General features: G+C 47.3%; 2 protein-coding genes, 2 long non-coding RNA genes and 1 pseudogene across 15 annotated transcripts; 3 read left to right on the top strand and 2 right to left on the bottom strand.

The window, feature by feature from the left end:
- Positions 1–4279: 4279 nt before the first annotated feature.
- On the bottom strand, positions 4280–8062 carry Cdk4-ps2 (cyclin-dependent kinase 4, pseudogene 2; annotated as a pseudogene).
- Positions 8063–12740: 4678 nt separating this feature from the next.
- Positions 12741–19627, top strand: LOC134480792 (uncharacterized). Its single transcript, XR_010055614.1, has 2 exons — positions 12741–13366; positions 18197–19627. It is a non-coding gene; the product is annotated as an uncharacterized LOC134480792 (long non-coding RNA).
- A 4292-nt stretch (positions 19628–23919) lies between these two features.
- Positions 23920–51088, top strand: Slc22a5 (solute carrier family 22 member 5). Of its 9 annotated transcripts, NM_019269.2 has the most exons (10): positions 24088–24588; positions 31821–31924; positions 39705–39859; positions 40742–40913; positions 42035–42161; positions 44225–44325; positions 46052–46266; positions 47883–48065; positions 49269–49404; positions 49750–51088. In NM_019269.2, exons 1-10 carry the CDS (start codon positions 24196–24198, stop codon positions 49835–49837), a joined length of 1674 nt encoding a protein of 557 aa, NP_062142.1. In that variant the 5' UTR covers positions 24088–24195; the 3' UTR covers positions 49838–51088. The 9 variants fall into 9 exon arrangements, 6 of the variants coding, with proteins under 6 accessions (XP_038941719.1, XP_038941720.1, NP_062142.1 ...); XM_039085795.2 differs by lacking the exons at positions 24088–24588; positions 39705–39859 and having other exon boundaries at positions 31822–31924; XM_039085794.1 differs by lacking the exons at positions 24088–24588; positions 31821–31924 and having other exon boundaries at positions 39735–39872.
- Positions 51089–58416: 7328 nt separating this feature from the next.
- LOC102550895 (uncharacterized) lies at positions 58417–129198 on the top strand. 4 transcript variants are annotated; one of them, XR_005490204.2, is made up of 5 exons: positions 58417–59199; positions 69232–69329; positions 121952–122075; positions 124206–124524; positions 126449–129198. It is a non-coding gene; the product is annotated as an uncharacterized LOC102550895 (long non-coding RNA). The 4 variants fall into 4 exon arrangements; XR_357595.5 differs by having other exon boundaries at positions 121952–122167; XR_005490202.2 differs by lacking the exon at positions 121952–122075.
- Positions 129199–135213: 6015 nt separating this feature from the next.
- On the bottom strand, positions 135214–142225 carry Irf1 (interferon regulatory factor 1). The gene is made up of 9 exons (NM_012591.2): positions 142037–142225; positions 140945–141036; positions 139502–139601; positions 138573–138799; positions 138354–138486; positions 138056–138178; positions 137442–137491; positions 136463–136598; positions 135214–136212 (listed from the first exon to the last, which is right to left on the bottom strand). Exons 2-9 carry the CDS (start codon positions 141029–141031, stop codon positions 136082–136084), a joined length of 987 nt encoding a protein of 328 aa, NP_036723.2. The 5' UTR covers positions 141032–141036; positions 142037–142225; the 3' UTR covers positions 135214–136081.
- Between the last annotated feature and the right edge of the window lie 578 nt (positions 142226–142803).

Genomic DNA, 142803 nt, shown 5'->3' with positions numbered 1-142803 from the left:
TAAGGTTGAGCAATACCACAGAGTAATGGAGGATGAGCCTGACTTTAACTTTGCACAAGTGCCTACACAAAGAAAAATACACATACATGCACACATACAGAAAAAAATGGAAAGAGAAAGATCTCAGAGCAAGTATTCAGATGGATATTTATTATATGTGTGTTAACAGATTTACACAATTACCAATGTCTGTCAGTAGGCAAAAGCATAAATAAAAGGTAGATACATAACTCATGGAAGATCATCCATCCTTCAATGACAGGGAGTTCTAACACATGCCTCATCTCAGATGAACACTGAGGACATAGTGGTAACAAATCGGTCACAAAAGGGCAACTTTCTTATATGATAGAGAGTGGAGTAATGGGTTTAACGCATGCATTTTTCTGGTCCACAGAGTTCAGTGGCATAGCGCCACGCATACTCTGAATACACATAATGTCACTAAGCTGCATGGTTTGTAGTGGCTATGGTGCTGCTTCACCAAGTGCATTGTCACAATTTTCCAAAATCCAAACAGAAATTATAATAAATGAAATTTTAAAACAATTTCCCAAACCTCTATCACATTAGTTCCCCTTTCTGGAAACTGGTATCAAACAACACCTGTTGCTTAGACCGGAAATCCAGGAGTTAGCCTCAGCTTACATGCCCATGTCCAGTAAGGCTGAAGGACTAGAGGTTACACAGACTCCATGATAGGCAGACATAGGGAGAGGAGAATGGCCAAGTAATAAGGATGGAAAACTTCCCAGATGGCTGCCTTTCTTTCTTTGTTCAAACTGATCAAACCTATATTTGCAAAGAATCCCCTCACAAATCCTGGTCCTGAATAAAAAAAAAAAAACAAACAAAAAATAAAACTTTCCTATGTGGAGGAAAAAGTTTATTGTAGATATGAGGAAAAGCATAGCCAGAGGCAGGGACATCTAGGAGAGCCCAGAGTGGACATGACTCTGAACCACATGAGGAGAGGAGAGAGGGGAGCAGAGAAAGGAGAGGGGAGAGGAGAGAGGGAAGAAGGGGAAACCAGATCCAACAACCAAGAAGGCAAAAAGTATAAAAGGGCAGGTAACAAAAATGGCTGGATTATATAGGGAAGATTCTCCAGGGGAAGGGCAGCCCAGCCTCTAGGCTAGAGACTTTAGGATAGAAGATGGCATATGCCAGCCCTACCCTGTAACACGTAAGGACTGAGGGATGATGGGAGAACCTAGCAGCCAGGTCCACTTTGATATGGTGTGAAAGACCAGCTTTGGCAAACTGAGGCAGGCAGTTGATGAGGGTCAGTGCTGAGAGTGGCTGATGGGGGTGGATTCAGATGTCTATAGGAGCTGCTGTCTATGGTAACCAGCAGTTTGAGAAGAGAAAGAGAAAATAATTAACACACACACACACACACACACACACACACACACACACACACTCTTAATGAATAGAAAACAAAGCAGAGTCCAATAACTTCATACATACTTGCATACATTCATAGATACACTCATACATCCATACATTCATACAGACCTACAGACAGACACATACACAGTCATACATAAAATAGTTAGAGCAAAGCCCCAGCAAGCAGGCCCCAAGCATTTTACACATACACATACACATACACATACATACATACATACATACATACATACATACATATATATATATATATATATATATATACACAATTGGTGGATGGAGCAAGCTCCAACACACACCCAGACAAGCTTCACAGGCAAATGCATAGTTGATGGTGGAAGGAATAGGGAACCAATCTCCCGTTCACATAAACCTTTCATATATACATACATAAGCATAGATGATGGATGGAAGGAGCAATTTTCCAACGCCCCTACTTTATTCTTTCTTCCATAGCTTATATGTCCCAGCAAAATCTTTCATGCAGTATAAAATTACAATGTAATTTTAATTGAATGACTATGAAAAAATAATATGTTCTCCAATGTCTTCACAAGAAATAGCATTACATAGTACAGGTAAAGAACAGAAATTATTCCCAAGAACCCACATACATTCGTAACTAAGCAACTTGTCATAGATTAACAACGTGTAAGCAAGCAAGGTAGTTTTCTCAGCTAGTTTTTCTCACTGGTAGGCAGTGATCTGCAGTTACACAGAAGGGAGTAATTATCTCATTATTTATCTTTAAAAGTAACCTTGTAAGACTCTTAAGAGAATCACACACTTAAATTTCTATTTAAAAAACAGTCATATCTGGGCTGGAGAGATGGCTCAGTGGTTAAGAGCATTGTCTATTCTTCCAGAGGTCCTGAGTTCAATTCCCATCAACCACATGGTGGCTCACAACCATCTGTATTGGGATCCGATGTCCTCTTCTGGTGTCTGAAGAGAGAGACAGTGTATTCACAGACATTAAAAAAATTTTTTTTCTTTAAAAGAAAATCAGTCGTATCTACCTTAAATCCACAAAATGCATACCTATTCATCAGCAATTCTTTTTTTTAAGATTTATTTATTTATTATATATAAGTACACTGTAGCTGTCTTCAGACACACCAGAAGGGGGCATCAGATCCCATTACAGATGGTTGTGAGCCACCATGTGGTTGCTGGGAATTGAACTCAGGACCTCTGGAAGAGCAGTCAGTGCTCTTAACCACTGAGCCATCTCTCCAGCCCTCATCAGCAATTCTTAATAACTCATATCAGGAAGCTGAGGACAAAATTGGGCATAAGAAATCAATCATCACCAGTCCAGCCGCAGTGAGAGTCACAACAGCCAGCGCTGCCATTGTTCTTGTTCCCTGATCATAAAAGGTTCCTAGCTTAACTTAGAGGGTGCCATTCTGAACTTCAGATTTTTCCCTAAGATTTTCTATATCAGAACCAGTAATAAATACATCTCAGCCTAGCTTCAGTAGCAATTTTATTTTTCCTAATGGTTTCTAATGGTGGTGGTCATTGCTGACAATCTACATCTGTAAGTTCTTTCCTAGGGTCATGATTAAATCATTAATCTGCTCCAACAGCAATGCCTGGAAGAGATCAAGCATTATTATTGTGAGTGCCAGAGATATTACTGCCCAGTGAGGGACCAGAAGCCCCCTTAAGGTTTTCATATGACTCTTAGATTAAGAGGGATGTGAGGGCAGCAAGCAGAGCAGAACACTATAACAGCATGAAGTACTCAGGACATGTGGTCCTTGGTGCTGTGCCACACCAAGGCTCACCCATGTGGCTGTGGTAACCAGTGAGTCACATTCCATGAGTTCTAAAGCCACATGTCCTTTCTTCTGCATGGCCCTTGGCAATTTGTTAAATAGGTACCTCAATCATTTGTTCCAGGGTTTGAGACTTAACATTCCACCATTTTGTTGATAAATGATAAGAGATGACATAATCTTCTATGACTAGTTTCTGCTGGCATTGGGTATCGTTGTTGGGGACCCAAGAAAGCTGGGATGCTAGCCAAAGAAGAGCAGTTCCTCAAGAAGAGACTTCCCAGTGCCCCTTCTGGTCTGCAGAAGGTCATTGTCCCTGCATGTCTATTGTATGTGTGTGCTTCCTTACTCCTAATGAAAGCCTTTCTTACCTGTTCATTCAGTCTTCTCCTGTTTACCTGTTGTGCTTGAGGTTTTCCTTACCTATAAGTTCTTTAACTGACAAGAAAATGAACCAGACCAAGACCCCTAGACAAAAACAGCACTAGCCATGCCACCAATTTACACACCTACACTTATCTGTGTTTGTATTTGATGATGAGGACCAAACCCTGGGTCTCATGTATCTCAAGTGCATGTTCTATCACTGAGCTTCACTCCTCCCCAAATATCTTCCATTTCATCCGTTTCTCTCTTCTACAGATGCCACACACAGTTCAGATAATCAGAAGTGCCACACGGTTTAGACAATCAAAAGTTCTTGCCTGTGTTGCTATCATGGCTTCCTAACCAGTAAACCTGCCTTCCTTCTTGTCAGTTGTAATGGTTAACACTGTAGGGGTGTTCTACACTGTTGCCTTTAATATCTATTAGGGGTTTCTACCCCAACTTCAGACCATGTAGCTCCCAAATAAAAGACACAGAGAGGGGTTGGGGATTTAGCTCAGTGGTAGAGCGCTTGCCTAGCAAGCGCAAGGCCCTGGGTTTGGTCCCCAGCTCCGAGAAAAAAAAAAAAAAAACACACATGAAAAGACACAGAGACCTTTAAATAAAGATAAGCTTTAAGCTGGGCAGATGTCAACCTTCTAAGCTGTCTCGTCTGCTTCCCCTGTCAAAATCCCCATAAATACTTGCATCCGTCCCATTTGTGCTGTTCCTGATTCATCAGGCCAGACCTCGTGGTCACATGTTCACGATCCACCTACCCCATGACAGCTTTCTTCTCCTCTCCTCGACCTCTCCTCCTTTGTCTCCTAGCTGAGACCCCCAACCCATGAACCCTTGCTCCTCTTGCTCTACCTTGCTCTCTTCTGCCCAGCCCAGGCTCTAGGCATCTTTATTAACCAATCAGGGGTAACTTGGGAGGCAAGGTTTACACAACAAAAGCTAGTGTGCATGGAAGATCGGGCAACCAGATCTTGGGGTACAGAATCTAACATTTGAGTATGTAGCAGCACCAGACTAAACCCAACAGTCAGTTCCTGGGCTCAAAAGCATTCCAGGAGTCTCTCAGCCAGGATAAAATTCACACACACAGGCAGACACACATTGGACTGTCTACAGGTGCTCCTCGGTGCTTTTCATCTCCTGCCAGCATGTATGACCTCTGCCCCAGGCCTTCTCACTTTGATTGCTGTGTTCCTGCCCCACCTCCCTTTTGTGACCCAAACATTCCAGGCACGTCCTCTGTCGTACACTCAGTTAACGCGCTGTTCTTTTGCTTGGCGCATTCCTTCAGGTCTTCGCCGGAGCCATTCCTTTTCTTCCTTGCCGCTCAGCTCGAGGCAGCACCTTCCAGAGCAGTGTTCCCTGGCCAGTCACTGTAAAGCAGCCACCAGCATATGCTTTCCACAGCAACCTCCTCTCTTGCTCATTCTTGACACTAGCTGCTGTGTGAGACCCCTGATGAGTCTTACCAGTGTCTTGTGTGCCTCCTATCTGGCAACTACAATGTGAGTGTTCAGAGAATGAATATTACATTTCTCGACCAATTCCCAGAGCTCATGTTTGCCATGTAGTAACCTACTCAGACCTTGCCTTTACCAGGAATAAGTTGCTCAGTGTTCCTGCTGTGTCTCTCCCACATAGTCACCAAACTTTGGGGAAACTCATCTTTCTTTTATGCATTTATTTGTCTTTGTCTTGTTTTGTTTCCCTGTGTGAAAAAGGACCCCAGTATAAGTCAGGGAGCGAGGAAGATGACATCTGCCCACCCTTTAGTGTGGAGAGATGAGAGGACAAGAGGGTAACCCTCATAAGGAGGAGCAGGGAAGGCCATTTAAGGCTTAGTGTCTGAAAAATGCTGAAGGAGTCTCGGGAGCCTCTGAGGAAGGCAGAGGTGGCCTTTTCAGTGAGGTCCTCTCCACTCAAGTGTCCAGAAGCACGGTCAGCAGCCACTCTACTTCTCTCTCTGGGTCACCTTCTTCCTTGTACAGATAAGAAAGCTACAAAGCTCAGAAGGCAGAGATCCACTTATGTGGGTTAAAAGTCAGCATTTCCAGCAGCCACTGACTGTATCAGCAAGGCCCTCTCAGGGAAAAGGTCCCCCTGGCCAGAACTACCCCTGGAGGCCATTCACCTTCCAGAGGCAATTCAATGAGATTAAAGATTTTGCCTGACTGGTCTGCTCCTGAGTTTACACAGAAGAGAGGCTTTTGACAAAACATTTATTCAAAGATACAGCCAACAAATCCATGCATACACAATTGTGGCTTCTCTTGCTTCAGGTCTCTGTGAACAATGCTATTGGCTTGAAGAAAATCTAGGCGCTTAGAAACTGACATCTCAAATCCTTGATGGGCTCAACTGGTGCAACTTGGGGGGTGCTTTGTCCAGGTGTGTCCTTAGGTCCTAGTCAATATGCTCAAACACTAGGGTGATCTCGATGTCTGAGTCAGTTCAGGAAGTATCATAGACATCCATTAGCCATACAACCACAACACTGGGATGCTCAAAGGCCTCCAGGCCTCTCAGTAAGACCACCTCACAAACTGTGCTCGTGGGAAAGCCCCTCCCAACTCCTCCTCGGAACTCTCACACTCTTGAGAGCCACAAAGTAGCCACTGTAGGGCTCTCTCTCCCTTATACACCATCCCGTAGGGCACCAACACCATTTTAGCCACTGGTTCCTATAGAGGTAACCATTCTCAGAGGAAGGAATCCTTATTCCTGGCCAAGGGTTGTAGAAGTGACCCTTTATCAGGGCCTGGGAGTCCGTTTCTGAGGTGCCACAGACTGGGGATCAGTCCTGGGCAGCTGGGTGCTATGGGTCAGATCATAAACACAGGTCTCTTTATTTTTTTAAAATAAGGTTTTTCCATGTTCAGCTGTTCTTGCAATGGCTGCGTTTCTCCTACCTCTGAGCCAGGGATATAGGCATGCATTCCCACTCTCTGAGAAACTGAATCTCCAACATTAGTATGGTTGACATCTTTCCCATTTATTCTAGAATATGATAGTCTGTCTTCAAAGGGGGATACTTCACATTTCAGGCAGCTGTAACCCAAAAGGAGTGAGCTCAAGTTATTACTGCTGTTAATAGTGTGGAATTATTTTCTTTCTTTATGTGTCTGTGGTTAAGTGTGGGTGCGTGTATGCATAGGGTATATGTATGTGTGTACATAGGGCATATGTGTGATGTGAGGTATATATGTGGTGTGTGTGTGTGTGTGTGTGTGTGTGTGTGTGTGTCCGCCGTGCACATGTGTGCACATAGGATGTATGGGGTGTGAGTTAAATGTCTGTTTGTATATACATACAGAGTGTGTGTATTCATGTATATGGCAAATGCATGTGAGTGTGGGTGCACCTGTGTATGTTCCCATGTGTTCACATGCAGGAATTCAGGTGTCTTCCAGTATTATTTTCTAATGTTTTGCCTTGAGATAAAATCTTTCACCAAACTTGGATCTCATCTTTATAGCTAGACTGTGTAGTTCCTGTGTTGTTTTAAAAACTAAATTCCAAACTTCGATTTTACCAACTGAAGACTCAGGAGCCAGACACTGTGGTAAAAGCCTAAATACCCTTCAACTCAAAGACAACCCCCTCCCCTTCTGTTTAATTATGTTCACTCCCTGTTAGCTGGTTCCTTGCTTTGCTTCTTGACCTATGATTGACTTTATTTAGCTCTTGGATTAAGAGGGTGTGCTAGGGCTGAGCACACCACAATTAGAAACAGATTCTTACAGTTCAAGATCTGGGTCTTCACCATGTGATAGTGAGAAAGCTAGACTGACTCCATGACAGGATTCAAATTGGCAGTTCAGGAGACTAGGCCTAAGAACTGGGCAAGTCCAGGCAAGCTCAGTCAAGTCAGTAACTAGGAAAAAAAAAAATCCCAGCTTCAGGCAGAAACTGCTCGGCCATCAGAAACTGTCCTCCACCTGGCCTGAGGCAAGGGCAATTGGTCTGCCACAGTTACTAGACCTCCCCAGCAGCAGTTTCCAACCCCCATTCCCCGATAATGGTTCTAGAATGTTCCTAGAGATGGAACAAGATAAAGGCCACCTACCCCAGAATTCCCCTACTATGCTTTAAATCAGGCCTGCAAGCTCGCTTGGTTGTCTCCATCTTGGAAAGGGATCCCCCAGCATGCTGCACTTCTGCAGAATAAAACACTCTTCACTTTTACTGTGTAAGTCTGGGATATCATTCTTCAGCGAATCATAGACACTTACAATAAATATTCTACAACACTCCTGGATCCTGAGAGTTCCTGGGATCCACCTGTCTCTGTTCCACCTCTCAGCACTGGGATTATAAGCATGTGTTGCCCTGCCCAGGTTTTACCTGGGTTTTGATAATCCAAATTCAGTCTCTCAAGCTTATGCAGCAAGAACTTTACCCACTGAGACATCTCCCTGGTCCATATTGTTGTTTTCAAGATTGAACACCTGTGGAATGCCGTAGAGTATGTACGGCATTCCCACTGACAACCAAGGGTCTCCTCCTCCATATCCTGCTAGCTCATAGCTGTTTTCTACCTAGAACATCAGATTCAGGGTAGTAGTACTTAGGATGTTGTCAGACGAGATGGAGAAACTTCCATTCCTCCAGTCTGATGTTCCTACCCAATGAAAATAACGTTTTACAGTTTTCTCAGTTATCTGAACAAAAAACTTAGTGATACTTTTTTTCTATTCTTTTTTTTCGGAGCTGGGGACCGAACCCAGGTCCTTGCGCTTGCTAGGCAAGTGCTCTACCACTGAGCCAAATCCCCAACCCCAAACTTGATATTTAATCTTGATTGGATTGAGAAGCCCTTAGGATGTTCATAAAGCATACCTCCTTTTGTATGGATCCCCATGCAGGATCTTATGCAGACTATAGATTGTGAGGGAGCTAGTACAATTAATGGAATTGTACTAGATTGTAATGGAATTGTACCAGTAACAGATTCAAAATTTGAATAGAGTAGAAGGAGTGACTTAGTTACAGTTTTACTGCTGTGAACAGACACCATGACCAATGTAAGCTTTATAAAGGACAACATTTAACTGGGGCTGGCTTACAGGTTCAGAGGTTCAGTCCATTATCATCAAGGCGGGAGCATGGCAGCATCCAGGCAGGCATAGTGCAGGAGGAGCTGAGTTCTACATCTTCATCTGAAGGAAGCCAGGAACAGACTGAGCATCCTCAGGCAGCTAGGAGGAGGGTCTCCAAGCCCACTCCACAGTGACACACTTCCTCCAACAAGACCACATCTTCTAATAGTGCCACTCTCTGGGCCAAGCATATGCAAACCATCACAAGGAGTTAGAGAAAATGGATCACAGGGGTGTGGTGGAGGTGCCCTTGAAGGGTGTGTCTTAGCACTGTCCCTGTCCTAGGACTCCTTTGCTTTCATAGTTGCAATGAAGTGAGTATCTTTACCACACACTCTCCATCATGATGTTCTGTCTAACCATAGCCCTTGAAACAATGGAGCCAGCTGGATCATAGACTGAAACTACCCAAGCCATGAGCTGTTGGATCTTTTGTGCTGTGCATTCAGAAGCTGAGTTCTGTTCCCCAGTCTATGCAACCTGATCTGGGGGCACAATATTGAACAATGTACTGTAAAGAATGCTGCCCCAATAGTTCCTGATTAGTTAACAGTCATAGGCTAGTGCCAATGACTGGGCGGGAGAGAGAGGAAGGCAGGAGTGGAGATCGAGGAGGAGGTCTCAGGTAGGGACCATGAGAGGAAGGAGAGAGGAGGTAGAAATAGGAGACTGCCATGAGGCAGGATGGACCATGAGGATGGACCATTATTACTGTGGATTTGGTCTAAAGCTTGTATTATGCGAATTGGATCCCCAAAATTGCATGAATATCCACATATAAGACGCTCAATTCCCCCGCCCCCCAGTTGGTTTTGATTGGTAAACAAAGTTGTCAGCAGCCAATGACTGGGCAGGAAGACTTTAGGATGCAGGGCAAGGGACCAAAGGAAGAAGAAAATATAGCCACCAGGCTGGGAAAGGGGTAAAGACCACCAGGCCTGAGAGGTGCAGAAGAGAGAGCCTAGCAATCGTCTAAGAGCCAGGGAAGAGAGGCTTCAGCCCCACTCACACTAGGTATAGGACAGCAAAGATGCAATATAAATTTTAGTAAGTAATAACTCAGGAATATTGGAGAGGAGGTGTTAGCCACATGGAAGTTTTGGAGTGACCCAACCATTGAGCCGTTTGAGGCATATTAAAATATAAGGCTGCGTGTATGTCTTTCATTCAGGAACCTAGAACATTGGGGTGGGTAGCAAGGAATTTCCTGCTACCACCACCACTAGGTGGATTAGAGAAGGGATTCATTGGCTACTGTGATACATGAGCATGTGGCCATAAGGAGTTCACATTGAAGACACACATGAATCAAAGCAAGACTCAATTGTCAAGTAAAGGGCATTTGTCTGGTTATTAATTTCCTAGCAGGATTAGAATAGCTCAGAACCTGCTCAGCACAGTGTCAGCAGCTTGTAAATTAAATTCCAGGTTTCTGCATCTTGTAATCGGGAGCTAGATGAGGAGTGGGACAAAAACTCAACATAAATTAACATCAACGATGAACCAAAATAAGCTTGTCCTTCTATAAGTTGTTTCCAGATGTATCTGTCACAGTCTTGACTACAACCAAAAAATATCACACACACACACACACACACACACACACACACACACACACACACACACAGGTTTCCCAGAAGTGAGATGCTAGATCATGTAGTAAATATAATTTCTTTTTTTTTTTTTAGGAACCTCATAATACCCATATTAACTTCCATTCCCTGCCCAGTACACACGAGTTCCTCTTCCTAGTACTTGTTCCTTTGGAGGCTTCCTCTTCCTCAAGCAAATAACTGCTGACAGCTCCAGTGCACACAACCAAGTCAATGGAGAATTCATGGCTTTCAATGTGCTCTTTTATTCTCAATGACTCAAAATAAAACTAATAAGCACAGCTGACATTTATTGCACACTCAATGTGTGCTATCATCATGGGAAATTAAAGGCTGGAAGACACTCAAACCTTCCTAAGCTCACAGGACAGAAATTGAAGTCAGCAGTTGGATTTTGGTTTTTTAACTTTTTTCTTTCTTTCTGCCTTTCTTCCTTTCTTCCTTCCTTCCTTCCTTCCTTCCTTCCTTCCTTCCTTCCTTCCTCCCTTCCTTTCTGTTTTCGTGTATAAATGTTCATGCATGTGTGTCTATGTGTGTGCACACACTCATGCATGTGTGCACTTTTATGTGTGCATGTGAAGGCCAGAGGTTGATATTGTGTGTCTTTCTCAATTGTTCTTCACCTTATTTTTTCAGACAGGGTCTTGTATTGAACCTGCAACTGGCTAATTGGTTAGTGTGGCTGGCCAGAGAGACCCAGGGATCCCCCCTTTGGCCTTCCTAGCACTGGGATTATAGGTACTTACTACTACATCCAGTTTTTTGTTTTGTTTCTGTTTTATTTAAACATAGGTTCTGGTGAACCAAATAAGATCATCAGGCTTGGACAAAGAACACTTTATCCATTGTCACCTACTTGTCTCCTGCGTGTAATAAAATACCCTAACCAAAGCAACTTGAGAAAGGGTTTATTTTGGCTCATAGTTTGAGTGCAGTCCACTGTGGTAGGGAACTAAGGATGGAAGAACTTGAGGAACCAGTTGGTCACTTCACATGCATAACCAAAAAGCAGAAAGAAAGAAATGATAGTACTCAGTCTCTGCCTGCCTCTGTCTGTCCCCTTCCCCTCGCCCTCCCTCTCCTTTTTATTGTCTATAGCCCCGGCCATAGGTCATGTAGTCAAGAGTTAAGCTGGGTCTTACCACCTCATCAGCCACGTCTATATAATCCCTTCCAAGCTTGCCCAGAGACTTATCTCCTAGGTGATTTTAGATCTTGTTGAGCTGACAACATTAAGCATTTCATGGGCTGAGTCATCGTCTGATCATTTCTGCCATAACCAGAGACTATGTTCTCAGTCATATACTGCACTACCTCTTATCTCAGAAACTATTAAAAAAGGTGTGTCTGTTTATCAGAAGTTTAACATCTGGACTGACTCAAATAGTCTGTGTGCTAGTTATCTATTATCTCAGAGCACAACATCCCCAAACCTGAAGCTTAAAATAGCAAATGTTTGTCAGCCTCGTGATTCTCAGTCTCCCAGATGACAAACGGCTACCTCTCTCAAGACTCTAAAGACACTGAAGCAGCACACCCAAGATACTCTGCAAGCCTCAGTAGGCAAAACACCCACACATATAAAGTAAAATGTTTTAAATTAAAATAAGTTTTATAACTGTTACCAGAAGCCTAACTCTGGGGATCTAAACAGACCAGATTCTACTAGATGTATCTTTTGGAGTCCAAACAGGAAAGAGAGAGACAGAGAGAGGAACATGCATGCACACACCCACACGGACATGCGCTCGGGGTGGGGAGTGGGGAGAGAGAGAGGAGTGATATCAAAACAGAAAGAGAAGTTATTTTCTCTGTGCCCAGCTTGGGAAGACAATGGATGTAGCCTCACCCTAAAAAACAAACAAACAAAGAAAAGCAACCCTATTCTGGGTATTAACAATAGCTCCAAGTTTATCGACAGAAAGGAGACAAAACCAACAGGGTGGGAAGAGGCAAGTGTATGCCTTGTGATCAGAGTGATGTGGTTGAACCTGGTCTGAGTTGGTTTTGAGGGTCCTGCTGGCATGAGAGAGTCATAGAAATAGTGATTGCTTGACTACTCACTTTGATTCCCAGCAACATGATTGACAGCAGGATTCATTATTCCTGGAATTTGAATTAAATTGGTGTGGTGGTTTGAAAAGGAACTCTTCTCTCCCATTGATTTTTGAATGTTTGGTCACCAGGGAGTAGCACTATTTGAAGGATTAAGAGGTGTGACCTTGTTGGAGAAAGTGTATCATTGAAAGTGGGGTTTGAGGTTTCAGTAGCCCATGCCAAGCCTAGAGTCTCCCTGCTGCTTGCGGCTCTCCATAAAACTCCCAGGTACTTCACCACCACCACGTCTGTGCATCCATGCTTACTGCCATGATGAAAATGGACCAACCCTCTGAAACTGTATGGAAGCGAGGGTAAATGCTTTCCTTTATAAGAGTTACTGAAAAGAAAATTATACGAATTCCAGGATTAGAAATATAAAAATTAAAAGAATAAACCCCAAAAGGCCACAGACCCAGGGCTAAGCCCTGCAGCCAAGACTAGCAGGCCATAAAGATAAAGGAGCACAGGAAACACTGTTCAGGCAGGACTGACAAGCCATAAAGAAAAGGAATGCAGGAACCAGCCTGAGTTAATGGGACTGATTCATGGGACGTCTGGCAGGAAGACATCTCCCCCCAGCTCACTCAGGGCCATCCTCCAGACCCTGATAAGCCCCTGACTTCTAACACGTACTCTTTCTGCTTTGTTCTCACTGCTATGTTTAAATGAGCCAATTGTATGTAACCACGCCAAAACCCCCTAGCCTTCTCTATATAACCCTCTGACTTTTGAGTTTCGGGGCCGACACCTCTGTCTCCTGCGCGGGATACGTGTCGGCCCGGAGATCTCTATAATAGGTCTCCGTAATAAACCTCGCCTTTGCTTATTACATCCAAAATGGTCTCTCTGTGTCTGGGGTCCGCGATTTCCCAAGACTTGAGTAAAGGTCTCTCTGCGTGGGATCTTTCATAATAATGGGGGCTCGTCCGGGATCTTCGCGACCACCCCAGACTCCGAAGACCCCTTGGAGGTGAGTTAGATGTTTGTCTGAGTGTTTCTGTGTGAGCGGCGCCGCATTTGTCAGTCTGTGTCTGTCTCTGTTTTGGTTCCACCGTGTGTGTGTGTGTGTGTATATGTGTGTCTTAATACTGGTCAGTGTTAAGAGGACAGATGGGTATTCCTGCCCTGTGGTAAGAGGGCAGATGTGTGTTCCTGCCTTGTGCTGAGAGGGTGGATGTGTATTCCTGCCCTGTGCTAGGAGGGTGGATGTGTGTTCCTGCCCTGTTCTAGGAGAGTGGATGTGTATCCCCACTCAGTGCAGCTGCCTTTGTGGTTCGTGAGGACCCTCTGGCTGCGGAAGGGGGGACGCCCCGGGCCCGCAAGGCTGCAGCCCCTGGAAGACGTTCCACGGGCGGAGAACAGTCGGGAGAGCCCGGCTATGGACAGTCAGGAGGACCTGACTCTGGTTTTCTGGAACAAAGGAGATGGAATGCTCCTTTTACCTAGGCGGGAGTGGACGAGGAATCCCACTCCGTCAGAGGTCGAGTTCGGCTGCCTATTTAAATATAGGCACGGACAAGTGTGCTTGGTCGTTAGGACAAGAGGACACTCTGGAATCCTGTTGGGAGGTGGAATCAGATGGTCCATCTCATCCCAAAAGCAGCTAAGGTTAAGCTGCAGTTTGGGCCACGTACTGAAGGTACCAGGCATCTGTGAAAGTTGGTTATAAGATGCTTTGTCTTGATATTGTTTGTCTGGCTTGTTTTCTGTGGTATTGTCAAGTGTCTTTTTGGCTTTTGTTTCGTTTTTAAATTTAGACTGACGACTGTGTTTGAAATCTTGGACTGACGACTGTGTTTAAAATCTTGGACTGACGACTGTGTTTGAAATCATGAAACTGTTTGCTTTGTTCGTCATAGAGTTTTACTTGGTCCTCTTGGTGCTTAAGTTAAGAGTTAAAAATAATTTGCTTGAGAAAAATTGTTTTCTGCCAGGGAGTTTTGTCTTTCTCTCTTGAGCCTCCTCCCCAAGGAGAGAGGCCCCTCCCTTTACTCCCCTTGATCAGCCTAGCTGCTGTTAACAGTTGTGTAAACAGACATTAACAAAAACCTTGAGGACAAAACCTCTCGTAAATAAAAAAGTTCCCCAGATTAGGCCGCCTGCTATAGAACAAATATAGTGAGTAGAAAACTTAATTTTATGGACCCCGCTCTAGTGGCGGTGTGTTGGTTGATAGCCAACGTTAAGTTTTTAAAACATAGTGTTTTATCTGTGCTTGTGCTCCCAGCACACAGTAGGGGGGAGTAAAATTAGCTGCGGAGCTGCTACAGCGAGCATGGGGACTTCTCAAGTCTCACCCAATTTTTCTGGCTCTTCAGGAGCTGTTTAAAAGTAAAAGGCTTAAGGTAAAAAGAAACACTATAGAGAGATTTCTTAGTGAATTACTACACCTTGGTTCGCCATCTCTGGGAATCTCACAGTAGACAGCTGAGATAAGCTAGAAAAGGATTTAAATTTTGCTTGAGAACAAGGAATCTTAAAGGCGGAGTTTCAGCCGGTTTGACACTTAGTGCGTAGCTGCCTAAAAGATCAGAAATGCTGTCAACAGGCTATAAAAAAGGGACAGGCTGTGTTAAAAATGCTACATAAAGAATAATCTAAAAAGGCTGCGAGTGAGGTGGGAGAGGACTCTAAGAAAAACAAGAACAAGAAAAGAATTTCTGCTTTTAGTGACCAGACCTTCAACTCTTGCTCACAGAAAGAGGGTGCTCATTAAGAGAAGTTCTTTAAGGAGCCTGCCTTATCTGCTGGCCCTATTCCAAGAGAGGAGCCAGTCTCCAGCATTAAATTACTTTTCTCACTGGTCATCATTAGCATGGAGAATGCCTTTGATCCTATCCCCACAGCAGCCAGTTCCTGCACCTGTGGTAGAAATGTCCCAGGTTGGGGGGCAGAGAAGCCCCTAAAATAGTTTCAAAGAATCTACAACAAACTGTAAAGAACTTTGTTTTGTTTTGCCAGTTTGAATTTAGAATTCAGGCTTTGGCTGTGGCCGAGGTCAGGATTAATGTTTTCTTTTCCATGGGCCTTTAGCCCACTGAGAAAGTTTGGTAAAGGGCTGCTACTGAGGTCCTGAAAGCCCCAGGTGAACTGGTTACAATTCTTTTGTCAGCTGCTTAGTATCTAACACCCAGGTTCTAACGTCTCTCCATCCTTTTGTTATTAGTTCTTACTAGAAGCCTAGTGTCCTTCAGAGGCTGGGTTTATTGAGAGACAGAGCCACTGAGCTGGCACTAAAGGAAGGTACTCCTTAAGAGAAAATCTAAGTCCGGAGAGACAACCTGTAACAGATAGACTGCCCCTCTGCTCACTTCTCTGTTTCACAGACACAAGGTCTTTTTGTCCCAAGAAAGCCTCCTGGCTTAGCTGTGTGACTAAATGCTATTTGCCCTCTTCAGTGGACCTCTATTCTCAAGATTCCCTTGTTTTCTCACCATCCCATTTGAGATGCTTGTTAGTAACTGTTACAGGTCTTCTTTACCACCGAGGAAAGACGAAATCCTACTAGAGGCCAGAAAAAATGTTCCAGACACGATGGAAGGCCCTCACTTCTGCCTGCTCTCTTCAAACGCCTAAAGGTAGGGAGTGCCAGGTCTGCTGCCAGGCTCCAAGGGTGGGTCTCTGAGGGGCTAGAAAATGCCCCACCAATCTGGCTAAGATAAAGAAAAGATATGAAGAAAAAGTTACAAAAATTTGAAGGGTTAAGTTAAGTTGCTGAGAGTTAGTGTAAGTTACAGAGAAAGTAAGGTTAAAAAAGAAAGAGGTAAAAAGAACAGAAAGCTAGGGAAGAAAAGAGACAAAAAAAAAAAGAAGTTAGAGAGCTAAAGAGAGATAAAAGACAAGAGAAGAACACATACTGGCCACAGTAGTTAGGGAACCTAGGAAGATAGTACCTGACAACAGAAGAGAATTCCTGACTAAAGATCAGTGTGCCTAATATGAAAAAAAAGGACATTGGGTCAGGGACTGCCCCAGAAAGAACAAGAGGGGACACTGGAGAGCCTCTTGGTGCTGGCTATACACAGAGATAGAAGAGAAGCCTGCCCAGTTGTTTTGTGGATACAGGGACCCAATGCTCTGTGCTCCTATGCTCCAGTGGGCCAATATCCAAAGACCTTGAGTGCAAGGAGCCACTGACAACGAACAATACTTATGGACTGCCCGAAGAACAGTGGACCTTGGCGTGGGCCGGGTAACCCACCCACTACTTCATGGTCATCCCTGACTGCCCCTATCCCTTGCTCATGAGAAAATTGCTCTCCAAATTGGCTTGCGTGGCTGAAATGGCTGGATGGGGCCATGTGTATACATATCTATAGACTGTGTATGTGGAGCTTAAGACCTGTCTCAGTGCACCAGTACCTGATGCTGGGAGATGAATGGCTTAGTGCTTTTCTGCTTGGAACACATCACTCCTGCCAGCCGGGCACTAACAATTATCACCCAATCCAGGACTTAAACTGTGATAGAGTGGCTGATAGAGTGTCCAAAGATGGGACCACTGGTCAGCTGCCATGGACTAGATTCTCCACCGGTTGGGGACAATCTGGTCACCTTGCTGCCCAATCCAGACCTGGAGCCACCACAGCACGAGTGTCAAACACTGACAGAAGCACATGGGTAGAGGAAAGACCTCTGCGACTGGCTGATTGACCCCTGCTGAAAGCCGAGGACCTTGTTCACAGACGGGAACAGTTCTCTTCATGAATGAAGGTCAGAGACAAGTGGGTGCTGCCATGGTGGACAACACAGTGTCATCTAGAATGGCTGAACCCCAACCCCCAGCACATCAGCACCACAGATGCCTTTGCCATCTCTTAGATGCCCTGATGAAGCCAACAACTGTGAGTACTATTCATTGCTCAGGATATCAGGAGGAAAGAGATTCAGTGACATGGGACAGTAACAAAACAGATAAAGTGGCTCAGGAAATGGCTATGCAGGAGCCTATCCTGGTTACAGACCTGCAAGAGACAGCCACTGAGAACTAGGATCGGACTAAGGGATGGCCTCACTTAGAAAAGCCCCAAATTGCTTAAAAGATAAAGGACAATGACACACTTGAGGGGAAGCTATACTCCCCAGAGAACAAAGAAAAGACTCACTTTGCCAAATAAAAAAATAGACTCATTTAAGAGATAAAAAATTTGTCCAAATAGTTAAGTGTATATAATAGACTTTAAGATTTTAGCCAGAGAGACAGTAAAAAGTATAAAATACGTCAATAAATAAATGCTTAACAAACAAACAGGACAAAGAGACCTAGAGAGTTTAACGAAAAGTCGAAGTGAACTTCACTGAGATAAAACCAGAAAAATATAATCTCCTAGTGCTTGTAGATACTTTTTCAGAAATAGACAGAAGCTTTCCTCACCAAACGAGAGACGGCCTCTGCAATCATCAAGAAGATACTGAAAGAAATCTTCCCCAGGTCTGGAATGCCCAAGGTAATCTGGTCAGACAACGGCCCTACTTTCGTTGCCAAGGTAAGCCAGGGTGTGGCCAAGTATTTAGAGGTCAATTAAAAATTACATTATATTTACAGACCTCAAAGTTCAGGACAGGTAGAGTAAATAAATAAAATTTTAAAAGAGATCCTGAACAGATTGACCATAGAGACTGGCACAGACTGGGTGACACTCCTTCCCTCTTGCTCTCTTCAGAGCAAGAAATATCCCTTCCAAATTCAGCCTTACCCCCTTTGAGATCTTATATGGGGCCTCAGCTCCCCTGACTGTATTAGATGATGTTACTGAACCAACATGTCATAGTGCCATAGTAATAATGATTTGTGTGCCAGGCTAAAAGACCTACAGGTGATACAGAAAGAAATCTGCTCACAGCTGACAGCAGCCTATGCCCTGGAGACCCCTGAGACATCCCATCAGTTCCAGGTCGGAAGCAGCTACACTGAGCCCAGACACTCGAGCCTCGCTGGAAAGGACCGTACCTGGTGCTGCTGACCACCCTGACAGCCGTCAATTCTCAGCCCTCACCAGCCGTGTACTAGCTGTTAGGGCTGAGAGCTGGGACCTAGAGGGAAATTCAGTCATGTTTGTCCTGGGTTCCATCGAGATAGGTGTGGAGATAGGCTTGATTTCTATTACAAATGATGTAACATTACATATGTTAATACTCCTAACACTTCTTGGGACTGTGCCTCAGGGATCACTACCTATATAAGTTTAGAAGTTCTGAAAGACAGTCATGACCTTGGTGTATAGGTTTAGATAGTGTCCAGATAGAATCCTGATGCCAAAGACTTTTTAGCTGACCTCCAAGAATACCTAACCTCCCTCTCAGAGGTAGTCCTTCAAAATAAGAAAAGATTAGACCTGATATTCCTTAAAGAAGGAGCCTGTGTGCTACACTGAAAAAATGTTGCTTATTCAAGAGTAATTAAGGACTCCATAAATAAACTTAAAAAAGGGTTAGACAAAGACAGACAGAAAAACACATAAGAGATGGTTTGAGAGCTAGTTTAGTAGATCTCCCTGGATGACTACCCTACTCTCTGCTACAGCTGGGCCATTATTAATAATTTTCTTGGTTTTAGTTTTTGGCTCCTGAGTGACAAACAGGTTAATTGCTTTTGTTAAAAACTGAGTGGGTGCTGTGCGGTTGATGGTTGTGAGACAACAGTACCAGTCAGTTAAGACAACTGGTGAGACCAAATAAGACTTGATATCAAAATTCTAAGATTAGAATTATTTAATAGGAGAAGACGGGAATGAAAAGAAAATTATACGAATTCCAGGATTAGAAATATAAAAATTAAAAGAATAAACCCCAAAAGGCCACAGACCCAGGGCTAAGCCCTGCAGCCAAGACTAGCAGGCCATAAAGATAAAGGAGCACAGGAAACACTGTTCAGGCAGGACTGACAAGCCATAAAGAAAAGGAATGCAGGAACCAGCCTGAGTTAATGGGACTGATTCATGGGACGTCTGGCAGGAAGACATCTCCCCCCAGCTCACTCAGGGCCATCCTCCAGACCCTGATAAGCCCCTGACTTCTAACACGTACTCTTTCTGCTTTGTTCTCACTGCTATGTTTAAATGAGCCAATTGTATGTAACCACGCCAAAACCCCCTAGCCTTCTCTATATAACCCTCTGACTTTTGAGTTTCGGGGCCGACACCTCTGTCTCCTGCGCGGGATACGTGTCGGCCCGGAGATCTCTATAATAGGTCTCCGTAATAAACCTCGCCTTTGCTTATTACATCCAAAATGGTCTCTCTGTGTCTGGGGTCCGCGATTTCCCAAGACTTGAGTAAAGGTCTCTCTGCGTGGGATCTTTCATTACCATGCTCTGCCAGCTAGTGCTGGTGAACACCTTCGATCCCTGCACTCAGGAGGCAGAGGCAAGTGGATCTCTGTGGGTTCAAGGCCAGCCTGTCCACAGATCAAGTTCCAAGACAGCCATGACTGCTACCCAGAGGAAACTCTGTCATCAAAAAGACAAAACAAAACAAATAAAACAAACAAACAAGAAATTACCATGGTCATGGTGTCTCTTTACAGCAATAGAACCTGAGACACATGGGAAGAAGTAATAACTGGAAACCCAGGAGCAGGTTACAAGGTCAAATAGAAACCACTAAGACAAGGAGACCAAAGGACAGTTTCAGAGGAACCCATGTCAGTGCCATCATTATCGCAATTTGCTTTAGCTGCAGACGCCATGGGGACACCAGAGGGAAGACACTTCCATAGGCTAACAGTATCAAGAGGCAGGGAAACAGAGACCACCGACTGCCATCTAGGAGGCCTGGCATCATAGCTGCTCCTGTTTGAATCCATTTAATCTAAGATTCTTTTGTATGTATGCATGTGTCTGCACAGGTACATGCATGTACTTGCATGTGTACGTGTGTGTAGTTTCCGGAGGTTAACCCTAGTGTCTTCCCTAGTTGTTTTCCATCTAAATTTTAATTTTTTAAAATTACATTTGTGTGTGTGTGTGTGTGTGTGTGCTGCCACTACACACGTGGAAGTCAGAGGGAAACACTTTTGAAAGACAATGCTCTCCTTCCACCACATGGATCCCAGAAATCAAACTCAGGTCACTGGACTGACAGCCAGTCCTTTACCCACCGAGCCATCCTGCAAATCCCAGCATTTTCTATTATAATATAAACTGGTATTGCTGTATGGTAAAATAAGATTTGTTTTTACCTTGTTTTCTCTGGACAGGAGTCAACAGTCTTTTCACAGAGGCTTCCTGTTATTCTGAAATGTTCAATAATATTTTAGAATACAAGACACTTGATTATTAACAAGAAGTTGTGCTTTCTTTCTTTGTAATGCCAAATGAGGAAGGTGTTAGCAAGAAGCAAATTCTCTTTTAAAGGCATAGCTACGCCATTGAGGAAAGAGAGAGACTGAATGGTCAAATGCAAGCAATGAACATTGCTTCTGAAGGGTCCCACCTTGAGGTCCAGGCAGGCCTGGAGCTCACTGTGTAGCCCAGGCTGATCCTCTCATTTAGGATCTTCTAGCCACTGTTCCAAACATGAGGATTATACATGTACCACAACACATGTGCCGGAAATGTTTCTATTTCCTTGTCTAAGAACCGAATGCTAGATTCCCACTTCTGTATTTTTGTTTTCAGTTTAGGACCTAGCAAGCATTGAATGCTATGGTGGTTGTATTGTTTTATTTTGTTCTGCTTTTAAAGCATATATAGGCCCTAGGTTCAGTCCCCAGGACTACAAACACAAACAAATGAAAATAAACAGTAAAAAGAGGAAAAAAACAAAATCTTTAAATGGCATTTTCACAAGGCAGGGATAGCTTGCGATATTTCAATCCTTAAATTCTTAAATTGTTAAATTCTGCCAAGCAGTGGGGGCACCTCTTTAATCTCAGCATTCAGAGGCAGGAGTTTGGTGTATCTCTGGGAGTTCAAGACCAGCCTAGTCTACTAGGGGAGATCAGGACAGCCAGGACTACACAGAGAAATACCACCTTAAAAAAAAAAAGTACCACCCAATAAAGTAACCACTAAGTAAATGCAGCTGCAAAGTATTTAAAGGTGCGCCTCACGAGGTTCCATTGAAACATGCTTTAAATACACATTGGACTCATTTAAATACACATTGGACACATTTCATACTCAGTATGAAAAACAGGATAAATGATTTTTAATAAGAATGACATATACTTCTAAATCTCCATATTAATTCTACCTTGCTTTCTCAGACATGAGTTAACACGTCTTTGACAGAAACTTGCAATTATTTTGAAATGTTTAATAATATTTTAGGATATGAGAAACTGGTTTGTTGAAATAATAATAATAAACCAAAATAATAATGTTCCTGATACATTAGGTTAAATATACTGTTACAGTTAATTGCATACTTTTTAAAGAAAAGCCTTTCTTACCAGACTGGGATCCAATCCAGGGCCTGGTGCATGTGAGGTAAGCACTCTCCCACTGAGCCACACCCCAGCGCTAACGGATAGGCAGCCCTGCCAGGGAGAACACAGGACAGCCACTTCCAACTCGACTTCACATGTCCCCGCACATGTGAATCTGTAACTATACTTCAAACTCTTAGTTCTTTATGCAAAATTTGAATCTGACCACGTAAAACTTTTAGTTACTAAATCTGGAAATTGTTGTTAATACAGTTGTGATAATGATTGTTGTCAACTTGACAGGGTCTAGAATCACCTAAGAGGGAAATCTCTAGGCATATCTGTGAGGAAGTTTCTAGATCAGGTTAGTTGAAGTGGGAAGAGTATCCCTAACAGTGGGTGGCATCCGGTCCATGGCCTGGGGTCCAGGACTAAATAAAGAGGAGAAGCAAGCTAAGCACCAGCATTTATCACTCCTGGCTTCCTGGCTGAGGATAGACTGTGACAAGCTGACTCCTGCCACCATGCCTTCCCAGAGTGACTGACTCCACCCTCTGACCAGGAGCCCAAACAAACCCTTTCTCCCTTAAGTTGCTTTTGTCTATGTAACGAGAAACGTTACTAACGGCTGCGGAAGCTGTTAATTGTAATTATAATGTATGCCTGCTGCACTGCACCTATTGTTCCTGCTGAGGAGGAAGGTGGATCACCTGAGGTCAAAGCTGTTGAGCAAGCCAGGGCAGTATAGCAAATCTCATCTCAAAAAAGTAAATATAAATAAAATTATAAATGTAACGTCTTATTTTATTAGATGGTGTTGCTTCAGAATCACACAGTTGCTAGGTTTTGATTTTTTGTTTTTGTTTTATTTTGCTTTATGCTTTTTATTGATAGGATATATTACTAGAGCAAAATAATGGGCTCCATGGTAAGGTCTTTTTTTTCTTGTTTGTTTGAGAGCCTGGAACTAGCTATATAAACCAGACTTGATTAAAGTCCTCTGCCACCAACTCTGGCAGTTTTTTGTTTTTGTTTTTGTTTTTGTTTTTCCTTTTTCTTTTTTTCGGAGCTGGGGACCGAACCCAGGGCCTTGCGCTTCCTAGGCAAGCGCTCTACCACTGAGCTAAATCCCCAACCCCTGTTTTTGTTTTTTTAATAAGTTGGCTCCTGTGTTAATTGTAAAAATTACAAATCTTGAGAGATTAACCCTAGTCTAATATCCTTAATCTTGAAGTTAAAATTTTACTGTTTCTTAAATCAAGAAACAACAAAATGACTCAAGAACATAAAATGTAGAGAGTCTGGGAATTAAAATTCGTTGCCCCCTTTCTCATCACCAGTCTCAAAATCCACCCCTTTTAAATAGTATTATATATAATGTATATAATTTATATATAATAAATTTATATGTATAATATATAATTTATATATATTTATATACTATATAATGTGTTATATAGTATATAACATATATATATATTACTATTATTTTATGTGTATGGGTGTTTTGCCTGCAAGTCTGTCTTGTCTATGCACCAAGCATATGATGCTGAGCCTATGAGCCTCCCTAGGGCTTTTAGGAACCAAGTCAAGGTCCTCTGGAGGAGCAATCTGGACTCTTAAATAAGAGTCTTATCTGAGCTATCTCTACAGCCACAAAAGATGCCACTCTTTCAAGAAAAATATGCTACAAAGGCTGTTGTCAATGAGACTTTCAGAGAGTCACTACATCTCTCTGAACCACAACAAAAAGTTGAGAAGGTAGTCTGTTTAAAGCTTAAATTTAAGCCTCTTTCCATTGAACACAAGGGATGGCCTTCTCAGGGTGGCCTTGGACACAAGACTTTCAAAGTCACCCTTTGCCCCAAGGGAACCTGGGAACCTGCTCCGGAAAGTGGCCTGAAAAGACCCAATCCCGCCCCCTAGAGCAGACCTGCTCCGGGTGTGGCTCACAGACGCCCCGCCTCAGTCTTCCAGTGTGGGCGGAGCTAAGAGTGCCCACCCAACCCGGGCCCCGCAGCGATCGGTGAGGGGCGTGGTCGAATGAAGCCACACCCCTCCCTCGCTCACAGTTCTGAAGCCAGGTTCAGCCCCGCCTTGCGTACTGCCCAGCCAGTTCTGAGTCCTGGCTCGGCTCCGCCTCAGGCGCACGCGCGGCCGATGGCCTGCGCCCACCGTGCGTCACTCAGGCCCCTGCCCCGCCCCCGCCGCGCCGCGCCTCCGAGCCGGGACGGCGGGGCGGGCCTTACGGCCCAGGCCCTTGCCCAGAGCCCGCCCCGGCCTCAGACCCTATGTAAGGTTGGCGGTGGCGGAGTCTGAGGCGTCGGTGGGAACTCACGAGCCTCGCACGCAGAGGCCCTCAGCGCCCCGTTTCCCGCTCTGCGGTATCCCCAGATCCCCGGACGGGTGCTGTGGGAGGCTGAGGACGGCATGCGGGACTACGACGAGGTGACCGCCTTCCTGGGCGAGTGGGGGCCCTTCCAGCGCCTCATTTTCTTCCTGCTCAGCGCCAGCATCATCCCCAATGGCTTCAATGGTATGTCTATCGTGTTCCTGGCGGGGACCCCGGAGCACCGTTGCCTTGTGCCTCACACCGTGAACTTGAGCAGCGCGTGGCGCAACCACAGTATCCCGTTGGAGACGAAGGACGGACGACAGGTGCCTCAGAGCTGCCGCCGCTACCGACTGGCCACCATCGCCAACTTCTCTGCGCTGGGGCTGGAGCCGGGACGGGACGTGGACCTGGAGCAGCTGGAGCAAGAGAACTGCCTGGATGGCTGGGAGTACAACAAGGACGTCTTCCTGTCCACCATCGTGACAGAGGTAGGTGGCAGCCCCCTGTCAGGGTCTGGTGACATCGCGGGCGACGGTTGTAGCCCTTCGTTCAACGCTCAGGATCCCTGGTGATGAACATCCTCCAGTCAGGTGGCCCAGGAACATTTTATGAGATGACTTCTAGTCACAGTACACCCCTCGGTGTACAAGTGTCAGGCTGGCCGTCTGTCTGTAGGGGTCGCATTGAAGATAGAGTCCCCAAGGTACTACCCCTAGGAGATTCCCTGAGGCCCTGAGTGGTGGGACTTTTTCAAGATACTGATGTGATTCAGAGGGGTGGAATTAGGACTTGCTCCAGAGAAGAGATTACGGTTTTAGCCTCTGTTCAGAAAGGAAATACTCTTTGCAGAACTTTTTAAAGTTAAAGAAACATGTGTTCCAAACTCTCTACCCTTTCTCTATTCTTCCTTCCCTCACCTATCCTCACCCCGAAATGAAGTCTTGACATGCCCCAGGAGAAACTGTCTTCCATTTGTCCTCAATGGATTGTTACTTCTTGAGGACCCATGTGTCATCACATCTATCCAGGGTGACTTGTTGGTATGGAGTCTTTTCCACAGTATTCTGAGACAAGGTCACTGGGGAGTTAAGGCATATAATCTCTGAAGATCGATGGAAACCTAATTCCTCCTCCCCTCGCACTTTATTCTTGGGTGACTTTGATGCTTCTCTGAAGTCACTCAGCTGAGGATGTGGCAGGCTGTTTAATGGTGCATGTGGATCTGTTTGGGGACTTGGGCACCAATTGTAATTTCCTGCAGTCTCAGCAGTATTGAATATGCAGACAGTGAAAAGAATCTTCTGTGATACCATTGGACAACTGGCTCATTGAGTGTCAGGAACTGGGATTGACCAGTTATGCTTTCTGAAGGAGATAGCTTCTTGGTGAGTTTAGCTCTTAGGTCTAAATCCAACACCAAGAAATGGATCCAGGAGGATGTATAGAAAGGAGCAGTACAGTTGGGGATTTAGCTCAGTGGTAGAGCGTTTGCCTAGCAAGCGCAAGGCCCTGGGTTCGGTCCTCAGCTCTGGGGAAAAAAAAAAAAAAGAAGAAAAAAAAATAAAGGAGCAGTAGGGACAAGCTAGGAGTACCTGTTTGGCATCTAAGCTTCCTGGAAGTAGAGACTGAGCTTCCCTCCTTATAGGGACCCTCAGGTATATTTTTCTTCAGGGGATTGTCATCCTTCAAGAGTAGAGACTGAGAGTATCCCCACAAGAGTTACTGCTTGTTTCCTTTGGGTGTTTGCAGTTAGTTGTGTCTAAAACCTGTGCTTACCTACTGTCTAAGTAAGTAGTAAGAATGAAATCCGAGCTCCATTGGGGACTTTTAACTTAAGTGACATCATGCCAGGACCAGGTATCACTACCTAACAGATAAAAGGACTGATCAGTGCTAATCAGTGATGGAGCACTCTTTTAGTCTGAGCACTCAGGAGGCAGAGGCAGGAAGATCTCTATTGAATTAGAGGTCAGCCTGGTCTACAGAGTAAGTTCTAGGACAGCCAAGGCTACACAGGAAAATCCTGTTTTGAAAAACAAAACAACAACAAAAAGTATATTTACTGAGTTAGATAGCTGAGTGTTTTTGACCCATAAGTCCACAGAGAAGGGATTTTTCAGCTGTTTCACATCTTGAGCTCCAAAACTCCTAAGTGCTTGGAAGCAAGCGATGGCAGAGGCTGCTGGAGTTGACACATCAATTCCTAAAATCTGCTATGGCAGCCCAAGGAAGGGGCAGTTGAAATCTGAAGCAGCTTCCTGTCATGTCTTTATTTTTTACCCTGACCTTGAGAGTGCCGGGCTCTCTCTAGTCATTTTGCCCCTGCTTCACTGCCATCTTGCTTGCTGCCAAGGCCGAAAGCAGTTCTGTTCAGCTCCTAGAAGCTGACTGAGCAGCAAAAGTCCAGATTCTTTTGACCTACTGCATTACTAATGTCAGTGTTTATTTATTTTTTCAATGGATCTGGATGCTATTGAGCTGTCTTAGCAGTTTCATAAGAGTTATATGCCCTTTCACCTACTTACAGGTCAGCAGTCTTTGCAGGAGGCAAGTTTAATACTTTACTTAGCTCTTTTCTTTGGGAATACTGGAATGCCTGTCTTGAAGTTCAAGGCTTGTCCACTCAGATGAACAGACATTGTTGAAAGCTGCTGCATTAACACTCTGATGACTTTTTCCAAGATCTGTTTTCTTTCAACCCAGACCTAGTCTGCTGACAACTGCAACTCATCAGCAGCTCCCTGCCTGCTAAATGTCTCTAAACTTGCTCTCTGCCCCAAATCAAGGATAAAGGTCTTTTAAGTGCACTGTTAATTGAATTCCTCTTGTCTTTCTTTCTTTCTTTTGACAGAAGGCTGACTTTTTTTTCCCCTTTCAAGTTAAATTACATACAAAAAGTACTAAACTTGGCAATAGATTAGGTTTCTGTGTCTCCCTGAATCTTGACAGGATGCTAGATGAGGAAGATCTTTTATCAGAACGTTTTTATTGAAGTGGTGAGTGAATAAATTATGAACCTTTCCAGAAGGCTTAAGAACTAACTGATAGACAAAAGAGACACTTGAGCTACCAGATTGGCTGGGAATGTTTAAGGGAAATGTGGTTCTCCACCCCACTGACTGCAGCTTGGCTCTGTGTGTGTCTAAAATCAGGCAGTGAGGTTGGACAAAAGAAAGAGACCCTTCTTGGGAGGTTAAAGAGCTTCTGCGTCCACATTTCAGGAAAGCTTGGTGAACTACATGCCTGTAGACTGGTACCTCTTCTTGTTCCTTGCTCATCCCAGGCACACCTAGAATCCTAAGTCCCACCACATCATACTTCTTTTTTTTTTTGGTTCTTTTTTTTCGGAGCTGGGGACCAAACCCAGGGCCTTGCGCTTCCTAGGCAAGCGCTCTACCACTGAGCTAAATCCCCAACCCCCACATCATACTTCTGAATCCAGGACTACCCCTTCCTCTGAAAACCTGGGTGATTTCTTAGGTTTCTGGGTCACCTGCTCTGTGGTCTCAATGGAAATTCAGTCAAGTTTTCTTTATAACTTTGTGGTGTCTATGACTTAGGACTCCTTCAGCTGCGGTCTGACATGGCTCTACATTGCTCTGTACCATGTCTCTTGCTTTCCATAAGTCTCTTGCCTAGGCATTGACAGTTCTTCAAATCACTCTCTTTTGTTCAGTCTGTGTTTTCATCAGTCTTGTCTCTTGCCTAGACCATCTTGGAAAAATGGGAATTCCTCCCACTGTTATCCACAGCCCACCTAGATAAAAATTCCTAGCACCCTAGGTGGTTGGGCTGGCATGAGTCTGAGACACTTGGAGCCAGGACCTTGCCTGTGCTAGCCATCCACCCCCAACCCGTCTGCATTCCCCTCCCCACCTCTCTCTCTCTCTCTCTCTCTCTCTCTCTCTCTCTCTCTCTCTCTCTCTGGAAAGTCACAGACCTTCATTGCTTTGCAGCTGCATGGCAAACCAAAGTGGCTACTTGTGCATACACAGCTGTAGTAGACACAGCTGACAGGAAGCAATCAAACTGAGACCTTCTCTTGCTCAGAACCATCACCCTGCGTCAGGGTTCTGATAGTGACACAAAGTCAGGAGTCACAGAACAAAGAAAAGACTTTATTCTAAAGATTGAGGTGTGGGGTTCATCTGGGCTTTGGGCAGCTAGGCCTGGTGCCTAAAACTATAGGAAATGATGATGTTGAAGGCCCTTTTATCCATTGATCCCCTCACCATACATCCTATAGTTCCCAGGTCATTCCTCTGCTCAGGGCACTGTGGGCACAATAGAGGCTTTAATAGCAAATACTACTTCTCTTTTTCTGAGAGTCCTGAAGTAAAGATCCACTTTTTTTTTTTAATTATGGAGATTGAGTCTTGCTGCATTGCCTTGGCTGAACACAAGTGTTCTTCCTGCCTCTAGCTCCTGAGTGATGGGACTACAACCTCTCACAGCTAGGATTCATCATTAATTATACTGGAAAGCAGAACAAAATGTTTTAGAAATAAATGCCTTAAAGACTAACTGATACCTGCCAGTATGCTTGGTCACTGATGCAAACACAGTTTGTACATTGCAGAGAAGACTTTTGCCTGTTGGGCACAAATCTTATCACTTTTCCAGGTAGTTCGCCGATAGAACATGTAGTCTCTGGAGCCTATACTCCCCATCTCCCGCCCCACTCCCTTTCTTCACATAGTTGAAACGCAATTCTCATTACAGATGAAGCCAAGAGTCATACTTCTTTGAGCTGGAGAGATGTCTAAGTGAGTAAGTGCTTGTTGCACAAGCATAAAGATCTGACATTGGATCCCAGCTCCCACATTAAAAGAAGAAAGGAGGGTTGGGGATTTAGCTCAGTGGTAGAGCGCTTGCCTAGCAAGTGCAAGGCCCTGGGTTCGGTCCCCAGCTCCGAAAAATAGAAAAGAAAAAAAAAAAAAGAAAAAAAAAGAAAGGAAGGAAGGAAAGGATAGGGCTGGAGAGATTTCTAAGTGCTCATCTGAGTTCAATTTCTAGTACCCATGGGTGATTCACAACTGTTACTAGAGCTCCAGAGGATCCAACCAACACCTTCCATCTGCAGAAACAAGCATATACATGTGGCAGACACTTACATAAACACACACACACACACACACACACACAGACACTCACACAGCCATGCAGCCAGGCAATGGTGGAACACACCTTTAATCCCAACACTCAGGAGGCAAAGGCAGGCAGGCAGGTTTCTGAGTTCTGGGCCATCCTGGATTTGAGTTCCAGGATAGCCAGCACTACACAGAGACTCCCAGTTAAAAGAGGTGGGGGTTGGGAGAAAGCAAGGCATGGCTACATTATTCAGTAAAAGACCCTGTCTTAAAGGAATAATGCAGGACACCCAACATGCTCCTCTAGTTTCTATGTATGTAGTCATACATTCATATATACACATGCAAACACATGTATAACATATGCATTAAATAATAAATAAGATACGATACAATTTTTTAACCTTTTAAAAACTTCTCAATAGCTATTTCTTTAAACATTTTTTCTGTAAATACATTTTTATTTTATTTTTACTTTTGGAAATTTTTAATTGGATTTTTTTTTTTCCAAAGCTGGGGACCAGACCTAGGGCCTTGCACTTGTTAGGCAAGCACTCTGCCACTCAGCTAAATCACGAACTCCTTTATGGGATTTTTTTTATATTTATATTTCAAATGTTATCCTCTTTCTCCCCTCTCCTATACCCTCTCCCCCCCAGCTGTTTTTTTAAAGATTTATTTTTATGTGTGTGAATGCTTTACATGCAGGCGTTTGAGGTATCACGTGCATGTGGAGTCCAAAAGAGTGCATGGGATCCTCTAGGGGGAAAAAAAGCAACTTAACAGATTGCTTGAGACATAAATGAAATAAAGAGTATATCTCAATGGACCGTTTGAAAATACTTGACAGCTATATTAATATACCCTTGAACCCAGAGAACCTGAGTCAAATGTACTAGAGAGGCACATTTCTGACTAGACAAAAGTGCAGACCCTTGGTCACAGCTGTTCTAGAGTCTCCAAGTTTGGTTCTCCTTACAGCTCTCTAGCCATGAAGCTTGACTGGTGGCCAAGTCCGTCATCCACCCACCAAGTAGAAGAGAACCCTGATGTCTGGGCTTCCAGAGCTTTAGTTATAACTGAGTGGCCAGATGAGGACAGGAGTACTAGGTTCAAGGGTACGCTCATTAAGCAGGAGTACTTAACTTTGACTATCATCCCACCCCTCTAATACAAACTCAGGCCAAGTCCACATGCCTACTGTATTAGATATGAAAGCTGATTCACCCTGTACTCCTGAGACATCTTATCATTCCTGACTCTACTCACAGGCGCCATGTGGCCACTAGGAAACAAGTATTAATGTGACCCATGTCTTAGTTAAGGTTTTACTGCTGTCAACAGACACCATGACCAAGGCAAGCCTTATAAAGACAGCATTTAATTGGGGCTGGCTTACAGGTTCATCCGTTCAGTCCATTATCAACAAGGCGGGAACATGGTGGCATCTACATCTTCATCTGAAGGCTGCTAGCAAATACTGGCTTCCAGGCGCTAGGATGAGGGTCTTAAAGCCCACACCTACTCTGACAAGGCCACACCTTTTAATAGTGACACTTCCAGGATCAAGCGTATACAAACCATCACAAGCAGGCATTTAGAGTTGCCAGGGACTGTCAATGGTAGGTGACAGCATAGTTACTGCATTGAGTTATCCCAAACTAAGGACAGGATAAATCAAGCAGGTAAGGTGAAAGCCAGAAAGATGCTACCATGCCTACAGAGCAATTTGACCTGTTTTCACATGGAATCCGGCCTTGCAAGTATGTTTTGGAGACTTACTTAGGGCTACAACTTTAGGACTTGACTTTAGAATCTGTGTATATTTCCCTTTTCCTCCTCCTCTACTACCTCCTACTTCCTTTTTAAAGACATGGTCTGATGTAGCCCAGATTAACCTTGATAGTAACTTGTAGTTAAGGCTGACCTTAAACACTGACATTCTGATCCTTCTTCCCAACTGCACCCATGAACTACCATACCTAGTTGGTGCAATGCTGGGGATTGAAGCCAGGGCATCCTGGATGCTAAGCAAGCACTCTTCCAGCTCAGCTACAACCCAGCCTCTGAGTGGATTTTTGTCTACCTTGGATGTATCAGTTCCCAACCATCACATGGGACATGTTGATAAACAGCTTATAGCAACTTATCCTTCATGTCATCTTTGTTGTAGCAAAAGCAATATATTTTATCATATTTAAGAATGATAGTAGCATAATTCTATCTATGACACAGAAGCTGCCTATCATTATTGGTTCCTTCAGCTTTATGACCCCAACCATTCCCAGTCATGGTATTAGCAGCCATGTGTGGAACATTTGTCCACCTACCAGCATGCACAAAAACCATCACTGACCAGAGATCAGTGTCAGGCTTGGTAGAATGCTGCCGCTTGCCCTTCTTCTCACCTTGAATTGAACCGTGACATGGGAGCCTACTCTATGAAAGACAAGATGGAGAGGGAAAGACCAACTGCTTTCTCTGCATTCCTGCTCAGGTGAGTCATTGCGTAGATCATTGAGCTCCTATAGTCAGAACATTCAGGGATGTAGGGTATGCCAGTTCATTTTCCAAGAAGCCTTAAATTTCAGAAAAGTACTGAGTAATGCATCCCTTTGCTCCTCCTACAGTGGGACCTGGTGTGTAAGGATGACTGGAAAGCCCCACTCACCACCTCCTTGTTTTTCGTGGGTGTGCTGATGGGCTCCTTCATTTCGGGACAGCTCTCAGACAGGTAAGGTGTCCAGCACTGGTCAAGGAGTATATACCTGGACTTGACTTCAAATGATGATGTTCTCTTAGCCCAGGGCCATTTGTTTCAGAAGCAGCACTATGTCTAGCATAGACTCCATATCAAGTAAAATGGGCCAACAACCTCCCACATCATTTCATAATGTTTGCTGAACAGAGAAAGACTAATCTTCCCAAGGAGATTAAAGCATCCTCCTATCCCTGAGAAAGGGAGAGGTTGACACATGTGTACATGCACTGTACTGTAGAACATTAAGCAGTACCATGGTGGCCACCTGTATTCTGAAGGTAGGATTCTGGCTCTGAACAAGGTAAGAGAAGATAGAGATCTCACTAGTCAGTAGTGCTACATCATAACTGTAATGATGTACTCTGACGCCCCTCTGCTAAATGGCTGAGGGTATAGCACTTACTGTATGACCAAAAGAATGAACGGTATTTGTTACAAGCATGGCATTGTACAATTTTAAAGCCTTATCTAAAGTCCATTAATGGCTTAGAGAGTCAAAAAACCCTTGAAATTCAAGTAGCGGGTGGTGGTGCATATCTCTAATACTACTACTCAGATGGGTGAGACCAAAGGATTGAGAGTTCAAGGCCAACTTGAAATACTTCGGGAGAATCTGTCTCAGCAACCAAAGGCAACAATAAAAATAGAGATTGTCTATGAGGGTTTATTGTCTTTATTGTCTTTATTGTTACGTCATCAAGAACTGTGAAGTTCTCAGAAGGTCCATTATGCTAAGTCCCTTTAGTTAGAGCTTTGGGATCTATCACGACAGCTGAGGTCAGCAGAGAGCACTTGGCCATGGTGGCACTGATAGGATACTCCTAGACACAGGAGATCCAGGTTCTCAACTTATGGGTCGAAACCCCTGTCAGAGGGATAATTACAGTTCTTAACAGTAGCAATATTACAGTTATGACATAGTATCAGAAGAGTCTTATGCTTGGGGTTAGTCTTAGTTAGGGTTTCCATTGTAATGAAGAGACACCATGACCAAGGCAACTTTTATAAAGGACACCATTTAATTGGCTGGCTTAAGAGTTTCAGAGATTTGATCCATTATCATGGCAGGAAGCATGTCAGCATCCAGGCAGACATGGTTTAAGATAGAGAAAGAACCAAGAATTCTACATCTTGATCAGAAGGCAACCAGTAGAAACTGTCTCTTCCTCACTGGGAGGAGAGATTGAGCACTAGTATCCCTCAAAGCCCACCCCGGCAATGACACATTTCCTCCAACAAGGACTTACCTATTCTGACAAGGACATATCTCCTAATAGTGTCTTTCCCTGTGGGACAAGCATTCAAACACACGTCTGTGGGGGCCAAACCTATTCAAACTGCTGCAGGGGGTCACCATAACATGAGGAACTGTATTGAAGGGTCCCACCATTAGGAAGCTGAGAACCTCTGCAGTAGAGGGTGCTCAGCATCCTCCTGGCCAGCTAGGAAGCTCACAGAGAAGTCCAGGCTGAGACAGAATATCATCTTGCCTGGGAAGCAAAGCTACTTACTCTGTCACATGCTCTGTCACATGCTCTGTCACATGCTCCCGGAGCTGCATGATTTCATGTGTACATCTACGGATCAGTCTCCCATCATTTCTCAAAGTTTTTTGGTTGTTTTCTTAATTTTTATTTTTTTGTGTATGAAGAAGAGGTGTATAAGCAACAAAATATATTTGCAGGTTCGGGAACAGCTTTTACATTAGTTCCAAGGATCCACTAGAGCATCAGGCTTGTATAGCGAACATTTTGTCTACTGAGCTATCTTTCTGGCCCTTCTAATATTCATTCATTCATTCATTTATTTAGGCCAGGTTGGCATTAAACGTATGGCAGTCCTCCTGCCTCACTTTCTTGATGCTAGAATTACAAGGATGTACACTACTCTCGGCTAATGAAAACTTACAAACTGCATATCTCATTAGATTTATTTTTCAAAAGTCACTTAGTGATTAAATATAAAATACTGAACTGCTACAGGGTACACTACAGACATCACTAAGATGTCGTGTCTAGAGGCACACTGCTTTAGGACCAGTACTCAGGAAGCAGAAGATGCAGGTGGTTCTCTGAGTTTGAAAATAGTCTGGTATATACAGAGCTATACAGAGAAACCCTGTTTCCAAAAAAATACTAAAAAATTTTTTAAATACAGATGTCATGTCAGGAGCCTGTGACCATGATTGCAAGTTTGGGCTGAGCCTGTTGGGCCCTCCCTGTTGGGAATGACACTTCTCTTAATCTAGTAACAAGCATTGATTGATTGCTTTTGTTTATTTAGCAAATATGTAGTATGTGCCAGGCACTGTTCCAAGTACAGCACACCTTAAAAACCAAATAGGTGACCATATCTTCACCCCCTGTGACAGGAACTGTTATTCCCACTTTGTAAGTGGGGCAAGTAAAACACTGTGGCTAATTTATGTGCCAGGGTATGTGGTTGGCAAGTGGCAGGTTCTACTGAGGCCCAGGGCTCCTTGCTCCTCTGGCTTTCTGGACTATCTCTGCTCATCCAGAACGCGCCTTTACAGAGCAGATAGATGGATTCAACTTACTGAAGAAGCGATTATTTTCCTTGGCCATGGGAAATGATACCAGAGAAGGTCAGAGTGCCATGAAAGTGTCCATCAGGGGTCAGGAGGATTTACTGGGAAGCAAAGCATGAGCTGAAAGTTGAAAGATGAGTAGACATTTGGTGTCAAAGAGGTGGAGAGAAGAAAGGCACTCTGGGCAGGAAAACCCATCATGTGTTAAAGTCTAGACAAGAGGCTTAGGAACAGAAAAAAGTCCACTGTGGTTGAGGTCTGGAAACTCAGATGGAGACAAGGACCACGAAGCAGGCAGAGGCCAGAGCTGATGGGCAAACGTGGCTTAGCTCAGATCGCAGTGAAGCATTTGGATTGGAGAAGTGAGGAGCCTTGAGAGTTGTTTTTTGACTATCAGACATGCATTTTGAAAAAGGATTTGATAGGATTGTATTGATGGAAGGAAAATGAGAGGAATCAATCTCTCTGTCTCTCTCTCTCTCTCTCTCTCTCTCTCTCTGTCTCTCTCTCTGTCTCTCTCTCTGTCTCTCTCTCTCTCTCTCTCTCTCTCTCTCTGTGTGTGTATATGTGTGTGTGTGTGTGTGTGTGTTGTGTTTTTCAAGATGGGGTTTCTCTGTGTGGCCCTGGCTGTCCTAGAACTCGCCCTGTAGACCATGCTGGCCTCAAACTCACAGATTCACCTGTCTCTTAACAAAAGCATGTGTCGATAATCAAATATTTCACCACCTGAGCTACGTTTCTTGCTCCCTGCCTCAAAATTTTCAGAAAAGGTCTTCTAACACATTCCATCACCCTTCTGCAGGGAAGGCTTTAGTATGCTCATGAATTTGTTTTTTTATTGTTTGTTTGAGAGTAAAGACTTTAGTGTGGAAATGAGGAGGGACCTTAAAGGGACCAATTAGGAGCTTTTTGGTGGTTCATAAAAGGATGATAGGGGATGAGCATAGGACCAAGGCTGCTAGAGATGGGGAGATGAGGTAGTGAAGTCTGGAGGACTTGCTGGCTGGTCAAATGTAGGGAGTAAGGAGGGAAATGCTCTGACTTTCATAATAAATTAAGATATTATATCCTTTAATAACGAAGACAAAGAACTAAATTTGCAGAGAAAATATTGAATGTTATTGAATTCAGGGTGATTGTAAGACCTCTGATTGGAGAGGTTCGGGGTATCGTTGGATGTATGGATGCTCCTCGAGACCTTCCAGTATGTATAATGCAGGGGAAGGGCAAACAGGCTAAGAGGTCCTCCAGGTAGAGGTGAGGAATTCAAGTGTAGAATGAGCACTGTATCTCAAAGGAATTGAACAATGTCAAAAGCAAGGAAGAAGGGGGTTGAGGATTTAGCTCAGTGGTAGAGCGCTAGCTTAGCAACCGCAAGGCCCTGGGCTCAGTCCCCAGCTCCGGAAAAAAAAAAAAAAAAAAAAAAAAAAAAAACAAGGAAGAAGGTATACCACGTTGGGTGTAGAAACTTTGCCAGTTGTATCCTAGGTTAAATAGATCTTTATGAGTCAGCTTAAGAACCTGTTTATCATGCAATAGAACACCACCATCACAGAGCAAAGTGTAGAATTTCCACATTAAAGTGTTTATGCTCAAAGAAACAATAAAAACAAAATTCCTGAGCATACTAAGGATTAACTTCCCTGCAGAGGGTGATAGAATGTGTTAAAAGACCTTTTCTGAAACATTTTGAGGCAGGGAGCAAGGGATGTGGCTCAGGTCGTGAAGTATTTGACTATCATGCATGAAACCCTATGTTTGATCTACACACCGCATAATCCATGTGTGGTGGTGCACACCTGCAATCTTAGCACTTAGAAGATGAAGGCAGGAGGATTAGAAATTTATGGTCATGCTCTATTACATAGTGACTTAGAGGCCAGCCTGGGATAAATGAAATCCTCCCTCAACACCATCTCTGAATGCATGTGTGTGTGTGTGTGTGTGTGTGTGTGTGTGTGTGTGTGATAGCTTTTGCAATGAAATCTCTTTTCAGTGAGTTTCTTTAGCCTGTAAATGAAACACTGAAAGTACTGTGTTCAGACTGTAGTCCATGTTTGCAGCTCCCAGCACCACCCTCAAGCCTGTCTGCACACCCAGAGAAGTACTAGGGCTTATGAGATGGACAGCTCACTGCTATTCAGTACCAGGTTGAAAACCAAACCAGAGAACTAACTGTTGGGGCAATAGATTTATGCCTTCAGCTTGTTATCTGGAGAATCAGCAGTAACTTTTTGTATGGGACAAATGTAAAGCTTTCTTCCCAGCTATTCCTGTCTAAATTCAAATGAAATTAAAATGATTTTACATTGTTACAGCTTTTATATGACATTACTAAGCTAGCTTTCTGGATTATGAGAGTCACAACACAGAGAATAAGTAGATTGGTATTTCCTGGTTTTGTAAATATGTGTGTTTGCTATTTTATTGCCAGTCTTTAAAAGTGACCGGACCAGGTCTGTGAGTGGGAGACATTGCTCTGAGTAAAGCTCAACCACCTGAGTTCTGTCATCAGGACCCACATGGTAGAAGGAGAGAACCAACCCCAGCAAGTTGTCCTCTGACCTCCACATGCACTCCTCTAGTTCACATGCACCCCACCCCCCTACACCTCCCATCAAATTACTTTCTGAATCCTGAACCTGGGGAATTAGCACAGTGAAGGGCTGCCCCACAACCATGAAGTTCCATACTCAGTCCCCAGCACCCAGCACCCAGCACCCAGCACCCATGTAATATCAGGGTGGCATGGCATGCCTTTATTGTCCCAGTGACTGAAGGACAGGACCAGCAGGCTCCCTGAAGATTATTGGCAAGTCACCCTAGCCTAGGAGTGAGTTCTAGATGCCCGTGAGAAACCTGTCTTAAAAATGGTGTTCTGCATAATAACACCGAGATTGACCTCTGGTCTCCACATGCATATACACACATGTGCACAGGAGAACACACACTCACACATATGCACATACATGCACATGTACACACACACACACACACACACACACACACACACACACACACACACACACACCAAGGAAAGCCTCCAAAAAGAGATTCTCACTGTAAGGAAGGATGTAAAGAAAGTAGAAAGCTATGTCCCGGGAAGGGATTGATGCATGCTTTGATAGCACTCAGGAAAACTGCAACACGTTAGTCAGAACAGATGCCTAGAACACCAGAGGAAGCATTATGTCAGGTGTATCAAAGAGTGCTTCCCAAAGAGATCAGTGTGTGAGTCTGCATGGACTTAGGAGAAGACCCACCATGTAGACAGTGCATGTGAATGTATTCTCCAGAAAGAACCATGACCAAAAGAAAACAAGCGTGCTAACTTAGCAAAGACAGCAGCAGTCTACACTGTAGGTGATGATGCCAGTCTTCTCCTCCTCTGCTGCCTTTGTGCAGTTGCCCGTAATCTATCCCATAATATACAGTTTTGAGTGCTGGGTCTTCTTTTTGCAGTTGCTTTTGTTTCCATTTCATTTGTGATGGAAATTTAACCCAGGACCTTGTGTGTGCTCAGCATGCACTTTGCCTCTGAGCTGTACCCGTCTCCTCTGGGTACTTTGACATACAAGTATTGTTGTCTATAATTCACTATGCTGTAGATGTCATATTTGCATAATTTCCAATTTTTATGTTGGAACTTCCTCAGTAAATGAAGAAATGTACTTTATGAACGTCTAAACTTGTGAAATATAAAAATTTCTCTAGATCCTTGTGCAATTGATGGAAGTGTTTTGTTTGTTTGTTTGTTTGTTTAAGTTTATCTCATCAGTTAAATTGGAGGCTGAAAAGAAAACCTGCTGTTCCTGTAGAGAACCGGGATTTGATTCCTAGTTACAGATTCCCACCTCTAGCCTCAGTTCCAAGGGATCTGGTGTTCTCCTCTAGCCTCTGAGGTCACCAGGCATGCATATGATGCCCAGACACACCTGCAGGCAAGAATACCTATACACATAAAATTAATTTTTTCAAAATTATGCTTTCAGCATTTTGATGCTTTGAAATTTTAGTTTCAACATTCAAGATTATGGAGTTCCAGAAATTGTCTTTTGATTTTATTGTTCAAACTCCTTTTTTGTGTAATTACTGTTTGTAGGGGTGGGGAGGATAGTTTTTTCATTCATTTATTTATTAAAAATGTGTTTCTACTATGTAGCCCTATTTGGCTTGGAACACCTACCTTTGTCTCTCAAGTGCTAAAATCGAAGGAATTTGCCACCACAACAGACCGCTCTTCAAATATAAATTTTGTCTTGTCCATTTACAAACTTTAGTATCTTGGGACTACAGAAATGGCTTAGCAATTAAGATTACTGGCTATTCTTGCAAAAGACATAAATTCAGATACTAGCACATACATGACAGGTTATAACCATCTGTATCTCTAGTTTCAGGAGCAGGGATGTATATACACCAGCACTAGGTGCATATACATGCACATAAAATAGTGAAATTATTGTATTTCATTAATTTAATTTAATAAATTTAATAATTTAATTTAATAAATTTTAGTCTAATTTATTCTGGTGTTTTCCCCTTTACTTTTTCTTTGCCTTGAGGTTTATCTATTAAAGAACCCTGAGCAGTTTCATTGTAGAATTTCCCACACCAGGTCTGGGTGATCTTATATGCCTAAGCTTCTTTATTCTGTGCAGAAAGACAGCATATTCATAGGCTCAGGTCAGGGTCAGTCTCTGACAAGATTATAGGAGAGTATCACATGGTTGTCGGTCACTCACACAGTGTCAGTTCATGAGGTGCTGTACAATAGTGACACAGAATTTTTTCTCTTTTTACTCAGGATTTTCATCACTTATAGAAAACATTCTTCCTCTACATGTATTTCAAGTTATTCATATCATTGATAGAGGAAAGTCAGGATAAGTGACCAGTCTTCATTGACTAAGAATTACGTTTTATCTGCTTTAAAAACTTATTATGAACATGTGGATTTACACATAACAAATGTCTTTCCATCCCCTGCAGTCATTAGCCCCATTGTGGCACTGCCATTGAGGTAGCCTGAGTGTCCAGACTACACATTCATCCTGGAAAGTATGGAATTCAATGTCCGCATGGAGAGTGAGAGGGAGGGAACTACCCTGGTGCCAGTCCCTGTGTCGGGAGACAGCCCCTCTGTGGAGCCAGTGGCTGCTGCCTCTCCCAGCTGCTTCTCTGTGACCCTCCTTTCCTCTCCAGGTTTGGTCGCAAGAATGTGCTGTTTTTGACCATGGGCATGCAGACTGGCTTCAGCTTCCTGCAGCTCTTCTCTGTGAACTTCGAGATGTTTACAGTGCTTTTTGTCCTTGTTGGCATGGGTCAGATCTCCAACTACGTGGCAGCATTTGTCCTGGGTATGGACATCAGGTTGGAGTTGAGTACTTAATCCTGTGTTTCACTTTACTGGAGACAAGTTGTGATGTCCCTCACTAGAATTCCCTAGTAAATAAACCTACTTCACCACATGGGAAGTTGAGCCTGACAAGGGTTCTGACTTCTGATGTCCTGTTCTTCTGGCCTCTGACTTGTGGCCTCTTGGCCTTATTAGTACTTCAGTCATTAACTAGAATTCCCTTTTTAAAGGCTTGCATGGAAAGAAGGAGGCACACCAAGGAGAGATGGGCCATGATGGGCAGGCTCCCCAGGAAAGGGATGCTGCAGAGCATTGCTGCCTATCAGTGTCTGCCCAGGAGAGTGAGTTGAGCAGTGCAGTTCAGGTTTGGGTCAGAGTCTATCCTTCAGTGCTATGATTTAGACAAGCTACCTTGTTCCCACTGGAAAGCTTCTAGTCTCCCTGTTTAGAAGAGCCTTGCTCTAACCAATCAGATCACTGGGTTCCTTTGGCTGTATACTGGGAAGGATGATTATTTTCTTAGTTACTAGAACATTTTTTCTACAAAGGATAATAGTTAGCATGTGTGGCTTTAGTGGTGATTTTGCCTTTGGTTAATTCTTCCTTGTGTAAGGATTTACAGGGGTGTAACGCTCTTTAGCATGTGTCTGAGGGTGGTGATGATGTTTTCATAAGAGAACTGTTGCCTAGGGACCTCAGAGAAATACCCCAGGAGCAAATCAGAGCAGACTTAGTCAGTTCAGATGTAGCCCCCTCCCAGAGACTCTGAACACACAGCTACTTCTGGCTCCCTCTTGTCTCTATGTTAAAAATGATATCACAGAAGAGTTATAGGAAATAACCCTAATTAATGATTAACTTGACTCTTCCTTGTTTTGAACAGGAACAGAAATTCTTTCCAAGTCAATTCGAATTATATTCGCCACCTTAGGAGTTTGCATATTTTATGCATTTGGCTTCATGGTGCTGCCTCTGTTTGCATACTTCATCAGAGACTGGAGGATGCTGCTGCTTGCGCTCACTGTACCAGGGGTGCTGTGTGGGGCTCTCTGGTGGTAAGTGTGGCCCTGGCCCTTGGGCTGCCTACCCTGGGGGTGGCTTCTGTATCACGTCCAGTAGAGGGCAGCAGTAGGCCTAAAATTTCAATTCTAGATCCCACAAAAGGGGGGTGCATATTATTTATGTCAGTTCACAAAATCTCCCCATACTCAGAAAAGTCAAAAGAACACAGAATCCCAAGACATTAGCAGGCATCTCCTCTGCCCTGTTCTACGTCGAACTAAGAATTTGCTGCAAGCAGATAGAGACCAGCCAAACCTCTGGGAAGTCCCCAGGTCCCAGCAAGACCTAGACTATAGCTGCTTGATGCTGAGGCCCCAGACCGGGGGTTTGGAAAGTAAAGAGAGGGAGAGCTCCACATTGAGCTTCCTCCAGTGGCTGTGCAGAGGAAGGCAGGTCCAGCTGTGCTGCCACAGAGGAAGATTGGGCAGGGAAAGCAACAGCTATTCCAAGCCAAGAATGGATCCTGGCAGGTAGACTAGACTAAGTTGAGATCCTCACCCCTTGCACAGTGGAGAGCATCCTGGAGAGAATGGGAGCAGAAAAAACAATGTATCATGGCTCCTGGTTATGAGAGGAGAGAGGGCTGCCTGGTCACAAGCATAAGAAAAATACTCACCAGTCTCCGGCCCTAATAACAAGGCTGTTTTGTGTAGAGAGACCGACAAGTCTATTGAGTAAATCAGAGGTGGAGTAGGAAGAAGTGGATGTTAAGTGATCTCTGCAGAAGATCCTGTGCCTCTCGTGGACAGAGTAGAATAGAGCAGGATCTAGGTGGGCCTGACTCTCAGCAGAAGCCAGGCATCAGGAGCCCATCTTGTACCTGTCTCCTTAAAGCCCAGAAGGGGGCACCACCATTGCAGACATGCAGATGCCAGCCAGAGTGGGGATCCCCTTGGGATGTACAGGAGGATGCTTCAGGGTTTGCTCATTCCACTCAGTGCTCAGCAGAGCTCACACCTCAGGTAGTTACTGGACCATCTCTATTTCTGCCTTATGAATACTGCACATTCCACGCTCCTGCCTCTCTGTCTGAAACCTCACTTCCTGTATGCAGTTGAGCCATGTCCAGCCTCTAGAGAGCAGGAGGCCTCACTAGATTGTGCTGTACTTCCAGGTTCATCCCTGAGTCCCCCCGATGGCTCATCTCTCAAGGCCGAGTTAAAGAGGCAGAGGTGATCATCCGCAAAGCTGCCAAATTCAATGGGATTGTTGCGCCTTCCACTATCTTCGATCCCAGTGAGGTAAACACCATGTGGAAGCCACTGGGGAGGCTCCCACTGACCGTTTGAGGTCAGCAGCATGCAGCACAGCTCACAGGAACTTAGCCCTTGCCTTCCCTAAGCCATGGGCACCCCTAAGGCAAGGGTTGTTAAATGTAGAAGTTGGAGGAATAGAAGGATGGATGATTCAGTCTGTAAAGTGCTCGCCACACAAGCATCAGGGCCCAAGTTCAGATCCCCAACAACAGACTGAATGCCAGGCATGGCTGAGTGTGGCTGTAATCCCAGTACTGGGGGAGCAGAGACAGCAGGACCCCTGGGGCTTACTGGATAGAAGGACAACCAGTCAATGAGAAACATTGCAAGTCAAACTGTAGCGCGTGTGCTCTCTCTCTCTCTCTCTCTCTTTCTCTCTCTCTCTCTCTCTCTCTCTCTGTAGTCATATTTTTTAATCATTCTTTTTTCTTCCTCTTTTTTTTTTTTTTTTGAGACAGGGGTTCTGAGTGTAGCTCTAACTCTCCTGGAACTGACACTGTAGACCAGGTTGGCCTCAAACTCCAAGGTCTGCCTTCCTCTGCCTCCCTAGTGGAGAGATTAAAGGTATATGCCACAACCACCTTCCCCCAACACCCCATTTTAGATAGGATCTCACTATGTAACTCTGTGTAGTCTGTCTAGGTTGGCCTCAAACTCACAGAAACTTGACTGTCTCTGCCTCTCCAGTGTTCAGATTAAAATGATATGCGATCATTCCTGGCTTAATTATTTTTTTAATAGTAAACACCCTTCATGAGAAAGAGGTTTTCATCCACTCCAGTATTTTGAGAAGTTGTTTCTTATGCCTCAGAGATTGTCATCTGAAGATAATCAGAACAGTGGTAGATTTACAATCAGCAGTGTTCTGTCTCTGTTCACTCAATTCGTTGTTACCCATCATCCTAGAGCCTGGTTCTTTCTGATGGCCACTTCTCTTCTCCATTCTTCCATACTCTAAGGCCACAACTTTTTGTGGTCCTGGTTTTTGCTTCCTGTTCCCTTTTCCAGACTCATGAGGTTGACACTGCAGATGCTGGCAGATATGGCTCTGGGTTTGTCTCTTATATGAGAAGAAAGGGACTGGTTGAAGGGGCAGCTGCCTGCAGCCGTGCTGCAGTGTGAGCAGCAGACATGATTGAGATGCTCTAGGCAGGATGAGGACTTACAGCTTGAGCTGCAGGAGATGGAGCCGTTGTTATGAGCAGACAAGAACCAAGAGCTCTGCTAGCATCTCCCTGAAGCGATAGCTGTCACTCAGCCTTCTCCAGAAGGGCTCTGAAGCACAGAAGGCAGTGCTGAGGGCATTTTAAGTCAGATGGCTTTGGTGACATTTAAGTAAAGGGTTAGTCTGGGTGAATCTATAAGCCTCACTGGCATCACTAAGGAAATGTAGTTATTTCAGAGGATTCTTTGAGTCCCAAGTTGACCTTTTGCTAAACTGGTGAGCTGGTAGAAACAAGCTCCCAAGCTGGGTTAGCTAAGAAAGCAACAGCAGTATGTTTAGACATGTGGTTTAGTGATGGCCTTGGCTTTGTCGAATCTCATAGGAAGTTAATCTGGGTGAAGGGTGGGTCAGTTTTCCTGTTTTTCAATTTGTTTTTTTTTTTTCTCCTGGAAATAGACCAGTAACAACATAGCATGAGGACTCCCAACATCCACTCTACTTACATATCAGCTCACAAAAATTGACAGCCACTTTTTTTTCTCTCTGACCAAGAGAGTTAGGAGTCAGCCTTACTTAGGCAACTTCAAGGCCTCCTTGGGAAGTGACAGTGAGTGAGGATGGGCAGGTTGATGCATGAGGCAACTGTCAGCTTGGGCCTCTGCCTTTGCTGTCCTTTCTTTTTTAAAACCTCTTTCTCATTTACTCTAGTTTGTCCTTGACTAAGGCTGCAGGGACCTTGGACAGTCCCTTAAGTCGTTGTACTTCTGTCTTTTCAAGGAAGAACCTTGGAACTCTTGAGAAGTGATGGGGGGCTAGGTGTGTGTCTGTAGGAGGCACGTCTTCAACCTGTTCTCCTTCCAGAACCACTATTTTCTTCCTGCAGTTACAAGACTTAAATTCCAAGAAGCCTCAGTCGCACCACATTTATGATCTGGTCCGAACACGAAATATCAGGATCATCACCATCATGTCCATAATCCTGTGGTGCGTAAGTGAGACCTGCCTGAACCACACCCACTGTCAGGACTCTCGTCTACAGACATGCTTCAGACCAAAGCTGAAGCCTCTGTCATCACATGACACAAGGGTTCTTCCTTGGGATGGATGGCAGCCATGGGGACATAACAGTTTTTAATGTAATGGAAACCCAGGAAAGGAGAAAATAATCATGGTGGCTGTTTGAGATCTCGGGGTCCCACAAGGGAATCCCACAGGTTCTTCCTTAGTTGTCCTGTCCCTTGTCCCCACTCCTTCAGTAGATTATCTGTGGTAAATAGGAAGGAGCTGACAGAAATTCTACTGTGCTCATGGAGACAGAAGGAGCGGCCCTACATTGGGGCCACATTGCCTGCCATTTACACATACCCTACACGGCCCATGGCCGTATGCCTGGCTGTTCCTTTTTAAAAAGTTATCTGTTGATGACACATACTCTCTGCCTGGGACAGTTGGGGGTTTAAAGAAGGGCCTCAGTGAAGACACTTTATCCTTTATGCTCAAGAGGCTGCTAAGAGCTTTCTGGAAACACAGTGGGATATGGTCCTTCTGGGATGTTCATAAACTGTACTGAAGTCAGTGCTATGGCCTGGATGTCCTGTCCAGGTGTCTTCTGACAAGGTGTTACACACTTATCAGAAAGGAATCTATGATTCCTGGGGAGGAACAAGGATACCTGCATAGCTCCTGCCAGTCCCTTGGGACATTGGAGATCCTTGAGTGGTTCTACTGGATGAGTGGTGGTAAGATGGTAAAAGGGTAGACTTCCCCTCAGATCCCTCCTAATGGACTCAGCCAGCTTTGCAGAAAGAAGCCAGTTTACTTTCTGGTTTGGAGTGAGGCTTGGCCTGAGTCACCCTTCTCCAAGGAATTGTCCAGGAATCCTCACAGGCAATGCAGCACCCATGAATCCACCTCAGGAACAGGATCTGCTTGGAGACTATACCCCAGATTTCTAGCCTGAGTTACCCCACTTAGTTTGGATCTCCCACACTCTCCCACTGTTCTGGAGTTTCCTGGTGCTCATGAGCCTCGTCTCTTCCTTCACGATAGCAGCTGTGTTTCAACCTGTTCATGATTTAAAGATGGTCTATATAGGTCATCAATGAAGAACACCTCCTAGTATCAGAGCCAGACATGGGGTGGTCGGAAAACAGTGAGGCCTCACCATTGAGAGCTCCCCCTCCTAGAACACAGGAGGGTTCCTGGGAACCCTTTGTTGGCGGATCACAGTCTATTGACAGTCCTCCTCCAGATGTTTGTGCTCTATCTCCCTTCATGCCCCGCTCCTCTCACACCCTACCCAGTCCATTACTCATTCCCTGGCCACCTTACACTGCTGCTCGGAGAGCACATGCGGCAGAGCACTGGGTTCCAAATGCTTCAGAGGAGAATGTTAATGTTGGAGTACAGGGTGGCATTTTTCCCGCAGTGGCTAAGTCAGTATGAATTATGTAGGCTCTTGGTAAGACACGTTCTTTGTGGAACGTTCTGAAGATGCACTGGCAAAGGGTATATACACTCCTCATTGTGGCTGGGGAGACTTAGCTTTTGTCCTATGGAGTAAGGCACAGGGTGGAGTCTGCTACTGCCTGCCCTCCCATTCCCTGCACCAAGGGCAGTTCAGAACTTGTCAGGATGGAAGCTTGTTGAGGTGTGTGGGTCTGGAGAGGTGGATGTTGCTTCTCTAGATCTCTTCTGAACTCTCTTTCAGGCTGACCATATCAGTGGGCTACTTCGGACTTTCTCTTGACACTCCTAACTTGCATGGGGACATCTATGTGAACTGCTTCCTACTGGCAGCTGTTGAAGTCCCCGCCTATGTGTTGGCCTGGCTGTTGCTACAGCACCTGCCCCGGCGGTATTCTATCTCTGCTGCCCTCTTCCTGGGTGGCAGTGTCCTTCTCTTCATACAGCTGGTGCCTTCAGGTATGGACCAGCATTTGTTTACAGATATGAATTTTCTGTGTTTCCCTTTCTTGAACCAGGCTATTAATGACGTGAAGAAAGTAAAGACCGTTACACGTGTGCTGCATGTATAAAGTGCTCACTTAAAAATCAAGAGATGGTGTCACAAAACGACAGTGTTCTTCATGGCCTGGGCTTTGTTTGGTGGGAAGAAAGCGTTGGGCTGTTGATTAAGCCATAGGCCCAAGTTAATATATTCATATATATTTTCCTCTCTAGCATAAATAGAAAAGAGAGTCATCCCACTAGTTCTGTCTTATTACTTATTCAAGCAATAGCTGGAGTGACTCTGCATGGAGTCTGTTTCTAGTGGAGAAGAAAAGTTAGATGTGAACAGAAATAAAGGAAATTCATCTCATCTAAAGAGCAGTCATGGGTAGCACCCTGAACAAGAGGCACAGAACACCGTGAGAGTGTCAGAATATTTCAGAAGTTGATAGAGAAAACAGACCAAGGCATAGTGGGTCATACCTGCGATCCTAGCATAAGAGGAGGATGTAGGAGAATCAGAAGTTCAGGGTCATCCATAGCCCTCAGGGAGTCTGGGGCCAACCTAGGTTACATGAGATCTTAGTGAAACAAAGCAGAAGAATAAGGAAAAGCAGAGTTTTGTCAGGTACTGAGCCCCGTGTGCTTCAGGATAGCATGAAGAAGGAAAAGAAAGGTCTCAGAGGCTGTGGACAGGACTTTGTTGGTAAAACTGCCGTAGAATAGCACTAGTGAGCGGGAAGAACCCTTTTGGACAACTTGTATAACAGAATACAGGCTTTGTTTGTCTGTAACATGCCAGAATCATCCATGCCCCTGTGGCTTTGGGAACCCCTGGTAGTTACTTTGGGGTCTGTGATACTGGGACCTTTCACAGGACTACACCATTATGTGGCAGAAGGAACCTAGGAGCGGCTCTCACCTGAGCTCACAGTGATCTGTGGGACACTTAGTTATACCCATTAGGAGTGAAGTCAATTGGAGGGTCATCCCCAAGTTCAGATGGTTTTATTACACTTATTTATTTGGAGAAGGGAGACATGTTTCCAGCACACATGTAAAGGTCAGAGGACAACTTGCAGGATGTGGGAAGTGTTGGATCTCTCCTTCCAGTGTGCAGATCCTGGGGATGAAACTCAAGTTTTGGGCTTGGCTGAAAGCTCTGTTGCCCACTGGGCCACCTCGAAAGCCCAGATCTATGAACTCCTTGAGTAGACTGCACACACGACCTGAGTTAGAACTGACCTCCCCCATTCACACACAAGTCCTGAGTTAGATGCACCGTGCCCTCAGTGTGAGGACCAGGTGAAGCAGCTCACTTTAACACGGATTAAGGTAGGCGGGCTAGGCCGATAGGGCGCTTATGTTGGTGCCTCCGGGTTGAGGGACATGTACCCTCACATGAAGTGCCCTGTCTCCTTTACTAATCTCCTTTGAGGAATCTTAGCCATAGTGTTTTCTTCCAACAGGAAGTTACAGAAACTGACCAACCCTCTCCACCCCAAATCAGGGAGAAAAGGGAAGAGAACGCCTCAAGGCAACCCTAACACTGACGCTCTTGACTGTGCTAACTTTCTTTGTCTCTATAGAATTGTTTTACTTGTCCACTGCCCTGGTGATGGTGGGCAAGTTTGGAATCACCTCTGCCTATTCCATGGTCTATGTGTACACGGCCGAGCTGTACCCCACTGTGGTCAGAAACATGGGTGTGGGGGTCAGCTCCACAGCATCCCGCCTTGGCAGCATCCTGTCTCCCTACTTTGTCTACCTTGGTAAGTTCCACAGTGCACTGGAGCGATGGGACAGAAGCTCTAAGTAGCCTTAATGTGAGCTGGAGAACAAGCACCCAGGTTAGCAGGATGCTTCAGTTCCTGGATCCCTGACTGGAGAAGGTCCTTTGCAAGTGTAGTGTGGAGAAGGCCCTCATTTGCAAATGGAAAACAGCTCACAGAGCAGCTAGATGGGAATGAGAAAGTGTGGGAGTTTCTACTTCAGTCTCCCCAGTCCTTCCATCACAAAGTACAATTTCTTTATCATGCTTTAGGGAGCTAGTGTGCTTTACTGGAGGAATATCATTTTAGAGTTAGGAACATGAAGAGAATCCTGTCCATTCAAGAGATCTGATAGACAGACAGTTGCCATAACTTAAACACTTCATTCATTCAGTGTATCTGTGGAGGTCAGAGAACAATTTAGGGAGTCAGTTCTTTTCTTCTACCATGTGTATCCTGGGGATGGAACCCCAGACTCCACGCTTAGCAGCAAGTATTTTAAGCAGCTGAGCCATCTCCCTGGCCCTCAGTTTACTTTCCAAGACAATAGTCGACTAAGTTGTACGAGCTGGGCTTGAACTTGCTCTGCAGCCCCAGCAGCCCTTGAACTTTTGCTCCTCTTGCCTCAGCCTGCTGACCGGGTGGCATACAGGCCTGCATGGCACCCTTGACAGGGTGTTGTATGCCCTGTAAAGATGTGCCTTTTGACATTTTATGTAGCAGGACACCAATCTCTGTGGTTCAGAGAAGTCCTCCCTCCTGGCAGGGCTCCTCCTCTGCATAGCTCCAGCTCAGGAGAGGACTCGCCAGTGTCCAGAGAGCAGCAAGTCCCTTGCAAGCTCCATGGCTCTACTTAGGCGGCCCCTGGTCTAACCTGAGTGCAAATAGACTGTGACCGATCTACAGAGGTGGAAATTTGTTCCTGTCCTGGTCAAGCCCCTTGTGTTGCCTGGAAAGCCTGCAACTGTCCTGTCTCTGTTCCCCTAGACCTCTCTCTTGTCCAGTGTAAACACTGCTGGACCTCAGGCACATGTGTTCCAGGTCTGGGTTCTGACTCTTTAGATGCCAGACTCACTCTGGCAGCCCAGGCTTTAGGAAGCACTGGAGCCAACAGGACAGCAAGCCCTCTCTAGAGTCCTGAGAGAATGAAAGGCCCAACCAAGTCAAGTCTCACTGTAACCTGGGTCCTCTGCTCAACCACAGGTGCCTATGATCGCTTCCTGCCTTATATCCTCATGGGAAGTCTGACCATCCTGACAGCTATCCTCACCTTGTTCTTCCCAGAGAGCTTTGGTGCCCCTCTCCCCGACACCATTGACCAGATGCTCAGGGTCAAAGGGTAAGAGACCTCACTCCTAACACTGGATTCATCGGGTCTGGTCTGGCCTGGCCGTCTTAGGGGTCTGTTCCTTAAAGCAGTGCTCCCTGAATACTCTGTCTCACAATACCTGGACTACCTTAACTGGTGCTGTCTCTGGCAAAGGCCTGATACCAAGTGACAGGTGTCCTTGTGAATGAATGCCCATGAAAGCAGCAGCTCTGACCCAGGGCAGAGACCAAGACAAACATCAATACTTGCCTTTGGTTTGGTTTTGTTTCTCTCCCCATCTAGTTTACCTGTTTTGATACTGACAGGTATCTTTTTGAAGTTTGTTACTAACATTTGTTTTCCTTGTCTCAATAGAATAAAACAATGGCAAATCCAAAGCCAAACAAGGACGCAAAAAGATGGTGGAGAAAGCCCAACGGTCCTAAAGAGCACAGCCTTCTAACACCCTGTCCAGAAGGTGAAAAACTGAAAGGAAACCTGCGTGTAGTCAGAAATGCTCTCAATCACTGAGGGCTTTCTGTTCTGTTGACCTTGTGTCTCACATGCTCACGGATGGGGCATCTGTCCTGAAGAGCCACCTTCCTCCAGGGCCACCAAGGCTAACCACACACAGCTTGCACATCCCATCACAGTGTGGACTGGGGCCTCCCAGAGAAGTTACTGAGTCTCTTGAAGCAGTGGGACTTGGAAGACTGAGAAACATCTGCTAGACATGCTTTGTTATCCTGTAAGACCTGATAGTCACAGACAGAACAGCAGGTCTGTTTCCCCTCCTTTCCCTAACTGAAGAACTTACAGGAAAGGAATAAAAGTGACTCAGTGGTGGTGTGCTTGTCTAGGATGCACCAGAAGGAAACAAAAATTTCTTTTCAGAAAATAAGTGATTCCATGGGGAGTTTGATTTCTCATCTTACCTAAGTTAACCAAAATCCTGTGATCATTTTAACCCACAACAGAAGAACACAAGACCAAGGGAACCCTAAAGGAAACTGAGGTGAGGCTGGTACATAAAGCAGACAGTGTGTGGACTGTGGCTGCTCTGCCCCTCAGCCAGCTGTACTGTGTGTGTCTGGTCAGGGTCCTGCCTTGCCCAGACCCTGTGAGAAACCTACTGTTGAGGCCAGGCTTGGCCTCCACTGCTGTGTAAATCAGAACTCAGGCTGCCAGACACTTGGCTGTGTCTTGAGGGAAATGTATGGATAACAGAGTGTTCCTTCCTTCTTCCAGCACTGTCATGGGAGTTTGTCATCTGCTGTTGTATCTCAAGCTATTTGTCCTTTAGCAGAAACTTGGGAACTGCCTGTGTTTCCCAGCTCAGGGTTACCCTGGCTGGTGTGCAGTTGCCAATATAAATGGCCTTCACAGTCTTAGCCACTAGAGCGGCTCTGAGTGCCAAAAATACTAACACCATGCTTCTTCCTTTTACGATGTGTAATCATGAGGAAAATCACAAGAAAGAAATGTAAATTGTGTTCACAGTCTCTCAGAGTCGCTGGCTGCAGTCACATCGGTGGGGATTTCGTGTTCAGTGATTGTCTTCTCTTCTGATTATGTTGCCATGGTGCTCCGAAAGCACACGCTTCACGCTCTTAAAATGCAAAACAAACACAGAAACCCGTATTTTGTGAAAGCTACTGAAGTGCCTTGGGCAAGGATATGGTTTTAATAAACTGATTTTTTTTTTTAAATAATAGCAACTGAGTGCAGTCTTCATTCCTGGAATTCAATGAGTTTTTGCCACACCAGCACGCAGCTCTTCTGTAGGCTAATTGTAGCAGTGGTTTGAAGTTAAAATCTAACTCATTCTGTACAGTAGGTATCTACTTAATGCTGACCTCATTCCACTAGCCTGGGACACTTAGCCTGGTCTCCCTGGAAACAGCCTAAGCACAGAGCTTCTGCACAGTTACATATTTTACATAAATGACTCTGAGGAGCAGGAATACAGAACAGGGAAGGAGGGAGACCCAGTACCAGGATGCCTTCTTGGGGAGGACAGCACTAAGGAAAGAGCCCTATAGTGCCATGAGTCTCTGAGAAAGCCTGGGAAATACATCCCCAAACCACCTGCACCGTGGAGAAAAATGGGGAGCACTTGCCTATCATCACCCATTCAAAAAGACAACATGGAGGGCATCTGTCCCCCACATTCTTAGTTACACAGGTATCAGTCACACGTAGATCCTGTCTTGGATGGAGAGCAGGCAACTATACACTACAGACCCAAGTGAGGCCCTTCAGGCTGTAGCTCTGCGAAGCTGGCCTGAAGCTGCTTGAACCCTGTCCTTGGAGCTATTGAGTAAGTGGTAGGGTAGCATTGGGCTGGGGGTGTACAAGACACATACAGTGTTGGTGAAGAGTTTGTCACAAAGTCATCTATGCTTCCAGTATGAATGGATCAGCTGTTACTGACAATGTGGCACATGACAAACGGGCCTCTGGCTCAGAAGTAATACAGAGAAGCACATCTAGAAGATTCATTCGGTTTCCAGTCCCCTCAAACCAGGTCCTGAGCTGGGTTCCTGACGGCCTGCCTTCTCAGGAGCCCCAGGTTGTGGACTGCAGTCCTGTCCACCATTTCTGCTGTGGGGGAACAGTTCCTGCACTGTCTTTATTCTTGGTGTCTGGTTCCAGTCATTTATGATCTATGTGTGAATGTCGTGCTCTCTCTGTAGAGAGGGGGCAACAGCCCAAGTCCCTTCTCCTGAGACCCCTCACCTCTGCACAGGCCTGCTCTATATATATAACCTGTTTCCACTGCAGCCATGACATTAGGAGAGAGACAGAGGCATGTGAGCCATGAGGATCTAAATGCCTGTGGTCACTGAAGCTGGCAAACACATAGACAGGAGGAACAAAAAATGATGGGGAAAGAAATCTTGAAAAACCAAAATCTCACACAGGTAAGGGAAGGCAAGGATCACAGTATAGTGGTGCACTTCTGCTATCCCAATATTTAGGATGCTAAGACAAGATAGGTTAATCTCATGCTTTCTTCTCGTCTCCACAGGAAACATGCATATATGTGGTGCACATGCATCCATGCAGACAACTGTGTGTGTGTGTGTGTGTGTGTGCACATACACACACACACACACATACACACAGTTTTTTTTTTTGTTTGTTTGTTTCAGAGAGTGTCCTGGATGTCTTGGAACTTATTCTGTAGGCCATGCTGGTCTTGAACTCACAGAGATCCACCTGTGTCTGCCTCCCTAGTGCTGGGATTAAAGGTGTTAACCACCATGCCCAAACAAAAAGTATTATTTATCAATGCAACATTTTTTTAAAGATTTATTTATTGTATATGAATACACTGTAGCTGTCTTCAGACACACCAGAAGAGGGCATCGAATCTCATTACAGATGGTTGTGAGCCACCATGTGGTTGCTGGGATTTGAACTCAGGACCTCAGGAAGAACAGTCGGTGCTCTTAACCACTGAGCCATCTCTCCAGCTCTCAATGCAACATTTAAAACATAAATTATACATCTAAAATGCTTGGCGGGGCTGAAGAGATGACTTAGCAGTTAAGAGCACTGACTGAGGGGCTGGGGATTTAGCTCAGTGGTAGAGTGCTTACCTAGGAAGCGCAAGGCCCTGGGTTCGGTCCCCAGCTCCGGGAAAAAAAAAAAGAACAAAAAAAAAAAAAGAGCACTGACTGACTATTCTTGTAGAGGTTCTGAGTTCAATTCCCAGTAACCACATGGTGGCTCACAACAATTTTTTTTTTTCATTTTTGTGGCTTTCCAGTTTATTGAGGACCATATGAGACTAAATTTTGACAGGTAATCCAGTCTAACCTATTTCCTCTTAACATTACATAGATATTATATTGGTTCTTTTTTTTTTTATTAACTTGAGTATTTCTTATTTACACTTCAAATATTATTCCCTTTCCTGGTTTCCGGGCAAACATCTCCCTAACCCCGCTCCTCCCCTTCTTTATGGGTGTTCCCCTCCCCATCCTCCCCCCATTGCCGCCCTCCCCCCAACAATCACGTTCACTGGGGGTTCAGTCTTAGCAGGACCAAGGGCTTCCCCTTCCACTGGTGCTCTTACTAGGATATTCATTGCTACCTATGAGGTCAGAGTCCAGGGTCAGTCCATGTATAATCTTTAGGTAGTGGCTTAGTCCCTGGAAGCTCTGGTTGCTTGGCGTTGTTGTTCATAAGGGGTCTCGAGCCCCTTCAAGCTCTTCCAGTTCTTTCTCTGATTCCTTCAACAGGGGTCCTATTCTCAGTTCAGTGGTTTGCTGCTGGCATTCGCCTCTGTATTTGCTGTATTCTGGCTGTGTCTCTCAGGAGCGATCTACATCCGGCTCTTGTCGGCCTGCACTTCTTTGCTTCATCCATCTTGTCTAATTGGGTGGCTGTATATGTATGGGCCACATGTGGGGCAGGCTCTGAATGGGTGTTCCTTCTGTGTCTGTTTTAATCTTTGCCTCTCTATTCCCTGCCAAGGCTATTCTTGTTCCCCTTTTAAAGAAGGAGTGAAGCATTCACATTTTGATCATCCGTCTTGAGTTTTATGTGTTCTGTGCATCTAGGGTAATTCAAGCATTTGGGCTAATAGCCACTTATCAATGAGTGCATACCATGTGTGTTCTTCTGTGATTGGGTTACCTCACTCCAGTTCCAACCATTTGCCTATGAATTTCATAAAGGCATTGTTTTTGATAGCTGAGTAATATTCCACTGTGTAGATGTACCACATTTTCTGTATCCATTCCTCTGTTGAAGGGCATCTGGGTTCTTTCCAGCTTCTGGCTATTATAAATAAGGCTGCGATGAACATAGTGGAGCACGTGTCTTTTTTATATGTTGGGGCATCTTTTGGGTATATGCCCAAGAGAGGTATAGCTGGATCCTCAGGTAGTTCAATGTCCAATTTTCTGAGGAACCTCCAGACTGATTTCCAGAATGGTTGTACCAGTCTGCAATCCCACCAACAATGGAGGAGTGTTCCTCTTTCTCCACATCCTCGCCAGCATTTGTTGTCACCTGAGTTTTTGATCTTAGCCATTCTCACTGGTGTGAGGTGAAATCTCAGGGTTGTTTTGATTTGCATTTCCCTTATGACTAAAGATGTTGAACATTTCTTTAGGTGTTTCTCAGCCATTCGGCATTCCTCAGCTGTGAATTCTTTGTTTAGTTCTGAACCTCATTTTTTAATAGAGTTATTTGTCTCCCTGCAGTCTACCTTCTTGAGTTCTTTGTATATTTTGGATATAAGCCCTCTGTCTGTTGTAGGATTGATAAAGATCTTTTCCCGATCTGTTGGTTGCAGTTTTGTCCTAACCACAGTGTCCTTTGCCTTACAGAAGCTTTGCAGTTTTATGAGATCCCATTTGTCGATTCTTGATCTTAGAGAATAAGCCATTGGTGTTTTGTTCAGGAAATTTTTTCCAGTGCCCATGTGTTCCAGATGCTTCCCTAGTTTTTCTTCTATTAGTTTGAGTGTATCTGGTTTGATGTGGAGGTCCTTGATCCACTTGGACTTAAGCTTTGTACAGGGTGATAAGCATGGATCGATCTGCATTCTTCTACATGTTGACCTCGAGTTGAACCAGCACCATTTGCTGAAAATGCTATCTTTTTTCCATTGGATGGTTTTGGCTCCTTTCACAACAATTTCTTTTTTTTTTTTTTTTTTCTTTTTTTCGGAGCTGGGGACCGAACCCAGGGCCTTGCGCTCGCTAAGCAAGCGCTCTACCACTGAGCTAAATCCCCAACCCCTCACAACAATTTCTAATGGGATCTGGTGCCCTCTTCTGGTGTGTCTGAAGATAGCTACAGTGTATAATGTATATAAAATAAATTAATAAATCTTAAAATGCTTGGCAATAACAAATTTTTGTTGATAGTAACACTACTCTTTTCCCTCATGATCTCTCTCAACATAACAGCAGACTCCAATGTAATTAGTCCACCATAGTGAGCAGTTCTCTTCTCGGACTTCTATATAGGTTCTAGGGATCAATTTCAGGTACCCAGGCTTTCACAAGCAAGCACCTTTACCCACAGAGCTGCCTCATTGGCCCTTGGCAAGAATTTTAATAATTTAGTCCTTAATGAGAAAACTCTCAAAAAAAAATGCTTGTGTGTTCTTGGGATTTAAGCCAAGACCTTGAGTATGCTGAGCCTGGGACTGTGCCCCAACTCCAATAAAATAGACACATGCATGCATACATACATACATACATACATACATACATACTTTATATTAAAATATATATTTTAAAAATATTTTTTCTCCTTTTTTCTTTTTTTCGGAGCTGGGGACCGAACCCAGGGCCTTGCGCTCGCTAAGCAAGCGCTCTACCACTGAGCTAAATCCCCAACCCCTTTAAAATATTTTAATTCTTTATATAGCCCAAATCTATTCCTTTGACTTTTCAGTCCAAGATTCCTAATAGGACCTAGAGTCCCTGAACACGTGACATCCCAGTGAGCTAGTGTTTCTGCTCAAGTAGTCAGGGTTCATGCGTGCTCATGAGCTCTGTCTATACAGGTGGTCCTGTCACTCAGTCAAGCTGCTGGTGATGAATCTCAGTGTCAGGGTCACCCTCCTGCTCTCCAAAGACACCTTGCTCAGAAGGCTGGATGAGACGGGATGAGAATGCCTTTGGTGCTCAAGGTAGTTTTCATTCCAAAATGGTACCCAATTCTTTTCTTTGTGACTGAAGCGAAGGTAAGACCATCTACCAGACACCACCTTTAAAGAGTGACATTATTTTATTCCCACTTGACAATTCCAGTATAATTTACAATTTATATCTTTAGGATGATTTTACTTTTGTTGAGACCTTTTCAGAGCCAGTTGTTTCTTAGAGAAAAAAACTCCAGCACTGAACTTTACTCAGAGGATGGGGTGGGGGGTAGGGGTGCAAATCCCTGGAGCAAGGCTTTATAGAGCAGACACCCACGAGAAGACATGACTAATTACTTGGCATTGAGCACAACTTCATCACAGAAGTAGAGACATTGAGACATGGTGGTTTTTTGCCAATCTGGTGGCTCCACAAGCAAGAAGACAGGAGTCATTTCTCTTCCTTCCATTATGTGGGTCTTGGGGATCAAACTAATGTCATCAGGCGTGACAACAAGGGCCCTGCCCTACCTACTGAGCCATCTCACTGGACTCACAGCATTTAGGATGTCCATTCCACATTTGACTGACTGGTCTTATTTCCTCGTTTAAGTGTGTTTCCTGAAGGCTAAAAACACATTTATTTCTGTTTGTTGTTCAATCACCAACGTTGGCAAAATGGCTGCGTTTTGTTATTGTTGTTGGTGTTGTTATTGCTACCTAGTGTTTAGAGTTTTTGGTTTGGTTTGGTTTTGTATTTTCTTTAATTATTACACTTATTTATTCAGAGGAACACTGAAGGCACACTTGTGGAGGTCTGAGGATGACGTTCAGGAGTCATGTTATCCTCTCCTTGTAACACATGGGTCCCAGAGATTGAACTGCTGCCACCCCACCAGCCTGCTACCTATTATGTATTGAATGAAATGTATGAAAGTTGTAAGCTTGGCATTCTCCTTTTATATAACAGCTATCAATGCTGAAACACTGAAAATCTGGTGAATGTTTTGGCTCTACGAGCTAAGAACCAAATATAGACCTTAAGAGATAGCTAAGGCAGGGCTGGGGATTTAGCTCAGTGGTAGAGCGCTTACCTAGGAAGCACAAGGCCCTGGGTTCGGTCCCTAGCTCCGAAAAAAAGAACCAAAAAAAAAAAAAAGACATAGCTAAGGCTCCAGGCTGACTTTGCTTCCTGGTCAGGTGTAGTGTATACAAAAAAGAAACCGGGGGCTAAGTGGGTGATCCCAATGCCAACTGCTTACTACATAAGCATGGGGACCTGACTTCCATCCCCAGTAGTCATCCAAAAGCCAGCACTGGGGAGGCAGAGACAGGAGGATTCCCAGGGCTTGCTGGACAGCCAGTCTAGCTACCCCTGCAGGCTACAGGTTCATGGAGAGACCCTGTCTCAAAAATGAAAGTACAGGGTGATTGAGGAAGACATCTGATGATAACCTCTGACCTCCACACTCAAATGCACACACATCCACGAAACCAGACTTTGGCTTTGCCCTTGGGAATCCTTCCCTCTCTCTCCATGACTGTGCTAGCCTAGTTTCTCTTGCTGTAATGAAACGCTGGTCAAAATCAACCAGGGAAGAGTTTATTACAGCTCACAGCCCATCACTGAGGATGTTGAGGAGGAACCTGGAGTCAGAAACTGACCTGCAGGGCATGGAGGATGCTCGCTTGCTACCCCATGGCTTGCTCAGTTTGCTGTTTTATAGAACCCAGAACCACCTAACCAGGACTGTCACCTCCCCCAGTGAGCAGGTCCCTCCCACATCAGCCTTCAGTCAAGAAGATGGCCCTCTCCCCAAACAGATCTACAGGTCAATCTGATGAAGGAAACTCTTCAATTGAGAGTCCTCTTGCCAGGGAACTCTAGCTTCTGTTTAGTTGAGACCTGAGCAGCTTTCTGACTAAACCTCCCCAGACTTTGTTTATACAAAAGTGGCCAGAGCTCCACTCTGCTCCCTTGAGTCAGAACTGCCCTACAGGAGGAAGAGGCCTGCAGGGCTTGCCCTGGATTTCTAATGCTTCCCATTTCCCCATGCTGCAGACAGAAAACAACTTCTGCAGGAGAGATGTGAGCTGCTGTTTCCTTAACAACACCCCTGGGGCTGTCGTGCTTTCCCTCGAGCTCCCCAGCAAACACTGAAATCTCCTGCATAGCGTATAGACAGAGGCCTCATCCTGCAGGACACATGCAAGGTACAGAAACAGAAAGCAAGTGACTCAGTCGTTACATGGTTCATTTGGGTTCTCACTCCAGATTTACGACTGCTCTCTCTGGGCTCTGTAATAAAATGGTTTATATTTGTTCTCTCTCTCTCTCTCTCTCTCTCTCTCTCTCTCTCTCTCTCTCTCTCTCTCTCTGTGTGTGTGTCTGTCTCTCTGTCTCTCTGTCTCTCTCTCTCTCTCACACACACACACACACACACACACACACACACACACACACACACAGGCCCTCTAGGTCCCTAGTGGTCTGTGTGAAGTGCAAACGTTAAACTATCTTGTCATCATGAAGACACCTCCAATCTTGCCAACTATTGTCTGTCCACAATGACTTGGCCATTGTTCTTAAGGCTCCCACCTAAAGGTTCACAGACAAAAGTCTGCCAAGTATTTTCTTCATTGACGGTTGTCTTTCCTTAGCCTCATCCTACTGGAAAAGAGTCTAAGAGTAGTTAGATACTGTAGTTTCTTATGGTTGGGGGTCACCACAACATGAGCTCTTTATATTAAAGAGTCGCAGCATTAACACTGGTACCTCAAGGTTGAGGTCTCTCCACCAAGGGCAACTCTGTTCCAGTCACCCAGGCTAATACCCAGCCCAAACCGCTGCCACTGGTCAAGTTCAGTCCAGCACAGACCCTTGAGTCACCGGTGGTCAGTCAGATGACCTTGGCTCCTGCGCGGGCCTGTGTTTCCGGAGCTTCACCGCAGCACTGCTGGCCCGGCGCTGTGAATGCGGGCTCGTGAGCGCGCACTGCCCCACCAGCCCACAGCGCCCGCCCGTGGGCCGCGTTCGCTCAGGGTGCGCTCGGGCCAGTCCCGCCTCTCCTAGTTTTCGCTTTCGCTTTTTATAGCTTCTCTGAAGAGAAACAAAGCGGCAGCTACGACGGCTACGACGGCCACGACCGGTAATGGTGTTGGAGGGAAGGACAGGGGAACTCCGCAGCCTGGACCCCAGGCCCACAGGAGAGGTAAGCGCAACCCCGGACGCTCGAGGGCTCCTCCTTGCGGAGCTGGCCCCAAGCTCCGGGTCCACACGGGTCACAGGGACGCCTGGCGCGGGGCGGGGAGGGCCGTAAGCGAGGCTTGTCTGGGGTCCTCGTGGTCCAGAACCACCAGGCCAGGTTGGAGGATCTGGGAAGCCTCGGACCAGAGCGCTAGGGATATTGTAGTCCGGAGTCCGGTGGTGCTTTGACCGCCTGAGCCCATGTTTTCTTTATATATCGTTCTCTCCCTCCCCCCCCCCCCGCCCTCCCTCCCTCTCTCCCTCTCTCTCTCTCTCTCTCCACCACACATCCCCAAACTCACCTACCTCCCTCTGTCCCTCTCCTATCCTCTCTCCCCCAACCCCATTTCTTTAAAACCTAGGTAGTGCTTTGGCTGTCTGAACCCATGTTGTCTTTTGCAGCCCACACACACACACACACACACACACACACACGCACCCCCTCCCTTCGTCTCTCCCTCTCCCTTCATAGGAGGATGCATCTGACTGCAGAACCCATTACCCAACTTGAACTCACAAGGAACTCATAACCTACCCTCTCAACCTTACCACTTACCCCAGTCGTAGCCACTCAGCTGCTAAGCTGTCTTACCTTCTGAGTGTTACAAGACCCAGCAAACACAGCTTACCTTTCTTTCTTTTTTTATTGCATATGAGTACACTGTCATTGTCTGAAAACACCCAGAAGAGGGCGTCAGAACCCATTACAGATGGTTGTGAGCCACCATGTGGTTGCTAGGAATTGAACTCAGGACCTCTGGGAGCAGTCAGTGCTCTTAACCACTGAGCCATCTCTCCAGCCCGTAGCTTACCTTTCTTGATACATAGGCATTAAGCCTAGGCCAGAACCAAGACCTCTTCCAGTGTCCTTCCCCTACATGATATCTGAGGTTCCTTATGAAGGGGCCACAAGCCCATGCCAAGATGGACAGGGCCCTTCCCAGACCACAGATCAATTCCTGCCTGCCAGCAAAAGAGTAAAATATGGAGGATATATACACGCTTAGGTGTGAACACTGAACTCCATCCCAAGCTCTGGAGACAGCCCCTGCCCTTGGGGCATCCACCTTCCCTGGCAAGAAAAGTCATACAGATGTGCTTCAATAGAGAACACCTACAACCCTAGCACTCTGTGGGCACAGGCAGAGGGATGTCTGCATTCCAGGCCATCCTGGTCTATACAGCAAGTTCCGGGCCTCAGCCAAGGGCTCCTTAGTGAGGCTATGTTGTACAGTAGAGATGAAGCACATGGCCCAGGTGACAGCTAAGAGCAAAGTGAGCAAGTCTTCCGATGCTTACATCTGAGTGACAGCTTTTGGCCTGGCCTGCGTGTGGTAAGCAAGAACAACCCTTGTCCTCAACTTGTGTCCCCATAAAAGTTATTTTCACCTAACCTCAGGGATCTGATCCTAGGTCCACAGCTGAAACAAAACTTGATCTGCACTTTAAACACAGAGTCTGAATTTGAGAAAGATGTCTACCACATGTCCTAAGTTTACAGAACTCTGGGTCTTCCCTGCCCGTTGTCCTAGGATAGTATGGGGAGGCAACATTGCTTTTAGCACTTCCTGCTTAATATGCCAGAAAAATTAGGTTTTTGTCTCTCATTCTGTGGCTTGCTTTCACAAGCGATTCCTGTTCTCTAGGGCTCCTTTCTTTCCCTCTGAGCCAAACTGAAGCAGTAACTGTGGAAAGCAGATAAATTCCCCAATATTGCTTTCTAATAAAGATAAGTAAAGTGTATCACAGTGTCTACACCATCTGGGCTTGGACTGCGGGGATGGGGGTGGGGCAAAGAGCCCCCCCCCCCCAACTGTCTCTAAACACTTTTGCTTTTGCTTTTGGTTGTGGACGAAACCTTATCAAATGCTCATTCTGTATTTGGCAAGGTGATCTTGTGATCACCTCCTCCTGCCAATTTACAATGACATCAAATTGAGCAGCGTTTCCTCCTTTCTGTTTTCTCTTTCAGACACAGCTGGTCTAGGATAGAGATCTGCTCATTCATTGGTAGTTGGTAGAACACTCTTATGGGCCCAAGAATATGGGAAAGATATTTTAAAATCATATAAATTCATGTCTACGTTAAAAGGAGATTTACGGAGCTGGGGATTTAGCTCAGTGGTAGAGCGCTTACCTAGGAAGCGCAAGGCCCTGGGTTCGGTCCCCAGCTCCGAAAAAAAGAACCAAAAAAAAAAAAAAAAAGGAGATTTACTAGAGTGGCTTAGCTTGTGGTCTAGGTAATCCAACAATGGCTGTCTCCTGAATGGAAGGCCAAGAATGCAGTAGCTGTCCTGTCCATGAGACTGGATGTCTTTGCTGTCCCAATCTAGTAGTGAGATCCCAGAGGATGCCTAGAGGGCTGTGAGTGTGCAGTCTATGTTGGGATCCTGAAGAAGTGGATTCTAACAGCAGGGAAGAAATGCCTCAGTAACCAAACTGGTGAGCTTCCCAGGGGAAGTGAGGGCAAGCAGGCAGAGAGCAAAGCTCCCTTCTTCCTCATCCTTTTATATGGGCTCTCACCAGAAGGTGTGGCCCAGATTTAGGGCGAGTCTCCCCACCTCAAATAGGACAGTCAAGGAAATCCTCACAGGTGTGCCCAGCTGCTTGGGTGTTAGTGGATTCCAGATTTGGTCAAGGTAACAACCAAGATCGGCCCTGGATCAATGTGCTTTGAATTGATGAGCCATCGATCATTTAGGCAACAATTTTATCACTTTGAAAATGTCAGTTGTATTTTTTCATGTCATCCTTTTCTGTTTAAACCCCCTTGTTTTTAAATTAATTTTGTATGTGTATTTGGGGGCGGGTGCATGTGCATGACTTGGCACACATATGAAGGTAAGAAAAAACTTAACAGTTGATATTCTCCTTCTGTCATGGGACCTGGGACCGAACCCGTGTCAGCAGCTGGCTGGCAAGTACCTGATGAACCTTCTCTCTGCCCTGCTAAACCTCTTTCATTTATTTATCGGGGTTTGGCTTTGTTTTTTAGTTTTCTGAAACAGGATCTCACTATGTAGCTCTAGCCGCCCTAGAACTCACTATGTAGATCAGGCTGGCCTCGAACTCACAGAAATCTGCCTGCCTGTGGTCCAGCACTTGGGAGTAAGTGCTGGGATTAAAGGTGAGCATAACATACCTGGCCTGTAAGCCTCCTTGGAAAAGGAATCCCTCTCTTGGTTATTCTCCATCCCTCAGCTTTGTCCTCCATAGCTTCTATTGCACTGACTCATGTTTTTCTTTTTTTTTTTTTCTTTTTTTTTTTCCTTTTTTTTTTCCTTTTTTTTTTTTTTTTTTTGGCCAGAGCTGGGGACTGAACCCAGGGCCTTGAGGCAAGCGCTCTACCACTGAGCTAAATCCCCAACCCCACATTTTATACTTAGTATTCATTTCTCTACATTTTGTTGGTTACATGCACTTTGTTAGAGATTTAAACAGTGTATATGTTTGTGAGACAGGAACGTTCACGCTGGCTCCTGTGAACCACTTTCTGGAGGCAAACAAGATTATAATGTTGACTCTTTTTTTTCTGGACCATTTCCTATCTCTTACAAGCATATTTCTACAACTTTCCAAATCATGTAAGTCATGGGCCTCTGTATTGCACAGCCATGCACACACCTCTGTTTAAATGGATTGCCCTAACTTATCCAGTTTCTAACCATGAAAATTATGTTGAAAGCCTGTCTTTGAGGAGTAGGATCTAGCTGGTCTGTAGTTACTTGGTTCAGTGTAGATGTGGGTCTTAGTTCTGTCACTTTGCCATATATTTATTGTGAGTTATTCCCCTCCCACCCCCTGTTCTTTTTGAGGCTGGGTCTCATATAGCCCAGGCTGGCCTTTAACTCTAGGTGTAGCTAAGATTGTTCTTGAATTCATGCTCCTTTATCTCTACCTCTTAAGAGCTAGGGTTTCAGATAGAACCTCATTTTTTTTCTATTTAGAAAGGATTTATTTTTACTGATGTGTGTATTTGTACATGTATGTACACATGTATGTACATGTGTATGCTTGTGTATGCATGAGTGCCTTTGGGTCACTGTGAGCCAGCTGATGTGGTGCGGGGAATGGAACGTCTGTCATCAAGAGCAGCAACAAGTGACCTTAACACTGAGCCTTCTCTCCAGCCCCTCCTGCTTTTGATTTTCTTGAATAAAAGAGGGCCTTACTCAGGCTGTCCTCTCAACCTTCTGCCTTAGTCTGTGGTCTCCAGTAGCTAGGACTGCAGGCTACACTACCGCCATGTCTGGCTTTCCTAACCTTTTTTTTTTTTTCTTTTTTCTTTTTTCTTTTTTTTTCGGAGCTGGGGACCGAACCCAGGGCCTTGCGCTCGCTAGGCAAGCGCTCTACCGCTGAGCTAAATCCCCAACCCCACCTTTTTATTTTTTAAGATTTATTTATTTTATGGATATGAGTATGCTGTAGCTGTTTTCAGACGCACCAGAAGAGGGCATCGGATCCCATTACAGATGGTTGTGAGCCACCATGTGGTTGCTGGGAATTGAACTCAGGAGCTCTGGAAGAGCAGTCAGTGCACTTAACCGCTGAGCCATTTCTCTCTAACCCTTTCCTAATCTTTTTTTTTTTTTTTAATTAGAGATTGGAAAGTGCCAAGATTTACATGGGCCATCATTCAGTTCTTTAATATATAATATATATGTATTTTTTACATATATATTTCATTTTAATGGGTGTGTGTGTGTGTGTGTGTGTGTGTGTGTGCCTGAGTGTGTGTGCCTGAGTGTATGTCCACCATGCAGAAACCACATGGAGGTCAGAGGAGGGTATCAGATCCCCAAGAACTGGAGTTATAGATGGCCATGAGCTGCCATGTGGGTACTGGGCCTCACCCCAAAGTCTTTTGCAAGAACAGCAGCACTCTTAACCATTGAGCCATCATCTCTCTAGCCCCTGTCCTTCAGAAATTAAGAAGAATCTATTACTTTCCTTTAGACACGAAACCTTTTACCGTGTTTTAATTGTCAAACATTTGCTTGTGTGTGTGCATGTGTGTATGTGCACCTATGTGTGAAGATCACAGTATAACATGGGGAAGCCAGTTTCTCTCCTTCCACCATGTGTGTCCCTGGAATTGAAGTCAAGTCCACAGGCTTGGCGGCTGGTACTTTTACTGACCTGAGTCATCTGGCTGGCCCCCCTAGTACCTTCAGAGCATGTTTTTACTGTTCTTGTCCAACTTTCTCCAACATTCCTACAGATAGTATCTGCCCAGAAGAATCTTCTGGAAGCTCCCCATGCTATTAAATTCTTCTTGCTTTGTTTTAAAATCCACATTTATTTTTTTTTCTACTTTAGAGATTTTTAACCATTGCATTCATTGTGACCTAGTCATGAAACTGTACACTGAAGTGGAGGAAGAGGGCTCAAACATGTTTCTTGCAGAGTTTTCCCTGGCTCTCTGAAAAGGCACAGTTGAAGTATATCTGCAGGGTAATGCTTCCCAGAGTCTCACATTTCTCCAAAGTCTTACTTTGGAATCCGTGCCCTTCCGATCCTCAGCTGACCTTTCCTGGCACAAAGACCTTCTGGAATATTTGCAAATGCTGAAATCACTTCCTCGTGTTTTTTGCAGAGTTTACTTTAGCTCAGTTTAACCAAATGCTCTGTCCTCTGTGTAAACTTCCTGGTAACTGAAGGTCCCTGTAATAACCCTGTCCTAGAGTCAGAGACTGGCTGGAGGAACATGAAAACTGAAATTGAGCTTCTGAGGACCCGTGATGTAGCTCAGCTGGCAGAATGCTTACCCAGCCTGCACAAGAACCCTGGCATTCCAGCCCTTCCACTGCACAAACCCCAGGGGTTGGGGAGGGGTGCTGGAGCCATGGCTTCACCAGTAAGAGTACAAGCTGTGCAATTATGAGCATTGGAGTTTAAATCCCAGCACCCGCGGGCTGGAGAGATGGCTCAGCCGTTAAAGGCTAGGCTCACAACCAAATATAAATCCCAGCACCCACACAACATTCGAGGTGCCCCACACCTATTTGAAACTTAGCTTTGAGGGTACTGGAGACAGAAGGATCCCTGAGGTTTGCTGCCTTCTAGCCTGAGAGAAACCACCAGCCCCAGGTTCAGGCAGATACCCTGCCTTGAAGTAACAGACAGAAAGTGATAAAGGGGGACCCTTAATATCCTCTTCTGACCTCTGGATGCACCCCACCACATGAATATGCACATGCAGAGATAGACAGATCTTTAAAGAGAAGTGTGGTAGCAAACCTCTGTAATCCCCAAACTGGGGAGGTAGAAGCAGATCAGAAATCCAAGGTCATCCTGAGTTACTTGAGTTTGAAGACAACCTGAGAAACAGGAGACCTTGTTTCAAAAGCTAATGAGCTGCAGATACAGCTCAGGAGTTAAGGACAATGACTGCTCTTCCAGAGGTCCCAGGTTCAATTCCCAGCAACCACAGGGTAACAACTGTCTGTAGCTCTAGTTCCAGGGGATCAGTGACCTCTGCTGGCCCCCAAGGGCACGGTACATGTGTGCGCTGCAGACCTACACGTAGGCAGACACACACATAAAATTTAAAAACAATAAGACAGGGGTTGGGGATTTAGCTCAGCGGTAGAGCGCTTGCCTAGAAAGCACAAGGCCCTGGGTTCGGTCCCCAGCTCCGAAAAAAAGAACCAAAAAAAAAAAAAAAAAAAAAAAAAAAAAGCGCACCAGTGGAAGGGGAAGCCCTTGGTCCTGCCAAGACTGAACCCCCAGTGAACGTGATTGTTGGGGGGAGGGCGGTAATGGGGGGAGGATGGGGAGGGGAACACCAATATAGTAGGGGAGGGGCTAGGGGGATGTTGGCCGGGAAAGGGAGTAACAATCGAAATGTAAATAAGAAATACTCAAGTTAATAAAGATAAAAAAAAAACAAAAAACAAAAAACTATGTCTAAATTGAAAAAAAAAAAAAGAATGCTGGCTGCTCTTCAGAGGACCCTGACTCAATTCCCAGTACCACATGGTAGCTCACGATTCTATAACCCCAGTTCCAGGGACTCTAGCTTTGTTTACTGGCCTCCACATCAGGCATCAGGCATACACATAAATGTAAACAAACCATTTGTATGTATACACACACACACACACACACACACAGAGTTAACTCTCCCCCTGCCCTCAGTCTGCCAGATCTGCTATCTGCAGGCAGGCCTAGATCTTTTTGTGCTCTTAGAACCCAGTTAGGCTCCTGTGACCTTGCATGCAGCAAGGAAGCTGGAGCAGAGGGCGCACTGCAGGGACACAGTCTTCCTAATCATCTCCCAGCACTTTCAGGGCACTGGATCTGGCTTTTCACTGAAGCTAAGCCTGCTCTCTAACACACAGTCTCGTAATACCCTACTGCCTTCATCCAAGTCTTAGGACCTGAGTTGTTCAATCCCATATGACAGAGAGAAGCAAACCCCACAAGTTATCCTCTGTCATCTGCTCATGCATAAATACACACACACACACACACACACACACACACACACACACACACACAACACAACACACAACTCAATGGCTTAAAATAACACATTTATTATTTAAGGGTTCTGGAAGTCAGAAGTCCCTAAAATGGAGAGTTTGGCAGATCACATTCTTTCGGGAAGCTCTAAAGAAGAACTGTGATTAGTACGCTCACCTGGATGCTTTCTCCTTCCCAAGACTCTCACTTGTATCTGCAGCACCTCCTTGCCTGTGTGCAGGAGCTTGTGCACAGCCCCAGGGATTCAGACATCCACCTCTTTGGAGGGATTGCCTTTTCAACTCACCACCTAAGGTTATCTTTTGAAAACAAATATATCTGAGCACATTACTCCTCTGCCCAGGACCCTGAGAGTTGCTGCAGTTCACAGAGCATAAGGCTGTTTGGCACCAAGTGCACCGAAAGGCTGGCCACACCCCTTCTTAGTCTCACCCTGCCTCCACACCGCTTCCTGTCTGTGACCTATCCTGTACACAAAGCATGTTTCCTAAGGGCTGCTGCTTCATGCTGCAGGGTCCTCCATCTCCTCCCCAGGATGCTCTCACTCCACGGGGGGGGGGCATATTTAGATGATAATTAGGAGAGTAGCAAATATGCCTGTGCTAATACTGTAGGCAGTAAAGACCACAATTACTTGATTAATTACACGTTCTCCTATGTAAAGATTCCATAGAGGCTGAGACCATGTCTAGTTCTTGCCCGCGATTGTATCGCTAGCAACGTGCCTGACGTGCAGTTACAAGCAAAACCTGACATGGTCAGGGAGCTCTTGAAGACAGAGGAATACACAAGTGGATATTTGTTTGTCGTCTTCATTTTCTACCTCCTATATTTGGCTTTTGCCCAGCATGTGTGCGTGCGTGCATGTGTGTGCGTGTGTGTGTGTGTGTGCGTGTGTGTGTGTGTGTGTGTGTGTGTGCTACAAGGCATGGTGACTGTGTGAAGTCAGAGGATACAGCCCAGTCGATGGTCCTCACCTTCTACTTTGCTGGAAGCGGGGTCTGTGTTGTCTGTCTCTGTGCTGTGCGTCCCGGCTAGGTGGCCTGTGAGCTTCTGATGATTCTCCCGTCTCCATCTCCTGCTTCCCCACAGGAGTGTTTGGAGTGTAGGTGCATGCACTACCGCACGCGGCTTTCCATGGGTTCTGGGGAGTTGAACTCAGGTCTTGCTGCTTGCTTGTGTGCAGGTACTCACCCACTGAGCCATTCCGCAGCTCCTGCTCAGTGTTTATCATCTTTCCTGGGTCACCCCCCCCAACCCCCGTAGTAGAGTGGAAGCCCAGAGAGGAGGAGTTTGTCCTGTGTCTATGCAGTTCCCGCCCCAAACACCAGGGCAGTGCTGTATTCATGAAGATGTGGGAACGACCTCCAGGATGCTTAGCAACTCCGGGTTTTCATTTTTTACCAACCTCTTTGAAATCAGGTGATACCCCAAGTTCTTCATTTTAAAGCCCAGCCTAATTTCGTGACACCAGGCTGATTGGCAGAAACCTTTAAAAAACATCCACCTGTTGCTATGAGGATTAGATTAATGAATAAAAACCAAGCCTATGGACTACAGCCCTGTGTGAGGGTTAGCTGCTGTCATTAAGAAATGTTTGTGGGGGGTTGGGGATTTAGCTCAGTGGTAGAGCGCTTGCCTAGCAAGCGCAAGGCCCTGGGTTCGGTCCCCAGCTCCGAAAAAAAGAAAAAAAAAGAAAAAAAAAGAGAGAGAGAGTTCTGGATCGTAAAAAGAAATGTTTGTGGGGTTGAGTGTGTTAATTCCAGCTCTCGGAGGGCAAAAGCAGGTAGATCTCCATAGTTGGAGACCAGCCTAGTCTATACAGTGAGTTCTGTGATAGCCCAGGCTATGTAGAAAGACTAATTTGGGGGATGGGGGGCGGAGAAAAGAAAAGTAAAAGAAAGAAAGAAAAATTTGTCGGGTAAAGGTACTTCTCTCCTACCCTGATGATCTGTGTCCAATCCCCAAAACCCACAGAGTAGAAGGAAGGAAAAGGTTCCTGAAAGTTGTCCTCTGACTTCCACACACATGCTGTAGAACATATATGCACACAGGCACACTCACACGTGCACACACATACACACAAGTCAACGAATACATACATGTAATATTTTTTTTTAATGTTTATACTTGCCAGGTGTGGCAGCACTTAACCTCCAGTCCCAGCACTTGGTAGGATGAGGCAGGGGGATCACAGGTTTCAGGCCAGCTTTGATTGCATGTCGAGGTCTAAAAATTAAAATTTAAACAGCAGCTGGGTGTGGTGGCCTGTGCCTTCTAATCTCAGGAGGCAGAGACATCCAGACCTCTGTGGGTGTGAGGCCAGCTTGGCCGACAAAGCAAGTTCCAAGCCAAGCCCTGTCTCAAAATAAAATTAAAAAAAATATATAATAGAATAAAAAGGGCAGGGAGAGAGGGAGGGAGGGCAAGAAGAACTTGCTTTGGTGGGTGGCTTCAGCTGGGTGCTCTGGGTCAGTCAGTCTTAGGTGTTTTTATGTCTGTCCTGCAGGTGGCAGCATGCCCCGGCCCTCCTGCTGATGTCAGGAGGCTGGACAGCCAAGAAGGAAGAAAATGGACTCCCTCCTTCTGAAGACTCGCCAGCTGCCAGTGAGTGTGAGCTTTTGCAGGCTCCTGCAGTAGATGTTAGGTGTTGATACGAACCACACGTGTTCAATGTTCGGGTTGTTTGTTGATATTCACAATTTATCTAATAAAACCATAATCTGTGAAAACAGCTATCCTCATAATGTTGTAGGGAATGAGGGATGAGGGGGTACCTTCAGCATTTTTGCCAGCCAGGATGGGGAAGTGCACCCCAGTGGCTCAGCAGGTATGTGGTATGTTGGAACGTGAGGTATCTGCTGCAGGGTTCTTTGGTGGCTCCTGCAGCGGCTCTGTTAGTGCTTCAGGGTCCACTGGGGACCTATCCTGACCCCTCAGATTCCTCCCTCCTCCCTCCCTTCCTCTTTCTCTCTCTCTGTTTTTTTTGAAACAGAGTTTCAACAGTAGCCCTGGCTATCTGAGAACTTACTCTATAGACCAGGCTGGCCTCCAACTTAAGTGATCTGCCTGCCTCTGCCTCCTGAGTGCTGGGCCTAAAGATGTGTGCCATGCATTTAGTTCCTTTCTTTTATCTCTCTTAAATTGTTTTCATTTGTTTGTTTGGTGTTTCATGTTGGTTATCTGTGGCAGTGGATTTAATCTTAAGCACAGTCAATAGCCCAGAGAAGAAAAATACTACCAGGAAGGGGGGGGTGATTGTGGGGTGACTCAGCAGGCAAAGGTGCTTGCCACCAAGCCCAGTGACCTGAGTTCAGTCCACAAGACCTACATGGCAGAGAGAGAGGACCAACTCCCACAAGTTGTTCTCGGATGTCCATCATGGTGTTTGCAAGTGCACACAGACAGGTACACAAAATAAAATGTAACTTCAAACATGTTTTTAAATAGCTAATATTAGGGCTGGAGATGTAGCTCGGCGGTGGAGTACTTGCCTAGCATGTGCAAGGCCTTGGGTCCCATCCCCAGCACTGTAAAAAAACGATGATGAGGAGGAGGAGGAAGTGGAGGAGGAGGAGGTGGAAGGGGAGAAGGAGGAGGAGGAGTGTCTGTTCTACTTGAAGCTCTCAGAAAACTGCAGAGCTGACACCTCTGGAGAGATAGATGATGTTATTCTTTAGTTAGAAATAAGGAAGACAGGGTTGGGGATTTAGCTCAGTGGTAGAGCGCTTGCCTAGGAAGCGCAAGGCCCTGGGTTCAGTCCCCAGCTCCGGGGGGAAAAAAAAAAAGAACCAAAAGAAATAAGGAAGACAAGGCTAGGGGTGTCACCCAGAGAACTGGCCTACCCTGGGATCCATCCCCAGTACCTAAAAACAACAAGGACAACAGAGAACTGTGACTGACAAAGGAGGTCAGGACATCCCTAGGAAGGCTCCTGGTTTCTTCCCCCTTTGGCCTTCAGCGGGTGGAAGATAGAACCACATTTGTCTTCATATTGACCTAACACACGAAGTGAAAGTAATGAGAAACAAACATATAATCTTCCAACAATACCTAACTTTAAACTTACTGTCCTTTATACAATTGCCTGCCCTATTTCCTTTCACCCAAATTGTTGAACCACATTGGCCAAACTTGCCTGATCCTACGGGATTCAATTTTTACTGTTAAGGGCTGAAGTCGCAGCACAAGTGCCAGAATGCTTGCCTAGGATGTTCAAGTCCCCATGCTCCGGCCTCAGCACCACAGAGTTAGCAAACATAAACAAATTCCCAGTTAGAGGGCAGATGGCACAGCTAGGTGGTAACATGTATCTGAGTCCGTCCTGCACCTGGGCACACACCCACCCACGCACCAGCAAAACTCCTTTTAACTGATTAACGCATCATTGCTTCACTGTAATTCATTTGAAAAACTTACAATCCCACAAAAGCCTAGAGGTTTCGTTGTTTTGTTTTGGAGCCAGGTGTATCCTGGCTATTCTGAAGCTGCTTTTGTGGACCAGAATGGCATGGAATTCACAGAGATCCACCTGCCTCTGCCTCCCATGCTGGGATCAAAGACCTGCCCTACCACCTCCCTGCCTGGAAAAGTATTTTTTTTTTTTAAATCTTGAAAAGCTCTCCTCTGTACCCAGGTTTAGGGACACATTTGAGGGACACTGAACTCCCTGAGGCACAGCTGTCACTGCTTCATTCTAGGAACTGATACTGAAGAACCAAATTCTTGCCACGTCTACATCTCAGCTGTTATCCCAGTCAGTGACTCTGGGAGCAGTCGTTCATCTTTTAAGCACTTGCAGATGTCTGCATGGGTGTTAGCTAGGTTTGTTAAGCTCTGGTCACTGATAGTTGAGATTCTCATACATGTCTGACTGACTGCTATGGACCAGCAACCTCCAGAACACACTGGGCATTTCATGCTGGCAGACTAAGTCAGTAGGTACCCCAACCATGAACTTGGGATTTGGGGAGTGTTTTGTTTTAATCTTCCCACACTAACAAACAAACAAACAAGCCCACATACATAAATGTACTTTAAAAAAAAAAACAAGCAAGAAATAAAAGTATGGGTCTTGAGGTTGTTCTGGATAGAATGGGCAGTTGTTGTGAGCGGGGACTCTTGCAAGGACTTTTCTGAGGTGTACTGGCCAGGTGAGTAGGAGCAGTCGAGGCCTGGACCAGAGGGAGGTGCTGCTGGTAGCTACCAGACCTTGTACCCTGAGCCTACTGTGTCTATGGCTGAGAGTCTCCCTGTCACCCCTGTGTGCCGGTGTTCAGCTTCTTGCCCACCTGACCTTTGAAAGCCCTGGGGCTGGGCTGGTGCTTTTGAGTAAAATGGGGTGTAACCACCTCGGTGGTGAAGGACTCAGCGGGCTGGCGGGGACATAGTCACAGCATTTCCGGCTGGGTTGTTTTTAAGTCACCACTTACCCGTTTTCGGTGTGCCTTCCTTCCTGCAGTCCTTAACCGAGACTACAGTACCAGTGACTTCTCTGTGCTCTGCTTCTAGGGAGCTCCCCCAACTGGTGTAGCCTGCGTTGAAATAGAAAAGAAAAAAAAATTTTTCCCGTGCAGACCAAACATGTAGAAAGGTGTGTGGCTTAAGTTTGTCTCCAAGTTGATTTCTAGGTTTCATTTCCTTCGATTCCTAGAGGGAGTGTCAGGGGTCACTCTTAAACAAATGATAACTTGTAACTTCAAATGAGTCAGGATTTTTATTTGTAAAAATTTTTTTGTTACGTATTTGCCCTCTGAACCATCTCACTGATGAGTATGTCTGTGTGTGTGTGTGTATGTATGTGTGTGTGTATATATATGTGTGTATGTATGTGTGTGTATGTATGTATATGTGTGTATGTATGTGCGTGTATATATATACATGTGTATGTGTGTATGTATGTGTGTTTATGTATGTATATGTGTGTGTATGTGTGTATATATATATGTGTGTGTGTGTATGTATGTGTGTGTATGTATGTATGTATATATGTATTGTGGTGCTGGAAACTAAACCCAGAACCTCGTGCATGTTTAGAAAGTGCTCTGCCACCAAGTAGCCTGACTCACACATGGCATTTTAAATGCCTGAGAGAAAGGACAGTTGCCCAAGGATCTTATAGTCCTCCATGGACTGCTTGCCTAGCATGCATGAGGCCCTGGGCTCCAACCCCAGCCCTACATAAAACAAAGTGTGGTGCTGTTCACAGTAACTCCAGCACTGGGGAGCTGGGGGCAGGAGGATCAGGACTTCAAGGTCATCTACACAGACACTGAAAATACCCTAAGAAGCCCAAGTAAAGAAGGCTTCAGGGCTGGAGAGAGGGCTCAGTGGTTAAGAGCATCGACTGCTCTTCCAGAGGTCCTGAGTTCGATTCCCAGCAACCACATGGTGGCTCACAACCATCTGTAATGGGATCTGATGCCCTCTTCTGGTGTGTCTGAAAACAGCTACAGTGTACTTACATATAATAAATAAAATTTATTTAAAAATAAAAGAAGAAGGCTTGCCCTAGGAGCAAGTTTCAGCTAGAGGAAAGAAGGCAGCTGTCTGTCTTAGACACTTAGGTATGAAGACAGAGTGGATATCTAAAGCCATTATACTAGATCAGTTGGGTTGGACAGATTTTGGTGGAGTTTGTGAGTTTGAATTTGATGCCAAAAAAGAGAAAGGGAGAAAACGTAATACATTCTGAAACAGGGAGGGGGGGGGATGCTAAGAGAATGAATAGGAAACCTGTATTTCCATTTTACACCTAGAAAAGCAACGCTTTCTTTTCGAACAACTTTCCAAAGTCACGTGGCCAGCTAGGATTGGGTCCAGCACACCTCAGAGTCACATAAGCTGCTTTTGTATATCTGCAGATACAGGTGACTTTGCCTATGACCAGGTCCCCACCCAGCCATGACCTTGTGTATCTTTAGTCTATATATGGCTGCATTTGCCTATGACCATTACTCCCTAAACCGATCTGTCACAGGGTAAAAGGGGACTTTAGGTAAGTTACTTACCAGCCTGTTGTTGGCACTGGGAAAGCTGGGGCAGGAAGCCAGCCAAGTCTCCTCACTCTGAATAGAGGACATGACGGAGCTGCAGAGAGCTGCTAAGCCTCTGGAGAGGTTGACGGTGAGGGTCCAGCCGGCTGCATGAGCTAACGGATGCCTGTCGGCTCCCTGCCCACTTTGGTTCGCACCCAGGCGTCGTGTGTGTGCCTTTGTTATTCCTTGGGTGTTCAGTAGCCACCTAAGCATCTGGAATGTACCGGGTTGAGCTGTGGGCACAGACTTACAGTAGGAAGATGCCATGACAGATCCTCGAGGAAGGAGAACCTACTGACCAATTCTGTAGTGAGATACAATCTGCCTTTATGGTTAGAAAAGATACACTTGCGGGGGTCGGGGGGGGGGGTTCTAACCTAGCACATGTGAAGCTTTGGCTTTTGCCTTAGCATTGCAGAAATCCAGTAGAGTAGTGCACCTAGAATCCCAACACTGCCAAGGTGGAGCTAAGAGAATCAAAACTTAAAGGTCACCTCTAGTATGCATAGAGTTCCAGGCCTGCCTAGGCTCCTGAGACCCCACCTAAAAGAAAAGCCTGAAACAAACAAAATGGAATAAAGGAAAGAAGAAACAAAGTATACAAACTCCGCTTCCGTCGGTTCAGTTTTGTTTGGAGAGACTCCACCTTGACCCGAAGGGCCCTTTTACCTCACTCTGTTCTCCCCCAAGATCCTGGAGACCTAAGTCACCCTTTTCTTGACCTTTCTAGTCTCCAGTGTAAAATTTGGTTAATTAGATTCTTCCTGTCTGAGGGGAAGAGAAAAGTAACTTCTTGAGGAGCATTCCCATTCTAGAGGGATCTGGTTCTGTTTAAAAAATAAAAACCCTGGGGTTGGGGATTTAGCTCAGTGGTAGAGCGCTTGCCTAGGAAGCGCAAGGCCCTGGGTTCAGTCCCCAGCTCCGGAAAAAAAAAAAAAAAAAAAAAAACCCCTCCCAAAAGATTGGCATGGCGAGGGTGGGGAGGGGGTCATGTGGTGCATGCAAGTAGAGGCTGGGGAAGGATTGGTGTGAGGACGGTGTGAAGGGGGTACATGTGTGTAGAGGCCAGGGATGGTGTCTGGAGTCTTCCTCGGATGCTCTTTGTCTTGTTTTCTGAGGCAGCATCTCTCTGAACTTGGAGCTCACTGAGATAGGCTGGCTGGCCTGCAAGCTCCAGGGTCATGCACAACACCCCCCCTTCCTCCACCCCCTATCCCCCCGCCCTCGCCCCCCCCCCCCCCCCCCGTCTCCATCTGCCTAGCTCGAGGATCACAGACATGCCAGCAGTGCACCCAGCTTTTTACCTGGGTGCTGGGACATCTGAACTCTTGTCCTCCTGCTCACAAGACAAGCACCCCAGACCACTTCCCCCAGCCCCAAAACTTACAAGGATTAAGAACAGCCCTGGAGCTGTATCCAGGGGTTTGTGATTGTTATTCATTCCATGCAGCCCCCAACCCTTTTCTTTTGCTTTCAAAACAATCACACATCTGTCCTCCGTCTGTATGTCTGGGTTTGAGGGCATGGAAGGACAGACAGACATGATACTGACAGCAGCTAGATCACCTTTGCTGTGCCTCTGAACTGTCTTTTAAGAGACCTGTCTTCATGGTTTCCTCATCTACACGTAGGAATGAAATAATTTATGGTAGGGGTGCAGCAAGGCTGGCTGTGACTGCACAACGAGCATAGTGTGTGGCTTAGGGTAAAGCCTCACAGACCACTGGCTAGGATGCTTGTGATACCGGAAGGAAAGTGTAAGCCTGAAGGTCAAGTCACTCAGCCAGGCCCTGGTGAGGTCTGGGCAAATCCAAAAGCTAGAGTCTGGCTAATGCCCTCCCTCCAGGGTTTGTTTATTCTGGCTTCTAGGGAAAATGGTAATATTAAACAGATCTGAGGCTAGCCCATTACCTGCCATTTCTAGCTCATGCAGGGGAAACCTTCCTTAGCACACAGGAGCCTCAATTCTAGGTATGCAGAGCCCCTCTGGGCCAGGCAAATGGGAGCAAAGGACAGGGTGTGCACAACCCTTTTGGTTCTGTGGGTGGCAATGGCAGAGGTTGGGGGAAGGCATGTTCCTGGTGTATCCTATCCCTTGCCTGCTGTAGCCATGTCCTGCCAACCTCGGGCACCACAGAATCCTCCTGTAGCCTAGAAGGAGACTAGCTGAGTGGGCAGGCCCTGTCACCTGTGCTCAGGTTGGGGCGGAGTCATGGGCTCCTCAGCCCGTGGCCCCACAGATCTTTGCTCTATGGAATGGGACTAGCAGATACTCTCTCCAGCCACTCTGGTCACCTGCTTGCCTGAGGACCCTTCCCACTGGTCTTAGCCACAGAACAGTGATGACTTTTGCAGCTCATAGAATAGAGGTCAGAACTACCCAGGAGGGTTTGCCCAGGAGTCAGCTGTACTGTGTGTCTTGTGCCGGACTGTGTCACACAGCAAGAAAACCCACACACAGTAAAGCCTGTGCTTGCGACTGGGGTCTGCCCCTAAGTGCATGTGGTATGTTTGGAAAGTAATTCAGCCTTTTAACTCTCAAGTTTCTATCTAGGTAAAACGGGAGCAGAAATACCCACATACTTTGTGTGGTATGGTTTGGACAGAAGAGACTAATGCAAACTACAGAGCACGAACCTGTGTGGGGGAGCTGTTTTAAAAAAAACGAAAACAAAGCAACCAAACAAAAACTCTAGCAGTGTCTCAATAGAAACAGCCAGTAGGTGTGACCAAGCCCAGCTTCCTGAAGACTGCACATCTAACCTAACTCAGCTTCCATATTGAAAGAACCAAGGATCTCAAAGATCTCTCTGCCACACTGTTGGCTTTTTAATTTTTACTAGCTGTATTTGTGCGTGTGCTCCTTGCATGTGCGTGCGTGTGGAGAGGAGAGGCCCTGCTTTCATAAGTTGGTTCTTCCATTCCACTGGGTGGGTCCTGGGGATTGAACTTGGGCCCTTGGGGTTGGCCTGACTCCTTTACCCACTGAGCCATCTTGCCTGCTCTCTGCCACTGTGCTATTTTCAGTGATTCTTGTTGCCTAGAGCAGGTAATGGAGCCGACCAAAGTGTGACACCACATCATTCATTTCCCAGCATCTCTTCCGTGTAAGTTCATCGCCCTTGAAAGGAAACATAGTTATGCAACTAGACTGACAGAGTGGGGCTGTCGAGGCAGCTCAGCAGGTAAGGGTGACACACACACACACACACACACACACACACACACACACACACACACGAAAACCTGAGTTCAGATCCCTAGCACCCACATGAAAGGTCAGGTCTGGCCCAACCTGCCCTGGTAAGCTCAGTGCTGTGGGAGATGAAGCCAAGAGGATCATTGGAGCTTGACGGCGGCCAGCCCACTCCATGTTCATTAAGAGAGCCTGTCTCAAAGGAATAAGGTAGAGAGTGACGGACATCCGATGTTCTTCCTCTGGCCTCTTTGCGTGCACCACACACCATAGGCACACAAACCATTTTCACACACAAAAGTAAATAAATAAATTAAAGGTTTATAATACCGAAGGCTTTGTCTAATGAACCCTTTTGGTTCATATAAGGTCTAGGTATAAAAAAAAAACAAAACAAAACAAAAAACAACAACCAGACTGCAGTGATCCCCAAGGCAGCCCTGTTGGTGTGCAGCGAACCTGAGTTCATGTGCTGCAGAACAGAGTGCCTACCTTGGCCTCGGCACTGTCCCCTGAACATGGCTGTGGTTGAAGTGACTTGTGACGGTCACTTCACAATTGGTTCCCTCCCCAACATCACAACTTCAGAAGTCTGCCCTGTTCTAGAATATTCCAAGGGACACTGCTGGCTTTTCCTTTAGTGGACACTTTAGGTCTAGAGGGCAGTGGCTTCTTCCTTGAGTCCCTTTTGCAATATCCTCCTGAGGCCGGCTCCCCACTCTTGAGAGTAAGTGATCCACACTGAGAGCTTGCTCAGTCTCCCAGTAGAAGTGTGGGCTGGACAGAAGGTGAGGTGATGTTTTACCTGCACGCAGGCGGCCCAGCTGGAAGCTATCCTAACTGTGTGTGTGATGTTAGCTAGAGCAGGAGCCAGGCACCGTGCCCACCTGCCCCTCCACCTGTGTGGCCTGACTGCAGCTGGTCCCTTCCTCACAAGTCTCACAAACGTCTGTCTGTCTTCAGAGAGCTTAACAAGTGATCCATGGGCCAGCCAATCCCCCAACAAGGTGAATCAGAAGCAGTTGTCACCCTAGTCTACAGACCCAGAGGGCTGGAAATGCAGATCTGATGTACTTAGAACCCTTGACACCTGAAAGTGGACATACCCCTCATAGCAAGTTCCTACTGTGTGCCTCAGATGATTGCCCATGCAAGCTGCTGTTGGGCAATCTGGAACACGGCTGGCTAGCTTCCAGCAGAGTGCCCCAGGACTCAGAAGGCTCTAAGGTTGCCAGCAGCGACAAGCTGGCTCTGCTGCTGTTAATACTAGCAGCTTCCATGACAACAGGAGATAAACACCTGTGATCAAGCAAAGGCTGGAAGGAGATTAGGTGTCTGGCAGGGTGGGGCCTGGACTGTGATTCAGACACCCTTAAATGACCTGTATTTTTTTATGGGGCTATTCCATCGGTATAATTTGTTTGTTAGCCAGATAATGTAGCAGGAACTCAAAAGTAGCTCCCTCCGGGGCAGGTGCCTTAGAGGGAAGCAGGTGCCTTGAGCTTTTCTCTGGGTGAAATGCTGGGGTGGATTCTGATGGGAGGGGTATTCAGGAGCTGCTAGGCCAGCCCTGGTTTGCAGCAAGGCTGTGATCACCTCCGGGTCCCTTTGCAACAAGTGGCTCCAACACCTTCCTGCCCTAAAGCAAACCATGTGACTTAAAAGAAGTAACCTGACCTCAGTTACCAGGTGCAAATATCAGTCACTGGGAGTCACTGGGAGGCCAATCTTTGAGCTCTGCTTGTTAACTATTAAGAGTACTCTGTTCAGGGTGTGATAAAGGCTGTCTGCCTCCCGTTTATGATTTCCAGTAAACCAGAGCACTTCAAGGAAGGGCCAGGGCCAGTGAGAGGTTCCAGGCCCTCCGCTGAGCTGGCAAAGCAGTTTCTGCAGAGGCCAACGAGGCAAGAGCAAGGCCACAGATCCTAGCAGAAAAGATTAGTCCTCTCGGGACGGACGTGGCTGAGAGCCAGCCTGTCTGGACAGCTTTGGAGGGACAGGCAGTTCCTGACCCCAGCAAGGCAGCTTATGTGCACTCTCAGGTGGGAAGGCCAGAGAAGGAAGCAGTCAGTCTTACGTTTCAGGTTTTCTGTGCTTACTGACGGCTGCCAGGGCAGCCCAGCGCTCTAGGCACATTTGTTTGCCATTCTGAGTAACAGCAGCTCAGCTGTGCTGGGTTCCTCTGCATCTAAGCCACTGTGGGGAAGCCCAGACCACGGGGAAACTGTAGGCAGGCCAGTATATTCCCCCCTGGGAAGGGATCTAAGGTTCTGCCTACCCTCTGATGCCAAGATGGAGGCGGCTCTCTGGGTCCTTTGGGGGTTCTTGAGCAGCAAACATAGAAAATGTGTATCAAATGAGATTAGCCTGCAGCTACCCGTAGCTGTTACCAGTAGCACATCTATCTACTTAGTGTGTTATGAACACTGCCCCATATGCCTCACCTATGCTAAGGCACTGGGTAGGTCTTTGCTCAAGTTGGAGATACAGATGACTGGTAGAGGGGAGGTGGAGGCAGGAGAATCATAATCCCAAGGTCATCCTAGGCTATGGAGTGAGCTCGAGGCCAAGCTTTAGATTCCATTCTAAAAAAAAAAAAAAATTTAGGATCCTGGGAGTGCTAGTAGTACGTGCTGTTTGAAGGTTGAAACACTGATACTGTTGTCAAGGGGCTGAGGAACTGACGGCGTGGCCAGGGACAGGCTCTCAGAAGGATACCTGAAAGAGAAGCAGAGTCAGGGAGCAGGTACGTAGTGACCAATGCAGTCCCATCTCCTCCCAGCTCATGTAAGGACAGGAAAACCAGTGTGATGAGAAGAAAGGTACTTGGTTGGGGTATGTGACCCTTCTTTTCCTGTCTTCCGGATTATTACCCAAATATCCATTTGGTATAAACTTTCATTGGGTATCCTCCGTGCCAGGCACTCTGCTGGGCAGGGCTGAAACCAGGACAAATCTATCAAGTTCCCTTCGCAAGAGTCGTTCAGGGTGTTGGAGAATTACCCAGAACCCCACAGAAGGCAGCATGGTGAGTTCTGTGGGTGGAGGATGCAGAGGCTAACAGAGGTCAGAATGGTTTTCTGGTCCACTGGGGGCTCTGAGGGAAAGATTTAAAAAAAAAAAAAAAGATTCAGTGAGAGGAGGAGGAGCCTGAGCCATGTTGAGGGGTAGGATGTGGTTAGTCTGCAGAAAGAGAGCTGTCTGTTCCAGGCAAGGAGAAGCTGGAGGCTGGGGTAAACGGGTCTGGGAGGTCTCGCGATAGACAGCTGCTGGAAGCAGTCACAGAGGCCTCAAGTGCTCTGGAGCCTCAGCCAGACACTCAAGAATAGAGTTAGACAGATTACTGAGGGGCGACATCGGCAGCAAGCAGCAAAACGAGATGCTACTTATGAACGCTGCCTCAGACTACTCTCTGGGGATGGCTTCCTTCTTGAGAGCCGGCCATAGCATGACGGATCCATGCCAGTAGCCTCTCTTGGTCAGATCAGGATAGAGATGGACCTCAGCCAGGCACCAGGAAGCAAGTGAGCAAGTGCTCAAACACGCAGTCAGCCGCTTAGTTTTTAGTGGACAGAGCTGCACAGTTCCAATCAGTGAGGCAAATACTAGGCTTTGCGTTTAGGTCAAGAAGACTTTTTTCACCAAGTCCCTTTCAGGCATGTCACTGGGTTGTAAAATGACAAAGGGCCTGTCACCATATCCCAGTAAATGTGTATTTGGATTTAACAAGATAATTGTGTGTGTTACCTCAGCCTGCTGGGAACACTGGTGCTCTCCACCCTTTCTTCTCACTCAACACCCAGTTTGTGTTCCTCTGTCTCAGCCCCAGTCCAAGCCTCTGGTTATCTTAACACACACCACACACACACACACACACACACACACACACTCATATACACAGACACATACACACATACTCACACACTCACACACACTCATATACACAGACACATACACACATACTCACACACTCACACACTCATATACACAGACACATACACACATACTCACACACTCACACACACTCATATACACAGACACATACACACATACTCACACACTCACACACTCATATACACAGACACACACACTCACACACACACAGACACACACACACAGCTCCTTACCACATTCCAGTATGAGTGATGACAGACACCAGTTACTTTAAGTACAGCTAATCTGTTGACAACCAAAAAATAAACACAGAAATAGGGGGTGGGGGAGAGACAGACAGACAGACCGACCAGAGGACTCCGTGGCCTCAACTGCTCCAGGCATCAGTAACCTCATCACATTTCTTTCTTCTGCTTAAGTGGCCATGCGTCCCTAAAGGTCCTTTCTCTGCCCTTATCACGTACCCAGTCCTGGGAGCCAGCTAACGGACTCTCCCACCTAAAACCCTTGCCCTGCCATCTGCCCAGGTTTACTCAGTGGAGGGCACTATCGAGAGATCAAAGATTACAACAAAAGTTTCTTCCCCCGTGGGGCGGGTGGGATTGTTCAATGAGTAAAGGTGCTGTGCCACCACATACCCGAGGATCTAAGTTTGATTCCCAAGATCCACACGGTAGAAAGAGCGCAGACTCCTACAAGCTGTCCTCTGACCTCCACGTGTGTTCTGTGGCATATATTCCCTCCAACCCAATATATGTACATAGGAAATGTAAACATTTTTTTTTTTTGGCTTTTTGACACAGGGTTTCTCTGTGTATCCCTGGCTGTCCTGGAACTCGATCTATAGACCAGGCTGGCCTTGAACTCAAAGATCTGCTTGCCCAGGTGCTGGGATTAAAGGTGTGGGCCATTATTACCCAGTAATAAATGTAATTTTTTTTTTAAAAAGTGTTTATTCCCCTTGGTCGCCACCTAGTTACTACATCCTTCCCCTTGGAGCCCATAGCTCCTGCCAGGTGCCCCTTCCAGCAGCTCCCTCACCCCTCTCTTCCCTCCCACCATCGTGGAGCTACAGGTCATAACTGCTCCCCACTGTTGATAAACACTGGGAGCATCACTCTCCAGGGCTGCCATCAGCCCCTCCCTCACTCCCATAGAAGAGCCCCACATGGGTATGCTACCTAGTTCCTACCACCTGACTTTGATGAGGTGAGGGCCCTATCATCCTCATCTGAAGACAGCAAAACTGAGGGGAGGGAAGACACATGGCTGGCAAACGGCAGAGCGGGTCTCAATTCTGGCTGTCCCAAAGTGTGTGTGTGTGTGTGTGTGTGTGTGTGTGTGTGTGTGTGTGTGTGTGTGTGTGTGTGTGTGATCATTAGGTTAGATTACTTCCCATACATTAGAATTCACCTCCCCAGACTCCGTTTATCTGTTTGCTCCGGTCTTTCGTTTCTCAGTCCACAGCCATTTAATAATGAGAATTGTAGGTCGGTGCTAGAAGAAGGTCTCCTGGTAACTAGTGAGAAGTGACTGGTGGCAGCTGGGTTCGGTGGAGAAAGGGCGCCAAAGCCTGTGACGCTAGGCTGGTGTGAACTTGAGTGCCTGAAACTGCTGACTCAGTTTGCAGGAGGATATTACTTTTTATTTTACGGAACTTTCAAAAACACCTAAAATTTAATTGTACACGCAAGTTAGCCCTGGAGAATCCTTGGGTGCGAAGTTCCCTAGCACTTTGATGTCACTTGGGATTGGGCCTCTGAGCTACCTAGTAGGCGTAGAGACCTTTTAAAGTTTTAAAATGCAGACTCTACTGTGAGCAGCTGTGCCCTGTCTTATCTCACCAGCCCTTCTGGAGGAGACCGTGAAAGGCTGACCCTTTCCAAATCTTTCCCTTTGCTTGGCAGTGGTGGTGCACACCTTTAGTCCCAACACTTAGGCGACAAAGACAAAGATCTCTGTGAGGTCCAGGACAGCCAAGGCTACACAGAGAAACCTTGTCTCAAGAAACCAAAACAAGGGCTGGGGATTTAGCTCAGTGGTAGAGCGCTTACCTAGGAAGCGCAAGGCCCTGGGTTCGGTCCCCAGCTCTGGGAAAAAAAAAAAAAAAAGAAAAAGAAAAAACAATTGTTTCATTTTAAAGTTTTTTTTTTAAAAAAACAAAATTAATTTTTATTGCGGTGTGTACAGATGTTACATCTAGGGTGTGGAGAACTTGCCAGAACCGTGTGTTAAGTTAGGGATCCCATTAGCCACAGCTGCCTTCTGAGCCATCTCAGGGACATATCCTGCTTTTCAAAATAAGGGTGCGATGGCCAGCATGCTGGCAGTCACCACAATGAAAACGAGACTTTACATTAGAGATAGGTGGAGGATGAGCTAGAAGGAGCCGATAGCCCTAATAATGACCTCTGGGGCCAGCATAGCAGTCGTGGATTGCCATCGTCCAGCCTGTTCTATGCTTTACTTTTATACTAAAGGAGAATCTCTCTCCACTGAGCCACTGTTGTCTTCTGTCCCATAGAGCTGAGCCGGGTTCTAAACAGTCATCACCTTCCAGTCGTCACGTGGAGTCCTTTTGTTCACTATTGGTCTTCGGATTTCCCTATAGGCTAACTCTGCTCCCTGTCACTGTGGATGATGCTGGTTTTGCTTGGGTTTGGATTGTGTCTGCGTTAACTTTTAAAGCATTGGTGTTTATTTTTCATGTAGACAAAGTTTGCAGGGTTTCATTGTTTTGTTGTTGTTGTTTTGTTTGTTTGTTTGTTTGTTTTGTTTTTCAAGACAAGGTTTCTCTTTGTAGCCCAGGCTGTCCTAGAATTCACTCGGCATACGAGACTGGCTTGGAACTCAGATGCCTGCCCGCCTCTGCCTCCCAAGTGAGGGTTTTTTACAAAATAGTAATAATTATTATAAATTATAATTAATAATTTTTTTGAGCCAAGGTTGCCAAGATCTTATACTGTATCTGAGCTAGTCTGGCACCTGTGGCATCTCCTGCCTCCTCCCAATAGTTCTGGAATTTGGCATGTACCAACACGTGGCTCAAAATTTCCAGACTCGGGGCTGGGGATTTAGCTCAGTGGTAGAGCGCTTGCCTAGGAAGTGCAAGGCCCTGGGTTCGGTCCCCAGCTCCGAAAAAAAGAACCAAAAAAAAAAAAAAAAATTTCCAGACTCTTAGAGTGCACTTTTGTTTAAACTCTGCCACTTGTATCAGGTGAGTAGTCACTGTATTCTCTTAGCGTCTCAACTGATTCTACTGTTGACATTTTAACACAGACAGACGTTGAATGCTATTTGTCAGTTTTTAATTTTTTGTTGTTCTTGTGTAATCCAGGCTAACTTCAGGAAGCCCCTGCCTACACACACACACACACACACACACACACACTCACACCAGTGCTGGGATTACAAGAGTCTGTGTGCCGGTTCATTCTCTTTTCTTTTCTTCTTTTTTTTTTTAATTTCATTTTTTATTTTTCCAGACAGGATTTCTCTGTGTCCTCCTTGCTGTCCTAGAATTCGCTTTTCAGATCAGGCTGGCTTCTGACTCAGAGACCCACCTGCTTCTGCCACCTGAGTGCCAACCCTGCTATGCCCAGTTCATTCTTAGCCTAGTGAAGGCTGTGAGTTTCTACCCCCCACTACTCTCCTAAACTCTGACATAGAAGCCAGCATCCCCCTTGTTCACAGAGCCAGCATTCTCTGTTCATAGAGACCAGCACCCCTCTGTTCGCACTGCCTTTCCTGAGCCGAGTGAGCACCCTGGAGATGAGCACACCCAGCACACAGCCTCTTCCTCCCACCTCCCCACAGCCGGCCTCTGTGCTCATCTGCCTGCTACCCAAGGAAGCACTGGGCCTCTTCTAGAGCTGTGGGTGGTTACCAATCATCCTAATGCTGCAACCCTTTAATACAGTTCCTCCTGCTATGGTGACCTCAACCATAAAATTATGTCATTACTACCTCAGAACTATAATTCTGCTTCTGTTGTGACACATGATGTAAACATCTGATATATGACCCAAAGGCTGAGACCCCGCTCTTCTATAATCCCACCACTGTGTCCAGCACTTCTCCATCTGGTCTCTAATTTCTGTTTAGCTATACAAACCATGATAGCTCCCAAGAGCCTTTTATTGATTATTTCTTCTCTGGAAAGGCAATGTGAAGAACATTTTTTTTTTCTGATTAATTGTGGAGCTTTGGGGTTTTGTTTGTTTGATTTGGCAGTGTTGGTTGGTTGGTTTGACACGACTGGCCTCAAAGTTGCTATGTAGTAAAAGATGACCTTGAACTTCCTAGAGCTAGGATTACAGGCACCCACTGCTACCCCAAGTTTATGAAATGCTAGGAATCAAACCTAGGGCTTCATGCATGCTAACTGAGGATTCTACCGTCTAAGCCACATCTCCAGACCAGTAGGGAGCTTTTTCAATTAAAATTGTGTGTTTCCATGAGAGAAATGAACTATACTCATCATTTTAAAAGTTCAAAAACAGGACGGGCATGGTGGCACCAGCCTTTAGTTCCAGCACTCAGGAGGCAGAAGTAGACAGATCTCTGTAAGTTCAAGGGCTAGCCTGGTCTACAAAGAGAGTTCCAAGACAGCCAGGGCTATACAAAGAAACCCTGTCTCAAAACAAAAATCAAATGAACAAAAGTTGAAAAATACAGAAAACACCAAATCAAAGAAAAGTCCCCCAGAATTCATGATTACACTTTTAAAAGGCAAATAAAGTAAAAACTGAAAAGCCACCAGGCAGTGGCTTTGATCTCAGGACTCAGGAGGCAGAGGCAGAGGCAGAGGCAGAGGCAGAGGCAGAGGCAGAGGCAGAGGCAGAGGCAGAGGCAGAGGCAGAGGCAGGCAGATCTCATGAGTTTGAGGCCAGCCTAGTCTACAGAGTGAATTCTTGGAGCGCTAAGGCTACACAGAGAAGCCCTATCTCAAAAAGTGAAAGACCTACCCAACACCACAGGGTGAACGCTATAAATAGTTGACACACCTCCCCCAACCTTACTTGTGTAAACAACTATATGTTGGGGGCTATGCTAGTTAATGTTCTATTGCTGTGAAGAAGCACCATGACCAAAGCAACTCATAAAAGAAATCATTCAGTTGGGAGCTTGCTTACACTTTCAGAAGTTAGTCTATGATCATCCTTGTGGGAAGCAGACATGTGCTGGAGCAGTAGCCGGGAAATTCATGTCCTGATTTACAGGCATCAGACAGAGAGACAGACACTGTGCCAAGTATGGGCTTTTCAAATCTCAAAGCCCTCCCCCAGTGAAACACCTCCTCCAACAAGACCACACCCCCTCCAACAAGGCCACACCCCCTCCAACAAGACCACACCACCTCCAACAAGACCACACCTCCTCCAACAAGACCACACCCACTCTAACAAGACCACACCCCCTCCAACAAGACCGCAGCTACTCCAACAAGGCCACACCTCCTAACCCTTCCTAAACCTTTCACCAACTGGGAACTAAGCATTCAAATATATGAGCCTATGGGGGCCATTCTCATTCAAACTACCAAAGAGACTTTGGAGGATGTGGGGGGTGGAGGGACCCAAGCCTTGACCTCGGGCATGTTAGGCAAATGTTCTCCCACTGAACCACATCCTCTGCCCTTGTTCTTTTTGAGACAAGAGCTCTCTCAGTGTAGCACAGGCTAGCCTCAGTTCGTGATCCTCTGCTTCCTGAATACCGTGATTGCAGGTGCGTCCCACCGTGCCTGACTTAGAAGCTTGTTCATGAAATCATTGTATTCTTTGTCCAGCAACTGGAGTTTTGCCAATAGCAGTTCATTTGTGTGCGTCCTTTAAGACAATACATAGAGACCTCTTTTATTTTTTTAACCTGTGGGGGGGTATGCATGTATGTATGTACACCTCTTTTTGCATGTGTGTGGGGTGCATATACTCATGTATTTTCTTGCATGTGGAGGAAACATCAATCTCTTTTCTACTTTACCCATTGTGTCAGGGCGTCTCAACCAAATCCAGAGCTCCCCAGTATGGCTAGTTTTTCTAGCTAGCTTGTTCTGGTCTCTCCTATCTCTGCTGACACCTTCCAAGGCTAGAATTCAGAGAAGCACCATGTTCACTTGTCATTTACATGTGTTTCTGGAGATCTGACCTCTGGTTCTCCTTCTTGTATGTACAGCAAGTGTTTCTACCACCTGGGCCATCTCCCCAGTCCCCATGTTATTTTATTTAATTATTTATTTTGAGACAGGGTCCCACTCTACAGCCCTGGATGGCCTTGAACTCACAGAGATCCTCCTGCCTCTCCCTGTCAAGTGCTGGCATTCAAGGTGTGCACCACCATGCTCAGCCACTACATTCTACTTAAGCCCCCTGTGGTACATATTCCACTGTGTTAACATGCCAGTGTTTCTTGTTCTTCCTAGTAGACTGTGCAGTGTCCTCTCCATGGCTACGAGGACTGTAAACATCCTCGTTCTTGTTCTCTTACACGTTTGTGGTAGCATTTCTGTAAGATAGATTCCTAATACTGGGATCATAGAGTTAAGGAATAAACCTATAAGTAAATGGTGTGTACTCTGTAGACAGTAGAAGAGACAGTGTGAGTGCAGGGGAAAGATACAGCAGGAGGACTGCAGGGCGGGAAGAGAGACAGCAGATGGCATGTTCCCATTTGTGCACGCTTGAGATTTAACTGTGACCTCACGTATACAGGCGTGACATCGACACAGAGAAGCAAGGTAGCTGGGGGGCCAGTGAGAGGGGAGCAGATGACTTAGAAGTATGGAGAGATGCTGAAGCAACAAGACAAGAAGGTAGCAGGTGCCTTTGTCACCCCCGGCACGCCCCATTGCCCCATTTTGGATATTTTTTTTTCCGCAAAACTCACATCTAGTTGTGGCTTTCTCTGTTTAAAATATTGGAACAGCTTCTCACTACCAGCAAGTACTGAGCTTTCACCCCCAACTCCTCGTCAGTCACGTTTACATTTGATGCTATTTTGTATGATGGCTGATGCGGAAGACACAGGACATCTTTGGCAGCATCGGTTTGCTCGGCCCACCTCCAGGTGGGATCCAAGCATCAAACTCGGGTCATCAGGCGTACACAGTAAGCACCTTTATCCACCTAAGCCATCTTACCAGCACCTCAGCTGTTCTAGGTCCTCTGGGAGGCAGACCCCAGGCAGGACCAGGAAATGCAGATTTACTGAAAGCTAAAGAGGAAGAAATGGACAGGAAAAGTTAGCCTGGGGAGAGTGGTTACTGCCTAGTTCCTGGGAAGGAAGGGAAAGGAAAGGAAGATCTCTTAGGAGACACCTCAGACTGACCATGAGAAATGTCCCAACCAGCCTGGTAAGGACGGAACCCCTGAAGTTCTCTCTCTGGGTAGAAGTGGACAGAGTGCACATCATTTTCGTGGCTTCCAGGAATTGACCTGATTTGGAGGCAGCTAGGGGATGAAGAAATGACTATCTCTTCCCCCCCCCCTCTCTCTCACACACACACACACACACACACACACACACACACACACACACACACACACAGAAAAGTTGGGATCAGCTGGTCCAAACTCTGAGGCAGGGTTATTACAAAGAGCTGACCAAGGTGGCGGGGTTATCTATCAGCTACAGATACCCCAGGGAGGCAGGTCGTTATATACAGCTGAACAAGGAGTCAGGTTTAGCTGGTTTCTGTAGGAGTAGTCTCTTAGGCAATCTTTGGGCTGTAAATGTGTGTGGGTAGAGGTGTTGGGGGGAGTTAGCTATGGTGGACATTTTCTGCACACTCTATCAACACCCTCACTTGGACCAGAAGACGGCTTTGGCATCTTTCTGAGCCTCACACGGTGGAGGTCAGGAAGGTTTTGCTGTTTCCTTGTGGGTCTGAGGCTAGTGTGCTTGGCGTGGCCTGCTCACATCAACAACATCACTCAGGACATCATCCACTTGGGACTTTGTCTCCTCCCTACACCAGGGCATCCAGCCATTGTCAAGGAGCTGCCCTAAAGAGTTACCTTTGTTGCCGGATATTAAGTCACACCGTGAACCCAGAGATCTGTGTTATTTACTAAAAATACCCGTTTCAGGTTGTGGTGTGACTCAGCCCTTAGCACGTACCTTTAATGCTTCTGGCTGGCATACAGACAGACTCTTAGCATACGCCTTTAATCCCAAACAATGAAAGAAAGATTAGTTTGTAGGAGGAAGCACCAGTGTTTGAAGGTGATATCTAATTGATTGGCAGACAAAGTGACAAATCAGAGGAAGATTTGACAGAGTAGGGAAACTACTTAAGGAGCAGGGCAGAGAAGGAGAAAAAGAGAGGAGGAGGCAGTTTTACTGGGACAGTTACAGAGAAATGGGTTGCAGAGAGAGAACAGTCTAGATGCAGGTGAAAACAGACAAGCCAGAGAATGAGAAGGAGCCAGAAGATTAGAGGAGATTGCCAAACTTAATACGAGGCCTAGCAGAGCAATTCGGTTAAGAAACTGAGAGACGCTAGATTGAACCAGTCAGCTCGTAGAGGACTTTGAGCTAGAACAGCTGCTCCGACCAGCCAGCCAGAGCTCAGAAAGAACTAGAAAGGGCGAGCTTTTTCAGCAGTAAGTCTCTGAGGCCGAAAACATTCTAGGCCTAGATTAGATCGTATGGAGGTTAGAAACTTCCAGGACTAGGCCCGGGTTAGCAGACTGAAGCAGTAAGCCTCGGAGACAACAATTACATCAGGAGAATAAAAAAAAATACTTTGACAGGCCTTGACTTGAGAGCTGCCTGCAAGTACCACAGCCACCATAATCAAAGCCTGATTTTATTATGTCCCTTTCCGTTCTCCGAGACCCTATGCACTGGCGCCACCGGCCTGACCACATGCCAGTGGCCACAGCAGTCTTCTTTGTCTACCTAAATCCCAGCCTTTGCTTACTCCGTGCTCTCTGCCTCTGATGCTCCTTCCAACAGAAACCTTGATGTTTGCAGCATCTGGCTTGATTGCAATTTCCTGATGCCACTCTGCAAAATTTGTCCCTCCCTATTCCTATTTTTAGGTCAGTTGTCTCCAGACTGGAGTGTCTTAGCCACATTTGTTTGTTATGAGGCACTGTTTGTTGTGTAGCCCAGGCCTGCCTCGGACTTAAAATCCTCCTGCCCCAGCTTATAGAGTATGAAGATTACAGATGCATGCATTACATTGGCGCTGGTCAAACAGATGCCTTCAGGAGTCTTTTTGGCTATCTGTATATATCAGCGAGTGTCCGTGATGTGTGTGCACACTAGTGCACATGAGCCTACACATTTGCAGAGGCCAGAAGAGGTTACTGGATCCCTAGGACTAGAGTTGCAGGTAGTTGCGATATATGGGTGCTGGGAACTGAGCTCAGGTTGTCTTCAAGAGTAGTGAGTGCTCATAACCTCTGAGCCTTCCCTCCAGCCCTGTCTCTTCGCTTTTTCCCAGATGTGAGGCTGCTCCACCTCCCATCCCACCCCTGCATACCTTCATTCTCTAGCAGGGTGTTCTGCGCAGGTGGAAGTCAGGAGGCTCTGTTTGGCTTAGATGTTGGCACTGCCCTAACTGTTGTTAGAAATTCTTTAAAAATGTGTGTGTGTGTGTGTGTGTGTGTGTGTGTGTGTGTGTGACTTATTTGTATTTTATATGTAGGAATGTTTTTTGAACATGCATGTAGTGCACGATATGAGTGCCTGTGGAAGCCAGAAGAGGACACCAGATCACCTCTGACTGGAGTTAGGGACAGTTGTGAGCCTCCCTGCTAGGTACTAGAAACAGAACCTGGGTTCTCTGCAAGAACAGCCAATGCTCTTAACCATTTCCTCAGCCCTTTATTGGGAGTTCTTGGAGGCTTCGTAGCATGAAGAAGCCCATCTCTAGAACTCCAGAATAGGGCTGGAGAGATGGCTCAGAGGTTAAGAGCACTGACTGCTCTTCCAGAGGTCCTGAGTTCAATTCCCAGCAACCACATGGTGGCTCACAACCATCTGTAATGAGATCTGATGCCCTCTTCTGGTGTGGCTGAAGTATAGTGTACTTATATATAATAAATAAATAAATCTTTAAAAAAAAAACTGTAATTGAGTTAGAACTCCAGAATAATCTCTGTGGCTACACCAAGGTGTTATCAAATCTTTCATCCTTTGCACTAGAAAGGTCAGTGAACCAAACCACTATGCCAGTGTAGAGAGCAGCAGCCTCTCTAACACAGAAGACTGATTCCCTGGGTTTTAGTCCCAGTGCTGAGTGAAAGAGACACCAAAGACAGTTCAAGAAAGAAGCCCAGACCTCACATTTGCTCCAAGATTGTCCCCAGGAACTTGCCTTCCCCAAGTAACTGGAAACAGGGACCTTATGGACTCTGAGGCCACAACCTAGAGTTAACCCTAAAAGTCAGACCATGTGTGCTGAGAGGACAGGACAACAGACCCACACACTTAGAAGCCAGCGTCCGTAAGAGCAGACTCCTGCTGTACTGGTAACTGACTGATAACTGCTATTATTCAGTCATTCTAAAGATCACAGCCTCAGACCTGAGTTATGGGCAGATTGTCCAGGAACCCAGAGCCTGCTGTGTATGAAGTGCAGCACCAGACACCAGGAGAAACAAATAAAACAAATTAGAGTAAAATAAACAGCTCCATTATGCAAGGCACAAGCATAACTTTTTTAGTCCTGGCTACAATTGCGAACCAAGAACACTTGTCTGCAGAGATTTCCCAAGGGTCCTGTAAACAGTCGGGCTGGTTCTGTCCTTTTTTAAACAACAGTTTCTGAAAATCTCAGTTATTCATCTTGAGACAGCCTAAGAGTCCAGGAGAAGCCTGAAGCCCTCCAGATTCACCTCCTTCTAAATGGGGCTGGGAGCAGGGCTCTGGCTTCTGGAGGTGCTGGAGGGAGGGGTATCTGTCCCCAGCCTTCCATTCCTATAGGCATCTATCTGTCTTGTCCTGGGGTGAGAGCAGGGACCCAGGATGTAGCCCAAGGTCCTGGTTACTTTTGTCCCCCTGGGGAGGGGCCCTTCGTTCCAGGCTCATTCTTCTCATTTAACAGTTGGACATGAAGGAAATAGGCAGGGCTGCTAGGCCTGAGTCATAGCAAGAATGTTCTCTTCTCTCTGGAGTCTTGGTAGGCGCAGGCTTTCCCCAACCAGGGGAGCTTAGAGTCTTCAAAGCATTGCTGTGTCTCTCCACACTTCCCTGCTTACCATCTCTAGCCCGATTCCATGTTCTTAGATATGAGCAAGTGTTTAATGTCATCCTTCTCTGCTCAGATTTATATTGTACCTCCTCTCTCTCTCTCTCTCTCTCTCTCTCTCTCTCTCTCTCTGTATGTGTGAGTGTGTGTGAGTGTGTGTATGTGTGTGTGAGTGTGTGTGTGTCTGTGAGTGAGTGTGTGTGTGTTTTAGGGGGTCATCTGTGTGAGGTGACGGATGTCTGTAATTCCAGCATCAGGAAATAAACAAGGAAAGCTACAACTTCAAGGCCAGCCTGGGCTACATGGTGAGTTCTAGGCCATCCTTGCCTGCGTAATGAAACCTTGTTTCAACAGACTTACAGAGTCAGGAAAACAGTTCAGTCCGCAAACCACTTGCTTACCGCACAAATGTGAGACCCTAGTTTGATCCTCAGAACTCACAGGAAAGCCAGGCATGATGGCACACGCCTGTAATCCCAGCTCTCGGGAGCAGGGAAAGGTAGAACCCTGGACTCACTGAGTCACCGGAAAGCTTCAGTTGATTGAAGAGACCCTGGGTCACAAAACAAGGTGGGTGTCACCTGAGAAACAATACCTGAAGTTGATCTCTGGCCTCCTCGAGCACCTGCCTGCACATGGCGTATTTAGAGACCAACAAGAACACATACAGAACATGCAAGTAAAAAACAAATAAACAAAAATATAAATGTAAGGAGAGCTTTGTCTAGTAGTTCTTGGCGTGTTTGAGATCTCACTCCTTTCCAGGATCTCATGGAACAAGTGGACCCTCTCTCTGGAAGAATTCACAGGCAGCTAGAACTGTGTGCAGTTTGCAGCATTCAAGGACCATTGCCCCAGCCTGGGGTTCTGAGCTCTTAGCAGAGCGAGAGGAAGCAGGAGAAGATGATGTCAAGGGCAGGAGACAGAAAGAGACAGAGGTAGGGAGTCATGACTGGTAGTCTTACCTAAGACTACTCACAGGGTCACCAGGGAGTGTTGCTAGCCCACGGCAGGGTCAGGTCAAACTCAGACAGCTAGCTGAGATGCCTGTTTTAACTACCAAAGCAGACTCTGGCTCCCGGCCCCCTCAGTCCCTACTCAACCACTACCTGATACAGAGTCAGTCATCCAGGCTGGCCTCTCCCACTCCCCGTCCTCAACCTCTCCAGCCCCTGGACTTCTCCTCCGTTCTCCCAGCTTCTCTGATTCCTTTATCACCTCAGCCATTTTGGCTACTCAGTCTCTTGGTCCTCTTAGTTCCTGTGCACTCTCCTGACCTCCTCCCCCTACTCGACGCCCCTGTTTCATTACCCCGTTCATTCTGCCAGCCATGTTCAGTCTGGATTCTTCCAGGTGCCTCTGGCTGTTTTCTCCCTCATCACCTACACTAAACCTTCTCCTCAACCATGATTGGTTTTTTTTCAGTCAGTAACTGTGCTGGGCCACAGCAGGGATCCACGGCCATGTGTTGGGACTTGTGCACCGTTCCTTTGTATATTGAGGATAAAGCTTAGAGTTGAAGGAAACTGGCCCTAGAGTCACTTTCCTAGAGGAGGCAAGGGGTGCTTATGTCCCTCTGGTAGGTTGGGGTCCTCTCAGGCAGTTGACGTGGGCTCCAGTGGGCTCCCAGCCGACAAGGTAGGGAGGGGCTTGGTCACTCCAGAGCATAAGTAAATGAAGGGAATGCATGATCGCTTCCAGGTATAGTTGAGCTTCTCCTTGAAGATGCAAGGCAAAGTCCAGCCAAGGCACATGGAAGAGTCTAGAGCAAGAATAGAATGCAGTGCTTTGGACATGGCCAGCAGACTCAACTGGGCCACGAGAGAGTGAAGGGGAGGAGTGAGAGAAGAGAAGAAAGAGGAGATGGGAGGAGAGGCAGACCAAGGGCGGAGAGCAAATGGCGGGGATTTATAGGAATCAGGAAATGGGAAGAGGAAAGCAAAGCCCATGAGCTGGAGGTTTAGGATGAAGAGCTGCAAAGGGTTGCAGGTCCTGAACGATCCTGGAGACCAGTATGCGCTTTGGTATGCTGATAGGCATTTGTCCTGGGTTTCTTTTGGACCTGACGATAAACACTTGAGTCTAAGATCTCGTCTTTTCTGAGGGGTAGTCGATCTCCTGAGTAGCATGTGACTGCTAAGGTATCACTCTGTGCAAACTGGGTGGGCGGGGAGGGGGGAGTGGGGAAGTTTTGGGATCCAGATTCCATCCCAGCACATCCCAGGGGATTTTGGAAGCAGGGCAGGCAGCATGGCGGGTGAAGCCAGCACAGTGATTGTTGTCCAGAGCTTGTGCAAAGCTCCTGCTGGGTGGTGACTCAAGAAGGGTAGAATTTCCCTTGGGCCAGCCAGCTGGACAAGTCTACACTGTTCTCTGTGCAGGCCCCAGCACAGAAGAGCAGGGTCTGACCAAGGGGAGGGTGCAAGGTGGGTGGGAGGGGAGGGAACCTGATTTAACACGCATGGCACGCACGTGTGAAAGTGCCTGCTTCTCCAAAGCTGATCAGCCAGGGTTTCCCCACAGCCAACCAACCCTAACCCCGGCCCCAGCCTCACAGCATTCCCAGCACTGGCTCCACATCTGATCCAAAGCAGACATCTGCATCTCCACTCCCATCCATGCCACATGGCATAGCCCAGGCTTCACTCTCAAATGGATCCACCCTTGGGTCAGATGTTCTCCAACCTCCCGATCTCCCCCTTGCTTCACTGTGGTGTTTAGAACTCTCCGTTTTGTTCTTACTGATGGGTTCTCTGGACTCTTTGTGTGTGCGTGGGTGTGTGTGTATGTGTGTTACTTCCAGGCAGCGTCTCACTAAGCTGCCCAGACTGACTTTAGATTCACTGTAAAGGCCTTGACCTTGTCACCCCAAATAGCTGGGATGACAGGCCTGTGCACTGAGGTGAGGTGAGAGGCATCCAGGTTATCGGCAGCCATGCAGCCTGTGGCACAGTGAGGCTGACAGGTTGAAAAGTATCAGCTAGTCTGAACATAGTTTCAGTTGGGCGCAAGGAGATGATGAATCTGTGTTTTTCTTTCCTGTGACCTAGGGAGCTCCCTGGATGCTGGGGAGCAGACACTCCACCATATTGCCAGCCCATTGCCCTCACCAGGGAAGCACCTAGCACCATTTCCTCCAAATGTTCTCCCTTTGACTACGGAAGGGAAAGTTAGCCATGTGTTCTTGATCTGGGGAGGGAGGAGACACTCTCTACAGATGCCAGAGAGGAAGGATTGCTGTCCTGTCCAGAGCCATCTTGGCCAGGACACATTGAGTGGAGAGGACAGGCCCCTTGCCCTGATGGCTCAGGCATGCAAAGCAGATGCCAGCTGTCATTCTGCATACTGACACTGCCAATCAGTTACGGTGACTGGGTTTCAGTTCTCCGAGGAGTAACCTTTTGGGTGTGGTGGGGCCATGCAGATGAATCAGCCACAGGTCTGCTTCTCCACAGGTGTTACACTTAGTAGGGGAAAGGCTATTCTTGGTCATCTGAGCCCTGAATCCTCCGTTGCTTCCTTCTTATCCCTGGCTTAAGTCTGGCTGCTTCTCCTTCACTGCACCTGGTACTATGGTCTGGTGGGAGGGAGTCCTTTCTGGCTCAGAGCAAGGTCAGCCAGCTCCAAGGCAGGGGCCCAAGTCTCAAGCTCCTTGCTGGCAGGACACCCCAACCCCTTTTCATTGACCCTGGGCATCTGCAGGAAGACCCCAGGAAGATGGGGTGGGGGCTCAGGTGAGTGTGGCAGGGGCAGGGAGCTGGTGGGGTGCTGCCCCTCCTAAGGACATACTGTCTCTCTTAAGGACCTGGAATTGGCTGCTCCATTTTTATACCTACACTGCTCTGCAAGCCCACTGCTCCCATCAAAATGAGTTCCCAGGGATTAGAGCCCAGCTCTGACCTTCCCCACCCTCTCTCTTCCTGCTGTGACTCTGGCAAGGTCCCTAACTTCCTAAGCTAGTTTCCTTATTAGTGGAGAGAAGATGATGACTGCTCCTGGTCTCTTCAGGATGTCACTTCTCCTCCTTAAAGTGTCCTGGAGCTAGGAATGGGCATGTGGATTTGGGACCAGTCCATGAATGATGACGATTTTAATGACAGGAGTATCCGGGTGGTGTAGTGAATGGGTAGAGGACCCAAGCTTCCTGTCTGTGTCATGGGGCATGGTGGGGGCAGCCCTCCAGGCCTTTGGGTTTGTGGAACACCGGATACCTGTTTGTTTTACCAGTGTTATGTTTAGTCCGCACGACAAGCCAGTGAGGTTGATGTTACTGCACCCATCTTGCAGATGAGCTGGCTAAAGCCTCTGGAGTAGCATGTGTGAGTGCCACCATAGTGAGTTCAGTGTTACAAGCTGTAGACAGTAGCACACACGGTCAGCAGAGTACCACCCCTGCGGCACATGCCTTCCAGAGGTGGTGACCTTCTGGGGATTCTGGATGCATTTCCAGGTGGCCTTCAGGTCTGGAACTCTCTTGCTGTCTAGGCATTGCCTTCAAGGGCACAGACTGTCCCTAGCAGTCCCATGAGAGATGGGGAGCAAACCTGGGAGTGTCCCTACATCTCTGACCCCAAGCCAGGATTTTTCCCCCACTGGGAGGGGGGTGGGAGGAGCTTACCCACAGGGGTTTCCCTAAGGGACTGGAGTGGCCTTTTTCCTGGGGTCAGAGAAGGACACTGTACTTCAGCTGAGGTGGGGAATCCCCCATGGATTTCATGGTGACAGTGGGAGGAGCCTATTGTTTTCCTTAAACACAGGTACTTACTGGAGAAGAGAGACTAGGGCCTGTCCCGAATTAGCCTCTTAGCCAAGTTTCTTGGTGTCTGGAGCTCCATCTTCCCACCCTCCCCCACCCCCCACTACCCCCCACTTGCTGTCATGAAACCAGGCAATGACACTTGTATTTAATAACAGAAGGAAACAAACAGTCTAAGATTCATAGCCTCCACCCACTTCTGAGGAAAAGTAAAAGACACCAGATTGTTCATTAAAACACTGACTTTTTATGGCATTCACTAGAAACAAGGCCCATGTTTAAGGACTAGATAATATATTGTGAGAAGACACATGAACACGCACTAAGAAAAATTATCCCGAAGAGGAAACTTAAATGACAGGAGGATTTCGTCAAAGATTTAATGAAAATTCAAGTCACGAAACAGTGTTCACGATTTCTCTTTTTGGTTCTGTTGGTTTTGTAACTAAATTTTCTTTATGTGTATGGCTGTTTTGCCTGCCTGTACGTATGTGTTCCATATGTATGTCTGGTGTCCATGGAGGCCAGAAGAGGACCTCATATCCCCTGGAACTAGAATGAGGGACCGTTGTAAGCCACCATATGTGTACTGGTTCTCTGAAAGAGCAGCCAGCGCTCTGACCATTGAGACCTCCAGCCCATTATTGAGACAGGACCTTGCTGTGCATTCCAGACTGACTTCAAACTCCCTGCAGTCCTCTTGCCTCAGCCTCTGAGCGTTGGGATTACAGGCATGTGCCACCACATACAGCTTGCTTTCTTTTCCCTCCTCCCAGTTTTACGGTGCAAGCCAGACACAGTCAGGTATACCTGTGATACCAGAATTTGAGAAATGGAGTCACTGGGGTCAGGAGTTCAAAGCCAAGCTGAACAGCACGAGACCCTGTCTAAAAATATATAAGAAAAAAAATGTCTGCTAGTCTGTCAATGAAATGCTTTGGTTGGTTGTTTTGTACTGTTCTTGTGTTATGAGACTAAGCCTCATTTTGTCAGCCTGGAGTTTTCTGTGTAGAGCAGGCTGGGCTTAAACTTGATCCTCTAGCCTCTGCCTCCCCAGTGCTGGGATCACAGGCATGTCCACCACCCCAGTTAATAGCGAATACTAGCTGTAGTTACTGCTGAGAAGTGGGGTTATCAATGTCTTCAGTATTTCCCAAAGCTCCATCAGTGAAAAGGCACGGTCTTTTATGTCCTTGTAGTTGCGAAGGAAGGAGAAAGCCCACAATATCAGGAGTGAGGGAGTTCTCCTTCCGGCTCTGTAGCTGCTCAGCTCAGTCCCCAGGCAAGGCGCAGGAGTGCAGACAGAAGGAAGGAAGCATCAGAAGGGAATTAGCCCAGTATGGCTGTCCAGGCATCAGCAGAGAACCCGAATGACAATACCGGCTGTGGCAGGAGGCTCCTCCATGCCTTCTGTCCCTTTCTCCATGTTACTGTGTTGATGGACTCATTGGCTTCTGAAGTCACCTCTCTGCTAATGGCATGTCTGATGAGCTCTACCCCCGTGGAAGAGAACAGGAGCCCGTGAGCCTCCCATCATGGAAGATCGGAGATTGTGGTGTACAAGAGCACGGGGACTTTCTCAGCAGCCCTGGACTGTGGACATCTATCCTGGGAGGCTACACATGGCAGTGTGAGATGGGACTGACTTCGTAGGAATGGAGACGCAGAGAGAGCAGGCTTATGAGCCCTGAAATGGATGGAGCTCGACAACTGGGGGAACCTGGCACTATCTGTAGTTCCAGTTGCGGGTGTTGTGGGTGGACCAGCTTTGCCGTCTGCATTTGAGGAGAGTGAAGAGAGAGCCGATTTCTCTTCGGCAGCCCCATTGCCTCTAGCCCTCCGGTCTTCATCCCACGAAGGACCGGTTGATCTGCTGGTCCTGCCGTCGCTGCAAGATGCTACATCTGGTTTTTAGTCTTCACATTATGTGACCTGTTACCGTGTGCTGCTCCCATCTCCGTGTGTTGCCCATCCTCCCTGGCACCGTCCTGTTGGTTCTCCTACATAGAGCCCTCAGGTGCCTTTGCTAAGCCGTTGAATGGGCTTCTGTTGTCGACAGCTTCTCCCTGACATCCACCCTCTTGGTAATCTTATCTTACACCATGACACTAAAGAGCTCCATGCTAGGAACTCCCAACCTTCATCCCCAGCCTCTCCAGATTCACATGCCTAAAAGGCATCCGTGTTTAACATGTCCGCACAGTCGCCTTGTCCCATTACCAAGCCTGTGCCGTTGCAGGCGTCTGTACCTCGCACCCTCAGATCCTGTTCTGACTAGTTTCTGTTGTCAACTTGACACAACCTAGAGTCACCTGGGAAGAAGGAACCCTAATCAAAGAAATCATCTTGTCCTGTGGCCATGTCTGTGAGGAATTGTAGTGATTAAGGCAGGAGTGCCCAGCCCACTGCGGGTGACACCATCCCTAAGCAAATGGAGCTGGACTACCTCAGAGACTTAGCAGACATGAGCCAGAGAAGCCAGGAAGCAGCATTCCTCCGTGGTTTCTGCTCCAGGTTCCTGCTGTGATTTCTCTTAAGGATGGATTACAACCTGGAGGTGTAAAATGAAGTAAACCCTTTCTCCCTCAGGGTGCTTTTGCTCACAGCGTTTTATTGCAGCATCAGAAATCAAACTAAAATAACCTCCGATCTTCAGTCCTCCCTCATCTTTCCAAAAAAGAATCTGAACTGTAATCTGTCGGCAAAGCCTGTTAGCTCCATGTTCTAGAATTTGACCACACCCCAGGACCTCCATGCGACGTCTCTGTCTTAAGCCACCATCGTCCCTGGGGTTTCCGCAGTAGCTGGCTCTCTGGCTGAATGGGTTTTACCTTTGCTAAGTTTATTCTCAACAGTGCTTCTAGGATGATGTCATGTCTCGGTATAAACCCCTTTAGTGCCTCCGCTTTTGGGGCAAAGCCCAGGTTTGCATGCTGGCTTTCCTCTAATGGCCTGCATGAGCAGGACCTTCTCTCTACTTCTTGATCCCCCTTCCTCCTCCTTCTAATACTCTGGTCACACAACTGTCCTCTCTGGTCATGCCAGGCAAGCTGTCACCTCCAGATCTTGGGTTATTTTTTCACACTTGGATATCCGATCATTCCATACATTTTTGGATCTCTTGTATCCTAGCCTGCCCTTGAACTTACTGTATATCCAAGTATGACTTTGACCTTCCAGTTCTCCTGCCTCTGCCTCCCAAGTAGAATGATCACAGGTGTATGCTACCACACCTAGGTTTTTTTTTTTTTCTTTTCTTTTTTTTTTCCGGAGCTGGGGACTGAACCCAGAACCTTGCGCTTACTAGGCAAGCGCTCTACCACTGAGCTAAATCCCCAACCCCTACCACACCTAGTTTTATGTGGTGCTGGAGACCAAACCTAGAGCTTCGTACATTCCAGGCAAACATTCTACCAACTGACCTACATCCCAGCCCTACTGTTCAGAGTTTTGAAACTTCTCTTTCTTGATTTTCTTTTTTTTTCCCCCTTCATAGCATTTTATTTCCTGTGACTACTATATTTTTATTTATTTATTCAGCCTTTAGTATTCCCAAGAACACCACAAACTCCCTAAGGGCAAGTACTTCTGTCCACTGCTGCATGCTCAGAGTCCCAGGACAGCGTCTGGCATGCATGGTCGTGTCAGTAACTGCTGAGATCAGCACCTTCAGGGTGATATGGCCATGGAGTGTTCAGTAAATAGCCGATGCGTGGTGTCTGCCGGTGAAGATGAATAAAGAGGTTTCTTCTATTCACTGAGGCTTGAGACGGAGGAGTGCTGGGGTTTCTCCCAGTGCTCACGCACTCGAGGCTGAGTGAGAAGCCAGTCTCAGTAGAAAGGTCCTTGGGTGGAAGCCATGCCACTGTGCCTGTCTCAGCTTGAGTGCCGCTAGCCCACATCTCAGTGGCTCTCGGAGAACTTGTCACAGATGAGCCTGCATTACTCGCCGACTATCCCCAATCCCGATACTCACTTCCTTTCTTCTTTCAGGTGCGCCTCAGATGAGAACAGCTAGGAGGTAGGAGAGCAATGAGCTGTGGCTGGTTCGGGATTTCCCATCTTAAAGGTTATGGAAAGTAGCCCAGGAAACCCCAGGGGACTGGTGCTGATTTCATGGACAGAGAGTGAACCCTGGGACTAGGGGACAGTTCAGTAATGCCAGAGGTGGCATGAGGTCTTTAGAGCCAGTTAGCCTGTTTTCTGTTGGTACAACGGAACATCTGAAACTGGATAATTTATAAAGGAAAACAGTTCATTTAGACTCCTTTTTCCCAGAGGCAGGAAGCCCAAGATCAGATGTCCCTACCTCACATGGGTCTCATGCAGTAACATGAAAGAGAGCAGTCAACAGGACAGGACTCGCCGAAGATTCCACAGAGCCAGTGATCTCAGAGCGACAGACCTTGTTCAAGACACAACAGTGCTTCTGTGGGGAAAATGCCTGGCTGTGGGCCCACAGGATGGCCTTCCTGTTCCACCACCCAAAGGCCTTCCCTTTCTAGCTGTCTCCAGAGCTCCTTCATGGTGCTCCAAAGTCAAGGAAGGCCTTGAACGGTTTAGTTCTAGACCAAGAGTTTACTAAAATGCCTCCCCTGAATTGCAGTCTAAATGACAAAAAAAAAAAAAAATTTCCCCCAGGGGCTTCTTGATGTAAGGCAGCATGTCTATACCAGAATATACTGCTGGTGTTGGGGGTTACTAGAAGAGCTGTTGCTGCTGATGTAGGGGCTGCTGATGTGGGGGGCTGCTGAATGGGGGACTGTTGGGGGCTGTAGTGTGGGTATGGGAGTGATGATGTAGACCAATGTTGTTGTGGGGTACTCCTAATGTAAGATAATGCTGACATGGGGCACTACTGCTGTGATTGGAAAAAGGCAGCTTTAAAACTGTGTCCAGCCTCGGACCAAGCAATTTGCTCTCCAGAACTAAGGAGTAATCACATCTAGCAAAGGTGGCTGCACAAAGGTGCAGCGTTTGTAAAGGAAGCCTCAGGAGACATCAAAAGGAAATTGTTCCGGAGCCATTTAGATGGCTTAGTAAAGGTGCTCGCCACCAAGCCTGAACACCGGAGTTTGATGCCCACGTCCACTAGTTGCCTTCTGACTTCCACACGCTCAGTTGTCTCAGTGTCTCCTTCCACTCAAGTACACACTAAATGAGTACGTGTAATTTTAAAACAAAAGAAATCATTCACAACTTGCACATCTATCCAAGAGTATGCCAAGCATCAGAGTGGCATGCACACATATTTCCTGAGAACGACGTATCTATTACTTTGTTGTTTGTGAGTTCTGTTTTCTTCTTCCTTTCTTCCTTTCTTCCTTCCTTCCTCCCTCCCTCTCTCTCTCTCTCTCTCTCTCTCTCTCTCTTTCTCTCTCTCTCTCTCTCTTTCCTTTTCTTTCTTCAAAACAGGGTTTCTCTGTGTAGCCTTGGCCATTCAGGAACTCCCTCTGTAGACCAGGCTAGCCTCTAACTCAAAGACTCACCTGCCTCTGCCTCTGCTTCTGCCTCTGCCTCTGCCTCTGCCTCTGCCTCTGCCTCTGCCACTCAGCTTCATGTTTGTCTCTTGAGACTGGGTCTCACTGTGTTGCCCTGGATGGCTGGGAACTCACTATGTAGACCAACCTAGCTTGGAACTCACAGAGATCCTCCTGCCTCTGTCTCCTGATGCCAGGATTTCCAGCTGCTTGTTTGCTTTTGAGACAGGATGTCGTGTAGCCCAGACTGGCTTTGGGCTCACGGAATAGCCAAGGCTGACCTGGAAGTCTTGACCTTCCTGCCTCTGCCCCTCAAGTGCTGGGATCACAGGTGTGTACCACTCACTACCTGGGCAGTGTATTTGGAAATATTGGTTTTGAACAAAGGAAAATAGAAAGACCTTAATTTTGCATCCTGGGAAGTTGAAAATGACCACTGCGATCTGCCTCTGCCTTCCTCCCACACCCGATGGAAATGACCCCTCAAGGCTGTGCCGGACTCTCGTGTGCTGAGCACTCAGCCAATGCGTGCCCAGAGCGCGTGGACCTGAGGACTCTGCAGAAGCCTTGATCTTCTGTTTTGTTTTGGAGGAAAGGTAACAGAATCATGAGTCATTTCACTATTTCCTTGTTTTCTACAATGATGATAACATACTTTTTTTTAAATGTATGGGTTTTTTTTTTTTTCTTTGTTGGTTGATTTTTTTTCTTCTTTTTGGTTTGTTTTTTGTTTTTTTCTTAGTGCAGCCATTGAAGAGGTAGGAGCGGGTGGGGATGGTGAGATGGCTCAGTGGGTAAATGTGCTTATCACCTGTTAATGCAAGCCTAGAAATCAGAGTTCAATGCCCTGAACCTTCATAAAGGTGGAGGGAGAGAGCCAAGTCTACAAAATTGTTCTCTGACCTCTACGTGTGACGCTCCTACGTCCCTTCACACACATTAAATAAAAAACGTTAAAAGCTTTTTTAAAGCTGTAGTGCACTGACATGCAAGGCAGCTGAAGAGTCAACCCCTGGAGCTCCAGGCTGGGAGAGGTGCTGAAAGGCCAGCAGTGAGGGAAAGACACAGCCTCAGCTGCCTGCCCTTCTCCACGCCCACCATCAGCTCCTGATAGAACAGCTATTGACCTAAGGCCAGTCTGTCCCAGCCAGGTGATAAGTGTGCGCCCTCTGCAACAGCCGAGACAGACTGGCTCTGGCCTAGCAGAGAGAAGCCACGTAGCTCCAGGGCCTGGCTCCTTGCCCATCTTTAGCACCATTTTGTCCGAATCCAGAGCAGGAAAAGCAGGAATCCTAAGGAATCTTGAGAAGTCATTCTGTCTCCCATTCTGTTGCTCCATGAGCCTTTTGTTGGTAATTGAGCGACTTTCATGGACACGCATGTTAACCTTCTAATTACTAAGCTAAGTAGAGGTAGTTGTCTCTCCATGATGTGAACCCCATCCCTGTGCTAGAATCCTTTATCATATCATTGCGTATGAGTACATGCTATATATGTATGTGTTTGTGGGTATCCATGTCGTAACACGTGTAAAAGTCAATGGAAAACTATGGAGTCAGTTTTCCCCTTCCGTGTTTATGTGAGTCCCAGGGATTGAGGTCAGGTTCTCCAGTCTTGGGTAACAAGCGCTTTACTCAGAGAGCCGTACCGTTGCTGTGCGGCACCTTTGTGCGGCTTCCTGTCCTTGTGGCCGTGGTCCTGTGGACCTATATAGCTAGGATGCTGAAGAAAAGAGCAGAAAGAACAGCTCACAGCTTCCATTATTAAGATGACTACCATGGATGCCAGTGCTGGGTGTCTTTGGTTGCTTCCCCACCAGCCAGGCTCCTATTGGTTGGTTCTCTGTCCTTCTCTACACTGCCCAAGATTGAGCCAGGGGAAACGGTCAGCCTCCCTCTTGTGTCTTCATGTTTCCAGTTGTGTCTGCCAGTTGAAGGCCCCGGCTGAGGATAGAGAGGAGTAGAGTGACCCTGGTGCTTTCTCCTCCTGTGCCCGCTCAGCAGTGCCAGTTTGCTCCAGTTTACTCTCCTGCAGCTCTTAGGCTCCAGGGGAGCACAGGGTCCCTGGCCACAGCTTCAGTGTCGGTTCCTGCTGGCGGTTTTCCCCTTCCCTCTATATTTCTCTTAATGCTGCCTCCCTTCCCCTCTTTATAAACAGGCCCTTCCTTAAACTCTTCTGTCCCTTTGGGAGGCGGGAAGGGGTGTATCCGCTTCCTGCTGAGACTCTGACCCATGCAGAAAACATTTTCTGATATGTATCTACCATAAGAATAAACCGTTCTCCAGCTGAGCCTCGTGAGATCCTCATAGGAGCCCTGGTTCTGATCTTTATAACATACCCAAGCCATACGGCCGCTCTTCCCCTCCTTGCTTTTATCTATACGACAGACAGTGGAAGGCACCTGGTTAGTGACCTCTCATCTAGGAATTTGGAGGAAAAAGATATAAACGTGTAAACGAAGAGAGACCCGGAGAAAACCTAGACAGTGACTTTCAGAATTTGTGAGACAGGCTGGAAAAGCAGAACTTCCTGGAGAGCAAATCCCTTCTGGGTTTATAAGGTGAAGTTGGATGTCTTGGGGGACATCCAGTCACTGTCCAGTGGGATTCCCCCAGGCCTCCTGTGAAGAGTCCCTCAGGTGGACCCACCCAGCCTGTGTGATGCTGGCTCAGTTCTATTCTGAAGAGAGTGGTGTGCCTGTCTGTCATGTGCTTGCATGTCGCTGGTGGGAGGACATGCTAGAGGCCAGGGAAGCATAGGCCTTACCCACCAGCACAGCTGACTATGGAGGAACCACCCAGTTCCCCTCTTCCTACCTCCAAGTCCAGACTACCGGTTCTGGTTCTCTACACTGACCTTCCCTGGATCCTCTCAGGACCTTGTCACTCCCTCCAGTCTGCCCTTACTATTTTCTTTAATTTGCATAACCCTTTGAATCACATATATCACTAGAAAAGGAAAAAACAAAATATAATCAAGAGCTTCTTGCTGCTCAGTTTCTAAAGCACAAAAAGGAATCTTCTTTTTTTCTAAGTGCACTGGGTTCCCTGTTTTGTTTTTTTGTTTTTTTTTTTTTAATTTTTATTAACTTGAGTATTTATTTACATTTCAATTGTTATTCCCCTTCCCGGTTTCTGGGCCAACATCCCCCTAACCCCTCCCCCTCCCCTTCTTTTTGGGCTTCCCCTCCCCATCCTCCCCCCATTACCACCCTCCCCCCAACAATCACATTCACTGGGGGTTCAGTCTTGGCAGGACCAAGGGCTTCCCCTTCCACTGGTGATCTTACTAGGCTATTCATTGCTACCTATGAGGTCAGAGTCCAGGGTCAGTTCATGTATAGTCTTTGGGTAGTGGCTTAGTCCCTGGAAGCTCTGGTTGGTTGGCATTGTTGTTCATATGGGGTCTCGAGCCCCTTCAAGCTCTTTCAGTCCTTTCTAAGATTCCTTCAACAGGGGCCCTGTTCTCAGTTCAGTGGTTTGCTGCTGGTATTCGCCTATGTATTGGCTGTATTCTGGTTGTGTCTCTCAGGAGAGATCTACATCCGGTAACTGTCTGCCTTGTGTCTGGCTGTGTCTCTCAGGAGAGATCTACATCCGGTAAATGCCTGCACTTCTTTGCTTCATCCATCTTATCTAGTTTGGTGGCTGTATCACAAGGAGTGCTTTTTAAATTATTATTACATTATTTAGTTTTGGGGATACCGCCATTCCATGCAGTGCCTTTGGGGATCAGAGGATCACTGCAGAACCATCTCTCTCTCCAGCCCTCACAGATGCTTCTTAGGACAACAGGAGGGCCTGGTGCCAGGCTTATACCCAGGTTGCTTTCCAGTACAGATGCGTGCTGGTGACTCTGAGATGGGATGGCTGACCCATGCCTTGGGAAAGCTGGGGCTGAGCCATGACCAATTCTGTGGTAGCAGTTGGACCTACCACATTGCTATGGGGGTTGAATCCCACTGTTGTGCTTTGAAAGATTTGTGTGTCGGGGGCTGGAGAGATGGCTCAGTGATTAAGAAAGAGCACTGACTTAGTCTAAGTTCAATTCCCAGCAACCACATGGTTTAAGTAAGTCTGTGTATATGGGCACCAATGTTTGTTACAAAATCCCTCAGAACTCCCAAGTAAGGGGGAGATGGACAGCAGCAGGAATGTACTGGATGGCACAGTTGCCACTGTGGTCTTTCATAGACTGGGGATGAGATAGCCCATGGGTAACAGAGAGTCCAGCCAAGGGCATTGAAGGCACAACATTAAGGCTCGGGCCTTCTCCTAGGCCGCCCTCACAGAGCTATGGCCCTCCCCCCTACTGGACCATCGTTCCCATCTCGAAGGGCAGGGACCAGAACCAGGAAGGTGGGAAGCTGCTCCTAGGAGATCCAGTCCACCCCTCCTGCTATAGCCACACTTCTCTCACCTCCAGGGAGGGGCCTTGAAACCCTTGAGTGACATGGCTTCTATCAGATTAATTTACCCTTGAGTGACATGGCTTCTATCAGATTAATTTATCCTCTTGCATCCTACGCCACTCTGAGTCCTTTGGTCAGGTGAATCCATCCGAGACCCCCTGAGCCCCAGCATCCCTGTCTAGCAGAAGCAAGGAATCCTCAGGCCCCTCTGAGATCACTGTAAACTCAACCCTGCAAGGCAGATCAGGGCCACTACTCCAGCTTCTAGTTCAGCCGTCGTACTGTGGATGGCAGAGACCCCAAGGCTTGGAACCCTAGTAGCACAGCCAGTCTACATATCCCCTTCAACAGCAGGACGTTCATGGTCCATGTTCCTGGAGGGACAGATAGGACTCTGGTGGGTACAATACCATGTGTGTGAGCCTGTATCTTGTCTCACCTTGTCTAAGCTGCCTGTAGTTTGACCAGAATATGTCGGAAGTCAGCCATATCTAGGGAGACTGCCACCAACCTCGGGAAATATTCAGGAAGTTCTGAGCTATGCTCTTAAAACTGAGCCCAACGTGGTCCTCAGCAAGATGTTGCAAGTTTTCTAATCTGGACACAGAGGCCAAGAGGCGTGAAGTAAAAGCTGGCTGTTCCCCATAAACATAGACACCCTGAGTCAGCCTTCCTCCCTCCTCCACTAATCTCAGAGCCTCAGCTGCAGTTCTGCCCTAGGGAAGTTGAGTTACCACCTCTCCAAGAGTGACTTATTAATAACTGTGCAGAGTGAGTGATCCATTTCCCTGGGCAGAGTGGGCGGGGCCTACCGTGTTCCCATTACACACCATTTCACCTGACACAAGTGCTTTCAAGAGACCTGCCACAGAAGAAACGCATTGCAACAGCCTGCTGTAATGTCTCTTCTGCCTGTGTGGGAGACCTTACGTGGGCATCCACTACACTCTGCTGGGAGTGGCTTTCATTGGGGCCACTGGAGGCCTTGACATGTTTTTGTATTTGCCAAGGCCAATTGGGGTGGCTCAACAGGTGAAGGCATTTGCCATCAAGCCTGACTGCTTCAGTTCAGTCCCCCAGGACTTACGTGGCAGAAGGGAAAAGCTATTACCTCAGATTAGCCTATGACATCCAAATATGTGCAGTAGTGTGCATCCCCCTTGTAAAACTAAATGCAAAATAAAAATGTTTGTTATTTACGCCTGCGTGTGTTTATGTGTATCACACGTGTACAGTGCCCGTGGACTCTAAAGTGCCTCAGATCCCCTGGAACTGGAGTCAAAAGCAGTTATAAGCAGTCAAAACGGGGCCCTCTGCAAGACCAGGAAGTGCTGTTACCTCTCTACCACCTCTCCGGCTCCAACTTGAGGCCTCTCTCGTGGGCCTGCATTTCCAGTGTGTCTGAAACTCCTAGTGCCTAGATCTCACTCACCCTGGCCCCAAAGATTCCCAAAGAAATTGGTGTGAATTTAAATAAATAGTTTCGTCGCCATAGTAACCAGCACTGGGATGGAGATCACCTATCTGCCTATCTGACACTTTAACTGTGATCTGCATGAAAACTTGAGGCATATGATGAGATCACTGCTGGATACAGGGGGCATACCCTGTTGCAGCTGGATACCTCACCAGGCCCCACCTCCACCTCGGAATCCCAGCATTTGGGAGCTAGGAGCCAGAAGATGGGGTTGGGGGTGCGGTCATTGTGATGTGTTAATTGTCAGGTAGGTGTGGAATGACCCAGAGTACAAACCTCAGGAAAGCCTCTGCGCAGGCCTGTGAGGAATTATCTTGATTAGGTTCACTGAGGTAAAAAGACCCACTCCAAAGGAGGGTGGTAGGTTCCTAGACTGCCAGAAAAGGAGGGAGCTGCCAGAGCACAGCAGGCATCTTGCTTCCTGTCCGCTGTTGTAGTGTGACCACTGGGCTCCCGCTCCCACCACCCCTTACCCACTCTGATGGGTGAACAGTGCCCTACAACCGAGTTTCAAATCAGCCCTTCACCTCCTGGTGGCTTTAGTCAGGATATTTCAAAACAGGGAGAGGTCTGCCCGGCTACATTAGACTTGCCTCAAAGGGACAAAATAGATAGTGAAGTGACTCACACAGCGTTTATTCTTTTGTCTCTGTTTCTTCTACACGACGATGAGTTTGTGAGATGACTCATCCAACTTGTCGCCTATAATTGTTGTTTATTTTTACAAGATTTTTTTTAAAAAGATTTTTGGACAGAGTCTTAACTGTGGAGCTGTCTGGCCTGGAACTCACTATGTAGACCAGACCGGATATGAACTCACAGAGACCTCTCTGCCTCTGCCTCCAGAGTGCTGGGATTCAAAGGCTTGCATCACCATGCTCCCCCCACCCCCCCCCCCCCGCTGAGTAGGCGCTTAAACCACACCGAGCTGCCCTGAGTGGATTCCTGCAGTTTACTGATCCTTCTGCAGCTGGGAGGTGTCAATGGGTGGACATTCTGGTGTGGTCTTTGGGATCGTGTATGTTTCTGTCAGGCGTACGCTTGAAGGTGGAAATACACTCCCCCGAGCTGTGCACGAGGAGACTTCCTCACATCTTTGCCAACAGTTGGTGTTTTCTGATTTTCTTTTTCGAGTTTCCTGGTCTGGTATGGTAATCACAATGTGGTTTTAATTTGCATAGGCCTGGTGACTAATGTAGTCGAATGAATACATTCTCATATGTTTATTAGCCAGTTAGGACTCTGGAATTATCTGGGTATGAGCCCATCTCTCTGTTTTGTTTGTTTTTAGACATGGTCTTAAATATAGCCCAGGCTGGCCTTCAAACACACCGCATAGCCAAGATTGACTTAAAACTGAAGTCACTTTTTAAGTGCTGGTATCACAGGTGTGAGCCACCACACCCAGTTTTCTGCAGTGCTGAGTCAAAGGCAAGGCTTTGTGCTAACCCAGCAATCCATCATTCACCAGCTGAGCTACATCCCCAGCCCTGATCCCAGCATATATCTAAAAGCCCTTGGATAACGTTAGTGTGCAACCAAGGTAAACCAGAAGTGCTTGTCCCCCTTCCCCCACGTGGATTTCCTCCTGAATTGCAGAAGACCTCCTGGAGTTGAGATCACTAGCTGCACCCTCAAAAGAGCACCAAGAGCTTGAAGCTGACAGTTGAGGATCTTCAGGAATGTGACCTCCAGTTCAGAAGGGTCTGGGGTGGTGGGGCTTGAAGCAGCCACAGCTACCACAGACATTTCCTGACCACAAAAATGGCCCCACACTGGTCCTTATGGAGCCTCAGGCAATCATGTAGAGGAAGTAAAGGGCTCCATGCCAGGTACTTCCCAGTTTCTGTGCTAGCATGAATGGGTCCCAGCTCTTGTCTGAGGTTATGGTTAGGCTGGGACAGTAGAGCATGTGTTCCAGAGACTGAGGAAGGCTTGCTGTCTGTGGCGTTTGTGCTGGGTGCCAGAGCAGCTGGTGGGCCTCTCCCACATGAGTACCAGTTGCTTCCCTCATCTGGAATATCCTCTTCCATTCTCTGGTTCTAGGGTTTTCTCAACCTTTCCTTAACCCACAGTCCTCTGACTTCTGCAGCCCTTAAAGTGAGGGCATACATTGTGGCTTCTGATGTCATGCTACCTTGATTGGGTCATCACTGTCATCTATGCTCACCTCCCATGGCCTGTGGGCTGTAACTTCATCCTAGAGACTGCAGGGCACTCCCTTCCTACTCCTCCTGATAACTTGGAGAGAGCATCTTCCAACATGAGAAAACCTGGTCCATACATAGACAAGAGCTAGTCAGACAAGCTGACTGCCATGTGTGGATTCTGTGGTAGCATTATGCCGTCCTGGTTAGTGAGGAGCCCTTCTACTGAGTCAGGAATTCTCAGTCCCCAGAACTAAGGCTGGAATGCTGGTGCCTGGATGAGTTGTGCACAAAGGCCCCTTGGGGCAGTAGGCTCCACACACCACTTTGGAGTTCACCACTGTGCCTAGAACTCAGTGTCTGTTCCGTGTACTCTTGGAGACGGACAAGGGCTGCCTTCTCTTCCTTGAAGCCCTGCTAGCTTCATGCCATTGACATGTTAGAGGCTGGAACCCTCCTCCACTCATGTAGGAAGCTTATAGCTGCTTTACGGTCTCAGCAGCCATCAGCGTCTTCTTCTCTCCATACTCACCACCTGAACTTCATAAGAGAGCACCGGTCCACTGAGCAAACTTCACTTCAGGAGTCCATATACCCATAGCAATCACACCCTTCTATCCTCTCAGACCAGGCCTACAGAGGCTCCTACCCATTCATTGGCTCTTGACCTGTGGACCATGGTGCACTGTCTCCACGGTCTGCATGGTGCTCTACCCTCCCCATCACATAGATGGTGTTGGTCATTAGGAAGGGAAAAGGTTTAGTTCTGATAGTTTAGGATTAGTGCCAAGGTAATTTAGATGGGACATCCAGTCAAAAAGTAATTTGACTTGAGACGTGCGAATCGAGCCCACGATGAGAGGCTACTTCACAAGTTTCAGACCGGTTGTTTTCACAAGTAAACAAACAAAACAGGCAAGTGTGGGTAATTGGGAGTCTGTACGGCTAATGGGAATGGAGAGTATGGCCAGTGTGGAAAACCAGTGGAAGGACTTAGAGAGGCCAAGAGAGGGCAACAGTAGCTGACGAGGAAGGATGGGATGTGGCGAGAAGATACATGGAACATGAAAGAGACTCTGAGCCGGGAGGCTGCCAGGGAGTGGGGGTGGGAGTTCATGAGAGTGGAGAATCTAAAACCCTTTGCTGGTGTCTGTCTTTGTTGCTGCTCTGTTGCTGTAAAGGGACACCATGACCAAGGTGCTTCTAAAAGAAATCATGTGATTGAGAGCTTACCCGCAGTTTCAGCGGGTCAGTCCATGGACACCATGATAAGGAACAGGCTGGCAAGCATACAGGTGTGGCACTGGGGCAGTAGCTGACAGGTTATGTCTTATCCACAAGCTGGAGGGAGGGTGAGACAAGGGACACACAGAGACAGACAGACAGAGACTGGGCCCTTTTGAAACCTAAGCCTCATCCCAGTGAGAAGGCCACACACCTCCTGGTCCTTCTCCACCAGCTTGGAACCAAACATTCAAATATATGAGCCCCTAGGGCTCATCTCATTCAAACTGGCACAGCATCTGATACCCTATACTCTAATAAAAAAACGACAGCCTACCGTAGCGTCCAGCTCTCTTGCTTCTGTCAGCATCGTCAAAAGAAATGAAAGCAGGAATGAAGAGGTTTTTGTCTTTGGTCAAATTTCCATCACTGAGGTAAGCAGTCCAAGGGAAGCCATTTGGCTCATGGTTTTAAAGGCTTCAAAACATGCTCCTCCAGCACCATTGTCTTCCGGCCTCTGCTGAAGTAGACCAGAAGGCGCATGGAAGAGGAAGCTGTGGCTGAAGTCCCAAAGCCTCCTTCCTGGCACCTTAGTGACCTTTCTTCTACTAGTCCCCACCTCACTGGTGCCTTAGGCCAGGCTTTCAGAACTAGGGCCTTTGGAGGACCTTGAAGGTCCCAATACAATGTCTATTCACCAGGGCTTGCAACCGCCAAAGGGCATTGCATCGCCCATTGACAGAAGTGGATGGACCAAATAACTCCTGACACCTGCTGCTACAAGGAAGAGGAAGAGAGAACGGATCTTTTGAAGGCTCAGTACTTGACTCTCCCGAAACAAGCCAGGAGTTAACAAGACAAAAGGCTTACAAAGTCAACTGCACTCATAAACACAAAGGACTAGCCTGAGGAGTGGGTCCTCTAATAGAACAGAGGCAGGGACTTTTTGCACCCAACACCCACTGTTCTCTGTAGTTTTAGTGTTTGGTGCAGAGGATCTAGCCCAAGGTATCAGAAAGACTGCATTCTACCACAGAGCCACACCCCAGCCTCAGAAGTTTGCAGGGGCAACGGAAGCAGTGATTACAAGCAGTTTAGTAGGGTACCTCAGATTGTTTTCAGGAGCCCTGGAAACAGATGTGGGCTGTGACTAAGTCCTGCTGGGCTCTAAGCGTAGCATTTGATTTTCAATCTCTTCCTGTATGAACTTAATCTTTTTTCAGTTGGTGAAAAGTCAGTGAAAAGGCTGATGTGTCCTTTGCTGGATCTGGTCTGTAGGTGATAGGAAGGAAAGCCCTTCCCTCTCTGAAGTCCCTTAGGGCTCTGGTTGAAAGTCTGAATGGGAATATTGTAAAACACCTTAGTAAAACAAGCCAGCCTCTGAAGGACACATTTTGTATCATGCAGTGTTTTACAGGTATAGGGATTCCAGTTGGGATGGACCTGAAGATGGTTACATAAGGCCTCAGAACCATACACTTCAAATGGTTAGTGATGTGTTTATAAAAAGATAAAGAGAGTGGGCAATATGTTTTATGGATGTGTGGTGAGGTGTGGGGAAGAGGGTGCCTCAGTGGGCCCATGCTGAGACATCCCTTCCCCCTGAGGGACCAGCCACACGATGGTATAGTATAGAATAGAGTTTATTCAGGGCATGGAGAGGGGGAGTTGAGAGGGTAATAGAAACAGGGAAAGGCAGAGAGAGAGAGAGAGAGACAGACAGACAGACAGACGGGGGAGAAGAGAAGAGAAGTAGAGGCAGGCCATGAGCACTTGGAGAGAGAGGGAGGAAGAGATTGGGGAGAGAGTGGGAGCAGGAAGGCAAGAGCAAGAGAGAGGAGGGGGACAAGCAGCCCCTTTTATAGTGAGTCAGGCTTACCTGACAGTAGCCAGGTAACTGTGGGGCGGAGCTTAAACAACATGCTAACAGAATGACCAAGCATGGAGGCCCATGCCTATGATACCGGCCCCTAAGGGGCAGAAGGAGAATCCTGAGCAATCTAGGAGTTTAAGACTAGCCTGAGCTAGTTAGACTATTCTCACAACTATTGTGATGGTTACTTTGGTTGTCAACTTGACAGGATTTAGAATAATGAGGAAAACCACCCTCTGGGCTTGTCTTCGTTAAGGTAGGAAGACCTGGGGCTGGGGATTTAGCTCAGTGGTAGAGCACTTACCTAGGAAGCGCAAGGCCCTGGCCCCAGCTCCGAAAAAAAGAACCAAAAAAAAAAAAAAAAAAAGGTAGGAAGACCCACCCTAAACATGAGTAGCTTAATTCCCTGGTGATGATGCTTGACTGAACAATAAGAGAGTGAAGTGAACACCAGGCTGCACCCCCTCTCCCTCTCCCTCTCCTTTTCCCTCCCCTCCACCTTCCCCTCCCCTCCCCTCCCCTTCCCGGCTGTGGATGCAAAGTGAGCAGCTGCTTATTCCTATGACTTCTACAACACGATGGGCTGTGCCCTCCAACTGTGAGCCAAAATTAGCTTTTTTCCCTTTGTTTCTTTTGTCTGACATTTTGTCACAGCAAGTAATGATACATACTATACTACAGAGATGAATGTGGATATGTTACAGAGATTTTAGAAACTATTAGTAAACACGGTGGCTGGGGTGGGGGTGGGGGCAGGGGTGGGGCAGCATGGGACGGGACTTAAAATCATTCTCAAGCACTAAATAGAGCCACAGTTAATTTTTCAGGATCTTTCTATTTCAGAGACAGACTGACAGAATGACTGACAGACAGACTGACTGACTGACTGGTTTGGTTGGTTAAGAGAGAGAGAGAGACAGAGAGAGACAGAGACACTGACTGACTGACCTGGTTGGTTGGTTCGTTCAGGAGCCTTATTGAACCTATAGGAAGAATCTCCTCACCCTGCCTCCCAGCTGTCCCACGGTGCTTCCTCCTCCCTTGGAACCTCCCAGAACTGCATCTGTTATTCTGGATGTCAGCCAATCCTGGCTGATTTTGCTCTAGTCATATCCTGGGTCGTGCCCTGAAAATGCCCATTTCTTTGCTGTGTCTAAAACAGTGCTGCAGAATGGGCCAATAAGACATGGATAGGATTAGAGAGAGGAGGGCCTTTCATGCCCTCACAGATGCTGAATGACAGCTCTCTGGAGCTCCAGTGTCTGCTGGTCGGGTCCCTCCAACCCCTGCCTGGGAGCACTAACTTCTAGGGCATGATGTGGAGCCTCACGCTGTCCCAGGTTAAATCCTGCTTCCCCAGCCTGTCAGGAAACAGGACCTCCATTCTCAAGGCCCAGGCTAGCCTAGGGCTCCGAAATAGGCTGCAGAGTCTCTGACCCCTGTGGCAGCTACTTCCTCTGTACCTCTTATCCTGAGGCCTGTCTTCTACACTGCAGTGAGTGGGCCGCAGTGTTCCCCCACAACTCTGTAGACGCTAGAGACTGTTATGTTTCCACTAACACAGATCTGACCCAGTAAGATAGCAGTTGCCACATACCATGGGGGTAGTACTACAAGCTCACGTTTGGACCTAAGTCTAGGCCCCTTTCTCTGCTCGAATATCTGGTCTGGGATTCACAACATCTCCAACTTAAATTGGGAGAGAAAGATGAGACAAACTGTCACGGCCACTCAGAGCGCTGAAGTGTGTGAGCACCCAAGACAGACGAACAGCCTTAGCCGTAGCCTTCTCATGTAGCCGCTGGAGCGTGTGGCCCTTCTTCTTTTGACTGTGAGGCTTCCAAAGAAGGATTTATTCAGTCTTGTAGCCTGGGGCATTACAGCCCAGCCCAGGGAAGATTATCGTTTTATTGCAACTTTGATTAATGATTGATCAGAGGCTGATACTAGAAGCACTAAAGAACAAATTTGCCCTGGAGATTAGGGACGCTTACATCTGCCAGGCAGGCTGGGGGCCTGGTCCACCTGCTATCTCCAGGATCAAACTAGGACAAGGGTGCATGGGAGACCTGCCCCACATGTTCTCAAACAGAGAGGGAAAGGATGAGAGGTATCCTCCAGCCAGTTGAGAGTTACCCTAAGATTTTCAAGGAAACGACAAGGGACAGAGGAAAGGGGATTGGCAGCCTTATCAGGATCGTCCGCTCTTGGGTTTTGTTACTAATGTTCCCCCATTGCATTGATGAAAAGGAAACTGAGGCAGGGGAAAGACGCTTCCTAGAAATACTGAAAATGGCTGAGCTTTGTATCGGCCATTTTGTAAAGGTCTGCCTGGACCCCCACCCCCCTACCCCCACCCCCCACCCCCCACCCCCGTGAGGAAGGAGTTGTTTTCATCTCACACAGTTTAGCCAAGGATCAACGGTCAGGCAGGGAAGGATGGGGTGCTGAACAGGGAGACCCCCTTGCATAAATATTTGGACTGCAAAGATCCTTGGAGCTAGTTCAGGCCATAATGATGTGCTCCGGCTCTTGATGGCCTCTGACTTGCCATAGGTCAAGTAAGAATCACTGAATGACACCTCCCCCCTCAGACTCGGAAACCAGGGAGCCTGCATCTGCTTCTTCTGAGTATCCCTACAGAGTCCTGCCCCTGCCTGCCCTCAGGGAACCCCCCAGGAGCAGGGTGCTGGCTGGACAGCTTCCTCTTGGCAGCTTCTCGAGAGCCCTGGGGAGCAGGGCAAGTGGAAAGCTGGCAGAACAGTATCTAAATTGAAACTGGAAAATGAAACTGGAAATCACAGCCTCACATCCTCCAGGGTCCAGCGCTTCAGGCTCTCTTTTCCACAAGGCAAGTCCCCAAGGGAGAAAGAGGCATGCTCAGTGAGGGTGGGAGGGGTCAGTCCATAATGTGGCTTCATGTGCATTTTCCAGCACTGCTTGTGTGTGTGTGTGCGCGCGCGCGCGCTGCCTCCACTCCCACAGTCTGCCTGGACTTCCCCATGAGGAAGGAGGCACTCGGTCACACAATTTAACTAAGGGTCAAAGATCAGAAATCCTGGGCTCTCTTCTCTGACCCCACCCCTACAGATACACATGGGTTCCAGTGTACACACACAAAGGCAGTCTGGATAATCCAACAGGTCAGCCTTCATACAGTTAGCAGATTTCCAGACGAGACTAGGATACAGGAGAGAATTCATTGAAAAAGAGCTATAAATTGACCTGCTGACTCCTCCCTGCCCCTCACCTCAGCTGAAATATCTCCTCCTCAGGGAAGAGCTGCCCAACACCCCCCACCCCCATACACAGACCAGCCCTACACATCCCTTTGGTTAAACTCCTTGAAACTGCACCCTCTCTTTACCCTGTATTTGGTCGCTATCCACATGCTAACATACCAAGTGTCTGCCTTTCATTGAACTACACTTCTGTGAGGCTTATACCTTGTCTGTGTGGCTTATGTTATACCTCCGATGCCGCACCTCAAGTACTTCTTGCACACTGTGTTTGGAGACCTTATGATGCTCCCTCAAGACTGCCTCAGGGGCTCCAGTGTCCACAACCCTTCCCAGGCCCTCCAAGTACCTTCCCATGATGCTGTGGAGGTAACAGACAGCCCAAGTCTGCTGTTTTCAGTTCCTGGCCCCAGGTCATGGAATACTTGGACTGCCTCCAGGATCCACAGGATTCTAGGTTTGGGGTGGGAGATGGCCACAGGGGTAACTCTCCTGTGGCACATGCAACATAGCGCTGTCTTTGCCCCCTTATCTATACAGCTGGATGTCACATATACAGCTGATTCCATATACACAAGGGCACTTGGCTCCAGAAGGACCAGACGAAAAGCCATTGTCATCGTGTTGAGTTGGAGCTGAAGGTTGGGAACGGGAGTGATTTAAAAAAAAATTATTAATTATTTTATATATGTGAGTACACTGTCTCTTAACCTCCAGACATGCCAGAGGGTCGGATCCCATTACAGATGGTTGTGAGCCACCATGTGGTTTCTGGGAATTGAACTCAGGTCCTCTGGAAGAACAGTCAGTGCTCTTAACTGCTGAGCCATCTTCCCAGCCCAGGAGTGATTTTTTTTTAAATAATAATTTCTTATTAAATTGTGTGTGTGTGCCCTGTTGTTACCTTAGCTGTGAGCAGTCATTAATTACTATGAATACAAGCACAGCTCCCAAACACAGAGCAGGGCAAATGGGAGGGACCTGCTGCCCCATCTTCCTTCCAACGTTTGTGGGGTAGGGCAATAGCTTCAATAGCTTGTAGCAGTTAAGTTACAAGTTGTAACAGAGGAAGGTGACAAATTGAAACTGCCAACCGTTTGAACTGTGGGCTGCCTGGCCTGCGCTGAAGTGATGGAGCCAGTACAGATGGTGAGAGCCCAGGGGGGCAGGCCCACTTCCTCCCTCCCTGCCTGCCTCCTCCCCATCCTTCTCGCACAAGCCGGCTTCCCTCCCAGGGCTGCAGGAAGTGAGGCAAGGAGCGGGCGTTTTGGGTGTGTTTGTGGGGGCAGTGGGGGAGTGGGGCGCAGAAGGCGCAGCTGCCGTGGGTGAGGATAGAAGCTGGGCCCTCGAGCAGTCTGGACTTGTTAGCTGCCCAGTACCAGCCTCTGCCTTCTTGTCATTAAGCCTGCCTGACGAGAGTCTGCAGCAGGCTCTTCCGGCTTGAGCCTGTGTGCCACGGTCTCGATGATCCAGGGAGAGACAGGAAGGGGGAGAGTCGAGTCCTCTCTTGGAGGAAATGCAGCTGTGGTTTTTGAGACGTTCATATTGCTCTGCTGTGGTTGGTGTTTCTCAGGGTTCTCAGAGGTGAATGCAGGGTCAGTGCCCTGTCACCAAATAAGGTTCACAGTGACCCCTAGCAACAGTCTTCACTGCCCATTGGCTGCCGCTGCTGCCATTAGAGGCGGGCTGATGTTTCCACATGCAGAGCGGTTCCTCTGCTGAAGTCATTGCCCTTCAGAGCACCACGGAAAGGGACAAGGTTCTGAACAAAGGTGGACAAGTGGAGGCGGGGCAGAGCTCCACCTGGCTGTGTGAGTCTCAAGAGTCCAAACCACCTGAATCCTCACACAGAGCCTGACCAATACCATCTGTGCTGTGGTCAGGGATCAGCTTAAGATAGGCCCTCTACCGCCTCCCTGGGCTTCCACCATGACTCCACAGTGGTGACCATTGGGTTGGCTCACTTTTCTTTGTGCTGGGCACTCAGCTAGACTCCTGCATGTGACTCCTTTGATTCAGTAACCCTGTTAGCCCCCTTTTTATACAGAAACCGAGGTTGAGGGAAGTGAGGACTAACCCAAAGTTACACCGCTAATAAGTCACACTTTAATGTCAGTTTAGATAGCTCCAGATCCCATGCTGTTGGCCACTACACTGTACTGACGGCCCGCAAGGTCTCTGACTCAGCAACACACACACACACACACACACACACACACACACACACACACACACACATATATTCAGCAGGTGATTTGGGCACTCCCCCAACAGGCTTCCCAAGAGTCCAACATGGTCCGCCAAAGAGCATACTGCTCAAACATTGAGCTTTGAGGGCCAGACATCGCTGTAGCCCTAGCATTTGGTTTCCACTCCTCTTCTGGATTTCTTCCCATCCCCCACCCAACTGTACCACCAGGGTGAGGAGCCGAGAGACGGCTGCCAAAGAGGTGCTAGACTGTGGGGGCCAGGGGAGCAGGGCTGACAGGCCAGGCTGAAGGGTTCAGAAAGTAAGGAGTCAAGGAAAAAGAGCAAACAGGGCTCTCCCCTACACAGACAGCACTGTGAGTTAGAGCACCACCTCCCTAAGGACCACTTTGTAGGCTAAAAGTGAAAAGGAAGAGGCTGAGGCCCGGCTCAGTGCTAAGAAGTACTTGCTGCTCTTGCAGAAGATCTGAGTTCTTTCCCAACATTCACAACTACTTGTAACTCTAGCTCCAGGGCATCTTGTTTTTTCTCATGGCCTCTGTGGATACACACACACACACACACACACACACACACACACACACACACACACACAGAGAGAGAGAGAGAGAGAGAGAGAGAGAGAGAGAGAGAGAAGACAGAGAGACAGAGAGACAGAGAGACAAAGACAGACACGGATGGACAGACAGAAATTCAAATAAAAACTTAAAATATGGGTTGGGGATTTAGCTCAATGGTAGAGCACTTGCCTAGCAAGTGCAAGGCCCTGGGTTCGGTCCCCAGCTCCGAAAAAAAAAAAAAAAACCAAAAAACTTAAAATATGTCGGGGAGGTGGTGAGATAGCTCACTGAGTAAAGGCACCTGCCACCAAGCCTGATGATAAACTATAGCTGATACCTACGTGGTAGGAGAAGAGAAGTGACTCCCACCTGTCGTCTGATCTCCACATGTATGCTGTAGCACAATCTCCTACCCCCTGACAAAAAAATAAACTAAATGCAAGGAAAAAATTTAAGATGGAAATGCAAATACCTTATAATCTCAAAGTCCCACTCCTCCAAATCTTTTCTTGCCATGGTTTGACCCTTGTACACTAGCACATTCATGATTGTGTCACAAAAATTCCTGTTTGGAGAAGCAACACACATCTGGTCTCCCCATATAGGGAGCCCAAGACAGACCAAAGTATAGATAACACCAGTATCCAAGTTGTGAAACATATGTTTTGGGGTTCCTTACAGGAGTATGAGTGAGGGGTTATTTACAGGAGCAGGAATGAGTCAAAGACAGCTGCATCACCAAGGCCCACTCCAGCATGGGTGAGAGCATACAAATCTGGGAACCTGGAGTGTACTACACAGCCATCAGGCAGCTCAATAGGTTGGAGAACTTCCAGATGGCTCAGTTGGTCTAAACCTCTTCCAGGCAGTTGGGCTGTGGGGTGGCTGGCATAGTTTTTCTCCCCTGAGAGTTGTCTTTGTATCTCAGCTTTTCTTTTTTTTTTTTTTTTTTTTTTGGTTCTTTTTTTCGGAGCTGGGGACCGAACCCAGGGCCTTGCGCTTCCTAGGTAAGCGCTCTACCACTGAGCTAAATCCCCAGCCCCTCAGCTTTTCTTCCTCTGAAGAGAGCCTCTCAGTGTTACTCTGGTGGGGAGGGGGCCTAGTGAATCTGGTCAGTTTCAGGGACTTCCTAAAGCTATTTTAAGTTGTTTACCTTCCTGTTCAAGGAGTTTCCCTGCCTCCAGGATGGAATGTTTCAATCTCACTGTTACCCAACATTCACACAGCGGAGAAAGAATCTCGAATTTCACAGAGTGACACATACACCTGTAATCTCATAGAGGCAAGGGAGATTAAGAGTTAAAGGTCAGACTGGACTACATGGTGAGTTTGAGGTCATTTTAGGTTACATGAGACCCTGTCTCAAAAGACAGCCAAACAACAAACAATCCAAACATCTGTGGACAGAAAAAGAGCCCAGATAAACCACGAGACTTTCTTGTAGTGACGACAGGAGCCACAGAAATATGCAGTAGCCATACCATCTGGTAATACTGGAATGACCAGTGACTCTTATTGAGGGTATGATTGGAAAAATATATACAAATATATTTTTGTTGGGGACTGGAGAGATGGCTCAGCGGTTAAGAGCACTGACTGCTCTTCCAGAGGACCTGAGTTCAATTCCCAGCAACCGCATGGTGGCTCACAGCCATCAGTAATGAGATCCAATGTCCCCTTCTAGTGTGTCTGAAGACAGCGATAGTGTACTCATATAAAGTAAGTATAAAAATAAATACATCTTTTTTAAAAAATATCTCACCTATTTAAAAAAAGAACTCAAATATGTTTTTCTCAAAAAGTTCGTTCCTGGCAACACTGAGCTGCAGAAGGCAAACAAAGGATGCATATGATCATGGTGTCATACGGGGAGCACATGGAGGACTTTGCACAGGGAGCACATGGAGGACTTTGGCCATGGGGTTACTATCTCTTACTCTTGGTGATGGTTATGAAGAGATTTGCCTTCTGGCTATCTGTTAAACAGAACTCACGTTTTGTAAGTTGTTATGTATATATCTTTTCACCATAGGGAACGAAAAGCAAGGCTAATAATAGGGCTTAGCAAGTAATGGCGCTTGCCACCGTGCCTGATGACCTAAGTTCAGTTCCCAGTAACCCATGCCGAAGACAGAGACAGCCAACTCCCACAATTGTCCTCTGACTTCCACGTGTACTCCATGGCAGAAGTGTGACCTCTTCCATGCCTGTACACAAGAGGTAGGCAGATAGACAGATAGATTAATAGCACATTAGCTGAGGGTGTAGCTCAGTTTATAGAGTGCTTGACTATCGTGCATAAAGTCCTGGGTCCAAACTCTGGCACCACAGAAGCCAGGCACGATGGCCCATGCCTGTAATCCCAGCTCTTGGGGCACAGCGGCAGGAAGATCAGTAGTTCAAGGGCATTCTTGGCTACACAGTAAATTGGAAGCCAGCCTACATAAGACCCTGCAGAAGGAGGTGAGGAAGGAAGGGGGTGCATGGAAGGGGTGGTTGTTTATGAATCTCATGTTGCCCTCAACAGTGCAATGGTGGACAGCACCTCAAGCTCACCCCACAATGCACCTCTGTGGAGACACCATCAGTGCCACACTCCTTGTTCTGCCACAGCTGTGACCAACAATAAGAGACAGAGACAACTACAGAAAGTGAGGAAGGACAATCTGTGACAACTTACGTCATCGGTGGTGTGAGAATGGGGGCCGGAAGAAGCCATAGTTCTATGTTGGGGTTTGGTCAGGTGATGCTACATATTCAAATCTGGTTGCCACCCCACCCCATCCCCTTGACACAAGCACATTCTCATGTACACCAAATGATGTTGTATAAAGCTTGCTCCTCTATAATCTCTGATTGGTCAATAAAAGGCTCAACCGCTGGGCAGAAGAGAAGTAGGCAGAGCTTCAGATCCTGGGCTTGGGTCTTAGGTAGGGAACACAAAAAAGATCTAGGGAGAAGGAAGCTGCCATGGGGTAGATGGTAGATGGATAGTGAGCACATGACCAAGGTTGACCTGATGAAGCAGAAACAGTGCAAATGGGGCGGATGCAAGTATTTATGGGGATTTTGACAGGGACAGGGGAAGCTGATGAGTCCATATCTGCCCAGCTATAGTATTTTAAAGCTTTTCATAACCTAAAGGTCTCTGTGTCTTTTACTTGGGAACAAAATGGTCTGAAGTGGGGGTAGAAACCCCTAATAGATATCAAAGGCAACAAGGGGGTGTAGCAGACCCCCAGAATAACGACATAAACTGTGAGTTACTTCTGCCATGCTGTGACCAAAATAGCTGAAGAAAACAGCTTAAGGCAGAAAGACTCATTTCGGCTCACTGTTTCAAGGGATTCGGGTCCATCTTGGTAGGGAAGGTACAGTTGTTAACAGGAGTGTGTGGTTGGGGCAGAGCAGGAAGCAAAGAATGGTCAGAACTAGGGTCTGGCCTGTAACCTTCAAAAGCCTGCTCCCATTTAGACTCCACCCCTCATCCCGACCACCAGTTCCACCAACTGGGAAACACTGTCTTCCAGACCAAGGCCTATCTGGACTTCAAGGGGCCTTGAAGACACAGAGGAACTCATGCAAATACCCCAACCAAGATTGTAGCCCTGCATGCTCCCCACCCAGAGCCATCTCAGCCAAGAATCCCTAAGGAGTCTCCCCTCACAGATGCCTCCTTAACTCTATCAGACAGACACTTGAGCTCAAGAAATTAAGGAACAGGCATTAGCAGTGACGGATGGCGGAGCTTAAGGGATGCTGAGGGAGGGACCCGAGGCCTTCCTAAGTCGGTCAGTGGCCTGATACTGCCTAAGACACAGACTTGGTTGGTTGCATCCTCATTCATTTCCTTACTTGCTAGCATTAGTCTCGCGGTGTCACACTTAACTCAGTCGAGTGAATGCATAGGTAGCATACGCTGCAGAGCACAGAGGCCTTAGAGCCCTGCCTCACAGGCCACTCAATGGGCCCCTGCCTCTCGGAAGGCCTTGTCCATGGTAAGATATCCCTACCCATTGGAGCCAGCTTCCTCAGTGATACCCAGGGCTTTCCCCCAGGGCCCACGTTACACAGATATTCTGGCAAGTGTTAATGAAGCCCATGTTCCGTTAGCTTCCCCAAGCACAGGGAGCACAGTTCCTTACACTCTGGCCCACAGCACACTGGTTATCCAGTCTGAAGAGGCAACAGGAGTGTCCAGATAGATTCTGAATGTACGGACTCAGAGGCGTGGGTGGGGAAATCTTGACTCTCAATCCTGCTGGTATATTTGGTGATTATTTGGATCGTCATGGTGCTGCTACTGGCATGGCCTCCAGCCCTGCAGAAAGGTTCAAAGTTGGCCCCCACCCCATTTTCTTTCTTGAGTGTTATTCATTAGGCATCATCTGCCTTGTTTTTTGAGACAGCCTCTCACCGAACCTGGAGCTCACCAATTAGGCTAGGCTGGCTGTTCAGCAAACTCCAGGGATCCGCCTGTCTCTGCCTTAGGGTTGGGATTACTAGGGCGCACCTGAATTTTTTTATGTTGACTGTAGGGATCAATCTCAGGACCTCATGCTTGGGATACAAGCACTTTACCAACTAAGCCCTCTCTCCAGCCCCCATTAAAGAACATTAAAGAGTGATTTAAATGCTCTTCTGGCCGTTATCTTCTGGCCCTGTTTTGTTGGACAGCCCCGTATGGTTACCTTCCTGACAGATCCCAGAACCCCAAGGCAGCTGTCTAGTGGTATGTATACGTTTCATCAGCATGAGTTTGTATTTTGTTATTTCAATAGGTCACTTTTGCCATTCAGCGAGCATGGACCGTGTGCCAAAAACTGCTAGACGCAAAACAGCTGTGAAGGTCTAGACTTGTCCCTACCTGCCAGAGCACCCAGACACTTCAAGCAGACTGGCCGACGGCGCCATGATCCCTGATTTTACCTACTGTGGTGAACACATCAACTGCCAGACATCATTGGTGCCCTCTGGGGGTTCACCTCTGAATGCACCCCACATGTCTTGGGGTGCTAGATGCAACCGTGGAGGGAGAATAAAAGCAGCTTTCTAGGGATGGAATCCTGAGTCTGCCACGAACCCACTGGGTGACCATGGGTGAGTTCCTTAACACTTCTGAGTGTCAGTTCTCAGTGAAATCAAGTTAACAGTCTACACCTCAGAGGCATATGAAAATGGGACAGAATCACCTCACTGAGGAATCTGAAGGGAGTAGGCTGCTGTTGACGGTTGTGTCTGTGAAGTGTCTGGTGACTGAGTTGGGAGGAGGGCACCTTTGTGGACAGACCTGAGGCGAACAGTCAGAGACAGCTATTGTTATACACATTTTGGGGGGAAGCAGAGGTCAGTGCAGGCCAGCAGGCTGCACCAGCTTTGGCGATGCCAGGCTTTGTTCTTCAAGGAAGGGTAGGGCTGGGAGCAGGGCAGGCTGCAGTGCAAGCCAAGGCCAAGAGGCAGAGACTCCCAGACTGTGTCTGGGAGATGCAAGCCAAGGAACAGACGTCAACATCAAACGCATCAAGGCCCGAGGGAGGAGCTTTGCCCTTTTCTCTGGTCTCGGATGAGTCCCTGGTGGAAGCTGAGCTGGGGGCGCCTTGGGACGGACCAAAGCAAATGCTGCAAAAAGCTTCGAAGGATCCAACGTCTTATCGAGGCCTGGACCAAAGCCAAGGCCAGAGCTAGGGCCCATACCAGGGCAGAACCCAGTTCACAGAACTCAAGTCCAGTTAGGACCTCCCAGAAGGAAATTCCTGCCCTGACTGTGACCCCATGTTGGGAACAGGGTCAATAGGCATTTGTTTTGATCGCTCCAGAAAAAGTTAATCCAACAAATACAGAGAACCCGTCACCCAGAGGTGATGTGATGGCCACTACTGTCATGCTGCATTTCCATAGCTGATGCCATCCCTGGGCCATCTGGTATCCCTTAAGACTACAGCTGACTGAGCAGTTCCAAGTCCCTCCTTTACCCTGTGAAATGTCATGTGTTTTCTCAGGAAGTGTTGATTTTAATGCAGAACTCTAGAAAACAGTATTTTCTTTTTTATTTAAGAATTTTATATGCAAGTTGACTGTACCTTCATCCTTTTAACCCTCCGTGCCTCTCTCCAATTCCTTTGCAGCCCCCTCTCCCTTCCAGAATACACGAGCTACATACAGTGAATGTATGACCCCTTATGACCACTTGTTCCTAAAGACTCCCCTCCCCTCCACTGACTGTATGTGAGTGATGCCTGGTGTGGCCTTTGCAGGCAGGCCTTGTGCAGGCACCCATGTTGTGGAGAGTTCATGCATGCACAGAAAACGTTCCTTAAAAGGAGGAAGGGGCTAAAAAAGAACCAGGCTTAGAAGCACACACTAGCAATCCCATCATTCAGAAGGCGGAGGCAGGAGGACTACTGTGAATTCAAAGTCAGTTCTGAGGAATATAGTGAGACCCTATTAGGAGGTTGGTAAATAAACAAGTATAGTGCAGAGCTCTAGCCAGCAGGACATCCTGTGGGGACAAGGGTGGCTCTCGCATCCGCATCCTGTGTGAGCTGCAGAGGTGGGGTGCCTCGGCCAGGTCCCACTCTCATGGACTGGCGACAGCTTCCTGCCTAGGGTAAGAAGAGCTTTCGATGACTTTGCACTTGCCCTTCCTTCCCCTCAGGATGCACTGATCACCCCCCACACACACACACACCAGAAGGCAGGTGGACTATCAGCAGTCGGATCTGCCCGGATCCTTGTTTCTCTCACAGACCCCACAAGTTCTGTGAGCCTCTGAGACAGGCACTGTTCTCCACATAGTTCAGTTGGCTTTCTGCTGTGATAAAACACTGACCACAACCTAGGGAGGAAAGGTTCTCTTTGGCTTGCAGGTTACAGCCATCAGTCAGGGGAGGTCAGACCAGGACGTGAAGCAGAGGCAGGAACACTGCTTATTGGCTACCATTCTGAGCCTGGCTCTCCTTGTTGGCCCTGACCCCAGGCCAGTCTGACGATGGCACTAATCACAATGTGCGTTCTCTCTTCCTAGGTGTGTCAGGTTGACAGCCAGGATCAACCATCGCTTCTGCCTCACGAATGAAGATTCTGAGGCTGCCAGCAGGGCCAGTAGGCTGGGTGAGGCCGCACAGCTAGTTAGAAGACTTCATGCAGATCCGGTTGGTATCTAGGTGACTTCCTTTATGTGCCTTCCTTGAGCCAAAATGGATCCCCCTAGGGAAGACAGCTAAGCACTGGAGACAATTTATTACCAGTTAAGTGTGGCCACAAGCTGTATCCTGGGAGTTCTTAGCCAGGTTATAGGTGTGTCTGTCTGTCTATCTGTCTGTCTGTTTGTCTGTCTGTCTGCCTGCCTGCCTGCCTGCCTGCCTGTCTGTCCTAAGGGCCTCAGTTTACGGGTGCTCACCCAAAGACAATGAAGAGCCAGGACTTCCAGTCACTGAGGGCTTGGTCAGGGAGGCCAAGAGACGGTGGTTTCCTATAGGCGTGTCCTTCAGAGGTGCTGTTTCATGATATCCTTCTTGGCCTATCTCAGGCTTCGATTTTCCCAGATGGGATGGGGTGTTTTACTAAGTCTCTGCATCCCCGAGCACCCTGGACCCCAGTACGGAGATACGCAGGATCTTCTCCCTGGCCATCTCAGGGTTCATTTGAGAGGTAACGTGTTTGTCCTGTGATTCTGACTCCAGCCAAGGTCTGGGTCCTAGTACAGCCACAACCTCCCTTCTAGAAGCTTCTGAGTGTCAGTTTCCTGTTACCACTGTAAGAGATGTCCTCCTTGCACTCCGTGGCCTAGATTAGCACACAGTTATGATTCTGAGGGTCCAATGTACAAAACAGGTCTCCCAGGGCTATCCTGAGGGTGTAGAGCAAACGTGGGGCTCTAGGAAGCAGCCCCTGGGCAAGGCAACACACACCTGTAATCCCAGCCCTCAAAAGACTGAGGCGAGATTTTCTAAGGTTGAAGGCCAGGCTGGTCTATATATGGAAGAATGAGTTCCTGCCTCAAAAAAAAATTTTTTTAAATCCCCTTCATGGTCCAATTTTAAAAGGCTTCCTCCATTCCTTAGTTCCGTGGTGCCGTCTTCTAGCTTCAAAACCAGCAACAGATGGTCCTTTTACTTAATGTCGTGTCTCTGATTCTATCACTCTTATCTCCTCTTTCCCACTTAGAAGAACCCTTGTAAGCAGCTGAGTATAGTGATGTATGCCTTTAATCCCAGCACTCAGGAGTCAGAGGCAGGGGGATTTCTGTAAGTTCGAGGCCAGCCCTGTCTACAGAGTGAGTTTTAGGACATCCAGAGCCACCTAGTGAGACCCTGTCTCGATAAACAAACAAATAAATGGAACTTCAAACCTTTAAGTTTTGAGATAGGGTGCTGTACGTCAGCTCACACTGCCTTCAACTCACCGTGTAGCCTAGCAGATCTCGACCTTAAGATACCGCAGAGCAGGGTGAATGCAGACTTTCAATGGGTAAAGGCACTTAAGCCTGATGACCTGAGTTCTAGGCCCCAGGACCCACATAGTGGGAGGTGAGAAACAACACCAAAGTTGTCCTTTGATGCCTACACACATGCAGTGGCACAGCTCCCCACCCCACCCCCAACAAAAATAATTTAAATGTTTTTTTCTAACATCCTCTTGAGCCTTTAGTCTCTTGAATAATTGAGTTTACAGGCCCATACTTCCAGACCTAGACGCCTCTCTATTTCAAATTAAACTGATTAGCAAACCCCATCCCTTGTTGCCACAGAACATAGCGAAGTCATGGGTTCTGTGCATTAGAATGTGGGTATCTTTACTCCACCATGGACTGTTACTCTGCCTACCACATTCAGCCACTCCTCCAGGTTTTCCAAACATCTCAAGCACAGACAGTGGACCAGGCCAGACCACAGGTGGGATATGCCTGTCATTGTGTAGTCCCTCCCCCCTGCTTCCTCCTCCTTTAGCTCAGCCTGTCCTGGGCTCCTCTCCCATCCTCCTGTTCCCAGTTCTTGGAAGGGAGAGTGTAGGGCTGGACAATGGGAAAAGGAGTGTGCAGATTGGGGAGAGGAAGGCAGGGTCAGATGTACCCCAGCTGTGGGAGCCCAGAGGGCTTGGCCTTTCCTACCAAATACCTGTACTTTGCAGAGGTGCCCGCCAGTGCCTTGCCCGAGTTCTGCAGAATCTGAAGGCAGCTCTGGCCTGATAGAGCAGCAGGAAGATATTAGAGGCTCCATTGTATATCCCTGACTTCCATGATAACCAGAATCTCCTGAGCCCTTTCTCAGGGGATGACAGCCTGTTTGCCTTCATTCCTTCCTCTTCTGTCCTTTGAGTCATAGGCTGAGCTGGATATCCTAGCTAGGCCTCTGTTGGCCCCTTAGTGGGAGAGAGCAGAGGCAAGAAAGGCTAGATGAGGCCTTACCCTCAAGGAGGGTAAGGAGATGGCCCTAGGACCTTCTCTGATGAACTGGAAATCTCAAATCCCAGGGACCAGCTCTCCATTTCTGAGTAAACTGAGACCCTTAGTGTCCTGTCTCTTTTGCACCCCCAAGTCTGCTTCAGTCACGTCTGCTTCCTGTATGACCAGCCCTTTGGAGCCGAGAATGCTAGAAAGATGAGGTTGGGAGTGAGGTATCTTCCACCTGTGCCTGAATGGCACAGCAGTCTTGGCTGCACGCATGAGCGAATGACACAATGTGCTTGCATCAGAACTTCTGAAAGTGTAACGCCCTGGTCACTTCCGGGTGCTGTTCTGCAGATGCCTTTAATAAATGTTTTTATTTCCTCATACCTCTTCCTCTTCGTGCAACTAAACCGTGTTTTTATTTTCGTATCGAAAATAGATTCTTTTCATACAATATATTCTGTTCACTGTTTCCTCTCCCCCAACTTCTCACAGAGCCTCACCACTTCCCCACCCACCCACCCACACCCTTTCTTTGCAATTAGATAGCACTTGAGTATGTGTGTTTTAATGCATATTTATTCAGTACACATGCCACAGCACATGTGTGGAGGTCAGGGGACAACCTATGGGAGTTGCTTCTCTTTTTTTTCCACAGCATGAGTTCTGGGGATCAGATTTGGGTCATCAGGTTTGGCAGCAAGGGACTTTCCCTACTTGGCTATCCTACCAGGTGTTCTTGCATTATTTTTAAAATAGAATAAACATCATGAATGACTCAGCTCTCCAACTTCAGTCCTACACAGACTGTGCTACATGTCATACACACAGTAGCCCTTGTCCCAACCTTTGACTGCTGGTTGGTCAGGACTCTACTGCAGAAGCAGGCCTAGTCACTCACACGTACCCTGATCCCATAAGCCTGCTCTCTTGAACCTCAGGGCCCAGGTGAGCTCAGCAGAGCACATGCCAAGGACATGGGCACTCAAGTGTAGGTTGGGACCAAACACTGTGAGAATGCAAAGAGGAGACATTTGCCCCTGGGGAGCTTCCAATCCAGTAGAATTTAGCTATACACAAACCACCTAGGCACACGGGAGAGGGCTAACACCTAGAGGGTGACACTTTGTCTATGAGGACCCACACTACACTTCTTAGAATGGGCAGAGACTGGGAATGGGATCCTCCCAAGTGACCTAAGGTTGACTCTGCAAGCTGGGTGCATGTGCTCTCCTGGGCTCAGCATCTGTGTCCGGCTGTTCACTGCTCTCCAACACCAGAGCACTGATGAACGACCATGGAAAACTGGCCCACCCCTTCAGGCCTTCCTTCCTGCCCTCCTCACACTGCAAAGAACTGCCAGGCTCCAGTCTTTGCTCTGCCTGTCACGAAAACATGTGGCTCCCCGCTGCATTCCAGTAAGCTAGTAAAAACAGTTGGAAGGGAACCCTGGGTCTCCAGCTATGACAATGACCTTTCACCTCCAACAGGCAGGGTCTGCATTCCCAACCACAGCCTAACACTGGTCTGATACGGTCAACATGCCAGAACCTGTTGCCTCGTTCATGGTGAGATTTTGTTGTTGTTTTAATTTTTTTTTTTTGAGACATGGTCTCTCTATTGTAGCCCTGGCAGGCTGGCATATTGGCAGGCCTAGAACTCAATATGTACACCAGGCTGGCCTTGAACTCAGAAAGATCTGCTTGCCTCTGCCTCCCAGGTGGATTTGGTCACCTGGCTCAGACAGAAACATGGCTGACAAGTATTCTTTGAACCCTGGAGCTAAGCTCTGGCAGGCCAGAGTCCTCTGGAGCAAACGGGTATGGCCAAGCTGCTCCCTGCTCTAAGGTCAAGTTACAAGCCTTGTCTGTGTCTCAACTCCCTGGGGCCCTAACCCTTGAAACATCAGGCAGCTTCCCGGGCACAGGTAGAGCATTGCTTCTCTTGAAGGTCAAGGCTCACCCTACTGGGGCCCCAGGAAAGCACAGCCAACAGTCTAGACCCCAGACTCCAAGGTGTCGGGAGGGTGCAGGCACAGCTCAGAGTCCCAAATACCTTCTTGGCATAGGGTGCCCAGCTATTCTCAGTTTCCTTCTTGCAGGAACCTTGATATTGTGGAACCAGCCTGGGTTCTGAGCCTGGACAGATGTAGCTTAGAAGCCAGCCTCCATAATGATTAGCTGAGTCATCTTGGGCAAGCCCCTTACTTAGCCTTGTTGAACGTTGATTTCTGGTCTGTGAACAAGAGGTTGGTGTTGGGAGGAGGTATGTGCATGTGTGCCCATGTATGTGGAGCTTGGCCTCTGTTGTCATGTCCACCTAGGTGTAGTCCATCTGAGTCCTTGCTGCTGATCCTGTTCTCCAGGGAGGTGGTTGGCAGGTGGATGTCTGCCTCTGTCATTTCCACTCGGTATCCATGATTTTACCCCATGATTCCAGCATCTCCCTAACTGAAAGGCAACATCACAGACCTCACTGCCTAGCCCCCAGAAGTAGGGGCTTCTGAAATCTCAAGATGGACAGCAGCTGCTGGGCATAGTTTAATCCCAGTCTTTAATCCCAGTACTCGAGAGGCAGAGACAGGTAGAGAGACCTCTGTGCATTCGAGGTCAGCCTATTCTACATAGTGAGTTCTAGGATAGCCAGACCAAAACTGAGACCCTGTCTCAAAAAACCAACCAAACAAACAAAAACCCGAGAAACCTAAAATAAAGTAAAACCAGCAATGAGTCTCTTGGGAGCTCTTTGGAGCTAAGGAAACTACAAGGCCAACCCGTGAGGCCTCAGATTCAGCCCCTCAACAGAGCGCTTGGGAAAGGTATGTGCCAGCTCATTCCTACCCAGGACTCCTGCCTCCTGGACAGCGTGGCAGGGGTCTGACCAATTCATATGAGTTAAGAAATAGCATCTGGGGCTGGAGAGATGGCTCAGCCGTTAAAGGCTAGGCTCACAACCAAAAATATAAGAAATAGCATCTGACAGAAGCCAAATGCTTCCTGCTGCGTGTTCTAACACAACAGTTTGGACATACTCACGCCCTTGCACACTGCCTTTCCCTGTGCAAGAATAGAGTTTTGGATCCGACGTGGTAGGCAGGACCTGGCCCCAACAACAGGAGTGCTTTGCTTCCAGAGGAAAGGGGCTCCACCTGCTACTAAGCTTTCCCCGGGATCTCAACTCTACGCTACTGGCCTTACCAGAGGCTTTGACAGAATTCCGAGAAATCTCTTATCCTTTGAGCCAGGGTGCAGACTGTATACTGAGAGGTTAGAAGCTGATAGATACATTGTGGTCTCTGGCTTTCTTCCAAGAAGGGAATGAACAAGCCACCTCAATTAAAGTAACACCTTTGGAACAAGGTGAGGAGACCCCTGTGATTCACCAGAAATGTCCCCAAATATCTCTGAACTTAGGCCACCATGGCAAGGTGGGCAGGGTCCACCATAACCATGTAAAAAATCAGCATAGACTCTAGACCTGCCTCACCTGAGCTGGCAAAAGTGGGGCTTTTCCTATGAACCCCCACCTTTTGGAGAGTGGTCCTTGGTAGCTATATCATTCATCATAGCCCCAAAGAAGTTCGCCCTTCAATGGCCTTCCAGTGGCTCAGCCAGGAGTGTCCATTAGTGGTTAGACAGAAACTCTTAGGAATGGCCCCGAGAAGCACTGTAAAGTCCTTAGAATTATCATAGGTCTAAATTGGGCTCAATTTATACTCATGCTGCTCCATTCCAGACACTAGCTGCTGCCTTTATTTGAGCAGTGTCTGTCTTCCAGGCAAGGACTGAAGCCCACAGTAGGACCATTCTTCATCTTGGAGGTCCTCAAGGCTTGGTCCCTAGGACCTTTCTGCCCTCTGAGGTTTGGGGTCCCTCTCTAGACATCCCAAGGGGTTGATCCTATCTACAGGAGGAGATGTGGACTTCATCTTGGTCCTGGAGGTTGGGGGTTGACAGCATAATGCCTCAGAGCTTCTGATAATGTGTTAGTGATGAGCTTTGCTTACTAGAGCATGAGACCTCCCCTGCTGCTTGGGACTTCATTTATCACTACTGCCTGCTCTCCACTGGGGATCAGGTTGAAGGAGAGGGAAGTCAGGAGTGGGTCTGTCTGTGGTAGAACGCATTCCTCCAGACCAGCTGGCTCCACAGCACTCCGACCCACCATTACTTAGAAAGCCACCCATAGATGCCACATGAGGCTTAACCACCTCAAATCTAGTTCTTGATAACATCTGGGCCCTCAAAGAACTAAGAAGGCAGTAGATCCATCTTCTTCATCCTTGTCCCCAGTAAAGCTGTTCTTGAAAAACCCACATGGATCTTCAGATGGGCAGGGCCAGCAGTCAAGGACCTCACCCCACCCTCACCCCCATCCCCAAACAGGATGGCCCCCCAGCAAGAACCCATCTGCCATTTACACAGTGTTCACAATTCAGGATGACCCCAGGCCGACCTTTGCCCATTTTCCAGTATTCTCCTCATCTTCCCTTCTCACCAGGGTACACACTCCAGAGTCGTGGACCCAGTGACGAGTCACCAGTCCCAGAGGTTTCCGGGACTGAAAATATGGAAGATGTGTCTGGAGCTTTCATAGAGCAATGACCATGTTCCTCAGGCATCGCCAGAGGCACCTGCTGCTCTTTTAAGAAACCTAAAAGCTGAGGCAGGAGGGATAGCTCAGTGGCTAAGAGCACTGACTGCTCTCCCAGAGGTCCTGAGTTCAATTCCCGGCAACCATGTGGTGACTCACAACCATCTGTAATGGAATCTGATGCCCTCCCTCTTCTGGTGTGTCTGAAGACAGCTATAGTGTAGTCATATACATAAAATAAATACTTTTTAAAAGGAAACTAAAAGCCGTTTCCAGATCTTTCACCTCAGATACTTAACAAGAGTCAGGCTTTGTCTTAAAGAGCTGTTATGTTACACATGGCTCCTTAACTATGGTTTTCAGACTTTTAATCCAGCGCCTGCACAGAGAACGCCTATGTATTTGCCCACGCACAATACTGAAAGACAGGAGCGAAGAAGCATCTTCAGCCCAAAGGGATGGGAAGGGGGGTGGAGGGGATGTTGGCTGTCTGTAAAGCACTTGCTTTGGCGTGCAGACCTGAGTTCAAACTCCAGGACCCTTATAAAACCTCAGGTGTGGTGGTGCAGATGACAGCAATTCCCAGTGACTGGGAAGTGGACCCCTGGAGCTCAGCCAGTTACAACAGGCTACTTGGTGAAGGTCCAGGCCAGAGACCCTGTCTCAAACAAAAAACATAACGTACCTGAGGAGTGGACACCAAAGTTGCCCTCTAATGGTCATATGTGCAAGTGTAACGGATCAGTTATGCTGTGCGGCTGGTATTTAGCACTCAGAGTTAACTACTAAAATAATCAGGTGGGCTTGAACTAGCCAGCTATCAGTACTCCTGTCCTTCACTCATTCAGATCTGCCCTAAACTGTTTCCAAATGAGTCCAAACCATAGTCACCTGTCATATGTAGCTATCTGAATTTTAACTAAAACTGAACATCAAGCTCCTGATAGTATCATTGAACACATTTCAGGTACTTAGTCCCTTGGCTTGACTAGTGTCAGCATTTTGTAGAAATTATTTCCATCAAGTGAGACCTGGTATGGCAGGTCTTGGGGACATTGCCTGCACTGCTGTCTATTCTAATCGTCAGTGTCATACCAATTGTTCATTGTTTGAAATGGCACCCGTTTGTACAACAGAACCAATAGACTTTGGATTCTTCTGAATGTGTCATAGACTAACCAATAACTGGGCCCCAAGATTTCAAAATCAACTCCCAAGCCTGATGACCTACAAACTTAAACTCTGTGTGTTATCCTCTGACCTACAAACAAAAACTCGGCAGGCAGATTTCTTTGAGTTTGAAGCCAGCCTGGTCTACATCGTTAAGTTCCAGGAAAGCCAAGGATACGGTAGTGAGGATGCTGTCTCAAAAAACAAACAATGCTCAGCAGTTGAGCATTGGCTGCTCTCCCAGAGGATCCGGGTTCAATTTCCAGCAACCACATGGCAGCTCACAACTGTCTGTAACTAGTTCTAGAAGATCCGGACACCCTTACATAGACATACATTCAGACACTGGAAATAAAGAAATTAAAACAAAAAAAAAACAAATAAAATGAAAACAACCTCATCCATCCCACCCCACCCCCACTCCCGCAGCAAACGTAAGTGAGCATGTCCCTGTGGCGTGATGTCCCCTCCTCCCGTCATCTTCTTTCCTGACCAAAACTGGAAAGATTCATGACAGATGCATGTCAGTGCTGGGCTGAAGCTCAGGCAGAAAGCCAGCAAGAGACTCCCATTGGGAGCTCTCCGTAAAAAGTAAAACCAGTTCCGACTTCTAAGTAAAGAGCCACACGCACACCTCGTAAACAACTTAGGTTTTTATAAAAAGATGAATATACATATTTACACAGATCCACACGAGATCAGACACAACTTAGTAGTTAGGTGGCGTTTCCAATGTTCAGAGTCACGCCAAGGCGCTCACAACCCCCTCCCTGGGCCTGCTGAGGACTGCTGAGGCCTGAGGAGAGACAGCAGGCACAGGGCAAGGCACTATATAAATAAATGCAAAGGCCAAGACTTGGGGAGAAATGTTAGTGTACACTTCTGATCAGAAATGTGGCAAAGTCCACAGAGAAAGTGCCATTTTTTTTTCCTGAGCCCCACAGCTGGAGCAGGGAGTGAGGCAGAATCCCTCTGAGGCTAAGGGAGACAACCCTCACAGGACCCCATTTTTTCCTTCACATTTCACTGGCTCTAGAACCATCCCAGGGCTCGGTTGGGAAGGGCAGCAGTTCTTTGGGAATAGGACTTAGTGCAATTGTCTCCCAGTGTGGAGCCAGCCCTAAGGCCAGTGCAATGCTCTTCTGTGGGCGCTGGTCTATTCCCCCAGGGCCAGCCCAGTGGTGAGACCCTCTCTAAGCAATGAAGCTTTCAAAGAGCTAGAAGGTAACTTCCGTCCAGGTCCTCTGCCTCACACTAACCTCAGAACGCCAATCCATCTTCCTAGGAGTCAGGACCAGCTTGAAAAACTTAGACCCTGCCTCCTAAGCTCTGAAGAGTCAGTCCACTGACCCAAGGAGGATGGTTTGGTCCCTTCCCTGCTTGGCAATGGGATTATGTTTTGCCACATCAAGGGGTCCACGGAAGTTTAGCTTTATGTTGTATCACAGCCACCATGATGCTGGACCTAGCTCACTCAGGAGGGCAAGAACGGGTCAGGGACCCAAATTATGGTGCACAAGGAATAGCCTGAATGGAGGGCGGCCTGGTAGAGTTGCCCAGCAGGGTGTCCATCCACATGACGGGGTCCATATTCTTCATCTCTGTGAAGACACGCTGTATGCCTATCTCGATGTCCCCTAGAAGATGACAAAAGAAAAGGGCTGTATGAGGAAGGGGATGTGAATCTCACTCAGCTGTCCACAGTCAGCAGCAACCACAACTCATCTACAGACCAGCCCCAGCATAGAAACAGCTGATAACTCTCAATGCTGTACCTGCTGGCCTGGTTTAAAAGGAATGCTTTACCTGGCTCTGCCTCAAGTATTTCCCAGCCTCCATCAGCTTCTGCCTTCTCCCAGAACCCATAAGGACCCGGAAGCCTCTTACCTCCAGGGCTGTCGATCTCTGGTTCCTCCTTGCAGCTGAAGTCTCCATAGACAGTAGAGAGTTGGGCTCCTGGTTCATTGAGCAAGTATCCCTTGCCATCCACGTGCGTCGGCTGCCACTCAGACTGTTCAAAGAGCTAGGGAGAGAGCATGAAGCCATCAGCTGCCTGCCAGTGTGGACTCACCCTGAGGTCCTCCCTTCCCTTGGAGGACCTAACCCTTCCCAGGCAGGATCACAACTTTGACTGTTTATGGGTAACAACAGGCAGAACTGTCAAGACAAGGCCTAAGAGTAAGGGAGCACGAAGCTACCTGGGCCCTGCTGGCCCCTCCTGTGTGTCACCATCCCTCTCATCTCGCCTCCACCCTCTGGCACAGAATCTGCATGATTTCCCTCTGCTGGGAAGGACATGGCAACTGGCAGGCAGCTTAAAGCAAAGGTTAGCATAACAAGCCAGGAAAGACGGAGACAAGGACCTGGATGGATCCACATCTCAAAGTTCGGTGCTCAAGGGCCAGACTCGAGCTAAAACTACCTCAGAATCTTTAATGGTCACTTAGAAAACTGCAGCTGAAAAAGTAAACCACCATTTAGAACTTGCTAAGAAAAAAAAAACAAAAACAAAAACCAGAGGGTTTTATTTATTTTTCCTAAAGCCATCCTAGTACAGATCCCAAAAGCTGATTATTGAAACCTGATGTGCATTACCCAAACCTGACGGGCTGGGTATGCTGGGGCGGAGGACACAGTGCTCAGGGGGGTGCTGACTCAGAGCTGTCTGGGACCCTGAGGCTTGCTGGAGCATGGCCTGTTAGAGACTAGGCTTCTCACCTGCTGAGGCAACAGTTCCCCCAACACATGAAGTAGGGGCACTTGCGGAACTGCATAGGTAGCCAGATTACAGCACCTGCCCTAAGTGACTTGCAAGCTGTCCCTAGCTTGCCTTCTCTTCCCGGATGCAATATGCAAAGGGATTTACCTTCATGATGTCCTCAGGTAACTTCCCTTCCTCATCCTCATCTGTTGCAGCTGTGAGGAGGGACAAGAGGTTGGCCATGAATGTTTGCCCTGCAGCTCCCCGCCACCTCCCCAAGCCTCCCAACCAGCATCTGCCTGCCCTGGAGATTCCAGAACAGGACACTGGCTTGATGACTCACCCTCCCCAACTACAGAGCAAGGCCGCATCCCACCCCTTCACTTCCTTCCTCACCCTCAGACAACTGAGTGCGGGGAAGCCAGGAGCACTAGCCACCTTTGACCAAGATGTGGCCCAATTCCCTCCCTCTTGGCCTTGAGCACATGAAAGCTCTGAACGGTTTTGTGTCTCAGGAACTTGCTTTCTTGCTATGGGGATAGGGTAAGCAGTGCCCGGCTCCATTGGCTCAAAGGCACATAGGTTTCTTCACCTCCACCCCACAGTGGTTTCTCTGTGAAGGCCTAGCTGTTCTAGAACTCACTATGTAGACAAGGCTGGCCTCCTAATGCTGGAATTAAAGGTGGGTGCCAATGCCCAGCTTGGCACATAGATTTCTAGGCAGACTCTATTCCCCCTCAAGACGCACATGAGGCAGGCCAGTCCCTAAGAGTACAAACCTTCAGAGGTGGAGGGCATGGGCGACACCTGCAAGTTGTACAGATCAGTGGTGCTGTCTGGCATGATGTCCATCTGCATATGCCACTCAGAGAGACTGCTGCTGACGACGCACGGTGACAGAGCTGGGAGAAGGTGCAAGTCAGGACGGGCGTGCTCTCTTAGTTTGCAATACCTGAGCCCCTCCACCCTGCACGCTTCCCTGACAGAGTCCCATGATTATGCCCCACACTCTTCTCTGTTCCCACGATGCCTCTTGGGTGGAACCTAAAAGCGCCCTTGCCACAGTGGCGACCTCACCTGGGGTAATGTCCCTGTCCATGTCCAAGTCCTGACCCAGGTATCCCTGAGCTGTGTAACTGCTGTGGTCATCAGGCAGAGTAGAGCTGCTCAGTCCGTCAGATAAGGTGTCAGGGCTAGAATCTCCGCACAGCTACAGAGAGGAAACAGCTTAGGCCTGCTGTGGCACTTACCCACTGCCCCCCTACCTAAGGCTGGGCTGCTTAGAGTCAAGCTCACCTTCCTCTTGGTTTTGCTCTTAGTGTCACGGCTGGACTTGGACTTTCTCTCTTTCCTCTGGTTCTTGGTGAGGGGTGGCAGCATCCGGTACACGCGTACAGCAGAGCTGCCCTTGTTCCTGCTCTGGTCCTTCACTTCCTCGATGTCTGGTAGGGAGTTCATGGCACACCGGAAGTTTGCCTTCCAAGTCTTGGGATCTGGCTCTTTTTCCCCTGCTTTGTATCGGCCTACAGACCAGGAGAATAAATTCATCCATCAGCCGCTCTCTGGGCTGGGAGAAGAAAGGCAAGGGTACCCCACCCCAGACATCCATACAGGGGTTAACTAGCAAAAACCACTGTCAACAAGTCCTGGGGGTTCTCATATGCCCAGAGTTGGCTCAGATATCCAGCAGGGATGGGAAGGGCTCAAATAGGCTCACTTGAGTGTCTCTACCCCCCATACATGTGCTAACTGTCTTGGACCGAAACTGTCTCCCTGCTTACGTTCTCAGCAGCCAGAGACTTCTGGGACTGAGGCTTATCTGATGTTTGTGAAGTACAAGTGGGCACAGAGCTGGCAACAAGGACAGTTACTAACAGGTCTGAATAGGATCAAGTGCCTGATTCCTGAAAGAAGAAAGGGGGGCCGGCCACCAACCAGATGGGGCTTGGGTCAAGGACCTTTAGTTAGGACCTTGAGAAAGGAAGATAGAAGTGTCTGGGTACCCTGATGCACAACTGTCTTTTCTACGGGACAACTGCAGTCTAGACAGACCCCTGAAAGTACACATACTTTCTAACATTTTTGCCTTAAAAATACAGGTGCACCTCATCCCCTGGTTCCAATAATTCTGCACGCTGTGTCGGGGAACTGAGAGGCCACCCAGAGCATGGATGGTAGCCTGTATCCCCTCTGTCTCTCCTCTGCCCCTCCCCCACCCTGCACACCTGTGTGAATGGCCCAGCTCCGGAACAGACAGGCATCCTTGTTGATGTCCCAACCGTGCTTGGCAGCATGCTTCCATGGGATCTGGAAGATCATCTCTTCCTGAACAGTGCACATAGAAGACTGTGTCAGCTCCGAGTGCGGCTGAGTATGCACGGGTCCCCAAGTATGGGAAAAGGCTGACTTCCCCTTTTCACCCCGACATCTGGCCTAGATTGACCCATCCCAGCTGCCTTTAACGGGTAGGCGCTCTGCATCTTTTAGGAAGGGGGTCTAAGTTCTGACGAGCCACAGCACTAGAAGGTCAACAAAGACACCCCTGCCTTAGCTCCTGGGGTAAGCAAGAACCTAAGCAGTGCCCTCTCGGCCCTGGCCTGGCAGGTGTTGGCTGCTTGTTTATCTCTGGCTAATGAGCATTGGAACATGGAAACTTCTAGCTGCAGTCTCCTCAGGACACCAAGCACATTGGCTCCTATATAGGGTCCTGCTCATACACCCAAGGGAGCCCTGGGCCAGACCTGGATGAGGACTGCCTGTATAGTACTGGCCTATTCCTCTCCCCTTAAATAAGACAGAACTCAAAGAGAAAAGGTTTATCTATGTGTGGGGACAACAGCCACAATGAATAAGGTTTTGCTTTTATTTTTTAATTTTTATGCATGTATTATGTGTGTACGTGTTGGACGTGCGCGCAAGCCGCGGCACCCGTGTACAGGTCCAAGGACAACCTGTAGGAGTTCGTACTCTCCTTTTCCATGAGGAGATTAGGGATCAAAGTCAGGCTGTCAGGCTTGCTGGAAGGTGCCTTTATCTGCTGAGCCAGCCCTAAGATGAGGATCTTACCACCATTCTTGTTACTACTGGCTAACGTATCCATTTTCAACCAAGTTTGGGTTTCACACTTTTTACCACCTTGTAATCTATCTTAAAGTGCCTCAGTTTCCTTCTCTGAGACCCACCTCTCAGGATTACTATGACAATTAAAATGTGCAACTTGGTATCATATTTAAACGGTGCTAAGCACATAATCATTATAACCAATGCTGTCACTGCTGCTCTACTGCCAGGTGTGCCAACTGTGACTTCTTGGGTTCCTACTTAACTAGCCCTGTTCCTAACCAGCATCGACCGCTTTTCTGTCTCCTGTCTATCCAACTGGAGCTATGTGGAATGTTAGGGATACAGCATTTCTCTTGGAAGAGAAGACCCCGGGCTCTGCAGATGCTGGGAAGTCTTGGTGCTGAGACTGTGCCTGCCACTAGGAGGGTGGACTGGCCACAGCTTCAGGAAGGAAGAAGCAAGCGGCAGAAGTCAGACCTTAGCCGTTCTGGCATGCAGCACCCACTAGGAAACACATTTTCCTGCTCTCATGTTCGATAATGGAACTTGAGTCCCCCCAAGAGAACATGGGTTAAAACAGCAGAAATACCCAGGAGAACACTCACTTTATTGATCCAGCTCAGCCCTGGAATTTGGTTGGAATTAATCTGCATCTCTAGCCAGGGTCTCATTCGCATCCGAGTGATAGGCATGGTGGCTGGAGGGAGAAGACAGAAGGCCTGTGTTTAGAGTCTGTTAAACAATCCTGGGCACTGCCCTGCTCCACCCAAGGCCGATCACTCAATTACCTTCCCCGGTCCTCACCCAGGTCGTTACCCTCCCCCACTCTCCTGCCATCAACCAGGTAACAGGTCCCACAGTCATAGAGAAAGGACCCTACAGTAGAATGAAACTTGGCAGCACCATAGGCAAAGCCACCTGCCCATTATCTCGGTCTCTCCCAGCCAGCCTCAGGAAGAAACAACCAAGCAAGTCTGTCTGAATGGTTTCAGGATATATGTACAAAAAAAAGTGGGGGTGGGGGTGCGCAAAACACATAACTTTTTTTTCTCAAAATTCAATCTTTGGAGGATGGAAGGGACTGCTTTGCTTGTTGTCACCCCCAGCTCTACACCTTCCAGGCTGGGCAAGCAAGTCACCCTCCAGGGCACTTCCCCCCACCCATTCCAATCCAGACTACATCCCCTCTTGACAGCTAGTGCCCACAACATACAGCCCGGGGCACAACCCCTTCCGGCCTGGTTTCCCCTGCTGCAAAGAGAAGTGGCGCAAGCAACACCTGTGGCACCTCCTCCCGAAAGCCTTGTAGTTCACGACCGGGTCCAGCCAGTCAAGGCAGCGAGCCAACCTCTGCCACTGAACACTGCGCGTTCGAAACCTACAGCCCAGGCGTCAAGCTGCGACCGCCAAAACTGCGCGCGGGCGGACATCCGAGTCCCCGGCGCTGCTAGCGGGTGCGCGCGATGGCCGCTCTGGGCTACCGAGAGGCCCCGCAGCGGCTCCGCGCACGCAGACCGCCGAGCGCGGCCAGGGGGCGGTGCACGCCGCGGCCCGCCTCCCGGCCGCTCGCTCGCGGCGCCCTCCCCAGCCAGCGAGCCACCCCGACCCAGGGTGTCTCTGGCCCCCACTTCCTGGTGCCCCGGGCGCCTTTTGTTTCACGCCGCCCGTCCGTACCCGTGCAGCCCCGGCGGGCTTACCTTTGCTGCAGGAGCGAGTCACAGAGGGTACCCGGGAATGAGGCACGGAGTTGCGGTGTAGGTACACGATGCGTGCACGGAGCGAATGATGCCCGAGATGCTGGGTTCCTCTGGCCACCGCTGACCTCGGCTCAGCTCGGCCCGGTTCGGTTTGGCTCAGACAGTGAGAGCTCGTCCTACCTCGACGAAGGAGTAGTGCGCACTGGCGAGTCGGCGGCGCCGCGAAGAAATCTAAACACTTAGCGGGATTCCCCGGCCCGAACTCGGCCACGCCCCCGCCGGGCCGCTCGCGCGCGCCCATTGGCCCACTTCGCCTCATCATTTCGGGGAAATCAGGCTGTTGTAGAGCTAAGCGGCGAAGGGGAAGTACAAGGCGGCTGCGCTCCCCACCCCCTCGGCCCGCGCCACCGCCCCGGGGCTCCCGCGGGCCCGCCCCGTGCTCCACTCCACCCCCGGCCCCCTTGCCTGTCTTGGAAAGCCGAGGCCCTCCCTCTCGTCCTGTAGGCTCCTAGCCTGCTGGTTCATGTGGCGGTCTCCCCCTTCTCCTCCACCGGAGACACCTAACTCCCTAGGTCTCCAGAACACCTGCTTCCTTCTCCAGAAGGGACCCCCGGACCGAATCACCCTGAAAATCAGTCTGGTAATGAAGTGTCAAAAAGGGAGGGATTCGGTCCCTATACTGCTTTAGATGATAACTCTCTTAACGGCCACTTGCTGCTTTGAGAAGTTGAGGCAGAAGGCCTAACTTAGAATGCAAGGCGGTAGGA

Source organism: Rattus norvegicus, chromosome 10, assembly GCF_036323735.1.
Source record: "Rattus norvegicus strain BN/NHsdMcwi chromosome 10, GRCr8, whole genome shotgun sequence".
In the NCBI taxonomy this organism is placed as follows: Eukaryota; Metazoa; Chordata; class Mammalia; order Rodentia; family Muridae; genus Rattus; species Rattus norvegicus.
This window is presented reverse-complemented; position numbering and strand designations above follow the sequence as displayed.

Excerpts from the sequence above, each read along its gene's own strand:
- Irf1 (NM_012591.2), bottom strand. The coding sequence starts at position 141,031 with ATGCCTATCACTCGGATGCGAATGAGACCCTGGCTAGAGATGCAGATT. Across the intron at positions 138,800-139,501 it reads GAGCTGGGCCATTCACACAG|GCCGATACAAAGCAGGGGAA; the intron begins GTGTGCAGGGTG and ends CCTGGTCTGTAG. Across the intron at positions 137,492-138,055 it reads CATGCCCTCCACCTCTGAAG|CTGCAACAGATGAGGATGAG; the intron begins GTTTGTACTCTT and ends CCCTCCTCACAG.
- Slc22a5 (NM_019269.2), top strand. The coding sequence starts at position 24,196 with ATGCGGGACTACGACGAGGTGACCGCCTTCCTGGGCGAGTGGGGGCCC. Across the intron at positions 40,914-42,034 it reads CTGTGTGGGGCTCTCTGGTG|GTTCATCCCTGAGTCCCCCC; the intron begins GTAAGTGTGGCC and ends CTGTACTTCCAG. Across the intron at positions 48,066-49,268 it reads TCCCTACTTTGTCTACCTTG|GTGCCTATGATCGCTTCCTG; the intron begins GTAAGTTCCACA and ends GCTCAACCACAG.